Raw genomic sequence first — 142,968 nt, 5'->3', positions numbered from 1 at the left:
GTCAATCCCAGCAATAAACCAGAGAGGTATGTTAATCTTATTGTGTTTATACTAATTTTACACCTTTTTATTCACTTTATTTCGTTGAATACTGATTTATGCTATCCCACCAAAAATAATGACTTCGTGGTTTAATAACTTTACATATGAAAGGAAGAGGAAGAGAAATCCGAAGACGAATACTAAGTCGTCATCGACTGCTGAATCAGTTTCCACAGTTGTTGTCGAAGCTACTGATGTTGCTGCAGGTACTACCCATTTTGATGAGATTTTACCATCACCTTTTCCCCCTAAAAAAAACCCAATGTTATTCCTACCTCCACTCCAACAGTCGATGAAGAGTTACCAGAACCACCCCCAGAAACCACTAATATTTCTCCGTGTACTACCTCATTCGATGAAGGGTTACCACCATCTCCCCCAAAAACCAAAACCCTCAAGAAACGTAAACTGACATTTCTAACCAGATCATCACCTCATGGCCTCGCTCAACTGATTCCTAAATTGAGCGTAGAACAGAGGGAAGCCGTGAAGGAAATCGGGTTTGGTTCTCTTCTTACAATGGGTGTCTCCAAGTGCCTGGCGCATTTTTCCAGACACGTAATCCAATGTTTTGACCCGGATAAGAGTTCTCTGGTATTGGCCAACGGTGATGAGATCCTTATCGATGAAGATCTCGTACAACTCGTGATGAACCTCCCTAGAGGGGCAACGAACGTAGTCGAGTCCGTTGGGGGGGACAAGACTAAGGACCCTGATTATTTTAATTTCTTGATGGATTGGAAGACCAGATGGACCGGGGAAGACTCAAAAGCTCCCGAAACACTTTCTATGATCCTCAAAATATTAAGTAACACAAGTGCAGACAACGATTTCAAAATCGACTTCGTTGTCTTTGTTGTCTCAAGTTTTTTATGTCCAGTTCAAAATTCACGAGCCAGGTAAACATGTATTCAAACCTATTATATATCTAATTGTATTTGTGAATACTGACACATGTATTTTTTTCATTTCAGGTTCAAAATTCTCAAATCCTTAATGGATGTTGATAACATAAAAGAACTGAACTGGTGTCACTTCACACTACAACGATTGGTTGACAGTGTAAGAAGTTGGAAAGAAAAAGCAAGTAAAGATAAAAATCCATATTTCGATGGACCTATAACCATTTTATTGGTAAGTATTGTTGCCTCTCTTGTATATGATTTATAGATATGTAATATTTTCTAACATGTTTCTCATTCCTTTACTCCAGATTTGCTACCTAGATGGTGTTTTTGTGGAAGGTGAACGTATCCCCTACGAAAGGAAATTTCCAATAATCTCTTGCTGGGATGACGTCACCGTGTTAGAGTTTACCAACTTAGAAGTTCGTGCCGGTGGTTTTGGGCTGGGCAGGGCAAGGGCGCGCCTAGCAGGTAAACAACCCGAGAATCCAGTTGACTCGGTTGAATTAAAAGAAGACGATAATGAGGTATGTGGAAACAATAAATTGACTCCCATGGTTCTTTATTATCCTGTTTTCAAGATTAATGAAATCTGTTTTTCATAATGTACAGATGTTGACATCCAAAATCCTGCAAACTTTTAAAGATACCGCCCAACAGATGGAGATGAGGGGTTCTCCATTCATCATTTTGTTGGGCCTGGAGGGAACTACCTCCTAATGCTGACAAAATACTTGGTATCCAGGTAGATGTCAATGTTAATAATTATTGTTTTGTATTTAGATACGTTTTCAGATATATATATGTTAATGGTGAGAGAGCATGAAAGAGAAAAGAAAGGAAAAAAAAAAGACAAGAAATAGATTTTTTCTTCAAGTATTATATAATCTAGAAATTCTTCCAAACATAATAGATTTGAATTTCAATCCTGATTTCAATTTTAACTAAATAGTCATAGCCTACTCAATTATTTGATTCCTTCCCATTTGAATCATGATTGTGGGTCTTGTAATAGTAGAGATATACTTTTCTTATGTAACCTGTTTATATTTGAACCTCACTTGTTGAATGTAAATAATTACTGTTAAGGTATGTGCCTATAAAGATGGAGAGGTAATAATTGATACAGCTGCTGGAATGCTGGGTAGATATGATCCTCGCCCAGTGCAGCCTGATAGCTTGTTTCCTGTATTTTCTGTCACGAAAGGGATTGCAGCTGGATTGATGCATTGGTTGGTTGACAATGGGTATGTATATATGTCTTGATACTGTTTACATTTATATGCCTATTTTTTTAGAGCATGTTTCTTCTGTAATATGGTTGCTTTTATAAGTGAATTGGCAGATGCAGCTATTGAGAAACTAATCATAAGTATATATATATATGAATAGATGTATCTAGGAAGAATCATCGGGCCGGTGCTTCATTATTAAATATAAATCATACTAAAGGAATCTAGCTAGCTAGTAGTTATTGTGAATAATTGAATTAAAGTATTATTTTAGGCCTAAACTCTTGGCAAGTCTAGTTTAATAGTCACATGCAATTTAAATATTATTTGAAATTCCTTCGTGACAAAGGCACCTTGCTCTTCACAAATTAATGAGTTTACAAATACTTTTGTGAGTATTTTATAGGCAAAATTGTAAAATCCTGTTAGTCTGAATTCTGAATTGACTCACCTCCTCAATTTTATAATTAGGGTAATATCCGTCATATTGAGTGTAACATGTTACACGTTCCTAATTAGGTTGATATATGTCAATCTCATTGATATACGTCAGGTATAATAACCAAACAAAATTAAGAAGACATCTCATAAACAAAGATATACCTCCTTCACAGATAAGTGTATTGTTATGTTTATTTAATGACCGAAGAATGTGAGCAGCGCGTAAAATAAAAACCGGAAAAAAAAAATCATGTAGTTTTGATTTACAATTGATCTCCAAATTAATTTTTTAGTTTTTAGTTTTTATTTTTAATGTATTGTGTTTTTGGGTAAAAGGAATTAAAAAATATTAATATATAATATAATTTAATAAATAAATATTATTTTAATATTTTGATTAATAAATATACTATAAGTTTTTTATAATTTATTTAAATAATTTTTTTTTAAAAAATAAATGGAATAAATTTCTACAACTTATTTATTTTGTACAAATTTAATAACATTTTGTCTTTGTTTGTTTGGGTTTAGGGATGACAATTATAATATTTTATCCGAATTGTTCCATAATGAGCGTTTTTCCTTAATTTGATCGGTAATTGATCGGGATGAGGTAGTCTCACTCCGGCCCGATCTCACTCAAATTTTGCCCCGAATATTAATAAACACAACCAAATATATAACATGACCAATATATTTATTTATTTATTATATTTTATAAGAATTTTAAACTTATATTTTATAATAATACAAAATTTCAATATGTTACAATATTAATATTAAAATTTTGTTTGTATAATTTTTAGTTATTTTTAGAGATTATGGTATAAAGGTGTTCCGCGTAAATTCCCTAAAATCGAACGGTAAAATAATGATAATAAAAAGAAACGAGATTATAAATGTATTCCTCGCTCCAACCTACTCATCATCGTCTTTAATAATAAAAACACTATTAAAAAATCATTCTACAAAGTTAAGTTAAACCATTAAATTGTTGACAATGAATTTCTTTGAATTATTGTATTTTATTTTTATTATGATGGTTCTCTTATAATTGGGTTATTCTTTCTTCTATTCATATCTATATATATATATAATGATATTTAATTTTTAAAGTGTCCGGATTGCCGAGTCGAGAGTTGTGGTTAATTTGGATACTTAGGTAGGATTGTGGGTTGACACGCCTTTAAATTTAAAACGGTTAAAAATAAAATAAAAAATGCTGGAGGTATGTTTCGAACATGCAACCACCTAACAAAACAAGTACAACTCTTTAACCAACTAGGCTACAAAGACTTTATATTTTAAATTCAACACCAAATTTGATAAACGTGAGACGTTTTAACATTAATATAAATTCAATTTTTTAACTAACTAATATATATATATATATAATGATGCTTAATTTTTAAAGTATCCGGATTGCCGGGGTCGAGAGCTGTGGTTAATTTGGATACTTGGGTCGGATTGTGGGTTGACTCGCCTTTAAATTTAAAACGGTTAAAAATAAAATTAAAAATGCTAGAGGTATGTTTCAAATTTGCAACCTAACAAAAAACAAGTACAACTTTTTAACCAACTAGGCTACAAAGACTTTATATTTTAAATTTAACATCAAATTTGATAAACGCGGGACGTTTTAACATTAATATAAATTCAATTTTTTAACTAATATATATATATATATATATAATATAATATAATATAATGATGTTGAGTAAATGGATACTTGGGTCGGATTGTGGGTTGACCCACCCATAAACTTAAAACGGTTAAAAATAAAATTAAAAATGTTATTCGTAATTTTTTTCACGATTTTTTATATTATTAATCGTACAAATGCACCGACTAAATGCTAGTGTTATTAAATTTAGAAACATTTTAGATATCCTTAACAACTAAAATTGAATTTAAATTTGTATAATTAATTTTTAAAATAAAATAAATCAATTAAAATGTTTTGGAGAAGGTGACGTGTAAGTTGGACATCAATTATTATCTATTATTCGAATATTCAGGTGTGTATATATATATATATATATATATATTAAAATATTTGTTTTTCTCATTAGTATGTATATTTTTTATTTTATTTTTGTATTAAATTTTGAGACCATGAAAAAAACCTAAATAAATAAAAAAGCCCATCCGTTTGATCCCTGGTGGAAAAAACCCAAAATTGAAAAAAAAAAAAAAAAAAAAAAAAAAAATTCTAGGTTTTCTTTTTTTAAATCTATTATCCAAATATTGAGATAATTAATATTTTTTTAGAATAGTTTTTCAAATTATTTTTTAATAAAACTTGAGTAGTTATCAGTTTTAAATAACGTTTTATATTAGTTCTATTATTTTGTCAAAAAAATATATAATAACTTTAAAATTATTTTTTTTAGAAGAACATTTCTATGCATATCAAAATATTTGTTTTTCTCATTAGTATGTATCATTTTATTTTATAGAGGCTTTGAGACCATGAAAAAAAAATGGCCCAGCTGTTTTATCCCCGGTGGAAAAACCCCAAAATAAAATAAATGATTGATAAAAAAACAAGCCCATTCATTGATAAAAAAAAATATATTAGGCTATTTTTTTGAAATTATTCTAAGTTTTTTTTAAAACTATTATTCAAATATTGAGGTAGTTAATATTTTTTAGAATAGTTTTTTATATTATTTCTTGAATATAAGTTATCATTTTTAAATAATGTTTTATATTAGTTCTATTATCTTGTCAAAAAAATATATATATATAATAACTTTAAAATAAAATAAGAAAATATCATCTTAGATATTTTATTTAAATGTATTTTATATTTTGATAATTTATTATTTAAATATTTTGATTAAAAAAATGGTTAATAATGAGATTTTTTTAAATTAAATTTTGAATACTATATCAAACAAGGCATAAGTCAGATTAATAATATCTTATCAAAGCTATTTTTAAATGATTATAAAAACAAGTTGTATAATGTAAATACCATTAAAATAATAATTTGATTATAAAGTATACATAATTGAGATTGAAGAATTACCATTAAATTTTGAATACTATATACATGAAGCTCACCGCCGGCAAGATTCCGGCGTCGGAATCGTCAATGCTTCATCTCTTCTCCCCCTTCATCCTGACCCCCAAGGATCTTCTTTATTGGAATTCTAATAAATGAAAGAGTAGTTTTAATTTTTCAGATTTTATAGTCAACTAATCCATTATAAACCCACTATTTAATTTTAATCAGAATAAAAAATAAAAAATTGTATACATATTTTCCAAATGTAATATCGCCTAAAATGTATATCGCCTAAGTTTAAATTATGAGACCGTAGAACATAACATCATAACAATCAATGGATGAGACGTTAGAATGTAGAAATTCGTAAACCAAACAAAGTTGAGGGTTGGGTATAAACATTGCGAATGTAGATATTTTGGTTCGAATCCAAATTCAATTGGTTTCTATTCCCACTAGTGACAAAGAGATTTGGTTGAATATTATGGTGTTTGATTCCCTTGAAAATGGGAGAGAATTATTCTTAATGTTTTTCATTATCTTTACACATTTTTTTGTTCTAGGAATCAATGGTTATTATATTCTTGATTGTATGATGATAAGGATGCATATTTGATAAGGCTCACGAATATTCATGACTCAAGAATCATCTAATTGTCATTGTCAATTGAGCCTATTTTGTAAATATGATCATTTGATAATTGTTCTGTTTTGATTAGAAATCGTCAAATGTTCATCATAAACTACCCTTTCATTCGATTTACTGCAAACAAAACCAAACAAAAACCAGTGAGAAAGAAAACACTGTCGAGAATTACTTGGGTCGATAGAATTTCTCTAGTTCATCCATTACATATAAATAAAAGATCTGTTATAGGCGAGGCCATCTTTCAAACTCATTTCGCAAAGATCTCTTCAAGTCTAATTCATCAAAAGGAAAGTAGTAATTAGCAAAGAAAGGCCACCCCAGCCACAAATGTACTTATTTTTATTATTACTAGTATTATTCATGTTAATTCTTCCTCTCCATTATCATGAATCCGTCGCAACAAGCGGTGGCAGCAGTTGTTGGATAGTAGTTTCCGGTAGGTTAGACTTCAAAGGAATGTGTGTGGGACCCGTTAACTTCTTCGTGTCGATGTTTTTCTCCATTGAAGAACAACTCGCTTCCATGACAGTCAGAACCTTCCTCACTTCTTTAGCCAGTTCTATCACTAACTCATCTTCATGACCTGCAAATTTCGCAAATATCTAATCTAATCAGCAACAATAAGGCAATCCCACTGCTTATCGTTTTTCCTAATAACCAAAAAAACAAGAAAAACTACCTATGGTGGATAAAGCTTTCTCCAATAAGAAGATGTAGTCTCTGTTATTGCCACAAGGACCATCTGCAGTCGCAATTTGCCTACCATAACATATACAGATTCGATAGATTCAGAAATTTATCTTCTTTTTTGCAGAAACATAAATGTTATCAAATGGGCCAATATTACCAAGCCATTTCCTCTAATGGAGCAGGACCCAAGTAATACTTGTTTGATTCTTTGTCAGGTGTCGATGTGAAACTGCAAACAATCGTCGTTCATCAATACAAAACTTTCAATTCATTTGTAGTTCAAAATTCACATTTCAATCAAATACTTACACCATCACTCCAGTAATTGCAGCTTTTGTGTCATCCCCTTCCTGTAAAACCCAAAAAGGGTATTTTTATCAGTTAAATTAAACCAATCAGCATATATATATGGTAAATTCTTTGCAGTAATAAATACAGAAACAAAGGAGATTACCTTATAGAAGTTCACATATGTCTTCTGATCATATTCGCATTCCCTGCGCTCAAGATACTGCACCAGCAAAAATTAAAAAGTTAATCTTGATCTTCAAATGCATTTGATAAAACTGAAAATTAAGTGATCTTCTATAACGAATGAAACTATCTGAACTAATCGATAATAGCTTACATTCTAAACAATTAACTGGTTCTTTTGTAACAATGATCAAATCAGCTTAATTCAAATAAGTGAATCAAGATAGTAAAAGTACCTCCATGGCCTTGATTTCCTCTTCGGGAGTTCCTCGCACACAGTATGCTGCGCCCCACTGATATAAATACAACAATGTTAAAGGGTTTGTATTATTAGAGTTGTCTACGAAAAACTAAGAGCCATAACTTACACAAACAGTTCCTTCCATTGATTCCAATGTGCAGGTTCTTGCAGGTCTTTCAGGGGTTCCTCTATGATCAATACAGGCTACAAAGTAGAACAAACTATCAGCAAAGATGATAATACTTTTACAGAAACTAAAAGAATAAGGGCATCTCTGAAATGTTTCTTACCAAGATCAAACACTCGCCTATAGTCCTTGATGTAACCTATGACCTTCTCATCATAATGAAATCCAGGGTTCCAAACCAATGAACCATACCCAAATATCCAAAAAACCATGGTTTGCAGAGATTATCTAGAAATACAAGTTCAATGAATGAATTTAGAATCAAAATGAACAATAGAAAGCGAGATTTAACAGAGATTTGAAACAAGGTCAAATTTCTTAAAGAAGAAAATAGGTGATTTTGAGAACCAATGTCAAACTTTAACCTAAAAAGGTAATATAATTATCATCTATAGAAATAATACAATTTCATATGCTAATTATAGCACATTGCCGTTCCTAGAAACCAAAGTAAAAGAATTAAACAGAGATAGATAGATGGATCGTCGTCTTTACCAGAAATCCAACAAATGTCTTCGAAATCTAGGGCGATTCCAATGTATGATGAACAAGAAGAATCAAATTACCGGGCAGGAAAAGAAGAAATTGAAAGGAAGATGCGACGGCTACTAGGGCTTTAACTTGAAAACCCTAGAAGCCTCGGGAATGTAGAGGAAAAAACCCCTGTTTCTCTTCTTCTCTCTGTAATGAAAATATGACAAAGAATGAAGAAATGGAAAACCCATATGCAGATCGATTTATAGGCGGTAGGAGAAAGAGAAAAAGAATGAGACCCATCAATGGCGATTGGGCCCCGCTTTCTGCGATTGCGTCCAGATGCAAACACATATATTTTACCTTTGGTTGACAGCTTTTGACATGCATTTCACATTTATTTGCGATTTGGCATTATTTCATTAACTGAGATATCACTAGGGGACATATGTTTGGTTTTTCTCACTTTATAACTTGATTTATCTAAAACAAAAGTATACGAGAATTATAATTCGTTTTGCGGTTTTCGATTTGACTATTAAAAAAAATATGATTTATATTCTTCTGACAATAGTGGCAAAAAAGTCATATTAAAAAAAAATGACTGTTTTGCTCCTCTTCGTGAGGAAAACAGGAGATCCCAGGGATCCTAATTGCTATGAGGGACGATTTTTTCCCGGTTTGATCGGTAGTTGATCGGGGATGGGGGAGATTGTATTTGTGTCTCTCGTCTCGTCTCGATCTTACCCCGATTCTGAATACAATAAACACAATTAAATATGTAAAATTATCATATATTTATTTTTTATTTTTTAAATTAGAAGAATTTTAAGTTTATTAATTTATATAAAAAAAATTCAATATTATTATAATATATTATATTAAAAAATCCGTTAATATGGTTTTTTTTTTATAGAATATGGTATAGACAGTGTTATGTAGAAAATTTCTAAAATCGAACGAAACGAAAGGGTCGTAAAAAGTTTCTCGAAGTAAAACAGGGCGAGAATGGTGAATGCATTTGTTCTGCTTCGCCATATTTTATCTTATTTGTTATTAGTCATTATATTTTGCCAAACAATGACACTTATATCTTGTTTGGTTTGGAGATAAGTTCTTGCAAATCTCTTTTCAATTCCATATTTATCTACATTTTCTTTCTTTTTATCTCTTGAAAAGATGTTAGTTATTATCTTTTCCAAACAAGGCCAAACTTATTAGGTAATCTTAGATCTATCTTGTTTGGAGATAAGTTCCTTCAAATCTCTTTTCAACTACCACATCCATCTATATATTATTTAGAAAAAAAAAATACTTTTAATTAATTTCATTAAAATCAAACATTTTATTTTTTCACTTCCTTAATCCTCATTCATCAAAATTAGTTAGTTTGATATTTTTTTTTAATAATTCAAAGATTATTTGCATAGTAATTCATTTTGAAACAATTTTGTTAATTTGATTAAACATAACACAACATTGTAATAGTTTCTGCTAAATAAATATTGGTTTATTAAAAAAAAAAGATTTATGGGTGGTAATTTTGAAGAGTTTATGTAACTTATTTTGGTAAAAATATTTTTAAAATATTAGTTTAAAGACAAAATATAGATAATGTTTTAATTCATAAATTGAGTGACGTGATTGATAAAATGATATTTGATTTAGGCCTTGTTCTCCTTGGGTTATTTAAAAAAACCCAAACCAAATCACTTTTCTAATCAATCACTTCTCAACAATCACATCCCTCATTTCATTAACTAAAATACCCTCTAATTTAAATTATTATTTTATATTTTATTTATATATCTCAATACCCTTTAAGTCTTTTTACCAAAAATAACAATTATCTCCTCAAAATCATCACCCATCAATCAATTTTTCTCTCTCTTAGTTTTTTTAAAAAAACCCCTAACCGAACAAGACCTTAGGTAAATTCAATTGGACAAGTTATAATGTTTTTTTTTTCAAATTCTTTGTTATTTATGTTATTGTTTTAAAGATAATTACATTATTTCAAATTACATACAACTTTAGATTCTCATATTCATGACCCTTAATTTTAATATAAAGCAATTAATCTCTTTAAGTATTTTTTTTAAGAATTAAATTATATTAGTGAATTATTTCAATGTGCATACATGTCCTGGGAAAACCTATAAACACTTATATAGGCTTAGTCTACCATTTTAAGGGCATTTCAAATGATATATGATTGCACCCTCTTTTCATTACATATTAAAAAAAAATAAGATTTCATTTTCCATTCAATAAATTAATAATATACTAGTTGATTCGTGACATAATCACCATGTAAACAACCACAATAATGGTTAATTTGATTAAGCTGATTTCACCGGGCATGCAAATGAGTAAGCTAAGTCAAAGCGTTAAGTAAAGGCACGGTTTATAATTTTTATAGATGATTTATCGAGTTTTTTCGAGCCTCATAATATATATAAAAATAAATATTATTTATTTAATATTAAAACTTAAAATCTAAATAATATTTTATTTCCCTCTATTCAAAACTCATATGATACCCACGTATGTAAAGTAAAACTTAACAATATTAGGAATATTATATATAATAAAAAATGTTAATATATTATATATAATATTAAAAAAAATAAAAAAAATATTAGTATATTATATATAATATTAAGAAAAATAAAAAAATAAAATTAATATATTATATATAATAAAAGTCAATATTAGGTAAGGATATAATAATTAGTTTATTATATATAATATTGAAAGAAATAAAAATTATTAATTAAAATAAAAATATATTATATATAATATTAGAAGAAATAAAAAATAATATATTATATATAATAAAAGTAAATATTATGAATATAATAATTAATTTATTATATATAATAATAAAAGAAATAAAGACATACCAATAATTTTTGTTGTAATATCTATTTTTTAAAAAGTAAGTTAAATTTTAATTATTTTTTTTAATATTTTTTTATATTAATTATTTTTAAGATTAAACATTTCATATTATTGAATGCATATAATTATACCATGTGAGTTAGAAAATATTAATATATTTAATGTTCAAACAATTTATATAATTTTGTACTTTGATTTTGGAATTTTATATTTTAAAATTTTGATTAACAATGGTGATTTAATGTTTTCAATTATCATGTTTTAGAATTTTGAATAAATATGATTGTTTCATATTTTCATTTTGAAATACTAAATTTTAAATGTTAAATAGGTATAAAATTTGATATTTTAATTTTGAAAATAAATTTGGTTTAAGTTCGTCGAGCTTGAGTTTGAAAATTTAATTTTAGTTCAAACTTTTCGAGTCGAGCCGAACTTGTAGGTAAATAGTCGAGTCGAGTTCGGGCTCAAATTTATAAGTTCGTTCGAGTCGAACTAATAAATAATAATCGAGCAGAGTTCGAGCGGAAGCTAGTTTAAGCTCGATTCGGCTCATTTCCAGCCATAATTTCACCACTATGATAATTTTCATCCTATAATAAATCGTCGCTAAAATGACGGGTGTGCATAATACATTTAATCGTTTTAATTTAGTTGTTAAACACTAATATACATCCAGACAAATATTTAAATATAAGTCAAGTTTCAAAGTCAAATCGTTATATATTTATGTAAATAAAATTGAATTTATAATAATGTGTCTATTCAAGTACTCGAAAGGCCTTGTTTATTATTTAAGAGCTATGAATAATTCAAATCATATTTAGTTTTTTTTAGATATAGAGAGTGGTCTACATTTCTAAATTCTAACGGTTATTTTTCAAAAAAAAAAAAAAAACAATTTTGTCAAATATTTTTCACCTAATTGACAAACGTCAAGTCAACGTTAGAAAATAGAGGTTCGCACATCGGCCAGATACATTGAACTTGGACGTTTTCTTTATTTCACCTTTCCATAAATGTTGGCTATTGCGGTCCCATTTTTTATTTATTTTATTTTTATTTTGAGAAAAATGCCTCTATATTAATTTTGTGGCCCTTGTGATATCTTCTAGATTCTTCATCGTACAGTACATATAATAAAATAATAATAATAATAATATATATTAAATGATAAATTTGCTTTTTTTGTTAGGATATATAAGTTTTGATAGTATAAAGAATTATATTATGATTGTATATTGGGTATTTAAATTCAATCATGTATTTTAAATATATTAATTAATATTATTATCTACTAATAAATTTTATAAAAAAAAAAGTTGAATGATAAAAATGGTTCATAAAAGATTAAGAGTCATACAATTATTCTATGACCCAAATTATATTATTATTTATTTAATTAATTAATAAATATATATTATGAATTAAGTAAAAAAAAACATTTTAATTATATTAATATTTTTAACATATATATGGAAAGTTTATATATAATATATATTATAGTTATAAATTTATTTTTGATAAAAACTTTAATTAGTATAATCTTTTTTATTTATAGGCTACAATTTTTTTTTTTGAATGAGACCTTATATTTCCCTTGTTTGGTAATTAATATTAACTTTCTATAAAAAAAAAATAAAAATATATTTTCTTGTCTTTATTTAAAAGTGTTATTGCTTCTAATATCTTATTGATAATTTTGTTTGATTATATCAAAATTAATTTGTGCATAAATTTAAACATTCAGTAAAATTATTAAACATACAAAATCTCTTATTACATTAGAATATAGGGTCTTAAATTCTTGATAGAATATACACGAATTTAAAATTTAAAAAAAATCAACCAAATTCGGGATAACTCCAACTTTCTTTTATTTTTTTATATATATTTTTTTGTCTTTTGAAATAAATAAATAAATAAGATTATTCAATTGATTTATTTTTTCCATAATTTTAGAATCAATTCACGTGAGAGAAAATCCACAAGTATTGATGACCGAGGTGGACCATAAAGTTAGAATCTAATTTTTGGGAAGAATGATATATGATTTTTTTATTTATTATTCATAAAATGTGTTCAATATCTTTTTATATATATATATATATATATATATATTTTAAATACTCATTAATTTAACTAAAATAAAACACTATAAGCTCATCTACATCTATAAATTTGATATATATATACCAAATATTAAAAAAATCATTTTAACTTAGAATTGAATTACTAGTAATTAAAGTATAATGTAAAAGTAAAAACAAAAAAAATATTGATAGAATATTTAATTGCAATAATACAGTGTGTTTGAGTGACCACAAAGCATTTTTTTTATGAGTGACCACAGAATAATTATTTTTATAAGAGTGGCCATAGAGCATATTCTCTAATTGAACTGCCAAAATAGCTAGTAAAATTTAGTCCATTGAATCTAGACATATGAAAAATGAATAGATAAGGGATAAGAGAAATAAAACAAAATTACTTACTTTGTATCTTTGAAGAATTAAATGTAACGCACTAACATGTTGGGTATTGCCGTATTGCTATCAAATATTGATTCTCTCAACTTTTTACTTCAATAGTTGCGTCACTTGTCTTCGGTAAATAATTTGACATGTTTTTTTGGTTAAATGTTAAATTTATTTATAACTTTAGGCGTGTATTTTAAATTTATCTATAAACTAAACAAAATATTGTAGTTTGAATTTGTGTCATGTTATCTAAATTGACAGAAAAATACAACATAATTGAATTTTATTAATTTTTTTAACATAATTCATGATCATATGAGTATGACAAACAGTTTTAACATTTGTTCTCGTTAAACTTTTAAAAATTACTATTCATAAAGTTAGGTGACATATTTAATTTTTTCATGTGCAATTTAATTCGTAACATTATACTATTCATCGAGTAGTATAAAGTCTTCTTTGTAGAACTTTTATGTGCATAGTAAGGTTATTTCGATGCTACCCATACAGGCAGTACCTGTATTCCACTCATAAAATGACACCTATACATAAAAGTGAAGCATCACCTTCCTTATTTGTTGATTATTTTCTCTTTGTACAAATGTCAGTGCCTTAATGGATACAGGCACTACCTGTATAGGTAGCATCGAACTAACCGCATAGTAAATAGGACATTTTGGTCAAACTGATTCCTTTCATATTGAGGGACATATAATGAGTAATTTTTTAATATTGGATATTGTAAATAATTTGTTTTAGTAAGGTGAAGTGAATTTCATAAGACTCTCTTCATTATATTCTTATTTGGCTTAAGTGTTATTATTATCATAAAATTGTCTTTTTTATGCACTTTTGTTTTAAAATTTAGGAATTATTATGGATTTTTTCTTAGTGTTGAGTGGGTTATATCATGATCAATTAATGAATTTTGTGGAGGCATTGATTTGTTATTGGAAGAGAATTTTATCAAGAATTGGTTATCTATTCTAATTATTAGCTTATGATTATTTATTTAGTTTATCAAGATTTTGGTGAATAACTTTTTTTAAGTTGGTGTTGAGTTTATGATTATTGTTGTGTTTTACTATAATATTTTTAACCGCAGATTCAGAAATTGGAGTTTAGGTGACGTAATATAATAAATTTATATATATATATATATATATATATTACAAATAATATTACAAATAATTTGAGCTTTACATGTTTGAAAATATTGTTCAAGAGTGTCAAAGAATTGACCAAAAATCATTCTCTATTTTACTGTGATTATACCTGTCGTATTTTTTTTAATTGTTGACTAAGTAATATTGGTAGAAAAAGTAATATAAAACAAAATGAATTAATCTATATTGATTGAATAATCTTTTATTAAATTAACTATTTTGATTTTCAAAATTTGTACAAGAGATACTTGTTGATAAAGTTTCATATTTAGGTATTAACGTTTATCTTATCTTATATATTAACATCATATTTATATATATGTTTTCGTTTTTTTGAATATCCTTCCATACAAGTATATGGTGAATGATATTAGTTGTTAGGAGAGAAAAATTTTTAAAAAAAAATTACAAATTAATTTTGGATTATAGACATCATAGACCGAAGAAATTCACTAATTTGACGATCACTTTTCAAACAAAATTTAAGATATCAATGTTCTTTATTTATTTGAAGAAGATTTATGTTCCATTATTAGATATATTTACACTATTTATTATAAAATGTTATTTGAGCAAATAAGTGAAGGGGTAACTCTAAAAGCTATGTATATATATTGGATTCCAAGATAGATTAAACTACTCAAGCATGACTATTTTTTTGAGCAATTAAAATGCAGTAATAAAAACCATAAGAATAAAAACTATATAAATATGTAATCAAAAAGTTGGAGTGCAATAATGAAAAGATAAAAACACTAAAAAACACTAAATGATGCTAACATGATAAATTCTTAAGGTTGCAATTCAATCAAACGTACATAAAATTAATTATAAATATAATTCAATTGACAATTGTATAATAAATTACCGAAAATTATTGTTGAAAATAAAATTGATGAGCTATTCTAACTATGAAGTTGGAATTATAAAAGATAATTATACATGAAATTGAGTGGTTCAACCTAAATTTGTCTTTTGTTTAGAATTAGAAAACAAATATCGAATTATATTAAAAAAAAAAAAATTATGTCGCTTCTTATATTAAAATATATATTTTTTTTGTTAAGTCCATCTCAACCTGAATTTCAACCATTATAAATGCTATGTGAACCTTCTTGAAGATCTTACTCACCTATTAACATTGGATAATTTATTTTGTTTTTATCTAATTGATTATTTAAAAAAAATTAAAAAAAATTGTGATTTTTTCAAACAATCCTCTTAATAAGCAATAAACAATGTTTTAAAGTATAATAATTTTGGGGTGTCGAACTAATTCTCATTTATTAAAAAATAAAATAAATTTTGAAACAAATCAATTGATCCACGTTTTGTTGTAATGGGCCAATGTTAGGTGGGCTAACATAGGTTTAGTCAATCTATCACATATTTAATTGCTATTTTTGTTTCGGAAGGCTTCTTTTGTACGGATTTTAATTAATTATTTTAAAGATTTTGAATTCACTAGTTCAATTCCACGTGACTAGAGAAAAGATACAATGAATCATGTATATTAATTTTGAATTAATTAAAAATAATAATTTTATTTATCTTTAATTTATTATATTATTAAATTTATTAATTAAAATATTAAAATATTCTATATTTTAAATCATAATTATTTATTTTATTATTATACATTAATACTCTTTAAATTATTTTATTAAAAAATTTCAACATTTACAAAAAGTATTACTCATCATTAGTTTTCAAATAATTATATATATATATATATATTTAACTTTTCATCCGTTCACAACCTTTTACTCATCATTTTTTTCAAATAATTATATATATTTTTAACTTTTCATCCGTTCACAATTTTTATTTACTCCAACAACGAGACTTTATATGGACTTAAAAAAATAAAATGTCATTATTTTTTAAATATATAGACAGAAATTTAAAATTTTATTTTTTAATAAATAAATTATATATATATATATATATAATGAAATTTAAAAAATAACAAAAAATTAAAATAGTCTAATAAAATAATAAAAAAAACTTAATAATATATAAAAACTTAAAAATGTCTTATTTTATTCAAAATTAAAAAAAATAGTATGATTAAAATTTGACATCAAATAATTGAAAACCGTTGCGATTTTCAACTCGTTTTATGTTGATACCACAATGTGACCAAGGGTGAATTCATAATTTTCTTTTTGTTGGCGGTAAAAATGATAGATATTATATTATTACAGGTAATAGGTAGACATATTAATCAAACTGTTTCATGAATATCCTTATTAAAATAAATAAATATACGAAATTTAAAAAGTGATAAAATATCGATTTAAAAAATAAATTTATATGTTTAAAATTATATAGTTGAAGAATAATTAAGTTAAAAAAACGCAAAAAGTTAAATTAATTAGGTTTTAAATAAGTGAATACTAACTATAAAAAAATAAAATATAAAAATCTAATATTTCATCATATTTTAGTGAAAATATAAGAAAAAAACACAAAATATGAAGAGCAAAAATACGAAATAGTTACCAAAAACGATTATAAAATATTAATGCCTATTAATCCGTTTTGAAAAATTAAATAATATATCAATTTATTTATTTAAGTAACCGAACCAAATTAATATAACTGTTTTAATTTATTTGAATATTAATTTATAATTATTTTATAAAATTTTGAAATAGTTTAAAATTACTTTAAAACTAATTAAATAACTAGGTGATATTAATATCTCTTTAGTACTATTTACTATGTGATAGTAGTTATATAGGTATAAATATGTATAATTTATAAAGAAGTAATAAAATGTGTAAATTATATAAATTATTATTTTAATAATTTATCTTTTATAAGTAGTTTGTATTATTAATTATATTGAAGTTAATAATAAATAATATAAATTTAATTTTAAAATAATAATTTTATCATATGATTTATATTTTTTTATATATAATTCCTTACTTTAATTTATATAATTATATAAATAAAATTTATTTATAAAATAATTAAAATTAATGTATTATTATAAATATTTGTATATTAAAATAATATTAATTTTTGTTTGTATAAAATAAAATAATAATAATTATTATTTTAATAAAATCATTTAAAACGAGAAAAGTATAATTATAAATTAGTTAAACAAATACATTGTATAAGTTTATAATAATAATATAACTATTTATATAATTAATTATAAATATTATTTATTAATAATAAAATACAATTTTATTTTATATATGACTATTATTGTTTTTAATTAACATGATTACTTTTTTAAAATAATTATTATACTTAATTATGTATAAAATTATCATATTTAATTTTTTTTACTTAGAATAATAATTTTTTTGTTTACAGATATAAAAATTGAGAAATGATTAGGTGAGGAATTTGGTGAGAGAATGACTTGTCATAATTTTATTCGCTGAAAAAATCAAATAATTTCTCTCTTTTTTCTCTTTCCTCTCACTTTTACATTTTCCAACCAATTAAAAAATTCCCTCTCTTTATCACTCCTCATAAAAATTACAAAAAAAATAAATAAAAATAAGTAATTTATTATTATTAAATTTAAACACAGTTAAATATAAATAAATATTTAGTTATAATTTATTATTATATTTTAAAATATAATAATATGAAATCAAATTGTAATTATTTTTATAAAATGAAGAGATGAGTTAGAGATTTAATCACCTAACCTCCCTTGTTTAGTTTAAGAGACATAATTAGTGATAAAATTTCAAAGATGGAATAAGGAACCTTTCCAAGTCTACCCATGTTACCTACCTTCCATTCATTTTACCATTATACCCATCTTCACTACCCAAATTCCATCTTTAAACTTTAAACTGTTAATTAACATTAAAAAATTAAATTAAATAATTTAAATAAATATTATAAACTAAACTAAAATAAAATACATTATTAAAATAAAATGCATATTTTATCTTTATAATTCAATTTTATTTCTACAACTTTATCTTATTTTTTGTAACGACTTGTTCATCCAACTTATTAGTTAAGATAAATCTTTTATAGAAATTTGTCAATTCAATATTATATTTATATGGCTTGTCAATCAAAATTTTGAGTTATAATTCATATAAACTTTTAAGTTGATTTTTTAATTCAATTTTTTAATCTTATATTTGTAGTGATTTGTCAATCGAACTTTTGAGTTGATAATTCATATCAATTTTTTTTTTGTAGGGATTTGTTAATCTAACTTTTGTCAATCTTATCTTTATAATGATTTGTCAATCCAACTTTTGTCAATCTTATTTTTATAGTGATTAAGTGTATTGTCAATTCAAATAATTAATGTTCAGTGCTAATTTTTTTGTTTAAATAACTTATAATATTTAGAATTCAAATAGATTCTCAATGTTAGATTTTTAAGTTATTTTAGTTTGAGTTTTATATATTTATAATTTTTTATTTGTGATAGATGAATAATCTTCTCAACAGAAATGAAAGATAAAATGCACTATACAACTTAAGTGGTGTTGATGCTGATCAAATAATGAAAATGAGTTAGAAAGTGATGAACCTAAATGCAATGAAATACAGAATGAGTAGCAAAATGACTCAGATCATAACACTGCCAACGATGATTATAAATCGAAGTTTTTCGTAATCCCCCGGTCTATGTCCCGTTCCATAGCTTAACACATGTTTGTGAGACATGTGACAATATGGAAGGACTACTGCAGGGTAAGTCGAGGTTTGATGCGTTTCAACCTTGGTTTGCGTGCCAGACATATTTTAAAATGAAACATTTAGTTTTTAAAAAATTTTGAAAATACCTGAAGCGGTAAGAAATTAATTATGTAAAAATAATTAATTTTTGTTCAAACATTAATAATCTAGGAGGATAAATAACAATTTAACCAGAACCCGATTTAAATTAATTAAACATAATCAATTTAAATATTATTTATTTGAAAATCAGAGTCGCCAAGAGATTTTATGAAAATCAATAAAATGATACGTGTACAAACGTATTTATACTAGAGTTTCTGAAAAAGGTAGTTCGTTGTTTGTTTACGCTCGGGAAAGGGCTTTCGCGCTATGTCCTTTGCGCCCGCTTAAGGACGGTTTTCAAAATCCTTCTAAAATAAACAAAGTATGGCTTCTATAAATCTAATTATAATATTCCCTATCTTTAATTAGTAGTCTATGGGTCCTAAATGAGGATAAACTTTAAATAATTGTACAAAATCATTTAAAAAAGGTGTGTATCTGTTGCGTTGATGTTCAAATTTAAAAAAACTTGAAAATATCAGAGGAGAATGTCAAAATAAATTCCAAACGATCCCTTATCCAAAACATTGGCTTAGGCAATATCCCAAAAATGTGAAAAATATTGTTTTCTGACATTTCAAACCTATTTGAAAATAGTTTTTGGGGTCCTAAAATTACGAAAATAACTTTGGGTTTTGAAAAGTGGAACTAGACAGGTCTTAAGACCAGAGTCATAGGGTTCGAGTTCATTTTGGCCGATGTAGGCTCGGTTGGGCTCGGTTAAGACCGGGGTGGTTCGATCCTAGACTAGGGCTAAGGCTTGGTTTTATTGATCCTAGGCCAAGATGAGGCTAGTTTTAATCGTCGATCCTAGGGTAGGGCTAGGGTTTGGTTTTGTCGGTCCTAGGCTAAGATGAGACTAGGTCCTAAGATTGGAAACATCGGTCCTAGGGCTAGGGCTAGGGTTTAGTTTTGTCAGTCCTAGGCTAAGATGAGGCTAAGTCCTAAGATTGGAAACATCAGTCCTAGTGCTAGGGCTAGGGTTTAGTTTTGTTAGTCCTAGGCTAAGATGAAGCTAAGGGATGTCGGTACTAGGTTAAGTGTCAAGGTTAGTTTTATCAGTCCTAGGTCAAGTGGCAAGGTCGGTCCTAGGTTAATTTGGTCTAGGTTTAGTTTGACCGGTCCTAAGCCAATTCTACCGATTCTAGTCTCACGGTCCTACGCAAATTCCACCGGTCCTAGGAGAATTCGGTCGGTCCTAAGTGAATTATGTCGGTCCTCGATCGAGCTCCGCGGTCCTGGGCAAGTTTCCTTGGTCGGGAGGCACGGTCCTAGGTCAATTGCCTCAATTCTAAGGCAAAATCTTAGGACCGAGTGTTCTTATTTTGGTCCGACACTTCAGAAGCCTATAACTTTTGATTGGGATGTTGAAATCACAATCCGTAAGCTACAGTAGGTTTATATGATCATGAAGATAAAAAAACCCTAACATAAATCACGATTTCGAAGATCTTAAAAGGATAAATTTCAAATAGCCAATTCTAGGTCAAATTTTGTGATCTTTTAAATTAGGCCATTTCAAGGCCTAATTTTTGTTTCATTAGCTTTGAAATGATGAATATAGTTAATTCATACCAAAATAAGAACATCATTACATCATTAAAATAGTTTTTGAAGATTGAATCAAAATCCAACTTTTTTCAAAAACCAAATTTGATCAAACATGATCAAAAGGGTGAAACAGTCACTTGGGATTCATCCCTACATGTTAACAAACATGTATAATTACTAATTGAATCAACAAATCTAACTTAGAAGCAATAACACGAAATTTCAAAAATCTAGTTTTTTTAACTTTTTTTTTTCAAAAATTCAGTTTGATCAAAAATGATTACAGTTACTTACAAATCATCCAAACATGTTTATAAACATGTATTACAACTAATTGATCAACAAAATCAGATTAAAATTAAGAACACAAAATTTTAAATATCCAAATTTTCAAGTTTTTTTTCTCAAATTTCAGTTTGATCAAACATGATCAAAACCTTATTACAGTTGTATGGAAATCATTCAAACATGTATACAAATATGTATACAAACATGTATAGCAACTATCTAGATCAACAAATCCAGATTTAAACCATGATCACAAACATTAAAAAAAAACAGTTTTCAAACCAAAATTTCCAAAATTATGTTCCTGGTTGAATTGATCGATTCTTTCTAGCTAGAAAGCTCATACATAATTTATATAATGATTCTTAACAAAGAAATTATACAATTAAGAATAAGAACACGATCAAACTGCTCAAACAATAAAATTTGAAGAAATTCAAATTTTCCAATTACAAATTAAAATCCAAGGCTTTTGGAATCATACCAACAACTGAAAAATATTCTTGGGCAGTGTTGGAAGCAATCTAGAAGCCTGGATCGAAGCTTGGATCACTGGAGAAAGTTTAAAAAAAAACTGTTCTTCGCCGGAATCTACAAATCTCCAATTGGGTTGAATTGATGTGTAATTTGTGGAAGTTGTTTGATGGATTGGTAGTAGAGGGGTAGGGGCTATTTATAGTGCCCAAAGGTCAGCTAAAGAAAGCCAATTTGATTCATCTTTGATCGCTGACGTTCTTATCCCTAATTCGTGACAACCTTATCCTGGGGAAGATAAGGTTTCTAGATAAGGGGGAAACGTAGACATTGACGAGGGGATCACGTGGGTGAAACAATCAATGGATTTGATCGCTTATGGACGAAGTTAGAGCTTCTAGAAGAAACGCGTCGGCGAGGTCGTGATTCCGGAAACCCATGCGTCCCAGCGAAGAAGACGACTGAAACAACGTCATTTCGTCTGACGCCATCTGCGTTCTGTCCGCGGTCAGCGACTTGACTAATGGGGTTAGTCCATCCCTTTAGTTGATCCGGTGGAGGCGCGAGCGTGGTTCCACTACAGCTGGGTGTCTAGCGCGCTCTGGGCTGTCGGATGAGATCTGGGCGCTCATCTGATGGTCCAGGATCCTGCTGCAAAGTTTTAAAAATAAAATCAGCCGCACATGACTATCAAATTTTAATATTTTATTTAAAAGGTTATTAAAAATCGAATTTAATTCCTTTTAAATCTATTTTTTCGCCAAAAAATTTAGAAAATATATTTCTAGAATCATAATAACAATTATTATCATATTTTATTATTTTTGAATTTTTGGGAATGTTGGGGTATTTTATTTAATTATTTTAAGCCATGGATTTAAACATAAATTATGATTAAATTATAATTAAATATTTTTAATCCTTTCCTTGGTCTAATTTGGGTAAAATATATACAAATATTTTATCCTCAAATTATTTTTGATATTTTGGAAATTTTCCTTAATTAAGGTTTAATTATCACAATAATTAATCCTTAATTAGGTTTTAATTCTTTCTTTAAGTTATTTTGAATATAAAAATCCAAAATACTATTTTAATATTATTAAACATAATAATATTATTTTTAAAATAGGTTAAGTCAAATTTTCCTACTTACAATGATGAACATATTCTAACTGCTCATTGGTTTGAAACCGAAGAGATTAATGTTAATTCAGATAATTGTTCAAACATTGGTCCACTCGATTATAATTTATTTGAAAGTCGATCTTTTGTAGATAAATAATATGCAATAAGTTCTATAAAAGTATCACATAAAAAGTTTTAGAAATTTTCATTTTTTGAAAAGTGATTCAACGCGATATAAGGCATATAAATTTGGATTATTTGTAACCACTAAACTACGTACCTGGTAAACACAATTGTTTATGGAGGACACTAAAATAGATCACAAGAAACTCACGTCTAGAATGATTGCACACATAACAAAACTCACGTCTAGGTTACAGAGAGTCCTTATCTCAAAGTAAACAACATCCGAAATCAAATTACAGCTATGTATAACTATCATGTTAGTTACAAAAAAGTATGGATCGAAAAGCAAAAAAACAATATCATATGTTTATGGTGATTGGATGACTTCTCATGCTAAACTTCCTACATTTTTAGCGCTTTGATGCATTTTAATTCAGGCACAATTGCTTTCATTGATGATGAAGCTCATGGTACAAAACCCAACACATCTGTGTGCAAACGTATTTAGTGGGTATTTAAACCAATGATTGACGTGGCAACATGCTCAACCTGTTATTAGCATTGAAGGTACTTTTCTAAAAGGAAAATACAACAAAAATTATTGAATGCAATGAGTTCTTATTCAAATAATCAACAATATGCCATTGCATACGCCTTACTTCGTGAAGAGACAACCATCAATTGGTCTTGGTTTCTATATCATCTCTAACTACATGTTTGTCAAAATAGAAAGGGTGTATGCATTATTTCTTACCGACATGCTGGAATTATTGAAGCAATGAAAATGGTAGAATGTGGCTTCACTCGTGAGTGGGGTATACATCGATTTTGTTTGTTGCATTTACATACTAATTTTTTTTAGTTTTCCAGGTGCACATTTGTAGATGCTCTGTTGGATGGCCGGAAATATTTCTCATGTACGTAAATTTTAAGCAGCAATGACGAAAATTAAGGAGATTAATCCTGATGCCGAAATATGGTTGCGAAAAATTCCACTAGAAATGTGGACTATGTCTCATGACTGAGGTTATCGTTAGGACCAAACAACAACAAATATGGTTGAATGTTTCAACGAACTCTTACGTTCGACTTGATTTTTACTAGTCACAATAATGATAGAGTATACATATTATCGATTTGTGAAATTAATCGCACAAAGATGAACTGAAATGTTTAATGACCTTCAAAATGGTCAAACTTATTGTCAAAGGTCAAGAGAATTATCTGAAACTGTTGAGAAGAAAGCATCATCACACAAGGTTATTCCATACGATGAACAAAGATGAGTCTTCAAAATCATTACTACACAATATAGAACCATAAATGGGTATTGGAAGGGTGATAAGAAACATACTATTAATTTATATAGAGGTTTTGCTCTTGTGAAAAATAGAGTCAATATCATTTTTCATGTTCACATATTGTGGCAGGTTATTTGACATGCAAATTAGATTGGAAAAAATATATTGAATCATACCACAATTTATGAACACTTTATGAAATTTATAAATACGAGTTTCACTCAATTCTTAATCAAACATATTGGACGTTTCTACTCGCAAATAATTGGGAAAGGTATGGTGTTCTTATTTCTAATGAAGACATGAAGAAGAAAACTGACAAGAGGGGTCAAAGTACGCGTATTCAAACTAAAATGGGCAACCCTCGAAAAGTGAGAGTTTGTGGACGATGCGGACAAGAAGGACATACAAGACGGAGTTCACGATATACTAAATGTCCAATGCTAAGCTTTACATTTGTAGTGGGCGCAATTTCTAAGACATAATAATATTATATGTGTAGTGGGTGGTTAAAAAGTGTGAAAGTAAAATAAAAGACATGAAGAAGAAAACTGACAAGAGGGGTCAAAGTACGCGTATTCAAACTAAAATGGGCAACCCTCGAAAAGTGAGAGTTTGTGGACGATGCGGACAAGAAGGACATACAAAACGGAGTTCACGATATACTAAATGTCCAATGCTAAGCTTTACATTTGTAGTGGGCACAATTTCTAAGACATAATAATATTATATGTGTAGTGGGTGGTTAAAAAGTGTGAAAGTAAAATAAAAGACATATGTGCCCCTGAAGATTAAAATTAAACTACACAAATTAAGCTTCTCTCTCAAATTTTCCCTCCTAAAATACATAAAGATTTATCTCTTAATTTTACAAAATTTCACCTACTATAAATAGTCATTTTACATAAATAAATTCACATTCAATCACTCAAAAATATGTCCAACTCAAAGCCAAACACCAGTGATGAACATTGATTTAACGATGAACATATAAAAGCATTGCTAAGGAAATGAAGGTTAGTAAATCTTAAGTTGGGAGGTGTTTTAAAAAGAAATTGTTTCGGGCTCATTCAAATGCAACCATAATTAACATATGCAAACAGAATTAGTAAAATCAAGTTAGCCTTGAATCATTATCAGTTGTCTATTCACAGAATGTAATCAAATTCAAGAGCATGGAGAATACCATTCATATCGATGAAAAGTGGTTTAACCTTACAAAAACAAATCAGATATATTATTTGTGTCCAAGTGAGCCTGATCCATATAAGAGTTGTTAGAGCAAAATGTTCATAACCAAGGTTATGTTCCTTTGTGCAGTGACAAGGTCTATATATACATCAAATGATGAGTATTTATTTGATGGGAAAATTGAGATTTTCTCTTTTACACATACGGTTCCAGTAAAAAAATCAAAGAACAGGGCAACAAGTACTTTAGAGGTAAAAACTTTGGATTCAATCACAAAATAGATCAATCAAGTAACATAAATTACACTTTAGAAGTTTCTCTTGTACTCTAATGAGTCTCCTAAATAAGACTAAATGTTTATTTTGTCTTATTGGTGACATAATTATAGGTCTTACCAGCTATAAGGGCTAAGTGGCCTAATTTTGCCTCTAAGAATATCATAATCCAACAAGACAATGCTAGACCCCATCCCATATAGGGGATGATGATCCAGATTTTAGGGTTTTTGCAAACATTAAAGGATTCAATATTCACATTGTATTTCAACCACCAAATATTCATGACACTAACATTAATTATTTGAGACGGTTTATAGAGCATTGCAATCACTACAAGTACAAACATCAACCTACACAATTGATCAGATGTTTATAGCAATTGAAACATCATTTAATGAACTATCACATACTACCCTCAATAATGTGTTTCTAAGTTTACAAGCTTGCATGTTAGAAATCATCAAAACAAATGCCATAACTACTACAAGCTCCCACACATTAAAATACATTCACAACTTAGGACAGACATGCTTCCACATGCCCTAGAAGTGGATCTACACTTAGTAAATGAATGTATGGACTATTTTACGGAAGCAAATGAGATAGATGGACCGATAGATCTTATCACATCTATTGATTAGATGGAGGGTGCACTCTAGGGAGGGTACATGTCAATTTTTGTGAAGGTATGTTAATTTTTGTAAAGGAAGGGAAATAACAATGAAGGTAAGTAAGTTTTTATGAATGTATGAAAATTTTTGTATGTTTACAGGTACAAAATACCTCCAAATAATGGAGTATGTTTTAGTTGTATACATAACGGTGATATAAATATTTGCATCACATATTTGAGTCATAAACTCTCCAACCCCATATGTATAATTCATCAAAAAAATCTCACATATTTCAGTCATAAATATGTCTAAGGCATCACATAATTCACAATAAATAATTTCAATTAAATATCACATGAGCATATTCTGGTATTAAAACAATGGTAGGGCAATAAATAGCCAAAATTTCCACAATTGACCTACGTCTTTCTATTGCATCGGTGTCCAGTAACATGGCCAAAAGTCTGATTCAACCACCATCGACGAAGGGGAGTCCGATTTAACAGATATCAGAGCCAAAGTCTCTAATTCAATTACAATCGATGAAATGCTTTCAATATCCGACGAATAAGGCGAGTTTGAATCCACTAGACGTCGAATCCGGCCATGTAGGTAACCAATACTCCGACATACTCTTAGTGATCCATGAATCGAGCAAGAAATCGACTAATTCTGACTCAATCCTAACTTGCGAGCACAAATCGATGTCGCTCATAGTGAGAATAACAAATGAATCGAACTCTCCTTCGTCGATGGTATATTTAGAGAATATGTCGAGCACGAATGATATTTAGAGAAGAGAGACTTTCAATTGAGTAAAGAGGGATGGGATTGGGGACGAGTAAGTGGGTGGGTTAAGGTTTTTAATTGTGTGTATTAATTGTTTAATTGAGTGACAATTGTTGTAATAAAAGAAAAAAAGTATGAATAGTTATGTAGGGTATATGTTGACTGAATTGACTAATAAAGCAAATGTAAAGTTATGGTTTGGAAAAAAAAAAAATGTAAAACATATGAAGGGCGGAGGGAGTATATTTTTTTAAAAACAATTTTATACGATTTAGAATTAAAATTTAAAATAACTAATATATATATTATTAAATATTATTTATAATATATCTAATATTTACAAAATAACTAATATGAATTATAAAATATAAATATATAATTAAATTATTATCGGATTACCGGTTAAACCGCTAAAAAAATAGTTTAACCGAAAACCAAATTATTTAACCGGTGAAAAATAGGTTAAATAGAACCGTTAGAATTGATTAATCAATAAACCGATAAAATGAAACCCGTAAATTATTGATTTTCCAATTTTTTCACATTGCCCTAAATACCGTATTGAAGTCAAAATTCGAAACAAAACCAGTTGGAACCTGTATTTTAAACCCTTGTAAAAAGAGTATCAAAATTTTGTATTTATATTTAAAAACTTATAATAGAATATATATATGTGAAAAAAATAAAAGTCAACCATTTCATAAATTTTATACCAAACGAGTAGGGCGGTGCAAAAAAAACCGGTAACCCAACTGAACCAATAGTTAACCGGTTTCATTTTAACGGTTTATTGGTTAAACGGTTCGGTTTTCGGTTTTCCTATTTTTTTAACCGTTTAACCGGTAAACCGGTAATAATTTAATTATATATTTTTATATTTTATAATTTGTATGAGTTATTTTATAAATAATTTTTATAGAATAATTTAAAAAAAACATTATAATCTACATAAAATTTTACAAAAATAAATTGAAATAATTTTATTAAAATATGTAAAAATGTTTTTATAACGATATGATAACGTGAAATTATAAATTAACAAAATCAAAATAGTTTAGCAAATTAAAACTTGATGTCTTTAAAGTTCAACATTCCCTTCATGTTTTAACTTTCTCTCAAGTATGGAAACACCTAAAATCAAAATTATAAATTATAATTTATCGATTTCACTTCTCGTTCTATCAGTTGAGAATGGGATTCAATCATATTCGCTTATATTTGGTTGATCAAAGACTAATCGACATAACGAATTTAAATTTTCTCAAAAAACATATAAAACCTAACAGAATAGCTATAAAATATATTATATTGTTATAATAAAATTATATATTATAATATATTCTTAAATATATCAATAAAATATATTATTATAATATAATATATTTATATTATATTATAATAATAATATAGTATATTATAATAATAATATAATATATTATAATATAGACAAGAAAGAATGGAGAATAGTATAATAGGAAAGTGCAATAATAATTTTAATTTTTTTTTTATAAATTTATTATTTAATTTAAAAAAGTTGAATTATTGGTTCTTGGTTAAACCCGGTTAACCGACCAAAACCGGTAGAACAAGAACCGGTAAAACCGATACCATTAACGGCCGGTTAAGCGGTTTGTAAAACAAAAGCCAAAACCGGTATTAACCGGAACCATTAAATCGGTTAACCGGCCGGTTGAACACCCCTACAAACGAGTCACATTAAAAATATAAGTCATAATTTTTCATGCTAATGTTTTAATTTAAAAACATAACGCAAGTTTTTAATATAAAATTATTTTTTATATAACTGTTTTTTATAAATAGTTAATTCTCATTTAATAAAATAAAGAATTACAATTTATAAAAATTAATTTTTAAATAATATTTATATTTTTTAAATAAAAACTATATATTAAAAAAATGACATATTAAATATGTACATATATATGTTTTATAAGGAAGAACAATTTGAAATAGTAAATTGAACTTAAACATGTTGAAAAAATCTCTACATAGTATTATGAGTGAGAATGCATATGATTCAATGGTTGAATATATATATATATATATATATATATATATATATATATATATATATATATATATATTTAAATGATTTATTGATTTTAAAAATCGATAAATTCCTTTAATGACAACGAGAAAACACGATAGGAAAAAATAAAATTAAAATAAAAAAATTTAAAATAATAATAATAAATTTTAGAAAAAGTCACCAAATGAAGCCAAATTTTCTTCATATTTTTACTTAGACAAATAAAATATAACTTGAGATCCAACGACATAACTCATTTATTGTTAAGGAGGGGACGAGCAAAAACTTGAAAAATGTTTGTCGGCGCTATGAAAGTATATACATCAAACAACCCACAAAATATTAAAATTATTATTCACAATAAAAATTCGTGACAACAAATCTGATCTTGCAAAATATGATGACGCATTACTTCCTTTGATTTGGCTTTTCAGGCCCGTCCCAAAAACGACTATGTATGCTCAACCAAAACTTAAAATTAATTTATATTTGAGGTAGAAAAACAAACTATCTATGAAATGTAGAAAAGACATCCAAAAGTAAAAAAAAAACAAAATCTTTTGGGCAACTACAATTTGAGCAACTAACTCAATTTGGGCTTATTTCCAAAAAACACGTGCATAAATGGGCTTAATAAATCATTTTTTCACTTATAAATACGTAATCAACTAGTGTTAACATACCCTAAAATCTAGATGCGCCGCTCTCACATGATACCTTCGTTTCTCAAAGGAATTATGTCGTCTCATTTTTTACTGTCCTATTTGTTCTCGAGAATCGTTGTTTGTCATCGAGTCTAGATTTCGTCGCAACCTCTTGTTTTCTTCATCTTTTAGGCGAATTTATGTCCCATTTTGCCTCATTTGGTGATTTTTCCGATGTGTAGAGCGACGAATGCGAGATTGATTCAAGTTGGAGGATCGTGTTTTTGGATATCTCTTACCCGACGTCACACAGATCAAATCAACCTCTATAATTAATAAGTCACCACCTTAATCTTTGTTCTATAGTTCTATCTTAGATGACTACTTATCAAATCAAATCGCGTTGTCTAATTAGTTCTTCCTCGAGTTTTTTTAGAAAAGCGATCAATTTGAACCCGTTTATCTTAGTATTCGATTGGCTAGACCTACCTTCAACAATTTCATTGATTAGTTCTTCATTTTCAACACCAAAATTTGCTAAATTTCCTATTAGCTGATTTAGGTGGAAATTTCACCTCTTGTTTTTTAATATATTATATTTATCAATAAAAAATAAATACATATATATCCAATTCCCCTCTACTTTTCTTCTAGCAATGAAAGAACATAATTAGGTAGTTGGGGGGAACGGAGGAAATTGAAACCCTAGAACCAATCAAAAATGGGAATTCCCGACGGTGATAGGTTAAATAGACGTGTTCTTCATTCCAAGCGGCGGCATCCAAAATGGAGAAGGAAGGGAATTCTCAAAGCCACAGCTCTGCCTCTCGGCTGACCGATTCTCGGGTTGCATGTGACTGGAGCCTTCAAGATTCAATGATCCTTGTGAAGGAGGTCGGCACTGTCGAGGTCGAATGTAAGGGTAAGCTTTCCTCATCTGATAAGTGGGTAATCGTAGCCCAAAACTGCAATTCTGTCATGGATAACCGAACCCTAGGTCAGGTCCGCCGCCGATGGTTCTCTCTTCTCGTTGATTACGATAAGATCAAGAACCATCAGGAGAAGAATTCAACCTCTTATTGGTCTATGATTGATGAGAAGAGGGTTGAATCTGGTCTTCCCGAGAGCTTTGATTTGGATTTGTTTACACAAATTTCTCAAGTCAAGCAGATCGTGGAAGACAGGGCTGATATCGACCACGATTTCGAGTCAGGTACTTTCTTGCTTGCAATTTGGTGATGAAAACTAGGGTTTGATGCCTACTATGTTGAAATTGTGTTCTAGGGTTTACAAGTTCTGTGATTTGTTTTGTTTGGTTTGATTTGGTTTGTAATCTGCTGAATGATATTCATATGTAGGTTCTAAGAAGCAAAGGGTGAATCCTCAACCTGCCAAAGAACTGTCTCCTAAGGAAACTAAGCAAGTTCTGATGGCCAAACTCCGTGAAAAGGCTGAGCTTATCAATCGAATTGTGAAGGGAACCGGGTCCAGCAGATTGAAGACTAGGCGAGATGGGGATGAGCTGATCTCGAGTCTAGGAGATCTCACTGAAGAACTGAACAAACTTCGGGAATTGATCCTTGTTGGTCGAAAATAGAGTTAATTGTGAAGTACCAAATCAATTGTAGAAGAATGTACTTTTATACTTTGCAAATGTTCTTAATTGAATTTTGATAATGGAAGTTTTGCTTGAAATTGGTTTTGATTGAAGATTGATATCATCATATTGATTTTAGGCTTGGTTATATGTGAGATTACAAGAAGAGATAAAATATGTGTAGTCTTGATTTGATTTTTTCGCGCTAAAAGTATGCGTTTAAATGAAATGCACAACTAAACTATTGATATCGGTTTTTATTTGTCGGACAATTAAAAACCAATTGTTTAAGGTCGGGCTACACAATTTGTATTAAAGTATAGAGGATAAAAGGTTGAAAGACACATATTATATGCATATAATAAGGATGGTTACATGGGGAGGAATACAAAAAGGTTGAAAGACACATATTATATACATATAATAAGGATGGTTACATGGGGAGGAATACAAAGTGATGCTATTTTATTTTATTTTTCATATAAATAGGCTTAATGAAAATATCTTGTAAATATCTATACAATCATGGACTAATTTATTAAGAGATTGTTTTAGTTATCAATTCTTAATTGAACCAAATATGATTATTATTATTTTTAATTTTATCTAATTGTTCGGTCACTAAATCTTGATTAAAAAAACCTTTCATAGTTCAGTTTAGCCGATTAGATATCAGTAAAAAAATAATAATAATAATAATAATAAAATATCCACTAAACAAAAAGAAAGATTTTGAATCGTATCTAATACAAAATATCAACCCAAGCAAAAAAAAAAAAAAAAAATCATTAAACCTACATTGTCACATATTCAAGGATGAATCACAATTCATTACTAAGTTCCTCTTAGAAACTATATAATTTATTCAAGCTTAATTAAAATATATTAATACTTTTTAACTCTAAAAAATCCCTAACAATAACAACTATCCCTAAATTGAAAAATTAAAATTTATTCACTCAGTGTTTCTAATTTATAGGGTTAAAATAGAAATTGAAATTTATTCACTCACTTATAGGCTAAAACGGAGGGCCACACCTGTATGAAATTTGTAGATTAGTTTTTGTAAAAAAAAAATAATTATGGTAAATTTCAAATTCTGACTCCACCCTTTAGTCGTATCGAAACAAATTGAAAGAGAAAACAACTATTTCGGACCCTCAACATGTCGAGCCCCTCTAGTTTCGCTTTTCCTCATTTTGAGAGGAAATGTGCTAGATGCTACAAAAACTCGAATTGAGCAAACTTCTGTTCGAAGATACAAAAAAAACAAAAAATTCTACCAACCCTAAACACAACTACGAACATAAAGACACTCGAAAAAGTTTCTCATCGTTCACCGTGCAAGAAGAGTTTTTAACGACTTTTTACACGGATTCATTGCACGAGATACCAAAAAAAAACTAATTTTCAAACAAGGCATTTGTTTCATTATATTTGCAGTTATGATAAAAAAAAGAAAACAAAAGCCCAAACATTTTGTTTGTTCCCTTTTGCAAGTAAGGCCCATGGCCATGGATTTTTAGCTTTAGGGGAAAGAAAAGGAGTTCACAGTTCTAGCTCTCGGTCACAAAGAGAAGAACCCGAAAAAAGGATGGAGAATCAAGGAGATATACTGATCCACGGTCCTGCCTCTCGACGAACTCGATCTCAGGTTGCACCTAACTGGACCGTACAAGATTCACTGATCCTTGTAAACGAGGTCGGCGCCGTTGAACTCGAATGTAAGAACGCATTTGCTTCATTTCAGAAATGGACAATCGTAGCTCAAAATTGCAATTCCCTCATGGCTAACAGAAGCCTAGATCAAGTCCGCCGTCGATGGGACTCTATTCTCGGCGATTACAATAAGATCAAGAAATATCAGGAGGAGAAATCAATGTCTTATTGGTCTATGATTGAAGAGAAAAGGAAGGAATTTCGTCTTCCTGATAGCTTTGATTTGGAATTGTTTAAAGAAATGTCTCGAGTCTTGCCGATTATTGAAAACACTGTTGGTGCTGACCTAGTTACCGATCCAGATCCTGAACTTGTTGTGGATGATGATGTTATTGTTCAGTCAGGTACCATGGTTTCTCCTTTCTGTAGCTTTTACATGAAAACTAGGGTTTTAGTTTTGGGTTTTCCCTGCTATGATGAAAAGTTCTTTCTTTTGCCATATCTTAATGATTTTCATAATAGGTTACAAGAAGCAAAGGCAGCCTCCGCAGCAGCATCTGAGGCAGATTTCAAATCAGAAATTTGGAACTTCTCAGAAACGAAGTACAAACAAAAGAGTAAATCTTCCTCCACCATCTCCTCCTCCTTCTCCTCCATCTCCCCCTGAAGAACCATCAGATGATCAATTCGATCCAAACAGTGTGGAGGAAATCGAGCAACTTCTAGTTGAGAAACTTCGCGAGAATTCTGAGGTTATCAATGCTATTGTTGAAGGAAGTGGATGTAATCAATTGGGTGATATTGAATTGGCTGACCCCAAGAACATGGATGCTGATGAGATTGATGTTACTAGGCTAAACGGGGATGAAGTAATCGCCCGTTTAGGAAATTTGTCTGAAACCCTCGACAAACTGCATGATCTTATCCTTGCTTGTCGAAGATGATCTTATTTTGATTAGGAAATCTGACTGAAACCCTCGATAAACTGCATGATCTGATCCTTGTTTTGTCGATGATGATCTACTTTGAAGATTAGTAAATCTTCTTATTTTGAATCTTATTTGGATTTTGGTGATGGAAGTTAAAACTGTTAGTTATTATACAGGTGGGGTTTTTATTGAAGATTTCTGATACTTTTGAACATTTGAAATATCTCTAACTATTAGACAATAGTAGTTTTAGTGTAAAATGATTTCTAAACTCATCAAGATAAAACGACAACCTTACTGAGAATCCATAGGACCAAAGAGAACTCGAAGGCAAAAAGGGTGTGAAGCAATCCGCGATCAAGTGCATACCCGTATAGTGTTATTCCTCCATTGTTGTGCTGCAAATATGTTACTGCAAAATCTTTCGGTTAAAATTGAGATTTTAAGTATGATTATGAATCTATGAGATTCTATGGTAAGAAAACTAACCTAGTGATAACCGGGTTCGGAAGCTATTACACTCATGGGAGCAAATCTTGATCATATTTACATCTGAATCCGACTCCGAGGAACTGGGTGAAGGAAACTTTATTGTTTCGTCATCTTCCTCGATAGTCTCTTCCTCCTGTTCTTGGGAAGAAGTCATAGCCATAGCCATGTTCCATTTAGTAGCCATGGACACAACACCTTGAGCTCTGTGAGTAATCCTTGTAGCTCCCATTAGGCACAAGAAGAATCCACTAATTTGAACAGCTGAACAAACCTGTATCAATGATCTTCATCTTTTCAGTTACAATCTCAACCAATTAATGAATGTACGATGATGATGATGTTCAAGATGTTTTTACCACTAGATCGCCGGAGTTCAAGAAGGTTTTACTCGACTTTGAAGTAAGAACCAAAAACAGAGCTACAAACTGACTGATGGTAATGGTGACCATACAAGCTATAATAAAGAATCTATATCTATGACTTGTTACAGATAACTGTTTCTTTATTCTCAAATGCTCTTCGAATATCTCATCTGCTCTCGACCCGTCATGACCAACATCCATAAGCTTATAGAAACCTTCAAATCTCAGAATTTGAAGTTCGCAAGTCAGTCTAAAGAGAACACAGACCAACAAGAACAAAACTGTTCGGTAAAGCCAAGAAGCTAAGGCAAGAACAAACGCCAAAGTGTTCTCTACAGCATTTGGTGGAACACCAGGAGTGCAGATTGTAACAGTCGAGAAGAAGACTACTTTATGAGCAAATTCCACAATGAAAGAAGGTAATAGAAGCCAGGAAAGAAGACGGAAGGCTTTGTCTAACGCACGGGCATATCCAAAACGTACAAATCTTGTATCGTCTTGAAGAGCGTCTAGAAATAGAAGCTGCCTGAGTCCATATTGCCGGAAAAATCTGTTCAAATTACAGAGTGATTGATCACTCTGTTTTAACTAGGAAATGTAAAATTTAGCATGATACAAGTAATTACCGGCATAGAGTAAGGAATGAAATTCCGGCCAAGGCGGATTCAGGCAGCTGTACTAACTTATTGATGATCATGAACCATGTTGAATTCTCAACTCCTCCTTCATTATCGTGGGAAGTATCTCTGACAGTGACACAGATAATAATCGGAACTAAGACGGCGAGGAAGGTAAACGTAAGGTATGATATGACCTTGCCGGAATATGAGGAATGATCGAGAGCACACCATTTTAGGATTATTCGAAAACTGCATAGATCGTCATACATGAGCGATTTGGACCTTGCGTATGATCGTTGAAGAAGCAGAGGTACGCGATTGGCGTCGGCTTCGGCAGGGATCGCGAAGGTAACATGTCTCTTGTTGACGCCTTCGTCGTCGGCGGAGGTTTCTTCCATGCCGGCGCCGGTAAAGGGAAGCTTTTGAATAGGGGTTATAAATTAGGCTTATTATTGCATGCATGTGACTTACATTTTATATTGAATAGAAATGTTTAAAAGAGTCCCTATAATTTGGAAAAAGATACCAAATATGCTTTTAAATTTTACTAGACAATGGGATCAATTTAAATCTGAAACATTTATTTATGATACCATTAACTTCTTAAAACCTGTTTTGATCATCGACCAGGTTCTTTTGGCGAATTTTGGTCGATCAATTCCCCGTTAAAATAAAACTAGTTAGTATGTATTGGGCCAACCTTTTCAACCGGAAATTTTCGAGAGAATAATCCGGTTAGACCAGATTTTAGCTGGTTCGAAAGTTACAAATATTAAGGTCATAGTTCGGGACGACCATTTATATTTTAAAAATCGTATAAATATTTTTTACATGTGAAGATCTTTGAATTTTTATAAAATTAATTTGGTTTCTAAATATTATAAAGTTTAATTTTACAAGCTCTTTAATTTATGAATCTTGTTATACATGTGAAGTTGTTGAGCAAACAACCACATTTTCTATTAATGAATAAAAATGAAATAATGTATCTAACTTGTGTAAAAAGTCTAAATTAGTCATTAAACTTTAATTTGATTCACTTTATATATCTAAGTTAAATAATAAGATCCTCTTGTTATAGTAAAAGAAAAAGACTGGAATTGGATGGATCTCGTGAATGCATGGTGGGTTGCCTTCAAATGTAAGGAATAGATTCGTGGATGGAAGAGAAAGTGAAGTCAAATTATATTATATTTATTTATAAAAAAATTAATTCATCATAAGAAAAATTATTTGACATATTACTTAGTAGTTCAATTTAATTTGTTTCAATCACCTGTGATTTTGTTATATTGATTTATCGATAGGATTTGAGTATCACTCAAAACTAATGATTTAGTTATACAATGGGATAGAGGATGCGTTTACCTCCCAAATCTCTGATTCCTTTTGTTTCTGAGATTATTTTTTATTACTATTCTCGTTCAGTTTGTTTTCGGATAGTACTCGCAGGACGCTGTCTACTGTAATAAAAAAAATTGATAAATAGAATTTTTATTATTATATATTAAAAATTTATATTATTGTAATAGTTTAAATTTAAAATTCTTATAAAATATGAAAAATAAATAAATATTTGTTATGGACAAAATCGGATTGATTTGAGATCGGATGGGAAAACAAAAATCATGGATCAAACCATTCTCATTGGAAATCACAAGTAATTAAGAATTTTAAATTTAGTCTTTGAAATTTAGAGGGGGTATGAATGAGAATATATAAAATATGAGTACAAACTCTACTCAATTTTTATTTTTATTTCTGCTGTTTATTTATTTATTATTATTATTATTGAGCAAAGTTCATATCCTAAGCCTTAGAGAGACGAATAGAATAGAGAGATCGAGATATTTATTGGGCCATGCCTAGCCCATTTACCAACCATTGATGAGTATACAATTGGGCTTTCTTAGCCCATATATATATTATGAAAGGTATATAAAGATTATCTTACATCTTGAACGTTTTATAATTAATAAAATTGAATGGATTGAACAACAAAGTTTGAAGTTTCAATAATATTACAAAAATTCTCATTTTTATCTTAAAAAAAAAAACTCCAGATAAGTTAAATAATCCATATTTCTTAACTCATTCAATGACGATAATATCTCGTTTCTTAACTCAATTTAAGTTGGTAGTACATTTTGTTCCATAAGACATTATGTTTATTATAATTTTTATAATTTGAAATATTATTCTTAATTGTTTGTAGGTCTTATTGCTCATATATTTGATTGTGTTAATAATCATTTTTTAAATCTATGATTTTCCTTCTATGATTATGTTGATGATCCTTAAACTTTTTTTATTGAGAATTTTATTTTTTTAAACTATTTAAACAATTTGGTATATAGATTATTAATTATTTAATTTTAATTTTATAGATACTAATTTATGAGGTCTCTTAATTTATATTATCACTATATGGAACTTTTAAAAAGTTAAGCCGAAACATTTAATTAATTAAATTATATTATTTTGTTAATTTAAAAACAAAAATATGTTTTCAATATGTTGTTCTGTTTTAGATTATTTAAAAAAATTTAAATCCAAAAAACATAATTTTATTTTTATTTTTTCTAGCAAATCACACCATTTATTACACAATACTAAAATAACCTTTTATTTTAATTTTTTTCTTATCTGATATATTAATACCCGTAAGGCCTCGGTTTGATGAAAAAGTTTTAGGATAAAACTCAGTTTTTAGGATAAAACTCAGTTTTTAGGATAAAACTCAGTTTTTATCTCAAAATCTCAAACATCTTATCAACCATCAAATCAAATAATTTTATCATTTAAATATCAAAACTACCCTCTAATTTTATCTTCTCTCTAAACCATCATTCTCTCACCTATATCATATCCTCTAAAGTCAAAGGGTAAATTAGTCTTCAAATTTTAAAAACCAATTTTTTCCTAATTTTTATTCAACTAAAGATTTTAGGATAAAACTCAAGTAAAACCCAAAAATCCCTTTCCTCAAAAAAAAAAATCCCTTAGTTTTTTACCAAATATTATAAACCTTTTCAAAATCAATACAATCATTATTTTCAAATAATCCAAATTATAATTTTAACAAGCCTAACATACAAATAAAATAAAAAGTAGCCCCAAAACTTCAAAGTAGGTGCTGATGAGAATTATTTTTTTATAAAAAAACAGTTAAATAGCTTCTTTTATTCATTAACATAAATAATATTAGTGACTTTTTAACCTTTCTAACATAACTTTAATTATTTGAAAATGTATATACATTTTTTATTTCTTTTAATAATTCACGATCATATAAAATGTAAGGAGTCAATTATTAAGTTAAAATGGTGACTTGTCCTCAAATAATTAGGTCTAATTGTCTTATGTTTTTTTTGGACAGAAAGGTACTTAAAAAGAGTGTGGAATGACGTCATTACCTAATTATTTTAGAAAGATTTTAATGTTTCATGAGACTATATAACATTCAAATGTTCCAAACTTTGAAATTTTGACCGTTGAAATGGCTTAGATCTATCAACAACCCCCCATGCATTTTGTGAAATAATTTATAAATTTAATTACAAGTCCGCAATCAGCTCTATGATATTATTATTCAAATCTTTCCTTTCCTTTCATAATCATAATAACCTAAGTAGGACTATTCCACGCTTAAATAGAAGAAAAATATATATATTAAAATCATTTTAATAATTAAAGGATGACTAGCTAGCCTATATGTATTGGACAAATTTATAGTCGTGGGTTTTTATGTCGCAATGGTTTGAGATTTAAACTTGAATTGTTTTTATAAAAGATGGACAAAACGTTCATTATCTTATTATAACGTATTATTTTAAGTTATTTTTTAGGACTTGAAGTATCTTTCGATGAATCTGGTTATTATTTATCACAAGCTAAGTATGCAACTGATCTCATATCTCGGACCGGTATTACTTGACACAAAAATTGTTAGTACACCCTTTTACTTCACGGAGCAATTGTCTGCTATTGATTCCTTGATGGTACTCCACTAAGTGATGAAACACTCTATTGACAACTAATTGGTAGTCTTGTATACCTTCCTGTCACTCGACCAAATATTGCATATGATGTCCATATTGTGAGTCAATTTATGTTATCTTCTCGTACTATTCACTTATTTGTTGTTCTTCACATATTACGTTACATTAAAGGAACTTAATTTATTTATTGCACTGGATTTTGCTCACTCTTTTTTTCTAGAGTTACGAGCATATATTTAAACTGATTGGGCATAGGATTCAATTGATCGTCGATCCACTACTGACTATTTTTCTTTCTTGGCATATTTCTCATTTCATGGAGAAGTAAGAAACAAACTGTTATTTTTCTTTCTAGTATATAATATGAATATCTTGCAGATATTACCTTTAAGTTTCTCTGGCTACAATGGTTATTTCAATATATGAATGTTCCTTTATCCTCTACTATTCATCTCTTATGTGATAATCAAGTCCGACCCTGAGAATTTGGAACCCAATGCAAATTTAATTTTTTGGCACCTAAAATAGTAAAAAAGAGATTAATAATATAAAATGATATATAAGTGTTTAATATATTATAATACGAAAAAAAGAAGATAAAAATGAGATAAAAAAGATATATATATATATATATTATAATATATATTTAATATTAAATGGAAAAAAAGCAAGGTTTTAAAATACGCGGTCCGACCGGCGGTCTAACCGGTCCGACCGGCGGTCCAACCGGTCCGACCGCGAAACGGTTTGGTGAGCGGTCCGGGTTTTACCTTCAAAACGGTCACCTTTTGAACCGGTCAAAATCCGGTCCGACCGGCCGGCTTAACCTGAAAAACAAACCGGTTTTTTCCGGTTGGAAAGGTAAATTATATAAATTTTATATAATTATTATTATAATATTATTATAATAATATTTAATTATTTTTTTTTGTCTGTACTCAGTACTTTACTAGCTGTGAGCTCTGTGAGCCTATATTTATTAATTATTATTACTTTTTCTTTTGTTTTTGCTTTTGCTTTAACTTATCTTTTGCTTTAACTTATCACAGTAAACAGAGAGAAAGAAAGAAATGACTAAGGAGAAAGGTTGAAGACGAAGGAGAAAGACGATTATCTACTTTAGATCTTCGGCTGTTCTTCAGATCTACATTTGTTTGTCAAATTTTCGACTGTTCTTCTTCAGATCTTCAGTAAGTATGAATTCTTGTAGTATTTCCGAATATGCAATTAGGATTCATTGTTTAATTAGGGTTTAAAAGAGAATGAGCAACAAACAATGAATATGCAATTAGGATTCATTCTTCAATTAGGGTTTTTTAATTTAGGTATTGTAATTACTAATTAGGGTTCTTCAATGTGATGTGTGGGTTTATTAATTTGCTTATTGTTTAATGGATTTGCTGACTGTTTATTGCTTCAATTTAATTATTGGTATTGAATTTGTTGAGTGATTGTTGGATGTGGGTAAACTGGTTTTAATTTAGGTATTGTTGATTGATTGTTGGATGTGGGTAAACTGGTTTTAATTTAGGTATTGTTGTATTAATATATTTAAATTTATTTTTAAAAAAATGAAGAAAAAAAATCCGGTTCAACCAGTGGTTTAACCGGTTGAACCGGTCAGACCGAAGTACAACACAAAAACCGGGTTGATGAACGAAACGGTTTTCAAAACCTTGAAAAAAAGAAAAAATAAGATTAATAATATAATACTATTATATATTAAAAATTGGGGACCCTATGCAACTGTATATATTGCCTTACCCTAAGTCCGGTCTTGGTGATAATAATAGTGCAATACAGATAACTCATAATGATGTATTCCACGAACGTACCAAATTAATATGTCGAAATTGATTGTCATCTGACATAACATCATATTATTAATAGTATCATACAATTGATTCATATTTCTTCGCAAGCATAGATTGCTGACATTTTTACTAAATCTTATCATGCGGGTGTTTTCAAGATTTAATTCCCGATCTCAATTTGTTTAATTTTCTTCCACTTTTAACTTAAGGGAATTATATATTATTCTATCCTTATAGTTAATAATGTAACTCATGAATAAATATTTCTATCCTCCTAAATATATATACTATATATTCCTTTCTTTTTCACTCTTCTAACAAATTTACTATTTAGATTTTTTTGGCTTTTGCAATAGGATTATAGGAGACTGAAACTTTTAGATGTGATATGATACTCAAACTTCTACATTTGTAGAAACATTCGTCTACTAATCCAACCTTGATAAAACAAGTGTGATAAAGTATTTAAAAAAAATACATTAAGGTCAAAAGCCGCCCACAATAAAAGTATTAAAATTTGAATCTTAAATGACTGTTTCAAAGTTTGACTCACAAAATCCAAAGAGTGACAAATAATAATTCCACCATGTTTTATATATAATAAAACAACCATTTATATTTCCAAATAATGTAATTTATTTAACCAAGTACATACTACATATAGGGTCGACATTACATTTACATATATAGAAACAATATAATTAAACAAATTAATCATTAAATTTACATGATCATGTAATCCAATTTGAAAAATAAAAGATTATAGTTAAGTACCAAGCATACATGTATCTCTTCTCACAATCAACATGTGCTTTCGGTTTTTGAAATTCGAGTAGGTTAGTCCTCGACATTTTTACACGAGAGATTTTTTACTTCCGTGATTCAAAATTAAATAAATATATGTGAATTTTTTGGTTTGATTAGCTTTCTATGCATATTTAAATATCGCGACTATATCATATACTTAATTTAGGTTTCTCGACGATAAAGGCGAATCGGTAGGTCACCTTCGGGGACGGGCATAGGATTGACGATGACAATATCGTTTGGGATCACTTTTTCCCACTTAAATCTCGTGACCAAGTTATGCATGAATGCAAGAATCTCCAACCTAGCATACTCTATTCCCGGACACATTCGAGGCCCTCCTCCAAATGGGACATAAGTATATGGTGTAAGTTTGTTCCCTTCGAATCTCAATGGGTTGAACTTATCGGGATCGGAAAAGTATTTAGGGTTTCTATGAGTCGAGTGTGCACTCCAATAGAGCTTCCATCCCTTTGGAATGCTGAATCCGGAGTAAGTGAAATCCGCGATAGCTTGTCGAAAAGCTCCTTGAAGAGGAGGGTTAAGTCTCAACACCTCGCATGCTACGTTCCACGAGTATTTCATCTTTTGCATGTCGTCCCAATTCAACAATTCTCCCGGTTCCTTAGATTTCATTATCTCCATTTGTTCTGCATCACATCAATAAAACTCGCATGTAAGTTATGAATCAATTATGAAACCTACATTTTATAGGTAGATCGATTTTAGTACTTACCCTTAACAACCTCGTCGTAGACCTCGGGCAACTCTGCGAGATACTTGACGATGAACGTGATTGTAATGCTAGCGGTGTCGTGTCCTCCTATCAACAATCCTAATATTTTATCCGCGACATCCATCTCGTGCATGAATTTACCGTCCTCATCGGGTGTAAGCAACATGCGGGACAATACGTCTTGTGTAGGTGAGACCTTGTTCTCGGCTAAGTCGATCTTTCGTTGCTTGATAATGATTCTAAGATCCCTTCTAATTTGCTCGGATGCCTTAATTGCCTTGTTGAATGACGTGCCTGGGATATTTATGGGGACTGAGTAGATTCCCGAGGCGATGAGCTCGAAGGGCTTGGAGAACTTCGCAACGTGTATGGGATCCTCAATGCTGATAAAAAGGCGACATGCGAGCCAAAATGTGTACATTTTAGCGAGGGGGAAGACGGTGACCTCATCGTGGTTAGACCAATCAGAGTCAAGGTGGCGACGAGCAATGGAGTCCATTGTTCCTACGTAGTCGCGAAGAGCCTCCCCTCTAAGGACGTGTGGAAGGAGCTTCCTCATCTTTTTCATCTCCTCGTTTGACGAAGATTGATTTGACGATGGAAATATCTATAAAAGTAACAAGAAATTAATCACATATCCAAATAGAAAAAAAAAATGTTTTCAAATAAATTTGTTGATATTTTTTCGAACCTTATCAATAGACGCGGGCCACCAAGCTGTGACGAGTTTATTCTCATTAGAGAACATGAATTTATTTCCGGCTGCACCACATAACACGACGGTTTGTGCCCCGAAAAGAGAAGTCTTGAATGCTTGAGGAGAGAATTTGGCCATCCTTTCATGTATAAACTCTTGAGGTTTCCCATTCCATCCTTTCTTAAGATATTCGAAACTTTCGCCAATTATAGGCCATCCAATGGTACCCGGAGGAAGCGAACCGACGAGGGATTTCGGCTTCACGAGCCAAAACGTGAGGGCGGATGCAATAAGGATGCAAACTAGGGCAAAAACATTAAAGAGAAGAGAGAACTCCATTTGTTTGTTGTTTGTTGTTTGTTGTTTGATAAATGAAGTAATTGGTGTGGTCTATTTATATTGGCTTTTGTGGGGTTTAGTTTGACCAAGTCATTTTTAATATTCTTCATTCTTCTTACTTGACCAAATTTGCTTCTTATTTTATTTTATAAGTTAAATAGTTGTTTCCTATTATATTCCAATTCAATTTAACTATGTCACGGGCCTATCTAAATATGGTTTTCTTAAATTTAAATTAAACTTCAATAATTCAAATTTGTAGTGTTAATAACTTGTGTATTATTTCCATTAGAGAAACAATTACGTAATTAAAAACAATACTAATGGCATAAAACAATACTAATGGCATTTTTTTTTAATAAAATAAAATGTACCCTTGAATGACTTAAAAAGATCGAATATAACCCCAATAGAACTTGGGATATCGGTTTTCAATATAAATTAGGGTTCCCAAACATCGCATAATTGAGTTCTTCAAAATCGACGCATGCCTTATCTTGCTATAAAAAATGATTGCGAATTACTCGTTTTAGATAATACACCGAAAATAATAATAATATATTTCAATAGAGTTTGAGGATCAATTCAAATTAATGATCTTCAAAACACGATGGAGTAGCATGACTAAAATCCTTATTAAACAATCAAACTAGTCATTAGCTTAATTTATTAATTACTACACTGCCCAATGGTAATATAGAAATCAAATTATTGTGTTTTTATTTTTATTAAAAAAAGTTTTTTGTATTAACTTAAATAAAAGTTACATAAAAAAAGTTAATTTACAAATAATAAGATGAGAATCAATATATTAAATAGTATAAGAAGTTGGTTATTTAGATTAAATATGACTAAAATAAAAATTAATTTATAATGTTTAAATAAACTAAAATAAATCTTAATTTGGTAGTTCACATGTAAAGAGTTTTATTGCCTAGTTTTGTTTTGGGGTTAAATCGTGTATCAAATATATTTACAATTTAAACAATTAAAGCAAATTTTAACAAATTATTATTTTCAAATTTAATTGAAATAAATATTGTATCATGTCAAATAAATAATAAATATTTAGCATTAATATTGTTAAATATCAACTATAATGTTAATTATTCAGAAAAAGAAAAACTAATGTTAATTTCATAATGAAATTTAATTTAAGTAAGACTTTTTTAAATTGAGCTGTCATAATAATATTTTTGTGTTAAAATATATAATGAGTTATTATTAATGCAGATTAAATAAATAAAAAGTCACATGATAGATGATTTGAGAAACAAGAAATAGTTAGAAATCTTGTAATATAGTTTAAATAAACTTGTTATATTAATTGATGAAAATTGTTGTAGTTGATTTTAATATTATTTATTTATTCATTATTTTATTAATATCTTTTATATTATTTAAAAATATTCACTTTAGGTCTTGTTCTCAGTTTTAATAGTTATATATATACATATATTAAATCTGAATAAATAAATAAATAAAAGGTTGGTCACAAAAAAAAAAAAAAAAAAAAAGTTCACGTGGACGAAGAAGCTCAGTCATTACTAGGAAAAGTAAAAAAAAAAAATAATAATTAAGTCCAGTTTGAACGTTAACTTATTTGACCCAAAACAAATATGGTGATATCATCTTTAAGCCGGGTCTTATGGAGATATTTATGTTTTAAAATAAATTTAAATCTCTATAATTTGGTCCATTCTAAAATTAATTATGATCATTTTTGTGGGTTTTTTTTTGTAAATGAAAATTTATTCATTTTATTTTGTGTTTATAAAGAAAATAACAAAATAAATAATAAAATAATATTAGTTTTGTTATAATATTTTATGATTAAAATAAAATTTTATATGTTATTTTTTTTTAAATTATAATAATGTATAAAATAATTTGAATAATTATTCAAAGATAATATTTATATAAAATAAAGTCTAAAATTGATCATTCAATTTATTCACTATTTTATTAGAAAATTATCACAATCCTAGTCTTTATGATTTTTTATTTCTCAACTTGTCTCTTAAATAGATTATTTTTTACTTGAATTAGATTACATAATCACTTCAACTACTTTACAAAATAAATTTAAATATATTTATAACAAACAAAACAAATAGAAAATATTAAAAGACTATTTCTCAAATATTTACCCAAACAGTAACAAGATACAAGTTGAATATTTTATTTATTCAACCAATTTAACTCGACTAGCGAAACTTGTAATCTGATGGGCTTAACCCAAGACATTAGAGAGGCTGAAGACCTAGGAATCCACCACATTTTGCGCTAAGCCAATATAGAAGATCAAGTTGAATCTTAAATAGAGTAAAATATCAATTAAATGGGGCCTTCATGGTTTTGGATTATTTGGATAATTGTAGTCTAGGTTAGAATAATTTATTAAAAAGTGGGTTATTTAGTAATAATTTTAAATATATACATATATTTAAATTATTTGATCCATACAAAAAGGTATAAGATTGAATTATGAGTTATTTAAGATTGAAACCAAACAAAGCCGTCCAACCAACAACATTAAGTTTCCAACCAACAACATTACTCAGACCGTAAACATTGACTATTTTCTCTTCCTTTGAATTTATTAGTGTGGCAAAATGGAACATGAACGTTATATGGTTGGACCAGCTAGGTTTGGTAAATTATTAAGAAAATAACAAGAAATTATTCATCTTCAAAGCATAATTCATTCTAAATGAAAAAAACATTTTTTAAAACGTAAAAAAAAACAACATTTTAAAAGAAAATCAAAACACAACCAAATGACATGAAAACGTCTTTTGTGTTGAATTATAGAGAATTAACATAGTACCCTACAATCATGATTTTCCGCTTTCATTCAAAGCGTTTCTAGTGGGAATCGAACCCATAACTTTGTGGTCCATTTCCACTAGACCAATATCATATCATGTATTTCAATTAAGAATCTAACAAGAGATAATGATATTAGCTATCAATTAAACCTTAACTGTCATTAGCTTAAGTTTTGAGAGTTTAAAATTTAAGGTTTAAGCTACATGTTCCCAAATAGAAAGAAAACATTACACAGAAGTTTACACAAGTCAATAGCTTAAGTTTCACAGGGAGGTTATAATCTATCACAGAGTATAACATTAGGAGTAAAGAAAACTAGATTTGAGATTTGTGTTCCATCTTAACAGCAACCCAATTGTCATCGAAAACTAGATTTGAGATTTGTGTTCCATCTTAACAGCAACCCAATTGTCATGGGCATAAGGCACGGAAACAGTAGTGTCGTTTTCCCGCAAATTTGGCATCTTTGATCTTGGGTAGACCAAAATCATATGATGAGTCCTATTATCTGCAGTCATCTGATCCTCTCCAGCTAGAGGTCTGAGATTAGAATCACATAATATTAATGATATTAAGTCATGTGATCAACAAGGAGAACCAAATAGCAACAAAATGAGAATGTAATTTTGTTTGAATTTGGTAGAAAAAGTTTAATTGAACTCTTCTAGTGTAAAATGTGATTTGGTTTGATTTTTTTGTCAATTTGACAACAAAACAAGTGTGTTATAATTCTCTATAAAAACAAAACTTTGATTGTAACCTATCTATTCAATATTATATAAAACAGAAAGGCAAAGACCTTATTGCTACTTACCCTGTTCTTCTAAATCATCTTTTATCAATTCTCTATTACTATAATTTTCTATTTTATAAGAATTTTGTAGTATAACAAGCTAAGGGGAAAAGTTTTAAGTGTAGAGACATACACATTATCACATGATGTTGGGCTCCTTGGCCTTTTTCCATCTTTAACTGCTGTTGGCATGGGCGGAGGATAGCTAAAGCCAGCAGTTTTGGTAGTTGGCTCGTTCAGAACTTTTGTAGCTTTATAAAAGTAAAAGGAGGGGACGAACATTAGTCATTTCATATAACAATGCACATTATAAGTGATGAAAAATCCAAACGACGAGATCTGTGCATTACCCATTTGCAGAGTTTCCTTGGTGCAACCATTCTGCTGAGATTTTTCAATTAAATGCAATGGTCCTGTCGGAATTCAAATATTAACATCAATAAGTGCACGTGGTTGGAGATTTTTCTTTCAGGAAGATAATTCAAAACATTTATATTCAGGGAGCTAGAATAACATTAATAAGGAATAGCAAAATAGAATCAAGGGTCATTTCATAATAATGCAACACTTTATTTGATAAAAAGACCCGAACGACAAGATCTGTGAATTACCCATTTGCAGATTTTCCTTGGTGAAACCATTCAGCTGATGTTTTGCATTTAAATGCAATGGTCCTGTTGGAATTTAAATATCAACATCAACAAGTGCAAATGGTTGGAGATTTTTCTTTAAGAAAATGTCAATAAACTAGAAAACAGTAGCATTAATAAGGAATAGAAAAATAGAATCGAAATAGGGTCATTTCGTAATAATGCACACTTTATTTGATGAAAAGACACAAACGACAAGATATGTGAATTACCCATTTGCAGAATTTCCTTATTGAAAAAGGTCAACTTTTCATTGAAAGTAAAACGCAAGATGCGTATAGTGAATTACGAATGGGAGGGAGAAGAGAAACAAAGACAAAGGAACAGAATGATCAAATAAAGTGTTGCAGAATTTCCTTGGTGAAACCATTCTGCTGATGTTTTTCATTTAAATGCAATGGTCCTGTTGGAATTTAAATATCAACATCAACAAGTGCAAATGGTTGGAGATTTTCTTTAAGGAAATGTCAATAAACTAGAAAACAGTAGCATTAATAAGGAATAGCAAAATAGAATCGAAATAGGGTCATTTCGTAATAATGCACACTTTATTTGTTGAAAAGACACAAACGACAAGATATGTGCATTACCCATTTGCATAATTTCCTTATTGAAAAAGGTCAACTTTTCATTGAAAGTAAAACGCAAGATGCGTTTAGTGAATTACGAATGGGAGGGAGAAGAGAAACAAAGACAAAGGAACAGAATGATCAAATAAAGTGTTGCAGAATTTCCTTGGTGAAACCATTCTACTGATGTTTTTCATTTAAATGCAATGGTCCTGTTGGAATTTAAATATCAACATCAGCAAGTGCAAATGGTTAGAGATTTTTCTTTAAGGAAATGTCAATAAACTAGAAAACAGTAGCATTAATAAGGAATAGAAAAATAGAATCGAAATAGGGTCATTTCGTAATAATGCACACTTTATTTGATGAAAAGACACAAACGACAAGATATGTGCATTACCCATTTGCAGAATTTCCTTGGTTTATTGAAAAAGATAAACTTTTCATTGAAAGTAAAACGCAAGATGCGTTTAGTAAATTACGAATGGGACGGAGAAGAGAAACAAAGACAAAGGAACAGAATGATCAAATAAAGTGTTGCAGAATTTCCTTGGTGAAACCATTCTACTGATGTTTTTCATTTAAATGCAATGGTCCTGTTGGAATTTAAATATCAACATCAACAAGTGCAAATGGTTGGAGATTTTTCTTTAAGGAAATGTCAATAAACTAGAAAACAGTAGCACTAATAAGGAATAGCAAAATAGAATCGAAATAGGGTCATTTCGTAATAATGCACACTTTATTTGATGAAAAGACACAAACGACAAGATATGTGCATTACCCATTTGCAGAATTTCCTTAGTTTATTGAAAAAAGTCAACTTTTCATTGAAAGTAAAACGCAAGATGCGTTTAGAGAATTACGAATGGGAGGGAGAAGAGAAACAAAGACAAAGGAACAGAATGATCAAATAAAGTGTTGGTGAAAGCATTCTGCTGATGTTTTTCATTTAAATGCAATGGTCCTGTTGGAATTTAAATATCAACATCAACAAGTGCAAATGATTGGAGATTTTTCTTTAAGGAAATGTCAACAAACTAGAAAACAGTAGCAATAAGGAATAGCAGAATAGAATTGAAATAGGGTCATTTCATAATAATTGCACACTTTATATGATGATTCCAAACAAAAGATCTGTGCATCAATACCCATTTGCAGATTTTCCTCTGTGCGAACTTTCTGATGACGCTGATCATTTAAACGCAATGGTCCTGTTGGAATTTAATTATTAACATCAGCAAGTGCACATGGTTGAAGATTTCGTTTCAGGAAAAAATCAGAACATTTTAATTCAGGGGGCTAGAAAACAGTAATATAAGGAATAAAATAATAGAATCAAAATAGGGTCATGATACAAGGGATTGTTAGGGTTAGGTTTCCTAACCCTAGAATAATCTAAACTGGGAATAAAAAATTATTAATATGGTAGTAGCCAAAAAAGGTAGGATAGCTATTTGAATAGAAACAAATAATTATTAATAAGGCAGTTAGCCAAAAAGAGGGATAATTATTTGGCTGGGAAATTGATTATCTCACTGGCGGATATATACAGAAGATAATCAGATCTGCAAAATAATTGGCTGAGAAATTGGATTATGACAGTATATAAGAAAGAGAATCGGATCGGAAGAAGGAAAATAAGACATTATTCGAAAATCTCTCAATGTCAACTTCTCTCTATCTCCTTCCTTCTTCCCCCATTGTATTCACGCTAGTTGTTAGAGTTCTATCTCTCCTCTATCAATTCAATTGTTCTCTTATCTTCTTTTCGTTCTAAACTCTAGTTTTTTTATTCATGTAATTCAAGATATATATTTAATTCTAGTTTAAGGTATATCAGGTCATTGCATAACAATGCACACTTTATATGATGAAAATCCAAACGAGTAGATATGTGCATCAATACCACATTGCAGACTGTCCTTGGTGCAACCATTCTGCTGGCGGTGTTCAGTTAAATGCAGTGGTCCTGTTGGAATTCAAATATCAACATCAACAAGTGCAAATGGTTGGAGATTTTCCTTTCAGGAAATAATTCAAAACATTTATATTCAGGGAGCTAGAAAACAGTAGCATTAATAAGGAACAGCAGAATAGAATCAAAATAGGGTCATTTCTCAATAATGCACTCTTTATTTGATGAAAATACCCAAATGAGAAGATCTATGCTTAGTTGCTTACCCATTTGCAGATTTTCCTTGGTGAAACCATACTGCTGATGTTTTTCATATGAATGCAATGGTCCTGTTGGAATTTAAATATCAACATCAATAAGTGCAAATAGTTGGAGATTTTTCTATAAGGAAATGTCAATAAACTAGAAAACAGTAGCATTAATTAGGAATAGCGGAATAGAATTGAAATAGGATCATTTCATAATAATGCACACTTTATATGATGAAAATTCCAAACAATAAGATCCGTACCCATTGGCAGATCTTCCTTGGTGCAAACTATCTGCTGATGCTGTTCATTTAAATGCAATGGTCCTGTAAGATTTAAATATTAACATCAGAAAGTGCACATGGTTGGAGATTTTCCTTTAAGGAAAAAATCAAAACATTTTAATTCAGGAGGCTAGAAAACAGTAATATAAGGAATGGCAGAATATAATCAAAATAGGGTCATTGCATAACAATGCACACTTTATATGATGAAATCCAAACGAGTAGACTGTGCATCAATACCACGTTGCAGACTGTCCTTGGTGCAACCATTCTGCTGGCGGTGTTCAGTTAAATGTAGTGGTTCTGTTGGAATTCAAATATCAACATCAACAAGTTGCAAATGGTTGGAGATTTTCCTTTCAGGAAATAATTCAGAACATTTATATTCAGGGAGCTAGACAAATGTAGCATTAATAAGGAAACTAGTCTTAAAATCGAGTTAGACCGAAATACAGATTTTCTTTCTTCGAGCGATCGTGCGAGACTTTTAATCATTCGATATCATTCTGTCTTTCAAAGCGAGACACAAGAAATTGATGCGCAGAATCCGTATGGCAAGGAGCTTTTAAGCTAATCTACTCTCACGTTGTTACAGAAGGAGCTAGGAGCTGAGACCCTGGGTGGGGGAAGGTGCTCTTTATGATTACAAAATAAGGTAATTTCCCAAAAAACAATTATGTGAACGGATTTAGCATGTAGGTACATATATAGTATATGTTTATTGAATGTATATTATGTGATATCATAATAAAGTTTAAACCCAATTAAAACAATTATTAAAAAAATTAGGGGTTTAATTGGATGTCTATAATAAGTATGGAACATATATGTAATGTCATTTATTATTGTGACTGTAACAAAAGTCCCTTAAATCCTATGTTGATATAATTGATTGACCATATTGTTACAAATGTCTTTGGTATGAACAAATTTTGAACTCATAGTATGATAATATATAATTAAAGTGATCTACTAAAGTATAATGTTTGAGGGTTTAATTGGACAACTACAATAAGTTTAAAACATGTGTAGATTTAAAAAAAAAAAAATGGTCCATGCATTGGAATGAAAATATGTGTAGACTCAGATATCATTTATAATTTTGTGATGGTAAGATTTGTTAAAGGACTAACTAATTCGATGTGGATTGATGATTGAGTTGATAAACGAACAACATTCAGAACATGTGTTCAAGACTTAATATAGACATTATTTGAAATCGCATTTGTGACAACTCTATTAATAAAAAAATTGAACATTTAATTTTTATTTTTTATTTTTTTTGTAAAATGACACCTAGAGTTGGGTCCCCAACCCATATAAATAGCCTAACCTTTTTTTGTAAATATCATCCTGCAATTAGAGACAAAATCTAAAGGGATTATAAATATTGGTTTGGAAGACCTCAAACTCAACATCTTCACAAAAACAGCTAGTCTTATTATGGATTCAAAGTTTTTACAGGATTATATGTTTGTATATGATTTTCGCGGTTTAGATTATAAATCTATAATGAAATAAATCAGGATCACTTCAATCTAAGGTTATTTAGGTGATTTACCCATCTAGCAGCCTTTTCTCCCATTCCAACTTCATAACAAACCTGGTAACACTTCTGAACCACATTCACACTTCAAGAGGGAGCACAAAATTTCACTATACAGCTATAAACAACAACCACAAAAGACCCATACTTGCTACAGAAATCAACTATTTTGCAGCCAATAAAGAATACAATTACTTTTGTAAGAACAATATCTTACCATCTTTAAGAAAATCAAAGGCTGACTTTGCTGCACTCATCTCTGCCTGTTTTTTGCTCGTGGCAGGTAGCCCTTGATACACTTTGTCACCTACTTTCACGGTTGCGACAAAAACAGGAATGTGAGATGGACCAGTTCCTTTTGTCTCATAACATGGAATGAAGCCTCTTTTTTTAACCAATTCTTGTAAGAGATTTTTATACAGAACCGATTCATCCTGTAAATTACACATAATATTATTATATGAAAAATAACTTAAAAGAAGACAAGAATGTTGCAAACTGAATGATATAGGAATAACCTCCTGATCTTCATTGGGTGAAACTTGTTCCCAAGCAATTTTGGCTGCAGCATTTTCAGCTTCTTTGAGGGTGAAATAAAACATTGGATCCTCATAAGTTTGTCCACCAACAGTAACTTTACACTTGAACTGACTAATATGTGAAGGACCTTGACGCTCAAATGAATATACAGGAAAACCCATGTTTCTCTTTTGCGCATATTTTTGTAGCCGACTCTTATACATATGTTGTCCGGCTGTAATCAAAATAAGAATGAGATGCAGTCAAGCATTAGTTGAATCTGAAATAAGAATTGTTGACAAAACTCCATTAGCAAGAAAAACAATGATGAATGAAGAAATGTATTGAAGAATGACAACAGGTTTACTACTAAATTAAAAAATACAGGCTTTGACATTCTACACAATGTTCCCAACCAACAAACAATTTTCATAAACTTTTACACTAAAAAGGTGAATTTATGTTCAACAGTGAGCATTAAACAGTTTGAATAAATCATCACATATCCCAAGCACAAATATCAACTAGAGAATACCACTCGTACATGTAAACAAGCTGCAAATTTCTATAAGAAAAGACAAGAATTCAATAACCTGGAGTGTTCTTGTTGTCTTTCACTCCAACAGGGGTAAGAGGACGTTGCATAACATTTCCTGTCAGTCAATGTAAAGATAATGCTTCAAATCCATTTTGTAAAGCAGGGAGTAGTGCAAAAACAATAATGAAAAATCATAAAGATAATGCTAATACGACCATCAAAATATTTAAATAAATCACATTATTGTGAGATGCAGTCAAGCAATTAGTTGAATCTGAAATAAGAATTGCTGACAAAACTGCATTAGCAAGAAAAACAATGATGAATGAAGAAATGTATTGAAGAATGACAACAGGTTTACTACTAGATTAAGAAATACAGGCTTTTACATTCTACACAATGTTCCCAACCAACAAACAATTTTCATAAACTTTTACACTAAAAAGGTGAATTTATGACCAACAATGAACATTAAACAGTTTGAATAAATTATCACATATCCCTAGCGCAAGTATCAACTAGAGAATCCCACTCGTACATGTAAACAAGCTGCAAATTTCTATAAAAAAAAAGACAAGAATTCAATTACCTGGAGTGTTCTTGTTGTCTTTCACTTCAACAGGAGTAAGAGGACGTTGCATCACATTTCCTGTCAGTCAATGTAAAGATAATGTTTCAAATCCATTTTGTAAAGCAGAGAGTAGTGCAAAAACAATAATGAAGAAATCATAAAGATAATGCTAATATGACCATAAAAAATTTATAGCATTATTCATTTAGCTTGTTAAAGCTCACTCTAATGAAACAACAACAAAGACAAGCTATGACTAGAACTTATGATATATAGTATTATTGTGTAGATTTTAAGAAAACCCTTCAAACAATTTTTTGCAGGAGTTCAATTCAATCATTACAGTAACTCCCTCTCAAATCCAAGTAAGTTTATGAGTGACTTGGATTTGCAACAAAATATCAGATTGTAACATCAGATAACAGTAAATGTGAAACACATGAGGATATCAAAAATCAGATGAATATCCAATCAGGCACACACAGTGTAAGAAATGAGATCATCCCCATGTGTTACAATTCCAATCAGAATTACAAATCGTACTCCATTAATCAACCAATGGAACCAGAGAAACTAATCATTCTCTTTCAGATACAGAGCATAATAAAACTCATATCAAGAACAAAAGTAAGAAGATATAAATCTATTGACAGAATTGTTAAAACCAAAATGACAATGAGGGTTTAACAAGCAAGGAATAAAGCTGCAAAATTAACCTTGAGTAAGTGTTACGGAAGGCAGAGGATGGCTAGCGGAAGAAGTGTCCTTGGAGGAGGAGGATCCAGAAAAGTGATTGAAAGCAAGCTCGGCGGCGCAATTCTGAGCTGCTTTAACAGTTCGACAGATATTTGGGGACTGAAAGCTAACGCCGTTGACGATAACTACGGAATTGAAGCACGGATCATGATCCGGGCCGTCTTTTGAGTTGGAATATTCGGGAAGTCCCCATAGATTACGTTGACATAGCTGGTTAAGCTCAGATTTGAACATTTTGCCTCTTCTGCAAGAAAAAGATGATGATCGGCAGAGAAATGGATAGTAGGGCGTCCAGTGTCCGTACAACACAAAATATTTGGGAAAACACAAAATATTTGGGAAAACACAAAAGGGTTAAATGATTGATTCAACTTACTTATATGAATACACTAGTTTCTATACATTTCTGTCTAAATTTTTCAATAGTCTATTTTTGTCAATACATTTTTGTCTTTTTTTTTTTTTTTTTTTTTTATATGTATTGTTTAATTTATTAATCTTTTTAATTATTATAAAATTAAGAAAATATATAATATTATTAAAAAAAAAATATTCTTCTCTATACTCATTTATATAATATTTAATATTATATTATTTTAAATAATAAATATAAATAAAAGGAAGAAATTTTTATCTTAATATTTTTGTTTGTTAAAAAATTATTAAATTTTATTATTATAATAATAATAATTAAATAAAATTATATAAAAAATATTAAAAAAAATTGAATCTAAAAATATTGTTAAGATTATAATTAAACAATATGATGGAGAGAATGGAGAAAAAAAAAGATTGAGCTTATATTTAGAGAAAATTATGTTTAAATATATAATATATTTATATTATAATTTTTTTAACACATTATATTAAAATAAAATATAATGAAGAGTTACATTTTTTAAATTTGTACTTTTAAATAAATATTTTTATTTGTTAAAAAAATTAAATTTTATTATAATGAAATAAAAAAATATAAAAAAAAAGTTTTAGAGTAAGAGAATAGAATAGAATAGAGAGGGAAAATTAGGTTTAAATATATAATATGTTTTTATTATAATTTTTTTAACACATTATATTAACACAAAATATGATGAAGAGTTATATTTTTTTAAATTTGTAATTAGAAAATTAAATTTACATGCATCATATATTTTCATTATATATATATATATATATATATATATTTTAATTTATAAATTATTATAATAATTTAATATATTTAATGTCTTTTATCTAAATAATGTAAATATTTTATTAACTTAATTTTAAATATTAATAAATTACTTAAATTAAAAAATAATTTATTTTAAAATAAATTATATGAATATCTTAGTTTCTATAAATTTATTTATATTTTTATATTATTATATTATTTTTTATTGTCTAATTTTTATCAATTGTTTAATTTATTAATCCTTTATATTATTATAAAATTAAGAAAATATATAATATTATTAATTTTTGTTATTCTTCTCTAAACTCATTTATATATTTTTGATATATATATATTTAGTATTTAGTAATTAAAATAATTATAATTAATTATTAAAAAAAATAATAATATATTATTTTAAACCACAAACATAAATAAAGTGAAGAGTTATATATTGGAAAATTGAAAGTTAACTCTGTTGACATTAGTTATGGAATTGAAGCATGGATCGTGATTTGGATGTCTTGAGTATCTTGAGTTTGGAATACTTGATAAATCTCCAACAAACCTAACTAATTAATCTTATATTTGTGCATTTTACCTTCTTCTTACATAGGAAAAGAAATAGAAAAAAGATTATTGAGTGACCGTACAACAACAAAATATTTGAAAAAACACATAGGTTCAACTTACAAGAATATATTAGTTTCTGTACATTTTGTCTCAATTTTATTAATCCTTCTTAATTATTATAAAATTAAGAAAATATATAATATTATTAATTCTTGTTATTCTTCTTAAACTCATTTATATATTTTTGAATATTATATTATTTTAAATAACAAATATAAATAAAGTGAAGAGTTGCATATTTTTAAATTTGTATATTTAGATAAATATTTTTTTTTATTAAAAAGATATTTAATTAAATTTAATATTATAATAATAATTAAATAAAATTTTATTAATAAATAAAAATATAATAATGAAAATATAATAAAAACAAGAGTTTCATTATTATATTTTATTATTATTATTATATATATATATATTATTTTTTTAAGTTGTAAGTTCAAAAAATATATATATATATATCATATTTAATTTAATTTTTATAATTTAATAATTTCAAATTTTCAACTAGGGATGTTCAATATTTGTTCTGAATATCCAACCGAATTCGAATTCACTGAATTCAAATAAATCGAAATAGAAATTTATTTTTGGTTTTTGAATCGAATTTCAAGGCAAATTCGAATTCAAATACGGTTTTCAGATTGGTATTCGAGTTGGGGTTTCAACTCGAAAACCAAACCGAAAATCGAATTATTTTTTATTATTTATCATATATTATTATATATAATTATTTATTATATATTATTATATATAATTATTTATTATATATAATAGTTTATTTATTTTATTATATATTATATAATTTATTATATATAATAATTCATTATTCATTCTCTAACCCTAATTTCTCAACTCTAACCCTAATTTCTCAACGGGCCCAGCCCAGCCCAGCCCACCTAATCTTTATTCTCTAAACCTAGTTTTTTAGCCGCCGCCCACATAAATCTTTATTTTCTAAACCTAGTTTTTTAGCCGCCGCCCACATAAATCTTTATTCTCTAAACCTAGTTTCTTAACCACCCACCTCAAATATATATCCTAAACATAATCCTTTTTTATTCTCTAACCTAATCAAATAATCTTTTTAGCCTTCCTATCTCTATTCTATTAACTTAATCTCAAGTCGTCATCTCTCTTTCATCTTCATTCTAATATGAAAATATGAAATAGCCTTCAGCTTCAACTACATATCTTCTCCATTCTCACATGAAAGAGTCTTCAGGCTTCAATTACATCTTTGAGTTTTAATCTATTTAATTTCGTTACATCAAAACTGTTAAATATTGATATATCTCATTTAACACCTATTTTAAATTCAAGATCTATCTTCTTCGTTCAACATCATAATTCAAATTTTGTTTTGAATTAGAATAATCTGAATTAAAGATATAACAATAAAAGTAAAAAAGAAAAAAAAAGAAAATCGAATTCGGTTTGAATTATTCGAAATTCGAATTCGGTTCGGTTTTATTATAATTTATTCGAATTCGGTTCGGTTTTCAAATTAGCTAAAAAATAATTCGAAGAAACCGAACCGAGAAACTCGAATAACCCGAAAATCAAACCGATGAGCACCCCTAGGGTCAACCCACAACATACCTATGTATAAAACCGTCAATTTGGGTTAGGCCCGTTGGGTTAACCCCCGCCAAACAATTTAGACGTGTTGAGTTGAAATATTAACAATCCATTTGGAAGTGGGCCTACACAGGGCAGCCCACTCGGGTCGGGCTTGGGTTAGCCCGCAGGTTGGTAAAAAAATCTAATATGATTTATAGCCTTATAGCCTAAGCATATGCCGCGCATAGCCCTAGTTTTTTTCTCTCCTAGGCAGAACTGCAGCAGTCAATACTCGATACTTCGCCTATAGATCGCCGACTACTTATTTGTTCCGCCTTTCTTCTCTTCGTTCTCGCATTCAAGGGTTCGTGGATTCAAACTTGGTTCCAGACTATAGTAGTCAATACTCAATACTTCGTTCATTGGCCTCCGACTACTTATTTGTTCCACATTTCTTCTCTTTATTCTCGCATTTAAGGGTTCGTGGATTCAAACTTGGTTTCAGTTTCAGAAGCTTCACACTAAAAGTCTGAAACTTAATATTTTGTTAAATAACAGATTCATTTTTCGAAATGGACTCCTCTCTAAGTCAATTATTAATTTGGATGTTGATGAATTTGAAAGTGTTAAGCATGATGAATGGTCATCTAAAAAGTTTAGGAATATTCTGATATTTGAATGTATTTTAAAAAAAAATATTTATTTATTTATTTTTATTTGTAGTGAGACAACCCGCGGGCTGGCCCGCCTAACCCGCAACCCACCTTGGGTTGGGTTGGGAGTTTTCAGTCCGCCGGGATAGAGGGTCGGTCCGTCGTTGACCCGTCAAACGATGGGTTTTGGTGGGTAGGCCCGCCTTGCCATGGGTTGGCCCGTTTGACCGCTCTACCTATGTATTTAATTACTCTCACATGCATATCCAAATTAACCGAAATTTAAAGATTGTACTTATTTTTATTATATTGCGAGTTTGAAACTTAATTATAAATATCATATTTAATTTAATTTTTATAATTTAACCGTTTTAAATTTATAGGCGGGTCAATCCCGACCCGACTCGAGTATCTATTTATTTTCACATACATATTCAAACTAACCATGCACATAATTAAAAGTTGTACTTGTTTTTGTTAGATTGTAAGTTCAAAACTTATATATATCATATTTATTTTTATTTTTAATTTAATCGTTTTAAATTTATGGGCGGATCAACTCACGACCCGATCCGACCCATGTATCAATTTATTCTTATATAAATATTCAAACTAACCACAACTCTTGATGGACATTTTGAAATTAATAACATTGAAACAGTACACAGTCTTGCATTTTTTTTTTCTAATTTAAATACATGCCTATAAACTTTTTCTATTTATATTCATAAACTTATAAATAATTTGAAAAGTTCAAACTTTTAGTGTATATATTACTAGTAACAATAATTTAATAAACAATACAGTATTTTTGGGCATAGAAATTTTACAAGATTATGAAAATTTTGCAAACAAAACATTATAATTAATTCATCACGCTAAGAGAATAAAGACGAATTGGGAGGCCTTCTTCGGGGACAGGCATAGGATTGACAATGACCTTGTCATTTGGGATAACTTTCTCCCATTTGAACCGGGTAACTAAGTTGTGCATGAAAGCAAGAATTTCGAGCCTCGCATACTCTTTACCCGGGCACATACGAGGTCCCCCTCCGAATGGGATGTAAGTGTAGGGCGCGGGTCCCCTTCCTTCGTATCTCATTGGATTGAACTCATATGGCTTTGGAAAACACTCGGGATTCATATGAGTCGAGTGGGCACTCCAATACAACTTCCATCCCTTGGGAATGGAGAAACCGGCGTATGTGAAATCAGTGATGGCTTGGCGGAAAGCACCTTGAAGTGGAGGGTGGAGTCTTAGAACCTCGCATGCCACGTTCCACGAATACTTCATCTTTTGCATGTCCTCCCAATTCAAGAGCTCTCCCGGAGCCTTCGATTTAGCTATCTCCATTTGTTCTGTTAATAATGCAAGTTGCTTTAGTTACTCACTAAAGATAAAAAAGAATCTTTAATATTACTATTGCCGGTTCAAAAAATTTGGGTGCTCTAAGCAAAAATAAAATTATTTTGATTTTTTATTTATTAGTCATATTATATTGATGTTGTATTGAAAATATATAATAGTTTTGTATTATAATTAATAAAAATAGTTCAATACGTATTTGTTAAATGTTATAATAATAAAACTACTATGTATAATTTTGGCATGGTTACCTTTGAAAACTTGCTCATAGACTTCTGGTAACTCGGCCAAGTACTTAACGATGAATGTTATAGTAATACTGGCCGTGTCGTGCCCTCCGACAAGTAGACCGAGGATCTTGTCTGCGACGTCCATCTCGTGCATGAACTTTCCTTCGTCATCGGGAGTCAACAACATGTGTGATAATACATCTTGAGTAGGCGAAGCCTTGTTGTCCTCTAAGTCGATCTTCCTTTGCTTAATGATCGCCCTAAGATCCCTCCTAATTTGGTTAGAAGCCTTGATAGCCTTGTTGAAAGGAGTCCCGGGGAGGTCAATAGGGACAGAAAAGATGCCAACCGCGAGAAGCTCAAAGGGCACGGAGAACTTGGCAACTTGATCGGGGTCCTCAACACTCATGAAGAGCCGACATGCGAGCCAAAAGGTGTACATTTTCGACATGGCAAACACGTTGACCTCGTCGCGATTCGCCCAATCAGAGTCGAGGTGGCGACGAGCAATTGAGTCCATTACACCGATGTATCGGTGTAGGGCTTCAGCTCGAAGTACATGTGGAAGGAGCTTCCTCATTTTCTTCATTTCCTCGTTGGAAGATGTTTGAGTTGACGATGGAAATACCTATTAATTAAAAGACATGGTATTAAATTTTGTTTCTTAACCAATATCAATATTTTTTAATGAATTAAGAACCTTGTCAATAGAGGCTGGCCACCAAGAAGTGACAAGCTTATTCTCATTAGAGAACATAAACTTGTTCCCCGCTCCGCCACAAAGCACGATTGTTTGTGCCCCGAAAAGGGACGTCTTGAATGCTTGAGGCGAGTATTTGGCCATCCTTTCTTGGATAAATTTTTCCGGTTTTCCTTCCCATCCTTTCCTAAGATAATCCATACTCTCACCGAATATCGGCCACCCTGTGGTCCCTGGCGGCAGCAATATGGTCACTGCTGCCGAAAAGGATTTCAATATCCTTGCGGTGAGAGCGATGGCTACAAGGACGCATACGAGCGGGACGACATCCGAGATGAGTGAAAATTCCATTCTTGAAGAAAGAATTATAAATCTTTTTAGTTTGTAGTTCTTGAGGTTGTAGTGATTGATCATAATTGCATTGCATTTGGTATTATTATATAATGACATTTCAATATACATGTTGACAAAGTATGGTATTTCTTAATTCTTTTTTTAGGGAAACATTTTTTATTATTTTGTTTACATTTATATACACACATTGCCGGCCTTTGGACATGTTCCTTATGCAATTTTTATTTGTTTCTTAAATTTTATTTTTTAAGCTTTTTATTTTTATTTGTATAGATATAACTAAGATATATTTGCAAATATTGTTTTTAAAAAATTAATATTCGAATGAATTATTTAAAAATAAAGTTTTTAAATATTTTCTTTTTGTTCAACCTATTATACAACTATGAATATGTGTGTTTTCATACCAGAGCGAATTAATTTAGAATAGCAAGTTAGTTAACATCTTTATAAAACTATCATGTAGCTCGTGCATCTGCACGAGTAATAATATAAAAAATCGTGAAAAAATACTACGGTAAAAATGTGATATTATTTTTAATTTTATTTTTAATCGTTTTAAGTTTATGAAGAGTCAACCCATAATTCGACTCATGTATCTATTTATTCTTACATATATATTCAAATTAACCACAACTCTCGACCCAAAAATTCGGACATTTTCAAAATTAAGCATAGATTTGAACATTTTAAACATTGATAAAAGTACATATTTTCACAAAAATCTTAAATGAATTTTTTTATTTTGTGACAATACCTTCTAAATTTTATTTCTGCCACGGTTAATTAAGACTATTATAATTATTGAGTTTCATGTTTTACTTCAATTGTTCTTAGTCTTCATGTTTTGGGGGTCTTAATTGAATAATGTAGTGTATTGTTTCTTGTTATGATCTATCTGCTCTCTCATTTTTTAAAAGAAAAACATAATAATCAAAACCGATCGAATCATCTGAACCAAATTGAATTATCAGTTTAAACTGAACGGAAAATTAACCAAATCTATCAAACCGTCGATTTATGAAACAGCCAAACCGACTTCAACGGTTCAGCTAATTGATTTAGTGATGGTCAAACCGCTCAACCGAATACCATTGTTAAAATTTAAAAAGATTAGAATTTAGTTACAACTTATATATCATACCTAAACATTTATTTCTAATACTCAAGTTTTCAACCATTAAATTATTATTATATATAATTGTTATTTATTTTCAAAGTTAATTAATATAGATAGTTGTTTTTCTAATAAATTTGATGTTAAATTTTATTATTTAGCCATAGCTTTTTGGGAACTAATAAAACATATCTTACTTTAAGAAAATATTCTTCCAAATTAATAAAATTTAGATGATTATTTTTAGTGTGAAATATTAATTTTGAATCATTATCAAAGGAGAAAAACACTATTAAGTTAAAATAAGTTAGTTATAACAAATCTTTAAAATAATTCCATCAACAACTTTTAAATAAATCAAGATAGTTTAATTATATAAACAATCTCAAACCAAACAAACTCATTAGATTATTTATTTAAACCATTATAATAGTTAAAGTGATAAAGAATTTTGTTTTAAAAATTGTTTTAATTTCAATTTTTATTAAAAATATAAGTGGGTCAATAACGGTTATTTCGATGCTACCCATACAGGCAGTACCTGTATTCCACTCATAAAATGACACCTATACATAAAAGTGAAGCATCACCTTCCTTATTTGTTGATTATTTTCTCTTTGTACAAATGGCAGTGCCTTAATGGATACAGGCACTACCTGTATAGGAAAACAAAATTGAAACAAATAAAATTATTTTGAAGAACTATAATTCTCATTGAAGTGGATTAAATATGGGTATCTTCTATGAATTGCAATAGGATCTAACTGTCGTTACTATGTCATCGGATTAGCTTACCCGATTTAAAAAAAATATATTAAATATTTCATAAGATTCTTAGCTTATGACTTTTTCTGTGTTTACATTTTTCTTGGCTTTTCTTTTATTGTCTTTTACTATTGTGTTGTTATTCCTTTTTTTTTTTAATTAACTTACATAACTATATTCAAATAAATCATCAAAGCTCTTGTTTGATTATGCTGTGGCTGTGAGTCTACAAAGTAATTTGAAAGGATAAACTATTGCGAATAAGCGTAATTTAACCAGACAAACGGAATTTGTCGTTACACGGATTTCAAACCTAGGACCTCAGAGAAGTTGGGGACTTGGGGTATCGACCTTTTTTTGTCGTTAGCCTAAGCTCGATATTATCATATACACTAAATCGATTGACAAATAAATTGGATTCAAAGTAACCACAAGTTCAAAGAAAATATATTAATATTGTATCTTATAATGTTAATATTATTAGTTTACATGCAGCATCAAATAAGGTTATTTAATTCAACCATTTATCAAGTTGATTTAGTTATTGCTAAATTCAATATCCACTCTCCAGTACTTTTTGTTTTATTTTTATTGAAATAATTGATTTAACAAAGGAAAAAACTTGTTTTAATGGAAAATTAATAATTAGTTGAATTATTTAATTAAATAACTAAAATATAATGTGTATTTTATATTTAAAATGTTATAAAAATAAATTAAGGATAGTTTGATATTTGAATTCATAAAGTAATTGATTAGATAAATAGTTACTTCACCAAATAATGCGACTTTATTTTATTTTTCACAAAAACAAAATACTATCAATACAAATTCAATCAGAATCTAACAGATTTAAAACTTCCAAACAAAAATCCAAATCTAAATAATAATGATCAAATACGCAAATAAACATGAAAAACGAACAAACAAACATACTCGATCTAGCTTTGAGAAGGGTTGCTCATGTACGAAAAAATAATTATATCAACTGAGAAGCAATATATCTTAATATCTATTAATTATAAGTTGATGAATTATCAAATTGAAAATAAATAACGTAAAAAGTTTCATCTTTACTAATTTTATCGAGGTTTTCTCGGGATATTCGCTATATTCTCGCATTTAATTTAAATATTTGAAGTTTTTGCTTTGTATTTTATTCATTTTTCTATAAATTGACTACAAAAAGAAATACACAAATATTTCAACAATTTGACTAAATATATATATCCTCTAACTTGGCTTACTAACAACAAAACTGTCAAAAAACCAAGCATATATTTAATTTGGTGAGATTGAGAAATATAAATTAATACTTCTCTTTGTAATTTATCTTTAATTTGGACTAATGCATAAGGTTCAGATAGAGCATTAGTTAATTAGAATAAAGATTACATTATAGACTATATTCTATGGTAAATCTTTTTTATTTTTTTTGGTGTGTGTTAGTGGTGATCAAGAAGAACCCTGAAGGGTCTAACTAATGAATGAACATGTAGCTGTATGTCATTCTGATGATCTACCAGGAACAGCTGAGATTTCATCTGCAAACTATCCTGCCCATCAAAATTATGGAATTCGAGCTAATGTTTGTGGAGATGCTAAAGATCTTTACCCCAACTTCGTATAGGTCATAGCGTTGTGATCATTTCTTACACGTCACCCAGTACCGAACAATAAAATAAAACCTCTAATCTTCTTTCCTAGTTTTAAAAGAACAAATTAGGTGTCATTCATTAAAACTCAAAACTAAAACTAAAACGATAACCTCAAAAACGTCGAAAAGGGGACCCGAACAAATTTGAGTTACAAATGACTTTTTTTTTTTTTTTTAAATAAATTTTTTTTCTTACATCAACTTAACACAAAATTAAAATCATAATTTTCTTTTAATAAAATAAATAAATAATACATTTAATATCTATGACATAATTCTTATGACTTAAATATTCAAGTAAATTAAATATTAATTTAATTAATTTGAAGTTAAATAAATTATATCAAGCAATCCTATGACAAAAAAGTGATAACAGATGGAAAAACATTATACTCCAAATTATTATTTAACAATTTACTAATTTAGTGTAAATCTCATTTATGGTGTTGCATATAATATAATAAATTTATTTTTTCTGTTTAAAGATAATTTTGCTATATTTATGGTGTTACTTGATTATTGATGATTTCTTATTTTTTTTATCACAAATACTATATAATGGAGTTGGGATTAAAAAAAAGTTATTAATGTTAATATATATATATATAATTAAATTATGTTACAATATTTGATTTAAATTAATATTTGGGAATAAAGTATTTAAATACTTTGTGATAAATTTATAATTTTTAATATATTAAAATTATTTCTACTACATAATTAATAAGCACATTTATAAAATAAATAAATAAAAATGAATCCAAACAGCGACTTTCCTTCTTCTTCTTCTTTGCCCTTTCTCCTGTGAATCGAAATCTCTCCTCTACCGAAACCCCACTTTAACCTCTGCCTCCCGCCGCCGGCCAACTCCAACCGCCGGACCAACACCTACCTCCGTTCGTCCTTTTCCGGCGGCATAGCTAATTGCGAAGGTACGTGCCTACGACATTCTTTCTCTTTTTCTTTTTGTTTTCAGAAATCTACTGAAGAACATCTTCTAGAAATTGTTAGCAAGCAACATTGCATTCCTTCTGGAATTAGTAGCTTAGTTTAGGTCTCTTTCATGGAAAACCTATTTTCTAAGTTCAATCAAGAACTGCTCAACTCTTTTTGAAGTTTAATTGTAACTATGTTTGGAACATCAATTTTTTGTCCTATTTTTGTTATCTCCTACTATTTCTCATACTTATGTGTTTTGTTTTTGATAGTTTGATGAAAATTCATGAACAATTTTGCAATTATGTTCATATTTGGCACAATTTTCATGACGAAAATTGAACAAAACAACAGAATGTAGTCATATAGTTTAATACGTTGAGTATGTGATTCTTCAGTTAGTATACAATGGCGAAAATAGTATGTTTCTTCTCATGTTCTGTAATGGTCTGTTTAATCAAAGCTCCCAAAACTAACTTACGTGCTTTTCAAGTGTCATCCATTATTCGTATATTCAATAGCTAACATAATCAACACATTCTTCTAATGTTCTATTAACAACTGATTATCAAAGAGAAAAATGCTGATCGTTTCAAAATGCTCTATTTCTTATATTATTCTAATGTTCCATTATTCGTATATTCAATAGCTAACATAATCAACACATTCTTCTAATGTTCTATTAACATTCTTCTAAGGAATGAGTGTTCTATTTCTGAAAAATCAGTTTATCTACTCTAGTTTAAAAAACTGCAAAGTCTCAGGCTACGTTTGTTGGAGGTGTTTAATTCCAATTTCGTTGTTTGTTTAAGCACTTAAAAAGGTGGATTGAAATGAGTGCTTAGGTGCATTTCCACTTTAATAACCTTAGAATCTCAATTCTAGTATATGTTGCATGATTCAAGGCAAGGTCATTCTTCCAACTATTTGTTAATTTTGCCTTTCATCATGCAAACTTGTAACTCAAAAGAAAAGAAAAAATGTGACTTCTTCTTCTTTGCGTTGCCATTGTGTTATATAGAAGTGTAACTACATTATGAGATTGAAATAATGATGAGGCAAAACCTTTCTTGAAATCTACCATCAGATCAGGGAAGAATTCAATTAGATTTCAAATTAAGGGCATAATTCAAATGATTTGATTTTAAAGCCATTATTCATAAATAGCACAAGTCCCCATGGGCTCTTAGTTATGGCTTTTATCTATATAGGAAATTTTCGAGTTCTATGTTTGTAATGGTTATGTTCAAGGTTTACACCAAACAAGAAATAAAAATGAATTTGACTTCTTGCAGCTTATTAAATTTCAAAGTCGGAGAAAAATAGTCAAGAACTTCATGGAAGGAGCAGCAGTGGAAGAAACAAATTCTAAGTCCACATCACGCCCAAGCGACGGAAGAACTGTGGAAGAATGCCAAGACATGATTAATAGAAGCCTGAAAAGTAAAATTTGCAGAACCCGTCTTCTTAATCATATCATAAAAGGTGACTTTTTTGAAGTGTTTGATATCTTCTGTATATCACAGATCCAACTGTAAAATTTCTGAGGGAACATATGGAGAAGTCTGGGTGCACTTTTGGTGAAAATTTCATCAAAGCGGTCAACTGTAAGCGGGAAGTTAGTGGGGGATATACTCGCGGAGGAGGGGTATGTTCTAGAACTTCTCTATGTAATCACCCTTATTGATTCTAATCAAAGTTGAAGAAATTATTTGAGTTTCATATAAAATTTGGGTCTTTGTTTGATGCGAATTATTTGAGATTCATTTCAAATAACCAACTCATCAAACACATCATTTCAAATCATCAACCAAAATTCACTCTGTTTGGTATGGGTTAGCGCTTGTTTGATCTTGGGTATTTTCAATAATCTTTTATTACATCACATATCATTTTAACAATCAAATCACTATATTCTTCAACCAATATACTCTGTAAGTATTTTTTTTAAGGATATAGAGGGTATTTTGGTTTGATGATTTGAATGATGTGATTGATGAGGGGACGTAGGATTGAATGGTCGAACAAAGGCTTAATGTCTTACCAAATAGCCTGTTTTTTAGTAACTCTAGATCGAACAAGTCCTTGGTCTATTTGTTAACCGCTATTTCATTGAGAGTGACAGTGCAGATCATAAGCACATATTTTATTCACTACTAATGGTATATATGTATTAAGATAATTGTATGTAGTAATCACATGAATCTCCAAGATGAGGTGAACCAAGTTGTTATCCATGAACTTATCCATGCATATGATGATTGCCGAGCTGCAAACTTAGATTGGACTAATTGTGCTCATCATGCTTGTAGTGAGGTTTGTATCCATTAATTCCCTTTCCCATTTTTCTAATTGAACAAATTTGGTTTGAGATGCTAAACAAATTTTTTACTCGTTTTCTGTGTTTTTTATTGACCAGATTCGTGCTGGCCATTTAAGTGGTGATTGCCACTACAAGCGGGAATTGCTACGGGGTTTTATGAAGATAAGAGGTCATGAACAAGTGAGTTTTTTATTATCCATGTTAAACGCGAATGTCGCATTTATCGTAGGAAAAAAACCCATTACAAAACAAGTCATCTTTATAAGTTATGCAAAATAGAAAAATACCAAACATTGACCCAATTCGAATTTCTCGAAAGAACCCAAATCAATATGGAGTTGGAGGTCATTTCCATGGTTGGACTTTTCTCCTTTTAATAAGCTCTCCGCATACACCACTATGGGAATGGAGTTTCCATTTCTCACTTTCAAGCTTAAATCTGAATAGTTAACATGCTAAGTACCCTAAAAGCTTTTAAAAGTCAACAAAATAGACTTATAAGAAAGCAATTAAACATGGGCTTGAACTATTAATTTCTAGGGTCTTCTACCTCCAGCTGACATTCCTGAATGTTGTCTAACTCCATATTACACTCTCTAATGAATAAATTATGGGTATCTATGATTTAGCAAAAAAATAAATTAAACATCCTCATAAGGAGTGAATTGATCAAAGTCGCGTAACTTTTCTTCCATCATCATGATAGATAGGAAGAATAAGAAAAGATTATATGAGTTTATAAACAGAACCATCTCCAACTAAAGGCTTAAACGGAGTCTTTGTCTATAGAAATGCCTTGAGATGTATAGAACCTTTCAACGGGATAATGCTTTTTCAACTCTCTCAAAATGGGGACAATCCATTTTTTGAACAAAACATGTGCATCCTGCACACTTGAAAATGGCTATCTCATTCTGAATTTAAATGAGAATCAAATCTGAGACTTGAACTGTTTGGGTGAATGAGTACAATTGAACTCATCACAATTCCTACTCCAAAACGACAACAATAGATAGAGGACAGTCTGCCTTCCAGATTTGTTCTTGATTTATTCTCACTCAGGTCGAAGACTCTTGCATTTCTTTTATTTGAGGTTGTTTTTCTTTTACAATCATGGTTTATTTCCGGGAGAAGGTATCTCCTCACTTAATTCAGGACGTTCTTATTGAGAATTGAACTTAAGACCTTTTAGTCAAAGATTTTGTATATTGATGCTTCAAATGTGCATGTAAAAATACTCGAGAACAATGTGTCTGTCACCTACAGTCTGATCCATTTGATGAACGATGCTTGATCTTAACAAAACCGATTTTAATGGTGTTTTTGATGGTTTCGTGTTTTTTGGTGTGGTGAATGTAGGAATGTGTGAGGAGAAGAGTGATGAAGTCTTTGCTGGGAAATCCTTACTGCCCTGAACCGGCTGCAAGAGATGCCATGGAAGCTGTCTGGGACACTTGTTACAACGATACTAAACCTTTCGATAGAGCACCATGAAACATTTTCATTTTATTATTTTATTTGTCTCTTTTGAATGAATGAATGATACAAAAGAAGATGTGATATATTCATTTTTATTTACATGAATTATTATTAACATATGTTCTTGGCTTGGCTGTGGGGGGGAATAAAAAGTGTTTCTAGATGCTACAATGAAATCATCAATATTTTATTTTTGATGTTTGATTTAATGTACAAGTTCAAATTAAACCATTTTCAGATTTGATCAATTTTTCACTATGATCTATTGATTTTTTCTTATTTATTTATTGTAACCGAATTTGTTTTATTTTTGGGTTGTTAGATCTATTTAATCAGAGCGTTTTTGGCCAGAAAATTGTAATCTTGTGTTTATAAATATTCATATATTGTAATTGTTTTTATAATAATAATTGATATATTTAAGTATATATATATATATATTATATATATCATTATACCATTTTTATTTCAAATAATATAATCCCTCTACAATAAAAAAAAAATGAATAACCTTGATGTCATTTTGAATTGCTTTTCATTTCTTTTTATTTGTTTTTATTTTATAATCAATAAATTTTCTGTTATACAAAATTTCGTTACATGTTTTATTTACATAAAAATAAATAGTAACATGCATATGTTTTATTTCACCCATATTTCCACTATATAAATATTATTTCTTTTTGAAAATATTGAATTTTAGGAGAATTCTTTTTATTTTATTTTTTAAATAAATTAATTTTAATTAATTCAAATAAAAAGTTGCATATCAATAATTAAATTACAAAATAATGTCAATGAAATCAAACAAACTAAATAAAAATGTAAATATTAAATAATATAACATATTTGTAATAATTAAAATTTTAATATAAGATTGAACATTTTTTTAATTTTTTTGGGTAACTAAATGTAAGTGATGAGTAGAACTAGTTAATCAAATCAATCCAACTATATCAAAAAGATCTCTATCAAATATTCTAAGTGGCATTGAAAATTATCTTTTATCAATTGAGACCTGAAAATGAGTTCTGCCTGACCATCTACCTATATAATAAAAAAATAAAAAACTCATATAAATAATGGGAAAATATTTATAAGAGGTTCTCCAATTGAAAATATCAATTTCAGTAACCCTTTAATGAAAAAAATAAAAATTAACTCAAGATTTCTTAGTTTAATGTCCTTTATTGCTAAAAATGAGACAACGTTATTCAATAATGATTATCACAAATAAAGAGTATAAATAAAAAAATTACCCATCAACCCCTATCGTTATAAATATTATTCGAATTATTAAAGTATGAAAATTTCAGATTTATTTTATGTACGGTATAATTAAGCTAATTCTATATTCATACTATTTAAATCATTAATATTCAACCCAATGCATAATATTTCTTGACTTTTGTTTCTGCTTATTGAATTGCATTATATCATCTTTTGATGAGATTACTTAAAACATTTGTACACATTAATGTTAATTTTGTGTGTATTTGACTCAATATCTTTATTTTTCTCTTTTATGTCATGTTTTATTTTATAATATTTAATGAAGCATTTTTTTAAAAACAAAATTATTAAATTGTGTATTAGGGAGTTCAAAATATAATATTTTAATTTAATTGATAAGGGAATATATATATATATATATATACTAATAATACAATCCAAACAAAGGCTCTCTAATTTTGCAAATAAAAAAATAAATTAATCTTTTAATTTGGCAACTTAAAGCTGAATTCTTATCCCTATGTTTGTGTTTATTATTTCGATTTCCAAATTAACATAACCATCCAGTAACATGCTATAGTTTGATCGATCTTGTATATTGTATAATAGATAGGAAATTTATATTTCTTTTTTTGATTTGTTTTCTTCTAGTTTTCGGTATTTTAAAAGAGTTTTTCAAATTTCTTTTGTAATAATTAGTGTGTTATAATTGTTTTTTCAAATTTTTTTTTTTTTTTTTTTATCTATTATTCAAATATTGAGGTAATTAATAGTATTTTAGAATATATTTTCAAATTATTTATTTATATAATTTAAGTAGTTATCATCTTTCGGGAATGATTAATTAGTTATTTTATTCACATTATTTTATTGAATAATATTAACGTAAGTTTTACCACCACAATAACTAAATTATGTTTAATATAGTTCTATTTTTTTTGCCAAAAAAATATAATGACTTAAAAATTGTATTTCTTGAAGGAAAACATTTCTATCTTACAAGCACATACACATATTTTTTTGTCACATTCAATTTGTGGAAACTAAGACACCTAACTATGGTGGTAATACTTGCTGGAATTTAATAGTAACCATCAATTGATTACGAGGAGTAACCTTTTCGTGACAATGCCTCGTGAATTTTAGGTAATTTAATTTATCGTTAATTATCTTTTTAATTTTTAGAAGTTTTAGATAAAAAAATTCGTTTTCATATCCTCATTGTTGTAAATTTGTTTAGTATAAGTTATACAATTTTGATTGTTAAGGTGCTGGGGTGTCATTATAGGTGGGGTGTCAATATAGTTCTCTTTCATTTTAATTTTTTTTTTTAAATAAAATTAAATTGTTAAGAATTTGAATTCGAAAGAAAAATGAAGTTATAAACTTGTTAAGTAATAATAGAAAATGAAGAACAAGAAGAGAACTAATTACAGAGTCACTGGGCAATTCAATAATATATAATTAACATACTTTGTTTTTATATAGTTCAATTCTAACTTAATGATTTAAATTTTAAATAATAAAATAATTTAAAGTTATTATTTTATTTAAATAATTTTTTAATAATATTTTATAATAAATATTATTTTATTAAGAACTTTTAAAAAATAATATATTTAAAAATAAAATATATATTTATTTTATTAAAAATTTGAAAAAATATTAAAAAATTATTATTATTTTTATTATAAATTTTTTAATTTTAGTTAAAATGTTAAATATATATTATAAAAATTATAATAAGAAAGTGTAGTTGGTGGTTTCTTAAGGACAAATCTAAGTTGACATTGATTGGATTAAAAAAATAAAATAAATTAACTAGTATTATTTTCAAAATATTTTAACAGAATGAATATTTTTAACTGAAATTTAGAAATAATAATATTTGATTTAATTTGCATTTATTTTATGACAGAAAAGAAAAATTGGTAGTTATTTTGATATAGTTATAATAGAAGTATGAAATTTAAAATATAATTCATTTAGTGGTTGAGATTTTGAAAATATAAAGTAAAAATCAGATTAAAATAAATATGAAACACATCGGGTGTGTTTTTATCTTCTTCTTCCTTGTATCTTCCAAATTACAAGTTCAATTTAAGGTAGACATCATGCATAAACGCAGAGCCGGCCTCGAGATTTGGGCTGCCCTATACTTGGTAGAAAAAGTTCGATATACTTTTTGTTGTAAAAATTGATAAAAAAAATTTTGTTTTTGGTGAGATTTGAACCTATAACCATATTGAAACTTTAAATGCATATTTTAACCACAAAGCTAGAACCATTTATATTTAAAATTACATTAAATATAACTAAATATTTTGATATTTTTAACAAATAGGCTGCCCTGGAGAGTAGGCTGCCTTAGCCCGAGGGCTTGCCGGGTTTATCCCAAGGTCGGCCCTGCATAAACGGTCGTATTCGACTCAGACAAGTCGTGTTAGACTGTCAATCGTGTCGTGTAGTCTTTCAATCTTATGCATGTCGTGTCTTGATTCATTAAAAATATTATAATCAACGTGCTAACTCGTGTTTAAATTTGTATTTCGTGTTATTCCGACTAGAACTGGTCATCGTTTCGACTTAATCGTGTCGTGTCGATGCCCAATTTCATGTGTGTCATGTCATGTCGTGTCTTGACATACTCATGTTAATTATATATATATTGAATTATATTGTTGGTAAAGTTATAAAATATGATTATTAATTTATTTATTTAATTTAGAAAACTTAAATTAATTTAATAAGTTAAATGTGTTAAATATGTTATTTAATAAATTAATTAATATGTTATATTCATGTCGTGTCTATACTCGTGGTGTGTCCGTGTTAACTCGTGATCGTGTTACGACCGTATAAACTCATAATCGTATCGTGATCGTGTCGTCTTGTGATTGTGTCCAACCCACGACCCAAGTAAGATAATATGATATTGTGTCGTTCTGTACTAATATCGTGTTGGATCGTGTTGATTCTCGTTGATCCAACACATTGACAAAAAACTGGCTCAAGTCGAAGTTTATAAAAAAAAAAACTCATATTGGGCTTAATATTTGATTTAGATAAATGTATGGTGTTTAAAATATAAAATGACAGTAATTCAGTTGTTCAAGATAAAAATTTAGTATTTTTTGACTTTTGAGGAAAAAAAAGTCTAATTTTGTTTACCATAAATGAGGTAGAAAAAACTCAGTCCGCTTATGAGTTTATGTTTATTAGTTTGATCGATCTTGTATGTTGAATAATAGATATTTATATTATTATTTTCAAATAATTAAATCAGTCAAAATTGGGCATTGACTTAGCCGCTCGCCCCTAATCAAATGGGTCTAAGATCCTACCAAAAGCATGACCCGTAAAAAAATATTACAAACATAAAACTCTTTCTCCCCTTTATTTTTATCTATTTTTCGAATATTGAGGTGAATAATATTTTTATAAATAGTTTTTCAAATATATATATTATATCCCAATTCAACATGATAGTCCTTTAATAAATAAATACATATTAAATACAAAAACTCCAATTTATTATATTTTATATTAGAAGTTAAGAAAAGTTTATGAATTGGAAATATTTTAATCTTTTCAAAAAAATTTGTTTAGCAAAAAAATTTATATTATTTGGTTACAAATGTAGAAAAAAATAATGTAAAACCACTTATCAATCTTAGTTGGATAACGTCAATGTAATAGCTGTAATTAAAAATAATAATAATAATAATAATATATATATATATATATATATATATATATATATATATATATATATGGCTAAGTGCATGAGTGACACCTCAAAAGACATTTAAGTTTATATATATAATAGGTAAAAATTTCTATTTCTTTATTTTAGCAAAGAGAAAGTGAATGATAGAGAAATTAGAGAGAGTGGAAGAGAGAAAGAAAGATGTTGAGTAAATGAGAGAAATTTGGGAAGAAAAGAGCTTAGGGTTTGATTGAGTTGGTAGATCTAAGAGTTGGTTGGATTAAAGGTAAGGAAATCTATTCTTCTACAGTTTTAGTTTTTTAAAATATATATATATGTATAAGTATTTTAGGTATAAGAGGTTGATTTTCATCAAACAGATTTTAGGGTTACAGATTTATTGTTAAATGGGTTTATAAATGTATGGATCAAGAATGCATGTGTATTTTGATGATGAATTTGATAAAATGATAGTTTAGGATAGATGATTCTGAAATTGTTTTGATAAAAGGATAGGTTTATAATAGTTGATTCTGAAATGGGTTTTGATGAAATGAGGGTTTATGATTGATGATTTTGAAATGGGTTTTGATAAAAGAATGGTTTATGAGAAATGGGTTTCTAAACAGATTGAGTGTATTATTTCGACAATGAAATGGATTACGATAGATTTGGACTTGAGAATGAAGTTTTACATAATTATGTCGATTGGACTATTTTTATTACTCTAGACTTGATTTTGTATTGTTTGTCTAATAATTAACTATTTGTGCCTCGAGTGCCGCTTACACCGGTTATATGCGTCAACGCAAGACACTTATGTCTTGGTTGATGGCTCATGCGTCAATGCAAGACCTATGTCTTGATTGATAGCGCTTCAACTAGGGGTGAGCATAATATGGGTTTACCCAAACCCAACCCTAACCCAAACCCAAAATATTAATTTGGGTTGGTTAATATGGGTTGGGTTGAGTATGGGTTGGGTTGAGTATGGGTTGAGTCGAGTATGGGTTCGACATAATATGGGTTTACCCAAACCCAACCCTAACCCAAATCCAATATAAACTATTCATCTTCCAACTTTAAGTCGAACACGTTTTTAACATGTTTAACACGTTTTGCACATATCTAACACGTTTTTAATATTTTTAACACGTTTCACTTATAACATGTTTTTCACACGTTTAACACGTTTTTCACACGTTTAACACATTTTTCATACGTTTAACACATTTTTCACTCGTTTTCACATTTTTGACACGTTTTTGACACGTTTTCACGTTTTGACACGTTTTTGACACGTTTAACATGTTTTTGACATGTTTAACACATTTTCACACTAATAACACGTTTTTTACGTTTTTGTCACGTTAAACACGTTTTTGACATGTTTAATACGCTTAACGCGTTTTTGACAAGTTTAACACGTTTTTGACACGTTTAACACGTTTTTAACATATTTAACACGTTAACACGTTTTTGATAAGTTTAACACGATTTTCACGTTTTTGGCACGTTTAACACGTTTTAAACATATTTAACACGTTTTTGATAAGTTTAACACGATTTTCACGTTTTTGGCACGATTAACACGTTTTTGGCAGGTTTAACACGTTTTTGGCACGTTTAACACGTTTCTGGCACGTTTAACACGTTTTGGACATTTTAACACGTTTTTGATATGTTTAACATGTTTTTCACACGTTTAACACGTTTATCATATTTTTATCACGTTTTCACACTTAAAACATGTTTTTCACACGTTTAACACGTTTTTTTTTTATGTTTTTGGCACGTTTAACAAGTTTTTGACATGTTTACACGTTTTCATACTAATAACACGTTTTTATCATATTTAACACGTTTTTGATATGTTTAATACGTTTAACGCGTTTTTGACAAATATAACACGTTTTTTTTTACGTTTTTGGCACATTTAACACGTTTTTAACATAACTAACACGTTAACACGTTTTTATAAGTTTAACACGGTTTTCACGTTTTTGGCACGTTTAACATGTTTTTGATATGTTTAACACGTTTTTACACGTTTTTCACACGTTTAACACATGTTTCACACATTTAATATGTTATTCACGTTTTTGACATATTTGACACGTTTTTGATATATTTGACACGTTTTTCACACATTAACACGTTTTTCACATTTTAGTACGTTTAATACGTTTTTGACATGTTTAACATGTTTTTCACATTCTTAACACGTTCAACATGTTTGTAACATGTTTAACACGTTTTACACGTTTTTTACATTTTAACACGTTTTACACATTTAACATATTTTTGACATGTTTAACATATTGTACGTTAACACGTTTTGATAAGTTTTAACACGTTTTGTCACGTTTAACACGTTTTGTCACGTTTGACATTAAACGTGTCAAAAATGTGAAAAACATGTTAAACGTGTCAAAAACGTGTTAAACGTATCAAAATGTGCCAAAAACGAGGAAAGCGTATTAAACGTGCCAAAAACGTGGAATATGTGTCAAAACATGTTAAACGTGCCAAAAATGTGAAAAACGTGTAAAAACATGTTACAAACGTGTTAAACATGTTACAAACGTGTTAAACGTGTTAATAATGTGAAAAACGTGAAAAACATGTTAAACATGTCAAAACGTGTTAAACGTGCCAAAACGTGAAAAATGTGTCAAAATGTGTTAAATGTGTTAAATGTGTCGTAATCGTGAAAAATGTGTCAAACGTGTTAAAAACGTGTTAAACATGTCAAAACATGAAAATAATGTCAAATGTGTTAAACGTGTTGAATGTGTGAAAAACGTATTAAACGTGTCGAAAACATGTTAAAACGTGTTAAACGTCTCAAAACGTGGAAAACGTGTTAAACGTGTCAAAACGTGTTAAACGTGTCAAAACGTGTTAAACGTGCCAAAAATGTGAAAAATGTGTCAATAATGTAAAAAACGTATTAAACGTGTCAAAACGTGTCAAAAACGTGGAAAACGTGTTAAACGTGTCAAAACGTACCAAAAACGTGCCAAAACGTGCCAAAAACGTGAAAACGTGTGAAACGTGTCAAAATGTGAAAGATATGTTAAACGTGTTAAACGTGCCAAAAGTGTCAAAAATGTGTTAAACGTGTCGAAAACGTGAAAAAACGTGTCAAACGTGTCAAAAACGTGTTAAACGTGTTAAAAACGTGTTAAACATGCCAAAAACATGAAAAACGTGTTCAACGTGTCAAAAATGTGTTAAACGTGCCAAAAACGTGTTAAACGTGTCAAAAACGTGTTAAACGTGTGAAAAACGTATTAAAAATGTCAAAAACGTGAAAAACGTATTAAACGAATAAAAATATGTTAAATGAGTCAAATAAAAAAATAAAATAATTTGGGTTACCCAACCCATACTCAACCCAACCCATACCCAACCCATATTACTAATAATTCAAATTTAATTGAAAAAAAATATCAAATTTGGTTTTAATTATAATAATTCGAATTCAAAATTTGGGAATAAAAAAAAATTGAATTCGGTTTGAATTCGAATTATTCGAATTCGAACCGAAAAAACGAATTCGAATTCGGTTCGGTTTTAATAAAAAAAATTCGAATTCGGTTCGGTTTTCGAATTGGCTAAAAAAAATAAAAAATTCGAAGAACCCGAACCGAGGAACTCGAATAACCCGAAACCGAACCGATGAACACCCCTACATATTAGTAAATAATATGGGTTGAATTATGGGTTGGGTAAATTTAATTTGGGTTGAATATGGGTTGGGTAATACGGGTTGAGTTTACCCGTTTGCTCACCCCTAGCTTCAACGCAAGACGCTTATGTCTTGGTTGATGGCTAATGCGTCTATGCAAAACTTAAAAGTTTTGATAGATGACTTATTAAATTATTATGATAATACAGACTTTATCTTGATCTCAGAGTTATTACTAAAGTATATTATTTTCTGTCTAATGAGAATCTTAATTACTTAATATTTGGTTAACCTATATTGGGCTTCTTGATCCAACTGTAGAAGGGTTTGATTTTCTTACTGAGGTTGTTTAGCTCATCCTTTTTAAATGGATTCTTTTCAGATAAGAACAACGACTAGTCAAAAGGATTAAGAGTGAGAAGACTATAGTAGTATAGATTAGCCGGCAAAGAGTTACCTCTTTTTGTGTTAGTATGGATGTATAGAAGGTATGTAATATGAAAGGAAAGTTTTAGGAATAATGGTTAAAAGAAGTTTTTTTGTTTAGCCTAGCATGTTATATTTGGCTAATGGCATGCGGCGTCTGCACGCCTCATGCCTTGGTTCGGGGCGTGACAGTCAAACCAACCACTAACTACCATCCGACTTCCATCTCGTGAAATGTTCGTCAAACCAACCACTAATTCAGACATCACACTCGAAAAAACACCAACTATCCGACCTCCATCTCGTGACCTCACACTTTCAAATGTTCGTCAAACCAACCACTAATTCGGATCTCACACTCGAAAAATCACCAACTACCCGACATCCATCTCGTGACCTCACACTTTCAAATGCTCGTCAAACCAACCACTAATTCCGACCTCACACTCGACAAACCACCCACCACTGTTAAATGTACAATATTTATTTATATTGTATAAGAGTTCGTTATAAGTTTATTTTTTCAATAATAATAATTTAATTCAAATAATGAAATCATAAGTCAAAACCCAATTCATAGAGTTTATCATTAAATCCTCACAAAATACAAAAATCATGTAATATACATGTTTGTTAAATCAACACTATACACACTTGTTAAACAATAAAAATCAAACATTTTATTGCAATTTTGGGTATAACCCCCCAAAAAAAATTTATAACATGAAAAACCCAAGAATTAAAGAAAATTAGTAATAGTAAAAGTAGCATTATGAGTTTGATACCTTACTTTCCTGCATTAATCTGAAGTTTGCCCATCCCCATATTGACATTCTTAACACAAGGTTCACATTTCACTTTATCCTTACTTAGATTCTCGACATTCAGCCATGGATGTTGCAGACATTGTTGTGCGGTTGGTCTCTTTTCGGGTGCAAAATCGAAAAGTGGACAAAGAAATGCTGCAAACTCCTTTGCATCTGATTCTTTGAATTTAAACTTACTAACCAGTAATTGATCCAATGGCACGTATTTTAGTCTCCGAATTCTCTTCAAATCTCCATGTCTATCGAAATAGTCTTTCGATAAAGCACCTCCTATAGCAATCTGTTTCAATAAAAAGCTATTAGGCTATATGATTGGATCAAAATTTTGTTTAATAGGTCAAAATCTTGATGAACTGGTCATATTACTTTTCAATGCCTGCACTTTATGTTAAACATGTAAACTAATGTTAATTGGTGAAAAATATGTTGGGCGGTTTGGTTTAGGACTTGGGTGAATTGCAATTCCGGGCTAAGGGAAGATTCTAAAATCACATTCATTTGAATTCCTTGAATTCTTAGTTTTAAATTGTCAAACAAACAAAGGAATTGGAATTGGACCCGGGTCCAATTCCATTTCCATTGCGCAGCCAGGGTTTGTTCTAGCACAACATCCCACCGCATTATGAGCTACTTTAGTTGGGCTAAAACTATAACTTCACACATACAAAAATAAAACCGGAGAATTGATTTCACTTACTTTCTTTGGCATTTTCCCTAGGAGTTCCATCATAAGAGCAAGATGATCCTGCAAACATGTAAAGCACAAAATTTAAACATTTTTTTCTTTCAATCAATTCAATTTAACTTTTTTAAAACTTATTACCTCATCTTCACTATAGTCACGACCAGCCTTGGGTGTAAACAACATCTCACCAGCAGCTAATTCAAACGCCATGCAAGCAAAAGACCACATGTCTGTCGAAAATGAATAACCAGAACGAAGAACAACCTCAGGAGCTCTATATTGTCTCGTTTGAATTTCATCAGCAAAAGGCTTATCAGCCCAACAAGCATTTCCAAAATCAACAACCTTACACCTCATATCAATTCCATCTAGACATCTTTCAGGCTTTCGATCAATTCCCACTACTCCCATTGCAACTCTTCTTTCTGATATTCTAGCCACTGCCCTTCTTGCCCTCCTTTTCAGCTTCTTCTCAATAATGTTTATACTCACTCCATTTGGATTTCCCTCTGGTCTTTCCAACACTGGTGCTAGACCAGACCTAATAGGATCTTTGGAAGGATCAATAGTCGAAAGAAGAAGAACATTTTCAGGTTTTAGATCCGTGTGTATAATCCCAAGTTCTCGATGAAGGTAGTCTAAACCAATCAAAATGCATTTGCAGATATCTCTTACTTTGCTTAATTCAAGGCATTTGTATCGATTATATCTGATCAATCTGAGTAAACTGTCACCAAGAAATTCAAGGACCATACAATAATGTTGTCCATTTGGACCTCCATGTTTGAAGTGATCAATTAACCTTATAACATATTTACTATTGGAAGTATCGCCATCAGCAATGGCGGAGAGGAGTTCAATCTCATGAAGAGCTGCTTGTGCAAATTGTGGTGCACTTTTTTGAATCTTCAGTGCAACATAATTCTACAGAATTAACAATCATGTAACTAACAATTCTGAGCAGATCATGTGCATAGATGGAGATTCATATCACCAAGGATTGCAAAGATCTAATAAAGGACCAGATCATATATAAGCAGTTAAAGGATGGAAGAAATGAGTCGATGAAATGCTATAGATCATAATTCATATAAATGATTACATATCCTTGCATGTTTGAAGTGATCGATTAACCTCATAACATATTTACTGGAAGTATCGCCATCAGAAATGGCAGAGATGAGTTCAATCTCATGAAGAATTGCCTGTCCAAATTGTGGTACACTTTTTTGAATCTTCAGAGCAACATAATTCTAAAGAATTACAGTCATGTAACTAACAATTATTGTCAAATTAAACAGAAAATTGATGGAGATTCTGTAACTAGCAATGATCATGTGCATAGATTTAGATTCATATCATCAAGGATTACAAGGATCTAATAAAGCCTCAGATCATATATAATCTATGAAACGATGAAACAAAGCAATAATCATAAAGTAAGATTAAATGATTATATATCATTGCATGTTTTCCAAATCTAAAATCATCATTGATACTATAATACAGATCGAATGCAATGAAAGCACACAGATCAGGAAAAGAGAACATTACGGAGGTATTCGTATCGTAAGCGAGCCAAACGGTGGAGAATTGGCCCCAACCGAGCTTCCTCTGAGCGATGTAACGACCTCTGGAGAAGGTATCGCCTATACGGACGGCATGATAACCTCCTTTCCTGTATGATTCGACGCACTCATCTTCTTCCTCAGAACCGCTGGACGACGAACAAGACATGATTGATCTGTTTACTGATTCTTCTCCTTTGTGATTGATCTTGTTTAGTGATTATCGTTTTGAATGATGTTGTAGAATTGAATTGAATTGCTATGATTTTTACTATTCAAATCTTGAATTGAGAAAGAGAGAACGGAATTTGTGTATGATTGTAGATTGAGAAAGAAGAGAGAGAAAGTGAGCATGAGACTGTTATTTGCCGTGGCTTTGTATTAATCTCTCTCCTCCTTTTTCCGATTCTTTCTCTCTCCCACTTATGTATATTTAATCATTTTAACAAATTATATTATTAAACTAAAATTAATTCAATAAATGAAATTTTAATAATGTAATAATTTTAGTAAATGCGGTCGAGAAAATCTATGTTCTCTATGTCTCGTTTATTATTTGTGAATTACACATTTTGTATCATTCAAGCTGCGGAGAGAAATATCAAGTATATTTATAATATTATTTAATTATTTAACGTGTGTTCGAGAACAATTTAGGAAAGTTTGATATATTCCTAGGTGTTAAGGCTAACTCCAAAGTTTTTTTTAGACCCGATCAATATAAAATGCAGTCTATGTAGAGAAAGTTTCTCATTTGAAAAAGTAAGATAATTTTTAATGGTGGTTGTTTAGTCCCTATCAAAACGCTCTTATTTCATAAGATAACTCTAGCTATTTATTTATCCTCTCAAAATGTGTGATCTTAAAGATGAGGAGAATTATGTGTAAATTTTTATGAGAATAGTCTTATTCTTCATTCTCTCATTTAGTTCATTTAGTGAATTGAGATAATGTTAAATTAATAAAAGAATAGGGGTTGGACATCCACGATCTTATGTTTTTAATGAAGTCTTATTATCCAAATGGTGTAATGAATTTTCATTTGAATAAGATAATATTTGGACTAAATTGATTAAATGTAAATATGTTCAAGATAAGTCTAGTTGGTTCATCAATAATTCTTATAGACATGGAGTAAATCGAGAGCATTTGATTAGTTTTTGGAATGATACTTAGTGTGGTGTTAAGTGTTTGACGAATATTTTTCTCGAGCTTGCTTTTATTTCATTTTGTAGAGATCATAGGTAAAAGATATGTTTGATAGTTGGTCTAGTAGTTTTGTTAACTGTATCACATATAAAAAAAAGAATGAATAGAGAAGAAAACATGACACATGATATGACTATTGTTCATGGTTAGAAATAAAGTGTTAAATTTGTATTCTCGAGATTTTATGTGGTAACGTGATCTAAATAACTTTCATGTGGGGTATTATCACACTTTGTTCAATAAACTCAACTCGATTATTCTTTATTGGGAAAAATTATTGGAGTCTAAAATGGTTACAATATCTCATTTTTTGGTTGGAGTGTTATTCACGACGAAATTCTCATTGATGATAGAAGCACATGAAATAACATGATTAATGTGATTCGTTGTCCTATGTATATAAAGAGATGTAGACGAGTTCTCATATTTTTACATTGTCATGTTGTTGCAAGTGTACAAATTCATTTTAGAGAAGAATGTCAATTTTATTTATAAAGTTGGATGAAGGTGTTAAATTTGTTTATTAACTTGTAAAATTTTATTTATGTATATAAATTTGTCAAAAAATGTCAAATTTATTGAACTTAACAAAAATAGTTAACGGTGTTAAAATTCCTTACAGTTGTTCCTGTCATGTCATATCCAAGGTTTTAAAATACGCGGTCGGACCGTCGGTTCAACCGGTCCGACCGCGAAACGGTTGAGAGGACGGTCCGGTTTTTGACCTTAATGCGGTCACCTTTCGAACCGGTCAAAATCCGGTCCAACCGGACGGTTCAACCGAAAAAAGGAACCGGAAATATCCGGTCCGAAAAGTCAATAGTAAAACTCTAGACATTTCTTCTTTATCTATCAGCTGATCTACCTCTTCTTCTCTTCTCTACTAGATCTACTTTATCAATCCAAACTCAGTGATCATTGGCCTTTCAAGAAGCTCTCGGCTGGCTGGATCTATCTCTTCTTCTCTCTCTACTGAATCTACTTTATCAACCCAAACCCAGTATCATCGGCCCTTCAAGAAGCTCTCAGCTGGATCTTTATCTTCTTCTCTCTACTAGATTTAGTTTATGCCTTTCAAGAAGCTCTCAGCCGGATCTTTATCTTCTTCTCTCTATACTAGATTTAGTTTATCAATCAAATCTAGTGAAATCTTGAAGGAGCAGCTTCAACTTTGGAATTGGTGGACCCACTGACAAGAAGAATTTAAATTTAATGAATTTAAAATTCGGTCCAACCAGTGGTTAAACCGGTTGGACCGGTTAAACCGGAGTTCGCCTAGAAAACCGGGTCGGTAACCGAAACGGTTTTTAAAACCTTGGTCATATCCACGTCATTTATATAAATATATTAACTTTATAATCAAATCATTCTTTTCAAACCGAACTTATATCTTTAAATAAAAATAAAATAATATCTCTGTAATTCTTCTATCTTCGCCCTCCCTCACCAAACTAGTTTCACCCCATTTCCATTTCATTCAATCTATCTGCATAATAAAGATCCTTCTAATATTTTAGTACTGATATATAACCTCTCCTATTTCATTTAACAAATATTCTTCTAATACTTTTCTCACCATTCTTACCTCACTTGTTACCTACACTCCATCTACATAGAGAGAAAACTCTCTGGTTCGGATTAAAGAAAAAAAGAAGATTGTTTGACTGAAGAACAAAGAAATAATATAAATTGATTCATTCAGTTAGTTCATTCTCACTAAACCCATTTTCATTCTTCAAACACCCATTAATGAAGAGATTGAAAAGCTATTATCTTCATCTCAAGTATCCACAAACGATGGTACGGAAATGGATCTTCCCAATATTAATAGCATCAATACTCTCTCTTTCTACTTTTTCTCACAACCCTAACTTCCTCAGACGGTACGGTACGCGACTTCTTCTAATTTATCGTTCATCACTTTCCTATTCAATTTTCGTCGAATCGAAGCTACGCCCAATTCCAATTTCATCGCTTCTTCTGCCACCGAGATTTGGATATGTGATGGGAAAATGTTGAAACGAACACTGTTAAATGAAATGGGGGAGGCTTTAGACCAATACTAAAAATATTAAAAGGATCTTATGAAGATAAATTGAATGAAATGGAAGAGGGGTGAACCAGTTTGGTGAGTGATGGGAAGATAAGAAGAAGAATTATAGAGATATTATTTTTACTTAAAGATATTCCATTTGAAAAGAATGATTTCATTATAAGGTTAAAAGGAATGATAGAGAGCGCGACTATGAGACAGCGACTAGGAGAGCGATGCGGGTTGACAAGTGGAATTAATAAATAAATAAAAATATAATAATAATTAAAACAAGTTTTGTAGAATATTCTCTCTCCTCTTATTAATTAATTTCTCTCTCCTTTTATTAAATAATTTTTCTCTCTTATTAAACCCTAAACCCTAAACCCTAAATCCTAAACTCTAAACCCTAAGCCCTAAACTCTAAACCCTAAACCCTAAACTCTAAATTCTAAACTCTAAACTCTACAAACCTAAATCCTAAATACTAAATTCTAAATCCTAAACCCTAACTAATATCACTAATTAGTTGAATTATGAATTTATCTCTTTTATTTTTATAAGTTTTCAATTCCTTTATTTATCAAATATTTTTTATGGCTTCTTTTTCTTTTTTTTATTATATTTTTTATGGCTTTTTTTTTCTTTTTTTTATTCTTTTTTTCTATTGACTTATTAATATTTTTTTAGTTTTATTACTTATAAATAAATGTTTATCTAATATTTCTATTCTCACGATTAATAGGAAGAGAGAAAATAATTAATAATAGAAAACAGAAAATAATTAATAATAGGAGAGAGAATATTCACCTGTCAACCCACGTAGGCATCGCTCTCTCAGTCGCTGTCTCAAGTCGCGCTCTCTATCATTTTTCTAAAGTTAATATGTTTATATAAATGACGTGGATATGACATGGTAGGAACAACTGTAAGGAATTTTAACACCGTTAACTATTTCTGTTAAGTTCAATAAATTTGACACTTTTTGACAAGTTTGTATACATAAATAAAATTTTACAAGTTAATAAACAAATTTGACAACTTTATCCAACTTTATAAATAAAATTGAAATTTTTTCCATTCTTTTTATGAAATTTGATCGGAATTCAATCGGTTATACTGGAGACTGTCTGTGGTTATTAGGCGGCATGGATCGGGACAGCTAAAAGAGAGACCTGCAAGATAGATCTATGTACCTATAATTTTTTAAGAGACTATCTAGTTGGAAAGAAATAAGAGAACATCTAATAATAAGTAGGTCGTTAATCATTATTCACAACGTTATTATTATATATGACGTTGGCGGAGATTAGATCTAAAAAATATGTGAATTCGTGTGAAACCTTATTATCATTTTGAATACTTTCGAGCCAATTAATTGTATTTATGTTTTTAAATTTTCCCAGTTTTTTTTTAAACTTTTTTTTATATTTTTTCTTATGATTAAACGTTTTTTATTTTATTAAATTGATTATTTTAAAATAACTTGCCACTATTTGAGGGTTTTTTTTTTTATGTTTTAGGTTATTTGAAATTAAATTAAATTTTGTTGAGCTATTTAAACTTTTTAATACAAGTGCTTATTTGATCATTATTAATCATTTATATAATCTAATTTTGGTGATCAATTCATATCCATATTACCAACTTTGAACAACTTAAATGATTAGTTGAAAAAATTAATTTAATATTTTTATTTTTGAAATGATAAAACAATTATATTGATTTATTATTCATATTTTACAAATGTCACAATAAAAAATTTATGAAAATCTATAAAAAAAAATAATAATTCAATTCAAATTATGATTAATTTGTTATAAATTGTATAGTTATATTTTAGAAGCACAAAAAAGAAAAACTCACACTTTAAAAAAAATCAAATAAAAAAGTTCAACAACATTGGTGGATTTATATATTTTTATTAAATTTTATGATTTCAATGATTTTAAATAACTTTTCATATTTTTTTTTCATTAACTTTTTTGAATATTTATTTCTTTTACTTTAAATTGTATAACTTGTCTTATATATATATATATATATATATATATATATAGCTGTTAATTTATATGTTTTACTAACTTTGAGCCTATGACCAACCCACTTAGAATGGAAGTGTGATGATATTGACCAAACTTCCTAAAATAAACTTTTATTGAGAATGTCTATTGCTTAGTCCAACATTGCTTGCAAATTAACAATTTATATAATTATTGGATCTATGAGAATTCTCAAAGTGAAATGTTTCATAATCTTGTTTTTTCAAAAAATTAAAATACTCAATTTAATTTTATAAATAAATCTAGTAAACTCCATTTGAAAATTACCCAAATTTCTAATTTGTAAATGGATCATGGTCAAAAATCAATAGAAGATGTCAGAATAAAAAAAAATTCAGATCAAAAGATTCCGATTTGTAATTATGAATTGAGCATTAATATAGAACCATTTGAGCTTGAGTTTCATCTCTAAGGATCTAGATCTAAAGAATGTAATAATATAATTTTATTTTATTTTCATATCTAAAATCATTATAACATGCTTTAATTTGTGCAATTTCAACTAGCTCAATTATATATATTTGAATATATATATATATATATTTTAAATCATAATTTACGCTCTAAAGAAAATTTAGACAATTTATATACAATCATGACACCCGACCTCAATTAAAGTGTTTTAAGTGGGAATTATATATATATATATAATTAATCTCTTAATTAAATAAGACTATTTAAAAGGAATTGGTGCAATAAATGTCAAGTATATTTTTAATATTGTAGCACCATGTCAAATAATAATTGTAAGACTACCATTCAAATGTACTTAACAAAAAAAATTATTCAAATGAAAAGAAAAAAAATGATTTAAAAAAATAATTTGAATAAAAAATCTTCATTTTATTATTAAAAAGTAGTGGCTTGAAATTTGAATAGTAATCTTTTTTTTATCTAAAAAATAGTAATCTTAAAAGTATTATTTTACATTATAACTCCTGGTTCGAAATGAACAGCCTTGCTAGTGGAGAACGAACGACAACGATCATTAAATCGTACCAGTCTCTACTGGGGGTTATTACTCATTTTTGTACTTGCTGTTTTATTTTCCAATTATTTTTAAGTTTATTTGGTTTATAATGTGATTATAACTACAATATAGTGAGATTTGTTTTTCTTTTCAATTAACCTTATTGAGACAACTAACAAAATCAAATTATACAAAAATGAAAATTAAAAACAAAATAAATAAAGTTTAAGCAACAAGGAGATAGTATTTAAAAACTAATATTTTGTCATATGAGTCACAAATATAATCACATTGAGAAGATTGTCAACGTTTGAAAAGGTTCACATTTTGTAAAAAAAAAAAAAGTCTTTTAGGACTCATTAAACCCATGTTTTTCTTGTTGTTAAATAGAATCATTCAATACAAGTCAATGGACAACAAATAACATGAAAATATACAAATTCAAATATAAAAACACCAAATAAAATATATATTAATAACATGAAAATATATATATAGTTTGCAACCATATTAATCAATATATGTTAAAAAAATATTTCATTCTAATTATTAGGTTCATTCAAATGAGATCATTTGCTCCCACTAATCCTTGTTTATCCTGTTCTCTCTTACAGGGAGAGAGAAAATTAAAAAAAATACAATTTTTTTTTTATAAAAAGACTAATTTACCTCCTTTCCTGTGAGAGGGAGTAGGAGTATGAGTTAGGTGAGAGCAAATGAGATCATATGTGTTCATTCAAATAAATATAAACAGTCTAATTGTTATACAAACTCAATTTCAATTTGAATAAAAAACATATTATCAGTCTCTTATAAGGCTGATTATAAAATTTTGATATAAACAAAACCGATATATTATGATTTTTTTTTGGAATTAAAGGAGAACTAGCATGATATTCCACAGCCATGATTCCCCGCTTAAATTTAAAACGCTTCCAGATATAATTGAACTCGTGAAATTTTGATATCTTAAGCCGACTCTTATCACCGAGCTACATTGGCGGAGTAAAAATGGGACAACGAATTAAACATGTAACCCGCAAACACACTTACCTATTTAACTAGGCGCAGAACTTACCCATACCAACTTAATATTTTTGTATTTATTTAATATTATTCAAAATTCGACATTGACAATCAAAGTAAGTAAACTTTTGACAATATTTAAAAACTTTTTTTTTAATTACCATAACAACATCTAGGAAAAGACAAGGATTTACAGATATGCTTCACAAATAGGATGAGATCATGAGACCAAACATATAGATTATAAAGTCAATAATTTCATTATCAACCGAGTCATAAAAGAAAAGGTCAATAATTCATTGACCGGAATCAATGACAATAACAAAACCAAGCTATCTAATATGACAATAATATTGCATGGGGTAATAGGTCAGCAAAGTTATAATATAATAGATTAAACTATTATAATAATCCGAAAGAGATAAATATATATATAAAAATATACATTTGAATTTGTCCAAATTTGACCAATTATAATATTGTAGTATGAAAGGAGATCGATCGATCCTATCTTAATTAACAACATTTACCTTAAACAATTAAGGATTAGCTTATAGATTACAAGTTCTATTATAGGCCTGGTTTGGTTTTATTAATTTTATATTAAAAAAGTATTCATAAAAAGTTATAGGAAAGACTAAATCATATATAAGTTTGAGGGTTATTTTAATTATCTAAAAAAATGGTGAAGAAAATGATATTTGTGATAATGAGGTTTATATAATTGGGGGGGCCATGATTTTGACTACAAGGTTTGAGCATTTTAAAAGATGTTTAATTTTGGGGTAAGCACAAAAAAAAATTATTGGGTTTGTGTCATTGTTACAATTTATTGGTTGAGATAATTTCAATATATATTTTTTTTTTGTTAATAGAAGTTTTAGAGTAAGAAATTTTGTTTTTCCTGATGATATGTACATAAAAACAATTGCATAGTAAGTGATATGTGTTAAAAGAAGGTGAAATCAACTGACTCTTTTTATTTTGTTTCGACGTTAGTGGCTATTATCTATAATCTTTTTTTATGAGATTTGATTGATATTCACTAGGTGATGTCTGAGCCTAATATATGGCAGAACCTATATATTTGTGTTATCATCTCGATTATTTTTTAATAGACTATCTGGTTAGAGAGAAATTGTTAAATACTCAATGATCATAATCGTCCCGTAAATATCATTCATAATGTTATTATTATGACACTTTCTGATATTCGTTATGAAAAACCGGTAGAGTTAGTCAATGATTCTTTTTAAATATTTATGAGATTGATAACCTGTTGAATAACGTGTTTGTATTTTATTCTTTTCATCTTCCATGATTATTTTATTTTTCATATAAATTGTTGTTTTGTTTAAACTTTTTTTATTATTTTTAAATATAAATGAAATAATGTTAATAAAAGTCAAAACAGCGTCCAACCCACCAATCCATTTCAAGTAACTCAATGGATCAGCCTGAACTATCCTTATCAAAGTAAATGGTTCTTTATATTTGAAAAAAAATCATTTAATAAAAAAGAAAATAGAGTACAAATTTATTTTGTTATGCTTTCTTTTCCTTTGCATTTGGTATACAAAAGTACAAAACTAACTTACCTTCTTAAAATAAAAAAGGAAAACATAAATCAAATATGGCCTAAAATTAACAGGTCAAATATATGTTTGAATAAATATTAAATTAATTAATTTTATTTTTTTAATTAAGGAGAATTAGTATGACATTAATCGTTTTGTCCAGTTTCAACACAAAACACTTCTAGATGAAATCGAACCCGTAATATTTTAGTTTATCCATTATTATTTATGGGTTTAAACTAATTAAATTATAATATAAGCTTTTAGATTTTTTTGTTACATTAACTAAGATTAAAGTAGACACAAGTTGTTCCTTAGGTTGACAGAAACCATGGATCTCAGACAAGGCCGCCATATGCGAAACTCTCTCTCTAAAGATTCAATCTTTACTTCTTCTTTTTATAATAATATATATAGACCCACTTATCTCTTCTTCTTTGAGAACTAATTTCTTCTTTTGTCTATTGCAGAACTTCTCTCACCTTCCTCCCATCCCATCCCTAACACAAATCTAAAGCTCAAACCTTTCCTTCCATTTTGCAAATACTCATAAATACAAACAAAGAGAAAGAGAAAGAGACAGAAATGGCGGGTGGGGATAGCAGCGGCACGTCAAGGCAGCTCGATCAAACTCCGACATGGGCAGTGGCCGGAGTTTGTGCCGTCATCATTCTAATCTCCATTGCTCTTGAAAAGGGTCTTCATAAAATCGGAGCTGTATGTTCTTCATGGATCTTTTAATTCATTCATAACAAAAAACCCAAAAACCCTACCTAACTAGATCTTCTTCCTTAAATTCACCAACTTCTTTCAATGTTTGATTTAATGTCTCATTTATTTCATTCTTCAGTGGTTCACAGCAAAACATAAGAAAGCTTTGTTTGATGCGTTAGAGAAAGTTAAAGCAGGTTAGTAACTGAAAAACTTATACTGTTCAATGTTCAATTGTTCATCAATGAAATCTGATTAATTTCCTGTTTCCTGGTTTGGTTTCAGAATTGATGATTCTGGGTTTCATTTCTTTGCTCTTGACGTTTAGTCAAACTTACATAGCCATGATCTGCATACCTGTTAAAGTCGCCGACACCCTTTTACCCTGTCCTTTAAAGGAAGAGGATCATAAGAACGGCCGGCGACTTCTCTCATACGGCCGGCGAATCCTGGCCGCCGGAAGTGCTGGCCCCGGTTGTAAGAAAGTGGGTATCTTTGTACTGAATGATCATGTTCTGTTCTGTTCTGTTCTTCGGAGATTTTAATGATTAGTGTATGTTTGTAGGGAAAGGTGCCACTTATAACCGTTGATGGTCTTCATCAATTGCATATCTTGATATTCTTCTTGGCTGTCTTTCATGTTTTATATAGTGCAGCTACAATGGCTCTTGGGAGATTGAAGGTATAAATGTGTAATCTTTACCATGTTTTGTTTTCAAATTAGTAAATGTTACCGTTGTGATTGAGAAAACTGATTTTTGTTTTGTTTTTGTTTTTTGGTTTAGACTCGTCGATGGAAGCAGTGGGAGTTGGAAACTACGTCCCACGATTACGAATTCTCGAATGGTATAGAAATGAATTTGAAAAAAAAACGGTATTGCCCTGTTACTTGTTACTTATGATGTGGTTGATTATACATTATGCAGATCCTTCGAGGTTTCGGCTTAGCCATGAGACATCGTTTGTTCGAGCTCATACTAGTTATTGGACGAAAATACCTATTTTCTTTTACATTGTAAGAACTTTAATTGATCTTAAAATATTAATTTCATTCTCTATGAGTTACTATGATGTCTATGAACATGTTAGGTTGGAGATTAATGTGATCATATGTATTTGTAGGGATGTTTTTTCCGTCAATTTTTCAGATCAGTTAGCAAATCGGATTATTTGACACTTCGAAATGGATTCATTAGTGTGAGTGAATGAATTCATGTTTAATGACTTTTTTTCTGTTTGGAATGTTTTTAACGACGGTTTTTAATTTCTATAGGTTCATTTGGCCCCGGGAAGCAAATTTAACTTCCAAAAGTACATTAAACGGTCTCTCGAGGATGACTTTCAGACGGTTGTGGGCGTTAGGTGAGTTCTTTGTTCGATAAGTCCTAAAACTAGGTTGATTTTAGTTGAGATGTTTTAAAATTTTTGCTTTCTATTTATAGAGTTTGGGCAATCTTATCTTATTAAGGTTTTTCTTTTGCAGTCCTGTATTGTGGGCTTCGTTTGTTTTCTTCTTGCTACTGAATGTCAATGGTAAGTCAATTTTGAACAATATCGATACACCATCCATCGTTACTATTGCGATCTCGGTTTTAATTTCTTATTTTTTGTAAAAAAAATTGTTTCAGGTTGGCAAGTATTGTTCTGGGCATCCTTAGTTCCTCTAATTGTAAGGATTTTTTTAAAGGAATCTCTTTTTTTATTGTTCATGTTAAGGTTAGACAAGAATGCTGATCGATATATTCGCTTTCTTTTCTTGTCTTAAGTTAATCTTAGCGGTTGGGACTAAGCTTCAAGAAATCTTGACAAGAATGGCACTCGAGATTGCAGAAAGACACGCTGTCGTACAAGGAATTCCTCTCGTACAAGGTTCTAACAAATACTTCTGGTTCGAAAAACCGCAACTTCTCCTTCAACTCATCCACTTCGCATTGTTTCAAAACGCGTTCCAATTGACGTATTTCTTGTGGATATGGGTAACCAACTTAACCGCTTTCCTTTTCCACATAACCACCAATATTGTTTCTCTAAACATTTCCATTTTGTTCTTCTCCTCCACAGTATGAATTCGGGCTCAAGTCGTGTTTCCACAACAATTTCGAGCTTGTTATCGCCAAAATCGCATTAGGGTAAGAAAAAATCAATCCTCCCTTCGAAATAATATTCGAAAAATCGAGTACTAACCTAGATATTGTTTTCTCCACAGAGTGGCTATTCTCTTCTTATGTAGCTACATCACTCTCCCACTTTATGCTCTTGTGGCTCAGGTTCGTGTCATTTTAACTAAATTTTAAATAAAAAAATTATTTTTTCAAAATAAATTTTAATTTAGGAAAAAATATAATAAAATTGTAGATGGGTACACACTTGAAGAAATCCATTTTCGATGAGCAAACGGTAAAAGCCTTGGAGAATTGGCGCAAGGCGGTAAAAAAGAAGCACGTTGTTCCTAAGAAAGGAAGATCTTCGACAATTAAATTGGGCGAGCCAATTGAGTCGGTTAGCACGACCGTGCATTCAATTAGTTCGGGGGCTTCGCTTCATCGTTTTAGGTCCACAGGACATTCGAGTCACCCTTATAGCTACGAGGACCATGATCAATACTCTGATGACCTTGAAACGGATCCCTTATCGCCCACACCTATGGGTGGAAACTTGGTTTTGACTATCCAAGACGATAAGCCAGAACCTCACGATATTATAAACACCGATGATTTCTCATTCGCTAAGCCAATTCCACCATCCAATTGAAGCATCGCTTGAAAAAAATTGTTCGAGGAATCGATTAGCTTTAGTTGGGTGGTCTACACTTCATGTAAACTAGTTAGCCTACATTTTGTTTTTTATTTCTCTTTGAATTTATTGTTTGTAATAATCAATTAATGTTAATGATTTATTTGTTTTATTGAAAGCATAAAATATAAATTAGCCATAAAAAACACTATGTAGCTCAATTGCAACTTCAAAATAATATAAGTAGGGAGATATTTATGTATAGTAAGTTTATTTAAAATTAATTAAAACATATTTTTATTGAGAAATATAATAGCTTTAGTTTAAATATTATAACTAGTTTGATTATCAAATACACAAATTGTAGAATTTTTTAGTGACCCATAAACAATAGTAACAACAAGAACTACCCATAAATAATGTCAGAAATCATAATCATCTAACAAAATATAGTATTAAAGTATATGTTCAAATAAGAAATATCAATAATAAAAATGCTTGTTTTTGTTTTTCTCTTTATTTGATTCATTATTAAAAACTATCGACCCAGTTGGTTTTTTTTTTAATAATAATTAATATTTTGTATTTGTCTCATCTAAGGATGATAATTGGATAGATCGAAACTGAAAATCCATTTGTCACGTCTAGTTATACATGAGAATTTGTTTTTATTATAATCCCGTCCAATTCGATTTCGTTTATATCATATTTAAATATATATATATATAAATATTTAATATAATATATTAAAAGTTCATAATTTAAAAAAAAAAAAAAAAATCTTAAAACTTTTATAAAATATAAATAATAAATATATTAATGATTTTATATATTTAACTGTATTAATTTATAGTGTTCCAAACAGTATCTCGAAGTGAGATTGAGGCATAATACAAATATTATATCACTGATCAACTATCGTAAATCGAAAAAATTTGTCAATAACAAAGACAATTCAAATAGATAATCGGATTATAATTATATTCACTACAATTTGAGTTATAAGTTTTTGTTTGATTGTTGTGATTAAAGAATATATATTTTTGATATTTTCTTTAAAATAAATAATGCAAAATATAATTTTAAAGAATGAAGTCAATGATACTTTTTTTTCAAATTAAAATTTTAATGAAAAAAATAGGGCAAAAGACCCAAACCGAAATGTTGAGTATATTGACTAATTTGGACCGGCGTTCGAACCGGTTGATAATACGAATGAAAGAATCGCAAGCTGATTTCTGCTTTGGGATAGGGAAGAAGACTTGATCTCCAATTTGATTTGGTTGTGGGTAACGGCTAAATTCATCATCGTTTCGACTTCTCGAATGTGTTTCCTTCCGTAAGTATCTATACCCACATCTGAGCTTTATGTTTAACGTTTCGATCCATTCAATCTTCTAAAAAGATCCCTTCTTTTGTCTTCTATTCTGTTCCCTCTAACTTCTCTCAATCTGCATATGGAATCGTTCATTTATTTCTATTGGGTATGATTGAAATACATCTAAAAGCTCAGAATTAAGAATTCCCATATTCTGAAATCAACAGTTTGTTACTGCAGAGGAATTTGCAAGTATAGTCTTGTTTTGCTGCATAGGAAGATTGCTTTGTGGTTTAGAATGATAAATTTGTAACTTTGATTCCTTTTTGGGTATTTAATTGTCTTCAATCTGTGAAAGCCAGTAGTTGTTTTTGGCCTTTGTACTGGGTATGATTGAACTACATCTAATCAGAATTATAAATGCTTAGATTCCCAAATCATTAATTTATCACTGCAGTGGAATTTGCAAGTAGAGTATTGTTTTTCTGCATAATAGATTTGTAAATTTGATTCCTTTTTGGGCATTTGTTTGTCTTCAATCTGCCGAGTAGTTGTTTTTGGCCTTTGTACTGATCAGATTCCCAAATCATTAATTTATCAGTGCAGAGGAATTTGCAAGTAGAGTCTTGTTCTTTTGTGATTATCTGATTGATTTTGTTTGTATTTTCAGATATTAGAATAGCAAACTAACTAGCTTTATGAATCTCAAAGAGTGTTACTGGAGATGGTTTTTGGGCATTTATTGTCTTGAATCTTCGAAATTGTAATTTCCTTGACTGTTATATTGGACTGTCTTACTTGTTGTTTTAGGGTCACCATTTTGAGCGTGAATTGCCAATTTTGAAGATAATTACAGTTAGAATCAAGATCAAATAGAAAGATGGGTGTGAGACAAGCGATAAGAAGCATCGATGCATTTCCACGTGCAGAAGAGCACCTTTTGCAGAAAACCCAATCTGGAGCACTTGGTATGTCAAATGGCTGTCTTGTTCAATTAATACTCGTGATTTGTTAATATGAACATACTCAAATGATTTGTTGTTGTTGACATGATAGTCTCAATTGTTGGGCTGGTAATAATGGTGACCTTATTTTTTCATGAGCTTGGATACTATCTGACCACGTATACAGTTCACGAGGTTTGTGATCTTAAATCTGTATATGCCTATGAATATTTAGACGTTAATAATTTGAATAATTGATCTTATAAAACACATATGTAGATGGCTGTTGACTTGAAACGTGGAGAAACTCTTCCAATCCATATAAATGTTACATTTCCATCTTTACCTTGTGACGGTTAGTAGCTATATAGTCTCTCTTCGTAACGTCTTATGTTTCTCTTAAAATAATATAAGATTTGATGAGTTGCAGTTCTAAGTGTGGATGCTATTGATATGTCTGGAAAGCACGAGGTTGATCTAGATACTAATATTTGGAAAGTAAGAATTACTCAAACATTATGGATAGGCTTTGTTTGGAAACACCATTTCATTTTGGTTTTCATGTGTTTTTGTTTTTATCTGTGTTGCAGCTCCGGTTGACTCGTGATGGGCAAATCACAGGCACGGAGTACTTGTCGGATCTTGTGGAAAAGGAACACTCTGCTGATCATACGCATGATGGTAATTCTACTTCAGACCACAAAGAAGGTCATTTACAGGGTTTTGATCTAGATGCTGAAACTATGATCAAGAAGGTTAAACAAGCTATCGCTAATGGAGAAGGATGTCGGGTATGTACATACATACATCCTGTCTTTTTGGTATCCATTTTTTTCAAAGTGGCAAAAAATATCCATTTGGCAAGGGTTCTCATCCAAAATTTGTTCTGATCAAACACTTTTTTTTTATCTTCTTTTCACCTAAAAACGTTTCATCTATTTCATATAAATACAAACAAAATCACTCAATGTATTGTGACAAAAATACTATTTTTCGAAAAGGCTGGCGATTCTTAGGGGGGTCATGGTGGTGGTACTGTGTGCTAGGCAAAACTGTAGAAAAGAAAATCAAATGATGACAAGAACCTGAATTAGGCCATGTTTGATGAAATCCAAATAAACTCAGTATCCCATCATGAATCACCTTATCGAACAAATCATTAGTCAAATTACCCTTACAAAGGATAGTTTTGTCATAATCTATTTTTCGTCAAACAACATCTTTTTTTCAAATAACCCTACATCAAACAAGCTCTTAGTGTAATGTGGCTTCTTTGCAGGTATATGGAGTTCTAGATGTTCAAAGGGTTGCCGGGAACTTTCATATTTCTGTGCATGGTTTAAACATTTTCGTCGCTCAAATGGTTAGTTTTCTTTCTTGGACAAATGTCTATGTAAGTAAGTGTAACACACATTATTGATTTTTTAAAATAGATATTTGGTGGGGCTATCAATGTGAACGTCAGTCACGTTATTCATGATTTATCGTTTGGACCAAAATATCCGGGACTTCACAACCCGCTAGATGGAACTGATCGAATACTTCGTGGTACAAGTGGAACATTCAAATACTATATAAAGGTAAATCAATTCAATTTTAGATGATTGTTAGAATAAATATTTTAGGCTTATTCATGTTATAATTTCTGCAGATTGTTCCTACCGAGTACAGATACTTATCGAAGGAAGTTTTACCAACTAATCAATTCTCTGTTACCGAATATTTCTCCCCCATGAGCGAAACTGACAGGACTTGGCCAGGTGAGTTATAAAGATCCGAGTCTTTTTCTTGGTTTGGCTCGATAGCATGTACTAACTAGTTTTATTTTTATCAGCTGTCTACTTCTTGTACGATCTTTCGCCAATTACTGTGACAATAAAAGAAGAACGGCGTAGTTTTCTCCATTTCATTACTCGACTATGCGCAGTATTGGGTGGAACATTTGCCTTAACGGGTTTGTGTCATTTTTTTTCGAGGAAAATTTTCTTGTCCTTCTTCACTTTTGAGATTCCGAAACTTGGTAATTGCAGGTCTGTTGGATCGATGGATGTACAGACTCTTGGAGACAATCATGAAGCCAAGAGCTGCAATGCGATGAACACGGAATTTTACGACGAAAATACCCTTTTTTTTCTTTGTTTTTATGTAATTGATGATTCTCCTCACCACCATTAAGATAGATGCTATTTTGGACATTTCTCTTGTTTTGTTTGTAGAAATGTAGTTTAATCTTCACAACAATAGATTGGTTATATTTTGATTCAATCAAATTTTATATATTATCTAATGTGAGTTGTATTTTAATTCAACAAAAGATAATATAATAACTAATTATGTTTATTGTTATTATTTATGTCATGTTGTGAAATTTAATAACAAGTTCTATTTAAAGATATATTAATTGTATATTCAAATTAATAAAACTTTAAAATCTTCAATTAAGTTTTAAAATCTTACTTTTATTTTTATTTAAATTGTTGGTATATGAAAAATTGAATAAAGTTTTGTATTCTAATTAAATAAATATTCAATTCTTAAAATCTTATTAAGATTAGGTTTGAGTTATTTAAATAACACAAATAAAATAAATATTATTTTTCTTTTTTTCATCGTTATATTATTCAATTTATTAATTAAAATATTCTATTTTAATTTTTTTATTTTATCATTATATATTAATATTATTTTTAAATATTTTTACCCAAAAAAAATTAACAATTCCTCAAAATTACTACAAATCATTAACTTTTTAAATAAAGCATGTTATTTAAATAATCTGATACAAACAAAGGCCTAGAGTTTAACAAGTTAAATTAAGATTTGTTTATTCATCCTTGAATTTGTAACCAAGAGCTTGGTTGAAATTTGTTATTTATTTAAAATTTTATCAAAAACTCATTATTTTTTTTTGTCATTTCACTTCTTTTATTTCACCATTTATTTAGCAAAATAATTTTTATTTAATATTCTCTCATTTTTTTCATTTCATCTTTTTAAATAGTAGAATGATCATTAAACTTCAAAAAATTAAGTCAAACAATTTTTTTATCCAAAAACAATACAACCCAAAATCAAACAATCTCTACTTTGTTATTATATTTTTGAATAAAAACTTTTTTTTTTTTTGAAAAAGTCTACCACAATATTCTAATTACCATAATATCTTATTTTAGTAAAAAAAAAACCCAAGAAACCAAATATCAAACAAACAATTTTCAGTGAAAATCCAATTTCACAGACAGCATGTGATGAAAGAGGTCAAATTTAAGGTAAAAAAATATAATTGAGGGAAATAATTTATAATTGATATAAAATACTCAACCAAACTAGATCTAAGAAAAAACCTGCCATTTAGTAACGGTTAAGAAATGTTATACTGGGTAATGGGTATAATAATAATTAAATAACTATATATAAATTAATTAATTAATTAATATATATATATATATATATATAGTTTATCCATTAATAGAAAGTTTGATGTGAAATGTGAAAAAGAATCCATTTTTTTCAAAGGATACAGCTAAGCCCATCTGCAATCCCCCCGCCCGCCCGCAACCATAAATTCAGATTCAACCCTCATTGTTGATTCCATCGCTTCTCTCTCTCTCTCTCTCTCTTCCTCACTCCTAGGTACGCAAATCCTCTCTCTGATCTCTTCTTTCTTTGATTAGTTCATCAACGGCAGTTCTGATCGTTGATTTGCCGTTTCAATTTCTGCAATTTGTATGATTTGATCATGTTTTTTGATATAGTTTCTCACCCTTTTGATTTAACTCATAATTGGCTTGATGGGTTCTGTTTGATTTTATGATCGTGATTAGGGTTTAGATTAGGATGTAGAATTTCAGACTGAAAATCTGTTTATGTGAATTACAATCTTTCTGGGTTATCCTAGAAAATTTGGGGATATATGAGACAGTCAACTTTTAGGTCACAGTCATATAGTCTCCAATGTGAATGCAAGACTTTTTGTTGTTTTTCCTATTTGGTTCAGATTTCATAATCTGTTTACATATTACTGCAGGGTTTTCATTTGTGATTTCTCTGTAAACAATGGCACTCACAATGAAACAATTGTCCCTTTTTGTTGCTGGATGTGGAATACTGTCTTTCATCTTTGGAGTTGTTGCTGAGAACAAAAAGGTTGATCCCTGTTTGTTATATCTTGTTCTGATTTGGCATAAAACTCTCAATGAGATTGTATAATTTGGAACTTAGAATCTAATTGGTTGTGTATTTGTTGTGCAGCCTGCATCTGGTACACCGATTGTGGGCAAGGATGTCACAATATGCAAGTATCCATCGGACCCGACTATTCTTTTGGGATATCTTTCGGTTGTATTTCTCATTTTATCATCTGTTGCTGGCTATTATTCCCTGTTTTATCCTTACAAGCAGAAGACTGTCCCAAGGGCTGCTTTCTTTAGAAGCACCACCTTCCTTGTGTTCTTCAACATTGCTTTGTGAGTCTACTCTTACTTACTACTTTTTCTAGTTAGTTTTGTTTAGGCTGTTTTGGATATGACTAATTGGAGTTAGAATTGAAATTGAATTACAATTTGGTGAAATCGTATAATTGCAATTCCGAAGTGGGAAGAATGAAAATTGAAACTTATAAAATTATATTTCAAATTTGAATTCTTTATCTTTATGTTATCAACAAACAATCAAGGGATTTGGGACCATAGCCTTAGATTCTTTCACAACAATATTTCATTCTCTTTTTTGAGTTGGTGTTAGTTGAGGCATTGGTATAACTAGAAAGTTAGCTGACATTTTTTAATTACAGGCACTTTCATCTACTTTGTGTTGACACTTAGTTACAGGCACTAATGTCCGAAAAGTACTGTTTTCAAATGACCCGCAATCTTTTCATCCATCATCATATCATCGTCATTATTTAAATGACCTGAATCCGAACAAGACCTAGTTACAGAAGTGATTTTAAACTTAATTCAAATAAACACTTATAATTGAATCTTTTTTTTTTCTCTTTGTTTTCTGATATCTGATAACAGAGGAACTGCTGGATTAGCATTTGCATTCCTGTTATGGCCAACGATAACAGAGCAACTTCACCACATTCGCAATGTCCACAAGAACTTAGAGACAACATGCCCCACAGCCAAAACCGGGCTAATTGGTGGAGGTGCCTTTCTATCACTTGATGCATCACTCTTCTGGTTGGTTTCCCTCATGCTAGCTAGCAATGCCCGTGAGGACTATCTTGATGAAGTCGAATCACCCTCTGATGCTGACCTGACCGATAAAATCAGGGTTTAAGTTACAACTAATAAAAACCCATATGAGGAAGTGCTAGTGTCTATAAATATATACCTATATTGATCTTTGCAAGTTGTACGTTGAAATCGACGTGTCTCTCTTCTTATTATGGACGTAATTGATCTTATATTAGTTGTTTACGAATTTGAATCAATCTTTAATAAAGAATTTGGTTTGATCTATAAGAATTAAAGGTGGTTTAGATCAATGGTTTGATATGACTTTGAATTGGCTTTTCTGCATATTAACACGGGCATGTTTTATGTTGGTTATTTTAATTGAAGTGATACAATATATTTAACTAATTAGTTCAAATTATAAGATGGATTGATATAAGGTATTCAACTACAACTCAAATATTAATAAAAGGATCACCCAAAACAAAATACTAGACAAATAATTAACTGTTTAATACAAAAATATTATTATTGAATAAGCTTACTAACTCAATAATCCTAAGTTTAATCATCAAACTATGATGAAATCATGAAACAAGTTATATATAGTACATGAAATTGAAAGAAAAAAAACATGAAATTGGAAAAATAAAAAACAAAAAATAATTTATCAGAGCCAGGTTTCGATCCTGGGACCTGTGGGTTATGGGCCCACCACGCTTCCGCTGCGCCACTCTGATTTTGAAATAAATATTATTGATAATAATTTCTATTGTATGTTATTTTTCATAATACCAAGCATTCATTCCCTCACCTAATCAGGAAAAAGTATTTTAGCACAAAAAAAAATAGTATAAGTATAGTACATAAATAATTTAATTTAACCTAAATAATCAAAGCCATGTGTCTTAGCTTATCTTTATACATGTATATGATCTAAAATCATAAACTTCATTATCTTCATTCATTTTAATTTTTGTTCAAATCTTATCCTCTTTTTATATTCAAAATTTTAACTTTTTTTGATTTTTTTTACTTTCATTAAACAAATATCCATTAGAATGATTCAGTTTGAATTATTATGTTTCTTATTTGGATTAATCTTCAATAAAAACTAAAAATTAAAAGATTGATTTATAAATAACATATTGGATTATGTGGTTGTATTCTATTCCTTTATATTTAAACAATTTTTATTACTGTAATACAAATTGAACATGATCAAGGTTTGAATATATAGACTTTTGTACATATATTCAGTATTTATAAGTTTGATGGGCTTTTGAGCTAATGAAAAATTTTAAAGGGCTATTTGAATCATAAATATAAGTTGAGTGGGCTCAATCTACTTATTTAAGAAAAAACAAATAGTATGTATAAATTTAATATTTAATACAATGCTATGATTATATTAACTCTAACCTTATTGTTTTGGATACTCTCGTAGTATTCTTCATAATCATGGTTTCTTAATAAGTTTTTTTTTTCATAAAACAATAATATTTTCAAATAAGTTTGAAAGTATTATTATATTTATATAGAAAACAAATATTTTAGTTTGGATTAAATTAAATAACTTTTAAACACTAGAATACTTTTTTTATTTCAGAAATTCTTTTACTACCATTCATGTCCCGTTCGGTTTCAAAAAAAAAATATATATATAAATATATATATATATATATTAATATAATATATATTCTAATATATTGAAAATTTATATTATTATAAATAAATATAAATTTAAAACTCTTATTAATTAAATAAATATACCGATAATTTTATATATTTAATATTTAATTGTGTTTATAATGTTTGGGACAGAATCAAGGTGAGGTAGAGGCGGGGACACAAATATATCTCCGCCTCGTCTCCTATCAACTACCGATCAAACCGAGAAAGAACTGCCCAAAACGAGGTAATTCAATTTGATTATGTGGGCGGTATCATATTGTCATTCTTATTAATTACTATTTATTATAAGATTTAATCTAATTGATCGAGTTGTAATTAGTTATTTGAGTTTTGGACCCTCAAATGATTAATAACTTATTTATTTATCTAAAGAAAGTATAATGTATAAATGTTTTTTCCCTAAATAATCAAAGCTTATTTTTTAACAGTTATATATTATTATTATTGAATTTGTAAAAAAAAAAATCATGAAAAATAATAATTGTGATTATATATAATTGGGAATAGTTTAAAGTACTGTTTGATATGACAGAAGCTATGAATTAGACATGACAAGTGATAAGTGAAGCATCTCTCTCTTATTAGAATTGAAGCTTCACCGAATTGACTTTTCAGATTTTATACTACTTTTATTTTATTTACAATATTTAAAATTATTTATTATACAGGGATCAAAATATCTTTACACAAATTTAAAACTAAAAACTTAATTTTTATTTAACAAAATTTATTTTTTTAAGACAAAACTCTTCAAATAGCCAATATGAAACAAACCCTAAAAACAAAAAACAAGAGCATACATAAATTATTACATTGATTTGTCTTTTTCATTCTTATTTTCAAATTTTAATCTAATTTAATACAAATTAACCTGCTAGTATATAAGTTGTACTTTATTTTCAATAAAAAAAACTTAATGTTTAAATCAACTTACAATATTATCTTTATAATACACTATCCAATAAATTATATAATTCCAATATTCAAATAATTAATCAAAATAATTGTCTTAGTTTTTTTTATTAAAACAATAACCCATTTCATTTACTAGAATAAAACTTAAATTAAATAATTATTTTTGATTATATAACTATCTATTTATTTAAATAATCTAATTTTTCTTAATCCAAAACAAATAAAATTATTTTAAATAACTTATTAATTATTCAAATAAGCAGTAAACTATGAAATCTCAATACATTTATTCTCTAGATAACAATCATTAATTACCCATAATCATATATATATATACATTTGAAATTAACTAATATTGAAAAAACAAACTATATCAGTAAACAAATATACCAATATATATATTGAAGACATGAATGAACATGCCTTATAATTATTAGAATTATAGATCATAATAAGTCCTGTTTGGTCCTTCCTTTATGAGAAATAAATTAGAATTCTGATCATAAGTCTTGTTTGGTTTATCACATGCATAGACAGACAATAGACAGATGATATTAATGATCTCAATAGAAACCATTAGACCTGTGAATGATCTGATGAGATTCTGCAACAACACCCTTTGAATGGTCTCTTTTGGCCAGCTTTAATTCAAACTGGATATTAGGAAAATGTGCCCACTACAAAATAAAAATATTTATTTTCCAAACAGGTCTTAACTAAACCAGGTTTTAATTATATTAATACTCACATTTTTGGCTGCGGCACTAAAAGCTTCACGATGGCTAATTTCAGGCTTACTAGCTTTTATCCTTTGAATCTCTGCCCTGTTAAATAAAAATAATGTTATGTAGGGTTTGGGTTATTTAAAAACACTAATCTGAGATGTGGATATTCCTGGAGCACCATGTTCCGTTGGTCTGATTATGTGTCTGCAGGCGACAGAGCCGGCCTAGAGTTTTGGGTTGCCCCATTACGGTAGGAAAAAAATGATATTTTTTTTGTTGTCATAGGTAAAGTTTAAAAAATTGATAAAAAAAATTATTTTTAATAAGATTTGAACTAATAACTAAATAAAAAATTTAAATTCTTGAACCATTAAATTACAACATTTTAGGTTTAAAAAAATATAAATTTATTTAAATATCTTATATGTTTTATTAAATGGGCTGCCCTAGGGAGTGTGATGCCATAACTCGAGGGCTTGTTGGGCTTATCCCATGACCGCCCCTGTCCGTGAGGATTAGTCGCACTCCGAAGGATAAACAGAATCTATCGTTCTAAAGAAAAACAAAATTCAATCCGAACAAACATGTTACCTTATTATAAATAAACAAAATTAAATAGTAACTTACTTGATAAAACGGTTATACGCAGAAGGGACTCGTTGTCTTTTTTCGGGAGCTGGATAAGAAAATATATATAAATGTAATATTATTTATAACATTAAAATTATACTATTGTTATCTCAAAAATCAAATATCAATAATTCAATGTGAATAGTGTGAGGATAAATGTACAATAAAACAAAATGCAATATGATCATAGATAAAGAGTAATTAAATATTAATTGTTTAATCTCTTATTTCAGTTCAATAACTTTCGAATATAAATGTTAGAAACTTATATATATTAAATGCAGTTATTAGAAAGTTTATATGTATATTTTAAAATTAAGCTAAATAAATAGACACTTTGATCAAGTAATTAAAACTAAATATAAAGTTTATTTGAATTTGTTTTCTTCGTTAATCAATTTTTAATAATCAATGAAGTCACATTATTTTTATTTCGTTTTATTTTAAAAAATAAATAATTTCATCAATCAATAATATATTTAAAAATAATATATATGTACCTTTTTCTTTATACTGTCACACATTTATTAATATTAATGACAAGTCCAATCATGAATTTCATTTCTTAAAAAAAAATATATATTATTCCTATTTAAATTCATCTCAAACAGTGTAACTCATTGATAAAATACTATTTTTCTATTTTAAATAAGAGAATTTCGTTTTCATATTTTCGTCAAGCAAAAGTCCTTTTGAAAAAATGTATAAATTCAAAAAAAATCAAAAAAGTTCAATATCTTAGCCAAACGGGTTATTTGAAAAGAGCTTACTTGATATTAGATTTTTCTTAATTAAAAATTTGCCTACATATAACACTCAATATATAGTTAAAATACATTTAATTTATTTTTATAAAAAAATTAAAATACAATTTTTTTTTATAAAAATTAAAATAATTTAGTTTAGTATATTAATAATTTTAAAGTCCAATAAATTTTTTTTAAAAATAATCCAAAACAAACAATCTCTAAATTCCAATTATTTAGTAAGACATTCTTTCACAATCATAATTATTCACCTATCTTTCGTTAATCACATCAAATATTAAAATACTTATAATTCTTTTATTAATTATTATTATACGTTAATACCTTTTAAAATATTTTTACCAAAATAAATTCATTTTCTCAAAATCATCCTCTATATTTAAATAAAACCTTATAACTCATCAAAGGTTTGTTGGGTGCGGTTATTTAAACAACTCAACCTAATCAAACATTCATTAATTTAAAAAAAATCTTTATCTTCTAAAAATTATACCCTATCTTTACTTTTTAAATATCTCGAGTGCCCGAAACCAAATAAGTCCTATTCCTTTATAGATAAAATAATTCAAAGTATGAATTAAAACTAATGATTATTGAAAAAGATTAAAGAGAGAATACTGACGAGGAATTGGAGGCATCCGAGGAGGTGGTTCAATAATTTGAGAAGTCGACTCATCATCCTTGCTATTGCATTTTGAAGAACTAGATTCATTATTATTATTATTATTGCTGCCCATCTGCTTTTATTTGAATATATACAATAAACAAATATTATTATTTATTAATTATAAATCATAAATTAATTATATATATAATGTATAAATATATATACCTGCTGCAGCAACAGATGATCCACATGAGTTTGAAGAAGCAAAGCACCCATATTAACAGACAGTAAATTTCCACAATGCCCGCATCTAACGGTTGCTATTGTCACCATCCTGCTGCTGTACGGTACACTAACCTGTACCCGAATGCATACAATTCATTAATAAGTACATTTTAATCTTTATTAATTTATTCATTTTCCAAAGAAGGAAGCTTCTGGGCCGGGGAGGTAGAATCTGATGAAGACCACCCACACAACTTCACATGGGTATTCATTTGGGTGCTCTCTGATCAGATCAGCTCATCATCATGCATGAATCATGATCTTCTTTAACTTTTTTTTTTTTTTTTTAATTTAAGAAATCGATGAAAACGATGTTACTGTATATAAAAAACCCAGAAAGGCTATAAAGATTGTTATAGAATAGGGAGACCAAATGATACCCAAAGATGTCCAATTTTTTATTCAAACATATGAAAACCTAATTCAAACCTATTCATCTTTTTATATATGTGTACAGATTATACCAAAAAAAGAAGATAAAGTTTTTATCACTTTTACAAACCACTAGTCACTTTATATGCTAAAACAAAATATTTGTTATAAATAATATCTCAAATCAAATTGATTTATTTATTGTTTTATCAATTATGTAACTTTATTTATCAATCAAAATATTAAAATATAATCTAATTCATTTGACAAAATAAAACCTTGGATCAATGAATAATGATAGAGAACGAAAAATTGATATCATAAATGTTGTCGAAAATGATACGTCAACACGTGATTGGATTTAGAAATTGAATTTCTCTCTTATATAATTAACTTTAAGTCTAATAACTTGTTGTCACATCATTCATGACACTAAATTTACTCTCTATATCATTACTTTATGTCAATATCTCTACTAAACAATCGAGTTTATTCAAATAACTTTAATCTGAACAAACCCTTAATTGGTATCATTAAAGTGGTATGGCTAACAATTAAGAATATTGCGGTTTTCAATAATAAGGTTTTCTTATATTAGGTATTTTTGCCGAGTCGATTTCCAATTCATTTAGGGCATCGATGCGGAATGGAATAAGTCATTCAAAGACAAACTTCATGTTTTTATTTGGCAGTGGCTCTTTCAATGATTTATGAAATCACCTCTCAAATTTTCAAGTATGCCTATGAAGGGATCTAAAAGTACTTAATTCAAACATAACATGAACAAACTATAGATCCAATGGAAAATTCAAAAGGAGGTTGTAGTTATTATGACTTGATAATGATAAACTAAATAATTATATATTTAGTAAATCCCACAAATAAATTTTTATAATTAATAGAGCAATAATACAAAGGAAGTACTGCTCTATTAATTTAATATTAGATAGAAATATCTAATTCCAATTATATATAAAATTGCAATACTATATATAACAAATAATAATTCAAACTCTAACTAGATCAGAACACAGAAGTATAAGCTTTTAGAACAAAACACATATCATAAATCTTTAACTTTTCTGACAAAAAAATTAGTTCCAATTACATAATAATCACATAATTAATAAAAACTTTATACAAACTAAAAATATATTATTATTATTATTTATTAAAACAAAATAACTAAAATTGACTAAAACCTAGTTCCAAATACTACTACAAATTAAGAAGCCCTAAATTTTATAATCCCCAAATCTTATATATAAATATAGATCTGATTCATAGAATCAGATATATAACATAAAATAACACCAAGAAGTTATAAGATCAAGAATTAATTATGTTTTTCCTTAGAGATATTGTTAATTAGCAGAAAACTAGGTTACATATACATACATATATATATATATGTAAGATATAAGAATTAATTATGAAAAATTACCGCTAACATGGTGTTGCAGAAGTTGCAATGAAGGTAGCAAACACGGCCGGTGGATACCATTTCCATCGGTTCCATTTTCTTGGAGAGAATTGGTGTTCACAATCAAGAACTGATCAAGATCAAATGAAAAGATTCAAACTTTAATAAAAAAAAGACTGAAAGATTAGAAAGGGTTTGATTTGTTCTTATAAACTATAGAGAGAAATTAGGGTTTTGGTGGAGATGAAGAACTCAAGATTTGAGACCATGTTTGGAAGGTAACTAATAAGCTAACTAGCTAGCTAGGGGAAGAGAGTTAGAGAGAGAATGTACGGAGGAGGTAGGGTTTGGAATTGTTGAAGTGGGTTGTAGGGTGTAAGGAGAGCAATATGTTTAGAATAATAAGAAGAGAGATTTCTTTTAAAATTATTTTTGGTTTAAGGAGGGAGGGAGGGAGAGAGAGGAAAAGAGTTGATAGATGATCAGATCATGGGAATGAGTGGACGGGAGTGATGGATGATGATATGAATCACTTCTACAGCGGACGAGGGGGGCGAGAAGTTAATGCCTTTTGGAATGTTTTGGAAATAAGAGATATATACACACCACACCCTTAACTTGTCCTCCATTTTTAGTGCCTACCCTACAAATTATATGCTTTCAAGTTTCAACCCATCATATATACTTAATTAATCTCCCTTTTATTGATTTTAGTATTCTCAATCGATTAATAAGGGAGTAACCCACATGTTAGCCTAGTGATAAGAGTCGGCTTAAAAGATAAAATAATAACGGGTTCGATTTTATTTGTAAGATTTGAACCGAAGCGGGAACCATGACTGCGGAGCATGCGACTAACAATATTTTTTTCTAAATTTCTTTTTATCTTTATGTTTATTGATTTTTTCATATTTTGTTTGTTAAGTTATTGATTTTGTGGGAGTACATGTACATTATATTTTGTTTCAAATATTTTCATATACACTAATTTGTTTTATAAAATTTACACTGATTTTACTTCATTCAATACACTTAAAACATGTCAGATCATTTTCTTACCATTCCTGACATATATTTTCAGTTCTTTATCATTTCTCTTTGTTTTATATCTAGACAACCAACATTTTTATGTGTCATTACTCGTTACGATTAACTTTTTTTTTAATTACAAACAAAATTTATTAATTTTTTATTTAATTTTAAACATATCCTTTATCTTATTCCTCCCCCCTTCAAGCAACTCAAGCAAAACTTCTATATCTTATATATATCTCTACTTTATTTAAAAAATAAATAAATAAATGTAGTCGATTCCTCTTATCCAGTTAAAGAAAAGCGCGACTTTTTGCCATATTACTCTACTCCAATTGACAAAGACAAGAGATCGCCTTAATCGGTGAAAGAGTTCTCAAGCAATCTCTCGTCTTTGTCTAGTAAGAAGGATTAAGATAGAGAAATATCGTGTAAGTAACTTTCGTCTTCTTTGGCTAGAAATGAGAATGAATTGAAATTTTGATTTGAAAGAAATATTGTAAAAAATAAAATAAAATTTTTGGTGTGATAACGAGAAACTAGCGTGAAGAGAAAAGAATTGCAAATTTTATTTTTAAATTTAAAAAGAAATCTAAATAATTTTTTTTAATAAATAGTGACACGTAAACAAACATGTTGTCTATCTAGCTGTAAAACATTTAGATGGTGTCAATAATAAAGTAATAAAATCAAATAAAAAGAAAGGTTCAATAAATTTTATCAAACAAATTAGTATACATACAAATATTTGAAACTAAGTGCAATGTATATGGAGAAAAATTACTATATATTACCCTTTAATCGATTAACACTAACCATTTTTTTATAAATGAGAGTTTTCACCTTATAGATCTCTTCTTGCATGAGGGGGCTTTCAATAGTTTCTTTACATGATGAATTGTGTCCTTCAAACATTAATGAATAGTGGGTGTGGTGTTTGTACAGAATATTGAGAATGTCCAATAGTTTCCTTCTAATTTGTTTGTGTTTGGATTATTAAACAAGTGAAAATTACATGGAAGTTAATCAAATTCAAATTTGGTACATAACACTAAAGAAAAATTATGTAAATTTAAATAAAATCAAAATCACGTACACAAGTCTAAGGTGGGTGAAGGGCACATGTTGTCGGGTTGATTCCTTCCCTTTTTCGGCGATTCATCTTTTTGTAGTACGCGTGGGTCATGATTATAGAATCGAGTATATGGTTGTCCTCTAATTGAGAAGATTGTTTGTAAATAAGCCATTAAGATGTGACTTTTTTATGACTTATGGTAACCAATTATCCATATCAAATTAAACTAGTTCCATTTCACTTTGAATTAAACAATATTTTGTATGACATCCTATTTTCACTCTACAATATATGTTATTCGATTCCTAACAGACGATTCAACGAATAAATCATTTGCGACACATGTTGATGATACAGACAACTTCGCAAATTAAGGCAACATAAATATTTTGCATCAGAGTTCCAACTTATTATTTCGAGTTCTCTTTTGATGACTGGTTATGTTTTGAATTTTTTTTAAAAGTAAAAAAAAAAAATCATTAGAATACTGCCAAGTGCCAACCAAATGAAGGCCCCCCATTACATTGAAATGTGACTGACCCCTCTACATAAGTCCCTATATATTAATAAATATATTAATTTTGTTAATGAATTTTTCAAAAAATATTTTTGATATTAGACATTTAAGTAGTTTATAAGTATTATATTTTTAAAAACTTTCCATTAAATATTGGGTCAAGTTTCAAGATTTCGATTTTATAAGTATTATACATTAAAAAGAATATAATAATTTGTAAAATAATAAGGCAACATTAATATATAGTCATTGTTTAATCTATTTAAGAAAATACAAACAAAATTATTAGGTTGCTTGTGATCGATGCAACTCTCTTGTCTCTTTCAACCAATTGACATTATTATAAACATCAAACAAAAGTTAAATGAAATAATAATGATTTAATCAATAATTTCATGGGGTATATTAATGAGAAATTAACTACTAAAAAAGTTTAAAAATAAATCGGCAATACTCTCATATTTTGGGTGAGTTATGTGAACCGGTACTCGTTAGAGTTGTCTATGTAGTAAGTACATCAAGTTCATGGACTAGCCTAAAGGTAGCCCATTCAAATCAATCACGCAAAGACGAAAGCCAACCAAATACGCAACAAACTAATTTTGTTATATATTAGAATTCAATCATTTACGAATAATAAAAATGTATATATATTAAGTGAGAACATAAATATAAATATTTACTAAACTAGAAAAAAAAAATTAATATTTTTTTTTAATTAAGAAAAACTAGAAAACACTCCATTGTCATGGCCCTTCGCTTCCATTCAAATCCCTTTTAGTGAGAATTAAATCCGTGATCTTTGAATCTCTTAAGTCGACTTTTTCTAAACAATATTAAATCTTCGCTAACTCGATTACCCCCAAATCCTTCCTATTTCATTTATTTTGGACACTTTGAAGATGCTTTTATATGAATATTTCACATTTAATTTGCTACATTAAACATTAAAAAAAAATAGTTGCTTAACCAATTACCTAACTTAATATAATTATGAATATTTAAGATATGATCAATAATTGATTAGACATTAGTCCACTTCATGGTACAATATCAAATCATGATTATGATTGAAGGTTTTGTTTTAATTTTTATTATTTTATGAGCAAATAATTGGTTTGTAGATTGCAAAAATCCACCTGAAATGAGCTAGTCTTATAATCAGTCCCTTGATTTAACATTGAGAATGATTATATGATTTATATCATATCATACATTAACAACCACTCCTTTTCCACTTCCAAATTGCACTATTTCATTTTCTGGCTAACTAGTATTTTTTTGGTTTCATCATCAAAATTTGTATTATTTGAAAAAAATATTCAATAAAACTGTACTAGTTTATGTAAATATAGATTAGAATTAGAGACGGATCATCGAAAAAAATAGATAAAGATGTAACATGAACCCTAATTTTATATATTTTTTTTCATAATCTTCTTTATATTGTTTTAAGCTCACCATTTTTTTTAAGTCCAACCTAATTTTAGATTTGAATTATTTCTTTAATTAGACATTATTTGATTCCTTACTCATCTTATTTAAACCAAATTCAAATACATTTTTATTAAACAAGGAAATCACTAATAATTATTGATACAAACATATGATTAGGGGATAAATAGCCAATAAGATCACAATAAATTCTTAGGACCTATGAAATATTACTACACACACTTTCGTAGAACAACTTGAGCGCCGAATTGAGGGCGAAGAGTGACAACTAAGGTAGGGGCATGCACGTACGAAGGTGAAAGCTCGAAAGAGAATCGACGAAGAATTAGACTTAGTGCCATCTTCGCCTCCATCATAGCAAAGTTGTTGCCTATGCATGTTCTCGGGCCGCCACCAAAAGGGAGGAAAGAGCCTTGTCTATCTGATGCTGCTGCTAGTCCCTTGGCAAATCTTTCGGGTTTGAACTCCTCAACATCTTCACCCCACAATTGACGATCTCGATGTATGAAGATTATTGGTACCATGAGTTGAGACCCTGCGGGTAAAGACATGTGTCCGATCTTGGTTTCTTTTTGAACGACTCTCATCATCATCGGTGATGGAGGATATAGTCTTAAAACCTCGTATAATATCATGGTTACCTAACAAAAACATGTTAATGTGTTATAATTAGCAAAAGTTCATAAAGAGGAACACAATGGTTCACTTAGAAACAATTTTGTGTCTCAATTGAATAAGAAATTATAAATAAATTTAATAATATATTTTTTTCAATTATAATAACATTTTGAGACATAACTTAGACATACATTTATCAATAGTTTTTCATATAAACTCAAATCTTGATGAAAAAAATGTGTGTAAATATGCCCAATGAATAAAAACAGAGCAACTTACAATTTTGAGGCGGTTTAGCCCATCAAAGTCAGGAACATTGTCCCCAAAAGCTTGTCGAATTTCATCCCTCGCAAGTGTTTGCCATTCTGAATGGATTCCTAGTGAAACAATAGCCCAAACGAGCAAGTTCGAGGTGGTTACTTGACCGGTAAAATAGAAAAGTTTGCACTCTTCTATGACATCTTCGATACTCATTGCATCGTCATTCTTTATAACTTTCTCCTTCAAATTGTTCTCTAAAAGTACGCCTAATAAATCACCATCTCCACCGCCTTCGCCTTTCCCCATTGATTTCTCTCTTCTTTCGATTATCACCTTCACTAGTCTATCTATTTCAATTTTCATCTCTTTTATCTTCTTGTTTGTCTTTGTTGGTAAGAACCTAATATACATCACAAAATAATTGTTAATTATCAACCATCAATAGGTCTAGAATTGTATCTTATGTCATTGAACATAATTTATTTAGACATGTTTTATAAAATTTGATCCAGCTCCTAAAAGTATTTTCAAATGACCATGAACAATATAATAAAAACATAACATACCATGGAATAGGCGACTGCAATGCAAAATAAACCAAATCGGCTTGTTTTTGTTGAATTTCAAATATTTTCATGCCTTCCTTGTAACTACTCCCAAATGCAGTGCGCGAAATCACATCAGACGTCATATTTTGTAGAAAAGACGATATTTCTATCTCGCAATCCTCTCCACAAACATCGACTTTTTTCTCCCACTCGTGTATCATTTCGGTACAACTTACATACATAGCGGGTAACATATCCTATATATTTTTCGTGAATTGATCACCATTATATGATTATTTTTCAATAATAAAAATATGAAAAATGTAATAATGTAAAGTTTATGGAACTAAAACCTTTAATTTCTCCATATAGAAAGCAGGGTTCATGATTCTTCTTTGTTTTGCCCATTTCTCACCCTCATAAGAACCTATTCCAGTTGTTAAAAGACTATGGATTGGATGTTGCTTGGGCTTCTTGAATATTTCATTTTTCATCATAATTTCATTGATCAAATCTGGGTCCATTATATTCACCCTTGGAATTGGTCCTCTCCATGTGAATGAATTATTTCCTGCAAATTTGATTTCTTTTAATTATCCAACTAAATTAGAGCAATTGAAATATTGATATTAAGTTGGTTAAAATTTTGAATTAATTATTAAAATTTTACAATTTTAGAGGAGGTTAACTAGTCTTAAGCTCTTACCTTATTAAATCTACTATTATAAGATTTTACAAAATTTTAAATAGTTTGGATTTTACAATTTGTATGATTTTACATAAAAAAAAGTCTTAAATTTATATTTATAAATTCAAAAAAGTATTATTGTTATTTTTTAGCCTTATTTGTTAATTATAATTTTTTAATTAATTATATATATATATATATAATATATTTTAAAGTAACAAATAAATTCTTAATTTTACAAGTTTATGATAACTAACGAGTAAACTCATTATTTTTTTTTTCTGAATTTCACATAACAGTACCAGAATGATATGATTAGAAATAAAATACATGTTTTCAAACAAGCAAAAATTGTAATGGATTTATTTATAAATTAGGGTATCATCTCATATTAAAACATGTTTGTTAGAAAGTAGGATTTTGTGTCGGAGTGCGACTAATCACTGCGGGTTAAACACGTAACCCGCAAAAACACGTAACCAATTAATTAGACTAACAAAACTTGACGTGTAACGGGCTCGAGCTTAGAACCTTAGATAGGATGGGATATCCACGTTTTTTTTTTCCGCTAGGTTAGAAGAGAATAATATGTTTTATATATATCTTCTATAGTTTTATGAGTGTAGGTGTATTGCATCTATAACCAAATTTGGAAACCCTTTGATAATTTTTTTCGAAATGATGACATTTACTTACCATACTTATCAAGAATATGGCGGTGAAAAGGGAAAACATGGCCAAGAATATCGTCGGAAAAGTGAAGTGGACGGCAGCGATTGGCTTCCTCTGTCATAGAGATCATTTCTTTAGAATCACCATAATATAGACAATAAGGATTACCCTTTAATCCCTGCTTCCTTAGTAGCCTTTCTAGATTCTTTGGTTTAAACCATACCCAATAAAGTAATTTCCATCCATAGTATGAGATGAAGACAATAACTATGGCTATAAATGTTATGGAACTGGAATTATACACCATTGTTGATATTTTAAAGCTTGTTCATGTGTGTTAGAGAGATCAATAAGGGTGTTGAATTGTGATTGTGGATGGGAGAATTTATGTGACTATAAATTTGAATTGATGAAGAACATAGATTGAATTTATTATTGTTAATAAAATTATGATAGTGACATATCTATAGAAAATTGGGTTGTATTATTTGAAATGGGTTGAAGAATTTAAATATATGAGGAGTTGTAATGATAAGAAAGTGACAATTTACCTTTTTTAGTGATTAAAATGGTGGTCCATATATACCTAATGTTGTATTATTAGAAAAAAAAAATAGTCATATTGTAACAATAATGTATATTTGTTTAATACATTATATTTTAACTTTTTTTTACATTTGTTTATTATCTTTTAAAATTATTTTTTTCTAGATTAAGTAAGCATTTTAAGAATTTACTTCAATTTAAGGTGATTTTTTAAGAATAAAATTAGATAAATTGAAACTAAGGTATTAAAAATATTCTCATATTTTAGTGTGTACGGTGATGTTTGAGTCAATTATCGGTTATTAGAAAGTTTGGATAGAAACTGCGAACTCATTTGGATTAAATAGATGAGTTACTATCTCGGTTATCTTTGGATGAATCACTTGACTCGAAAAGAATCGTATGACGTTCAATTATCACGATCGAATGATGTGTTTACTTCATAATGTTATTATTAAGACGATATGGTAGGTCTTATCGAAAAAGTCGGTGGAGACGATCGATGAACTAATTGATCTTCTTAAGAATTTGCGAGCTGATTAACGTTAATTTGTATATTTTTTCGCTAGTTTAACATATTTGACTATAATGTTTTCATTGCTATTTCTCAAATCTTGTTGTGTTTTGAGTTTATTTAATAACATTCAAAATATCGTGTTTTTATATAATTATTATTTTTTTAGACTTAAATAACTTTCATTTATTCTTATTATTGTGCATAATTACAAAAAAAAAATTTACACATCCTAGTGTTCAGTATTACTAAATAGTACTCTTATTTACTATGAAGCATACAAAATTGATAATAAAAAGAAAAAGTATGAAAACATAATGGTTAAATAACTTGGACTAAGAGAACTTTACATTTATTCTAATTATACTCTCTTACTATTATATAGTATATAAATAGGTCCTCAGACTATTAATGTATAAAAAGAGTTATTAAATGAATGACCAAAGTGATTATGGCAACAATCAAACAATACACTCCAAATAGTCATAATATTAAATGAAATAAATATTAAGATTTTAAAATACTTCCAAATATATATTGTATAATAGAAAATTTTACTATTAAATGTTGTTTTCTCTAGACATCATCCTAATATTATTCTATCTTTTTTTTATTGTTTGCATACCTTTGCTCTTTTGAATTATTTGTTTAGCTTAACTAAACTTTAAAAAATTATACATCTATTTTGAACGATGTAAAATCAAAATAATTCAAATTTTATAATTCAAATAATAACTATAAATAGAAATATATTTTAACAAGGACATATTACTATTATTTTTATTATTTATTTTTAAAATGTTAACTTTTATTAAAATAGCGTAAAATGTGTTCAAGCAAAATAATTTTAAATTCTATAAGATAAAAAATTATCATCTTGTGCACGTCCTCTTTTTCGAATTAAATCAAACGTAGAAATTAAATCAAAATTAAATCAAACTTAGAAAATATCCAGGATTTAGAGTTGGGGCGAGTTTGAATTGTTTTTTTAAAGTGACCTTAAAAATTAACTAGAAATTTTTTGATAAAACGAGTAGATAAATGAGTAGATAAATGTAAGTTACCATTTTTTAATAATTCAATAAACAAACAGTTAATTATATTATAAATTTGTAAGAAATTATGGATGATGTCATATTTTTACCGTAAAAATAATTTATTTTTTTTGTGGGGTGAGTTTCAACACACCGAGTCCCTACATAGATCCGTCCCTAAACGTGTGAGGAATTCTTTGAGAGAATTATATTCATAACTTTTTATTTCGAAAATTATTCTATATTATTTTTCTAAATCCACCACATCATAAAGAATATGATATTTTAATGGGGACATATAATTTAAGAAAATAGTTTTATATGGTTTTAAAAAGAGATGAAACCCTTATTTCAAAATCTGGTTAAAGTTTGACCCCTTTAGTAATTTGGCTTTTTATTTAAAATATAGTTGGGCCTATTGGGCCTTCATTACAGCCCTAATTATCTCATGTAAATGGGCTATTTTTTTTTTACATTCTTGTCTAATCTCTAAAATATCTCTCCTCCACGATAATCTCTCTCTTACTCATCACTTAGAATTCTGCTGTGCTCGAAAATCGCCGATCGCCGTTCTCCGATCTCCGATCTCCGATCGCCGTTTTCCATTCTTCTCTTCGATATATCTCAAGAACGCAACACCGATACATATTATAGTAGAAAGGTAAAGATTCAGAACTAGTTTATCGTTTCCTTCCCTCTTCTAGGGTTTTCTTGACAATAAATTCATTTCTTATGAAAAAGATTGATTTAAAATGCATTTGATTCAGATCGTTGCAAGTTATCAACTAATTTGCGTATTTGATTCAGATCGTGTTTTTTGAAATCGCAGTGAGAGATGTATAACGGAATTGGATTGCAAACTCCGAGGGGTTCGGGAACGAACGGTTATATTCAGAGCAACAGGTTCTTTGTTAAACCAAAGACTTCGAAGGTAATTGTCGGTAACTCCGGGAATGGATATGAGGATGGTCAAGGTACCGGTGGCATCTCCAAGAAAGCAAACACGGATATACTTGAGCATGACCGTAAACGTCAGATTGAGTTGAAGCTTGTTATTCTTGAAGATAAGTTGACAGATCAAGGATATACTAGTAGTGAGATTACTGAGAAGCTGGCGGAAGCTAGACGGAACTTGGAAGATGCGGCTGCTGAAGCTGGCCCTATCTCTATTACTGATAAAAAGTAAGCGTTTATTTCAAATTCATTTAGGTTTTGTTCAAATCTTTAGAATGTATGTGGATTGTAATACCTGTTTTGCTATAGTATTTGCTTTTCAATCTATATTGAACTCAAATAAGTTTCAAGTATTCCATATTCTTATAGAAAGCTGCATTTGTAAAATGAAACCAACTATAGAAAATACTTTGGCTTGTTTGTAATTTAGAGTCTCTTCCGGTGATCCTGATCTCATAAAAGTTAGGTCATTACTGTTAGAAACAGTCAAAGTCGTGTTTTATTATCAATGAATTGGATTCATTTTAGCTTGTTGTAATTACTGTTAGTAGCTTAGTGGTTGCTGAATTCTAGTATGCAAGTAGTTAGCTGGTTTTTGTTACTATTTAAGCCAAGTTGCATTTGTAAAATGAAACCAACTATACAAAATACTTTGGGTTGTTTGTAGTTTAGAGTCTCCGCTGGTGATATAAAAGTTAGGTAATTACTGTTGGAAACAGATCAAAGTCGCATTTTATTATCATTGAATTAGTCAAATAAGGAGCCTGTTAGTGGAATCATTTTAGGAATTTTTTTTTGGGAAAACGGTTTAGCACCGTTTCATTAAGAAGCCCGAAAGTGGGATTGTCAAGAATCCAAATTTGACAAACCCTAGCTTTGAGTTTCTGAATGGAATCATTTTAGCATGTTATAGCTACTGTTAGTAGATTAGTGGTTGCTGAATTCTAGGATGCCAGTAGTTAGAATTGATACTCTTTTAGAGTCAAGATTCGATTGTTACAATTACTTCCAATTCTCCTATGGTCTTTGCCTACCTATTTATTTAATTATGTTCTTCTTTGTTTCAGGGTATCTGATACTCAGACTCATCAGATTGCTGCTAGGAAGGAGAAACAATTAGAAGCATTACGATCTGCACTTAAGATAACTGGCCATGAAACTGAGGGGCACAGGAAGGTTAATAATCAAGATTTGAATGCCATGGAGAACAATGATGATCTACTAGAAGATGACATATTGGACAAGGAAAATACTGAGAATTTTGAAGACAGCAAAGATGATAAAGACAAGAAAGATGCTAGTGTAAGAAACATGACTGGCGTGTTAAAAGGCCACAAAAGCAGGGAGTCGGGGAAAGAGGTGGATGTTGATTTATCTGATTCAGAGAGTGATGAGAAACCCGCGACCAAAAAAACTGGCATTCGTCATAAAGATACTCGAGGGAGTGACTCTGAGTATGAAAGAGGTACTAAAGTAAGGCATGAACCATCAGCAACTCGTGGAAAAGGTAAAAGGCATGATAGCAGTGATTCTGACGGAGAAAATGAAAAGGATCGTAGTAGGCAAGGGAAGAAACTTGCCAAATTCGAAGATGAGGCCAACAGGATTGGAAAGAAAGGAAGACAACAAGACCATGATGATGCATCTTCAGATGAGGAGGAATATGAGAAAAGTCGTAAGAGGCATGGAAGGAAAAGAAGACACAGCAGTGATGATGATTCTGGTAGAAAGAATGAGAAAAATACCGACAGACATTACAAGAAAACAAAAGAAACTGACAATTTAGATTCCTCAGACAGTGAACAACAGCCAAGAAGGAAGAAAGAGAAGACCAGAAGACACGACAGCGATGTATCAGATGCTGAAGATCAGAGACGTGAAAAAACTGTCAATAATGATGTCCATGACAACAAAGGCAGGAAAAATCTGGAGAACAGTAATGGAGGAGGATATAAGAAGAATAATGTTGAAGTGGATAATACATACCGCACAAAGGATGGACTATCATGGGCACCGAGAAAGGATCTAGTGGAAAAATGGAATTCAAGTAGAAGAGATGCAAAAGTTGAAGAAGAGAAAAGGGGGAAAAGGCACAAAAGGGAGGAGGAAGAAGAAGTGTACAATCATAGCAGGTGGAATGCTGGTGGGCAAGATTATTCACCCGAAAAAGAAAAATCAAGTCATGAACTGAGAAATGTGGAGAATAGTAATAAATCGTCTAGGCTGACGACCACAAAGGACGAAATATCTTGGGCAACTCGAAAGGATCTTGATGAGAAAAAGCATTCAAGTAGAAGAGATGAAGAAGGAAATAAGGGTGGAAGAAGGCACAGAAAGGTTGAAGAAGAAGAAGAGCTACATGATCATAGTAATAGGTGGCTTGCTGTTGATAACGCTGAAGATGATAAGAGGCATTCAAGCAGAAGAAGAGAAGCAAAAGATGAAGAAGAGAATGGTAGCAGGGGAGGAAGGAAGCATAAACGCGAGGAAGGAGAGATGCATGATGATAAAGATGATGATCTGGGTAAGCGAAGAAGGGTTGAAGAATCCGGAATAAAAGAGAGGGAAAGATATAACGGTGATAGCAACAACAAGCACGATGATGGCGGTCGCAGACAGAATCGTCGCCACAGAGACTGAGTATTTGGAAACGCCTGCTAAAAGAACTGTGAGTTTACTTGCACTTATTCGAGTATCAAAACGTTTTCACCTCAGCGACCAATCTAATTGGTTTGATATTTTTTGTGTTGATATATAGATATCATATCAGAGAATGGGGTGGATTAACGAAAGAAATTTTCAGGTAATGAACGAGTAATGCTCGTTTTGTTTTACATGTAATGTTGTGTTGTTTGTTGGATTTGGGGATCTTTTTTTTAAAAGTTTGTTTGCATAAACTCAAATATTATTATGAATTGGCTATGTCCAGACTTTTTTGTCTCTTTTTTTTTTACTGTCATATTATTACTACTTTCTTCAAAGTTACATATATTTTGTTTTGTTATTTTCTGGTTATTTAAACTACCCAATCTTTTTCGAATAATCTTCATCTGCGATTTCACTCTAGTGCAACTTAACTATGGATTAGTTATATGCTTAGTAAACTTCTGAAAATCTGTTTTAGGAAACAATTATTTTATATGTTTAGAAACTTGTTAAAAGGTTTTATCAATTTAGAAAATTAGGGTTTTATCTTTGGAGTTGGAGTAAGTTAAAACAACTCGAGCTTCATCAAGCTCTGATGATGGTATTATATTATCAGTTTATATGTATTTAGAAACCCCCTTTGAAACTTTTTTTATATATATTTATTTAAAAAGTTATTTTTATTTTAAATATTTTATTAGGTTATTGATTTAGATAAAATAATTTTTTGGAATATACTTTAATTATATGTATTAAGAAATTTAATAACATTTTTTTTTTAATCCACTCAGATATTTTCTAAATAGCCTAACATGTTTATACATATTTTTAGTTGTCAAACTCTCAATCATGTTTAACATTTTGTTCAGGTTTTAGAAAACCAGTAGAACTTGTTTGATCATTGTTTTAAAAAAAGTAGCTTTTGTAGTGTTAGTTGAGATTGAAATATGAGAAAAAAAGATAAAAGAAGATATTAAATAAATAATATTTTGATAGATAAAATGAATGATGTAATATATAAAGTGAAAGTAGGAAAGTTAATGAAAATTTCTAAAAAAAAAAGCTATTTCAAACAAGCTTTTATAATTTAAAAACAAGGTCAAAGTGTTTTTTTTTTAAGTTAAAACCTATACTAATTAAAAATAATAATTAGGATCTCAAAGATAAAAAAAAAAATGATTGAATGGTGACAAATGAGATTTTGAGTTGCAATTAAAAAAAAAGAAGGTGCTAAAGAAAATGAATAGAAATAAGTGACAATATTAATACTAAACCATCAAAATTATTGTTCACTTTGTTGCAATGCAACCAATAGTAAATAATAACAAAATCCAAAATAATACCCTGCCGATTCAAAAAACCACCATTTTTGTCTTCCTTCCAAAAGGATGAGATTAACGCAAAATTAAAAATAAAAAACGAAACTAAGTGTCTAATAATCAAAACTAAGACACAATTTTTCTCGTTCGTTGAAGAAGCCATCCAACCAACCAACACCACAGCTCAAGTTACTTGTCAGGTCACCCGCCATACTCAACTGATACACAATAGTTAAAATGTTAGACCAAAAATGATTTCATGATTTTTGAATATAATTAAGGATATGATGGATTGGTTGGTTATCTAACCTGTAATAAAAACCAATGCCTCCGAATCATTCGAGGCATGCATCTGCCTCTTCTGCCTTTTCTGCCTTTTCTGTCTCTTCTGCCTTTTCTGCCTCTTCTTGAATGACCTCTGCCTCTTCTTGAATGACCTGGGTTGATGATGATGTATTTGACGTCAACAATGATCCTCGGAAACCCTCTTCCGCCTTCTCCACTCCCAACTTATCACCAACAATTTCATCTGCAAGTAATTAATTGAATGGTAAGTGTATCAGACAGTACTATTGTAAAATTTAAAGTTTTTTTTTGAAAGTTTTGAACATAGTACATATTGCAATGAATTTGTTTATCTAATCTAGAAACATAAGCATAAAGTGTTTAACCCACTAGGGTAACTCAATTGGAAATTTTTTTGTGTAAGAGACCAAATGTGTTTGATTCCAATTAAGAACGCCCTAAGTTGAAGTGGGGTCGTCATGACTATTCGAGTTAAACAAAACTTAAAGTGTTTCCAAATAGACTATTGAATAATAAAAGGAAGTCATCTTGTTCAAGTAAAGAGTATTTTTTTTGTTTGTTACCTGCAATATCCCTGTTCTCATGAACTTCTGAATCTTTGACCCAAAGAATATCTCCAGGGAATATATTCAAATCAGCAAGTGTAGCAGATTCCTTATCAATCACTCTTGAACCCTTGTGCAGTATTTGGTTTTCCTTCACAACCTAGAGGCATAAGAAACCAGAAAATCTGAATAAATAGAGAAGACATTATATCATAACTAAACTTGGGGACAACAGAGAGAAAGGAAAGCATACCCCAAAAGATTCCCATATCATCATTTTCAATTGATAGACTGATGTTGAACCAGAAACATTCAGATTTATTGAGTTTCCAAATGCAGTCTTCCTAGAACGCTTGGATGTCCTTCGATCAGGCTCTAGAGGAGTAGAAGCTTCCAAAACCGATTTTGGGGGTTGTTCCTTGCCACGGATAAAACATACACAAATATCCTCATTGTAATAATTAAGTTTCTTCATCAGCTCACAACTTTCTCTGTCACTGATGCAGTCACCACAAACCTAATATGAATAGTAACAAAATCATAAGAATCTGCAACAAAGTAAAATCAACTATAAATTGCCCCAAAAAAACATGAAGCTTTGATACTATCGATAATGTCATTTAATGAGTTTAAATATAAACATGAAATTCTGGAAATGGTTTAGGAAGAAATATGTTACGTATGAGTCCTAAAAACCCTGCCCCGTTTTATTAAAGTAGCCATCCAATTGTCTTTTATTTCCTGTAATTGTCTTTTATCTTTTTTATGTACAAGCTGGCCCATCCAACTCAAGATCGGTAGATTCCTTTACAACTGTCCTATGGGTGGGAAAGCTAACCGAATAACCCATAAAAACCAGACCAAACCACACCCGAATAACTCTTAACCCACAATAAAGCAAATGAAAAATAGATGCAAAGAATCATTGTAATTCAAGATTATCCCAAAGAGACAATAATGAAGCAATCAAAAATAAAAGGGATAGAGCATTAAGATTACCACTGGAGAAGTCTTTAATACAGGCGGGATCAATTCAATCTCCCCGTTAGTCTCATGAGGTGCAGAGTAATTCTCAACGGATATAGGAAAATCTGGACAAGAATCCAGTGATTCTTCAATTTCAGCAGATACGCCATCTTCTACTGAGCAATCCCAAATTTCACAGAATAATTTCCAGTCATTTTCTGTAATGATTGTGATGCCATCTACCTAGAATTCAGAACCAAATCAAGGAAATTACCTCAGAGAATATAGACAGGAATCTCAAAGCAAATAGAAGAAATAGAAAGCCGTCATAATTATGCAAAGTTTTAACTTTTCAAAAATATTATACTTGAAAATAGCTTTACATAAATGATAACTTGTCCGCTTAGAAGTGAATTTTTGCATTTAGAATATGAACAAGCTTAGAGTATATACATACACTTGGTGACTTCTGCTGGACCACACCACGTTTGCATATTAGATCAGGAGGCCTTTGGTTAAGTCTTGAATGCTGGTTAACAAGAGAAGTTCAAATCAAAGAAATTTGATGAATAATGAATATGTATAAGCTCAACATATAAGTTGTAATTTGTTCAAAACCAATGAAAGCTTGAAACTTGAGAACCATTGTCAAAACCAACGAAGTTGAAATATAAAAAATATTCATGTGATTGAAACGAGCTAACACATAACTCAAATCTAATATTGATCAAAGAAAAAACATTGTCACAGCCTTAAGAAAGCCAAACCTCAAATAGAGAAGAAAAAAACATAGATTAGGTGCAGGACATGTCCACAAGTGCCACAATACGAGTTCAGTAATGTTGATTTCCAAAGAATGCTTACCTTTTGACATTTCAACGAATCAATAACATCTTTGAAATTTTCCGGTTCTGCAAAAGCAGAAGCAGCCTTCCCACTAGCAGTCACGTAGCTTTTCCATTTGACCAACCATGAAGAAGGCAATAAGTAGTATATCTGATGCGGAACAAGTATTAAACCTTTTCCCAGAACTAGTCTCTCATGATTTTGTCGTTGCTTCTGTTTGAACTCTCTGCAGCACATATGGAGTTAAAATCAATGTCAGAATGTAAGCTACATAAGTTGAAAGACCTTCATCAAATTAATCAAGACAAACAGATATGACAACGTATTTGGTGGATAAAGTATACTTAACCTGAGATTATCTTCCAAGGATGCCACTTCTGAGAGTTCCAAGCTGCACTGACCACATGGCTTAGAATTGGATGGAAAAGGGTAACAGCCTGAGAGATCATCAGGCTTTACTTCATTAGCAATGTCATAGAAGAAAAGCCACAGATTCTCAGGAACCACCACACGCTTTGCACCAGTTGCTTGATCAGGCATGAGTTCCCCATGGGGGCATTTGATTGGAGCGGTTGGTCCAGTGTCAGCTTCACAGGGAGAATCTGTGTTTTTCCTACGTAGCCACTGTTGCAACCTACCAGCAAGAAAACATGAATTCAACTACACCTATAGAATAGATGCAACAGGAAGTAAAACTGGGAGCACTTAACATGAATACTATCACATGAAAGACCAATAAAAGTTGCAAAAAGATTGAGTTTTAGGCTAATATGGTTTTGGCCAAAAACAATACAAACAATCAACATGATCAGAAACACTCCATTTAACAACTATAGATTTGATCCACATCTAAAACCTTAACATAATCCTTCTACACATAGCAGAACATGCCACCACTACGGCGAGTTTTAGCTTTATGAATTATAGATGAATGGAAGTGGTGAACATATTGAAGAGAACTGGAAGTTTATATTACCCCAAAAACATATAGGAAAAGTGCAACAAAAATAACTGAGAGCATCAATGAACCAAAAAAAACAAACTTCACGGAAAGCTTATATAACATACCAAATTTTGGAGACATAGTACAGTGGTCCACCCTTACAATTCCCTGCCATTGCTGCCTCTGCTAGTTCGACAAGTGGTCCTTTTCGATCTCTGTAGGTATCAGCAGAGGCCATGCTATGAGCACAATCCAAGAGACAAGTTTCACAGTACTCATTGTTGGATAACACTGGACCCCCACCATACTATACACATGTGTTAGCTAATGTTAGCAGAATATAAAAAATACTTAAGAAAAAAAAAAAGTTAAACAAATTACATGGAAATGTGCAATACCAAGTATAAATTATAGACAATGAAATACATGGACCAACTTCTGTACCGCCCGTCAAATTAAAAAGTGCAAAACAATAATGCTTGTAAATAACCTAGCAGCTGAGTTTCAGATAAGAGCTCTCAACAGGTCAACATCAACTTCAAAGAACTTAACATTGAATTAACCACTATAAACCCTAAGGAATACACAAATGAATGCAACATCAAGAACATTTAATAATAAAACAATCTCCTAACTATGAAATCAATATCATCAGCAAGGGATAAAAAAATACTCATGGAGCGAAACATATATGAACTAATTTAGGGACATCAACTTCTATTGAATGACATCTTACCCTTTCATAATTTTACTCTTAAGAAGGGATTCCAACCGATCATATAAATAAAAACAATTCCACAAACAAACTGTAGTTTCAGAGCAAAACACATATAGGAGGGGCATGAAACAATTGAAAATTTAGCATAATACAAAGTTTTTGTTTTCACTGCACGAAAAAGGTAAGTAGTTACCTTCAAGTACAGTGTGGTCCAAGCTTTGGCTGACAAACGCTTCATTAACCCAGTCTTCGATACTGGGACTTTTCCATGACAACATTGGATAGAGGAATTGTCTATTGTCCTGTAAGAAATGACAACGGACCAAGAAAAATAATAAACATTTTTTTTCAAGTTCATTCGAAACAGCATTCAATCCGATACATTGAACTCCTCATAATACCTATCAAAAGAACCTTTCAAAAAAGCATGTCACAAGAAAAAGATTAATGGGTATAAAAATCCAAAAACATAACACACTGGACAAAGGTCCATGTTCAATCAGAGATTCAGAATGTGTCATGTCATAGAATTTGAAGAGATGGTTTCAAGCAGAAGCAATTCGTAATTTTTTTTTGAGATGAGCTGTTATTGAAGAGAACAATGAAAACCTGTGGATTGAATGAACGAACGAACTCATACTTACACGGGGGTGATGTTGTCAGCCCAATGACGAAGCCAGTCAGTAGAAATCCAGAAAAACGGTTCTTCAGTTGACCGAACTGGAGCTTCTAAAAGAACTAATCGCACCTCTTGTCGTTGTTGAGTGATAGCATTTAACAAAATTTCCTTCTTGGACTTGTATTCTTCACAAGAACTCGTAAATAAAGCATTGAATTGTGTTATCTCTTCATAGATATGAGGTGGAAGTGAAGCATCATCTGGAGAAACCTTTTTAGTACCTTTTTCACCATGCTTTGATTGCCTAAGAATATACATCAACATATATGCATCATTTGATGAAAACATCTGTACAGAACTACCATTAGATTCTGAAGATTTTGAATCAATAGCATCTGTGTGTTTCTTATATGGTAGAGTATCGAATTTCTCAGAGCCAGATTGATGGGAAACTGAATCATTTGAAACAGGTTTAGCAGCAGAAGAGCTTCCTCCAAAAGGATGTCCACCTAAGCTTGAAACAAGATCATCATCAAATTCCCACCACATCCCTGTATTCTCATCCTTAACATGTGCAACATAGTGACCAGTATTTACAGCAGGACCCTTGTGAATAAGGACAGCCGCCAATTCATATATTAATTCCAATTGACTATGTTCAGACATACGGCACTTCATATCCAGTTTTTCAGGAAAACAAAAGGCAGAGGTTATTTTCTTCCTTGTTGTAGTCTGCAAGAGTAAACGTAAAGATGTTCTAAGACATAATAAAAAAATATTAATACGAAAAATACAATAGGACTTGGATATCATAAAAGCAAGAGAAAAGATATTTTGGTTGGACGTTGAAGTTTGAATCAATCTAAAGGCCACGCAAATATATCCGGCATGTGATCTTGGTATCTATAATTCAGTTTCAACAATAACTTGTGGAAAATATACAGAACAACCTTAGCACATCCGTCACTATTTTAAAGTAGCTTTGAGTAAATTGCAATAATTCATCAATTTCAATGTGGCATTGGTTCTTTTACTTGTTTAAAACACAAGAAGAAAGTAAACAATTAACATCAAGAAAGTTATAAACCAGCTCAAGACAACCTATGCATGTCCCCCATATGTATAAAAGTCAATTTAATTTCATCAAAACCAAACAAAAGCTTTTGTCTGACTGGGCTACAAGTAAAAGGTTTGCATTAGAGATGTGCATAGGTCTGCACTCAATCTGATGAAATTGCAAAGAACTCCATCTCTAAATTGCAACTGCATTACTCAAAAAATCCAAAATATGACTTCTTGTCTTAGCATAACATAAAACCAAAGCAACTATCCTTCATCTATAACTGACCATTATATTGGCCTTCTTCCACCCTAATTCAAGATAATATCATTACATTCTGTGGCATGATGGTATGCCATATGGGCAATTAATTTGAACTGTTTGGATGCTAGAGATTGTTTGATCTTGGGTTATTTGGAAATTTTATTGGGTTTTTGGAAAAAAATCTTGTTTGATGAAAAAGTAGGTTATTTGGGTTTTTGATTGGTTGAATTACTATAATGTCCTTTTGTATTTAAAATTTAACTTTTATAAAAAAAAAATAAAGCAAGGATATTTTAGTATGAATTGAGTGATTGGATGGTTGAAAAGAAATAAGATGTGATAGGAGAATTTTTAGTAAAAAAAACCCAAAAAAACATCAAACAAGCTCCTAATTTTTAAGATATGTCAGGACATTTTTTTAAGAATCAGCTATAGGAAAGTGATATGGCATAGATAAAAACACCTAATAGTTTTTAAAGAGGAAAATAACTATCAAATCTCTCAAAACATTTTCTTCAAAGAGTGCAAGAGAAAACTTTATGGGTCATGACCTATTCCTTGATGTTTATCATTTCTATGTCTGATTATTTGTGCCTCAAAACCAGAAATTAACTATATTTGTAAGAATTGAGGGTTACATTCTAGAAAATTGTTTACCTTAGTTGTGGAGGACAAAGTAAAAAGAAACCAAGATAATAATAATAATAAATAGCAATGGCATGTTCACGTTGTATTGAGAAAGGTTAAAAAACACAGTGCTTGTTGAATTATAGGAATTCATTAGGGAAGAAAGACAAATAATTCATTCATACCTTGGGAAGAAATACACAGCGTTTGAGCTGAAAATTCAGAACAGGTGGCAAGGAACGTAACTTAATGCTACGTGTAGCATCAACTCGGCCAGTACATGACTCACAATAATATTGATTATCTCCTTCAAGCTTTTCTACATTGAAGTAATCATCTAAACTTTCCTCTAAGCTCTTCAATCCCTTTACATTCAACTCCAGCCCATAAATATCTTCAAGTTTTGAAGAAGCTTCAGACTCCTTCCTACATTTTGAGCACCTATGTCATGGGAACAAAAACAAAGTAATAGTTTTTAGTAATGAGCACTACCATATAAATTAGTCTGAAAAGCAAAAAGGCTGAGGAGAGCTAATGAAGATGCAGATTCAAGAATGCAAGAGTTATAAGGATTTGTAGTCTCACCAATTATTGATTCAAAAAGTCAAAAGCGCATTGTTTTTTTTATGTCTTGACAAAATATCAGTGGCCTAATAATAAGCCTTGAAGAGGAGACACATACTCACAAAAATAGATGACAGAACCAGTGATTTATAAGGATTTGTAGTCTCACCAATTAAAACAGGTAAACATGACAATTCAAGAAATCAAGAATATGTACACATGCTTCAAATTAAAAAATCACAAAGCATAGACAATGCTTCTTCTGCCAAACCATGGAAGAAAATATTTTTAGCACCCTGTAAACACACTCATGCAAAAGAGCAAATTTCTAAAATCTAACGGAATTACCAAAAGTACAAGAAAAAGCACATATATGTCCAAATTCAACTTAAAACGGTACAAGAGACCATAACAAAGATGCTCCAGCAACCAATAGATTAAACTTTTGCCTTATCAAAATGGTAAAGAAATAATCAATACTATCAAAGTAAGGGATCAATTATAATCTGGCAAACTGAATAAGTTGAGTAGGTCCCAGTCCTAATATCTTTGGACAAAAACAAATGATAGAAAACTCGAAGAAAATCACATTCAAAGTTGCTGTACTTTAGCAGAAAAACATGTCAAAACAATTCAATGGAGTCACTAGAAAAATTGAAACACATCAAATTTTACGAAACTCCCTATGTGGTCTGCTATTTTATAGAAGTGTTAACATTTCAACTAGCAAGTAAGCTGTAAAAACAAATCAAATTTAAATTGAACCCTGAAAAGAAACCAAAGAATAACATAGCAGTAACTTTGTGCTTAAATTCAGAGAAAGACAACACTTACGTTGTAACATGCGATAAACTTCCACGGAAAAGATCTTGAACAATTGTTCTAGCGTTAGGAACTCTTGAACAGCTCAAGCATTGCTCCAGCAGAGAGAAAAACAAGGTAAGAAACTCATGACTGTCTTGTTGAACACCATTATCCAGCTCTAGGGCTTTGATAAATGGGCCTGAATCTATAATCGTCATTTTACTAACACACAGCTGAGCAAAGAGTCTAGAAAGTTGATCCAACACTGGTTGTCTTTCTAAGACATCTGGCTCCACAGCGAAAATACCTTCTCTAAATCTCTTATTCATATACAAGCTCTGTAGTATGCTATTGGCATAGCAAGTTGCACCCATATTTGTTAGGCCCGCTGGTATGTCGGTGGAAGAGCGCAGATCACAGGATGGGTCTGAACCCATTGATGTGAAAAGTTCAGATGTTTTCTGCCACAAGCCAGATTTCCTACTCCCATTAGGAGGTGGAACCAGTCCACAAAAGCAATTAGGGTTGTCCTTGGTGTTGACTCGACAACCATGACAGACAGGCTTCAATAACATGTACAGGTTATTCACATCCTCTTCCGTAACAGTACCAATTGAGTGAATTCTCCTGCAGCAAATGCCCAAATAACAGAATATCAGATGCCGTCAAGAATGAGGAGGATTCAGTATCTTAGCACGTACAAGTTGCAACTCGATGTAATATAATCTATTTCATCGAAAGAAATTACAGATTTCTAGGGTTCAAACAACGATTTTGATTAACGAATCTACCTCGAAATTCAGAACAAAATATCAAAAAATGCAGGAAATAACCAAATAACAGAATATCAGATGCCATCAAGAATGAGGAGGATTCAGTATTACAGATTTTCAGGGTTCCAACAACAATTTTGAGTAACAAATCCATCTCAAAATTCAGAACAAAATATCAAAAAATGCAGGAAACCCAAATAACAGAATATCAGATGCCATCAAGAATGAGGAGGATTCAGTATCTTAGCACCGAAAAAAGATTACAGATTTTTAGGGTTCCAGCAACAATTTTGAGTAACAAATCCACCTCAAAATTCAGAACAAAATATCAAAAAATGCAGGAAACCCAAATAACAGAATATCAGATGCCATCAAGAATGAAGAGGATTTAGTATCTTAACATGTACAAGTTGCAACTCTGGTTTCTGATCATGCAATTCAATCTATTTAAAAGAAACTACAGATTCCTAGGGTTCCAACAAGAATTTTGAGTAATAATTCATATCATAAAATGCAGGACATGACAATAAAATTGAAAGAAACTGAACAAGAATACTGCCCATACCTGAAAATTTCATTAGTAACAAGAGTATCATCCTCCTTCCGATGTCTTTTGTTCTTACCTCTTGTAGTAAGTCGACTCATAATGGAAGGCAATGTATGTTCTTCTCAACAAACAATAGTCTCAAGAAGAAATTACCTCGGTCAAGTAATAACCCATTTGAGATTATTCAATTATATAGGCCCCCACGTCCCCGATCAAAGGCAAAGTTAGGGTTTTTCAGACTTCAATTAATCGCGTGTTCTCTCTCTCTTCCTTATAGTGGTTGACCTATCGTCCACGCTGACACCATAGAACGCACCGCTCCAATCAATTCTCCGACCAGAAGACGAAGCCCCGATGGGCAGACGAACTTTTTTTCAGCTCACAGTCCGTCACGCCAATATTGTCTACTTTCAAAACAAGTCGGTAAAAACGCTAATGTTTTGTCTGACTCAAGAAAGAGAATCATAAATTCACCAAAAAAAAAAATTATATATAAAGAGAATAAAAACTCTTTTTTCTTTAATTGAATTTTATTTATTTACTATTTTATCAAATTTTGACAATCAAACTTATCTAAATTAAGTAAATTCTAGAAATATTATGGTAATCAAATTTATATTTGTAAGGGAGAAAAAAAAGGTAATTTCAGTGGTATATTTAGTATTTATATTAGTAATTTATATTTAAATTGTTTACATATATAATGATATTTTAAAAAGACATTTATTTTTATAATTTAAATTAAGGAGGATAAGGACAACATTTATTTATTTATTTATTTGTTTTCCATCGTCATCATCGTAAACAACAACCCGACCCGTTTATTATCATGAAACGGGTGGTGTGCGAGAACTCGGTAATCTATGGGCAATGTGTTGTGATGCGAATATTCGTAATCTATTCTAAAATACCATTAGATATATGGTTTAATTTAAAATATAAAACCTTATTAGTTTAGTTGATAATTTATATATAATATTTTTTAAAATTTGATCACTTAAATTTCGAGAATGAGTCAACTCACAAACTAATAACCCGACCCGTTTATTATCACAAAACGGGTGTGTATTGTGGTGCGAAAACTCGGTGATCATTAAGTATTATTATATATATAAGATTATTAAAATACAACTATTTAAAAAAAAATCATTAGTATATGTAAAATTAATTTGTAAATAATATAAAATATCATTAAAAAAAATAATTAGTGATTCTGTATTAACCCATCAATTAAATTCCTTAATGGTTCGACTTAATTTAGATTTTAGTAATGTATTCCAGACCATTTAAGAAAATATTTTGATTTTAAAAATACTTTTACTTTTGTTCCTTAACAAAATTAATTTCATTGATGAAACATCATATTTTGAAAATACAAAATATGGTATAAAAAGAAGCAAAACTTAATAAATATTTTTACATAAATAGAGACAGTTGAGAGATGAAAACCAATAATGTCAGAGACTATGTTTCTTCCCGATAAAATCTCTTAAAATATAAATATTTATCTTACCATTTTGAAACTTTACACTAGGCTAGTTAATCTATTAGCTCTATAACTTTAACTGTTTTAAATTTTAAATAATAAGATTTGAAGATTTTATAAATAATTTTAATTTTATAAAGTTTAGAAACTACCATCCTATTTATTTGACCCGTTATTTATGTTATATTTACTGCTAGCTGTCTTTCCTTGAGATGTCATAATCAGAAAACTCAGAAAATTAAAATCCAATCAGAGTTTACTAATGAAGATAATAATATAAAATTATAATGATTATATACATAATTAAGAAAGTAACAAAAGAAAACTTAGTATCTATACTATTAAATATATATAATAAAAATTATAAAACTAAATTACTTCTTCATTTGATTTGATCAAATTAGGTGTTAATTGGTATGGTTTCGAATTATTCGAGTTCTCAATTCGGGTTCTTTGATTTTTTATTTATTTTTAACCAATTCGAAAATTGAACCGAAATTGAATTTGATTTTGATTTTTCGAACCTATTTCAATTTTTTTAATATATTATATAATAAATAATAAAAGATGTAATTAAAATAAATAATAAAAAATAAATTCGATTTTTGTTTGGTTTTGAATTGAAACCCAACTCGAAAATCGTATTTAAATTCGAATTAGATAAAAATTCGATTCAAAACCGAAAATAAAATTAAAATTCGATGAATTCAAATTCGGGGACGTTTGTAACATCCTAAATATTGAACAACCATAAATCGAACATCTTAAATAAATATTATATATATATATATATGATATTATTTCTAACCCTAATACATTCTCTAATTTCTCACATGATCTTATTGATTTTATTATTTATCTTGATTTCATTATGATTTATGATTTTTTTCATCCGAGTTTCTTCAATTTTCAACTTATGACTCGATCTTTCTCGTGACTCGGTCTTCGAGAGTTAACTCACAAGCTTAAACGAGTTCACGAGTTAACTCATAATTTTGACAACTTTGCCTTTCCCATCTATACAATTTTTGTAGAATTATGTAAGTGTGACAATTCAGGTCGAGTTTAGGTTGGCGGGTTCGGGTTGACAAGTTAGCGGGTTGAGCGATACTAACTTGAATCGGATCTGTTTATTAATTCGGGTCAAAATTTATAACCTGAACATAACATGTTTATTTATAATTGACTCAAACCCGACCCGATTGATGTGACTGTACTCAAACTCAACACAAATTAACCCGATATAATTAATATCACATTTCTATTTTATATAAAAATGATATCAACACAAAATAAAAATCAAGCTAAATCACAAATCCGTTAACAGAAAACCCTAAAAAAAGTAAGAAAGAACCAACACAATTTTTTATAAAAGAAAATTATAAAAAGGTTGACGGGTCTATTTTGAATATATAAGGTTAATCAAGTTAAATATGTTGACTTAATTTCGACTTGAATTAAAAATTATTTTACTCTAACTTCATTTTTTCGTGTTCAGATCGGATCGTTTTAGAGTTTTGGGATAGAAATTGTCTTACCTAAAGTTATGACCCAATTATTAACCACATTTTCATCCATAAGGCCTTAAAAATACAATACTCATTAGGCTTAATATCCACTCCGCATCCATCAACCACCAACTTATTTAATTTGTAATTTAATTCTAATACATTGATTCCTATGATCATAGGGTTAGGGTTTTCCAGGCTTTAAGCGTGCTCTCTCTCTCTTACTCTTACTGGCTAACCTATCACCGAAGGTTAGACCATAAAACGCACTGCACCAATGAAACCCCTGCGACTAGAAGACGAACCCTCCTTGGGCGAACTTTTTTCAGATCACAGTCCGTCACGAGGTCCGTCACAGCAATTTTGTCTGTTTAGCTGACTTTGAATATGTACAGTCTATAAAAACCCTACGTTTTGTCTGACTCGAGAAAGAGAATCAAAAACTCACCCAATAATAAAAACTTTTTTTTCATTTATTATTTTATCAAATTTTAACAATCTTATCTTAAACTCTAAAACAGTTATGTTAATAAATATTTTTTACATATTTTATACACAACCATATATTATCATAATTTATATTTATGGAGTCTGTGGTATATTTATTAATTTAAATATTAGTATACTTAATCTTTTAATATTTATTTAAATTATTAATATAGATTTAATTAGGGATATGAAAAAAAGAACAAATTCTTTTAGCCCGTCGAATGTTGTCGTTAGATTGGCTTTTGATATTGTTGTTGCGACGAATAAGGTCTTATTTTTCATTTGTTGCACATGACACGTAACCGCTTTTAAGAGTTAGCACAAATCAACTCAACAAATAAAAACTTTAAAAAACAAATGTGATTGTCGTTTAGCTAATTAAAAAACTGATACTGTAGTGTGGGGAATTGTTTGAGCTTTTCGTTAGAAAAGGTTAAACTAGTAATAATTTAATTTATATTTTTATATTTATATTAGGTTTTTTTTTTTAATTTTATGAATGTTAGATATATTATAATATTTAATAATATATATTAGTTATTTTTAAATTTTAAATTATAATTTGTATAAAGTTGTTTTTAAAAATTAAATTTAAAAAATAATTTAAAAAATAACTAAAATAATTTCTTTGAAATATGTAAAATTTGTTTTATAATATTAGAATAATGTAGAATTATAAGTTATAATTTAAATAATTATAATAATATGAAATTATAAAAAAAAAACTTAATTTAAAAAATTGAATTCCTAGTTAAACCCGATTAACCGACCAAAATCGGTAGACCTAGAACCGGTAAAATCGATATCAATATCGGTCGGTTAAATGATTTGTAAAATAAAAATAAAAATTGGACTTAATCGGAATGTTAACCAACGTGTTTAACACTGCTAGATAGGGTGACAATTTGTGTCAGTTTAAAGTTGACGGATTTAGGTTCCCAAGTTAATAGGATGAACGATACTAACCTGAATCTGACATGTTTAGTAATTCGAGTCAAAATCTCAAACATGAACCTGACCTGTTTATTTGTAATTGATCCGAACATGATCTGTTTAACTCGATTTACCTAACTTAACTCAAACCAAACCGATGTAATTAATTCACATAGATTTATTTTAAATTAAAATAACATCAATACAAAATTAAAATAAGCTAAATCATAAATCTACTTATAAATTTTAAAAAAATAAAATAAAATGATTGAGTGAATAGGAAATAATAAAAACTTTTTTTTCATTTACTATTTAATCAAATTTTGACAATCTTATCTTACACTCTAAAACAATTATGTTAATAAATATTTCTTTACATATTTTGACAATCTTATCTTACACTCTAAAACAATTATGTTAATAAATATTTTTTTACATATTTTATACACAACCATATATTATCATAATTTATATTTATGGAGGCTATTTCAGTTGTCTATTTATTAACTTAAATTTTAGTATACTTAATCTTTTAATATTTATTTAAATTATTAATATAGATATAATTAGGGATACGAAAAAAAAAACGAAATCCTTTATCGTTAGATTGGCTTTTGATATTGTTGTTGCGAAGAATAAGGTCTTATTTTTCATTTGTTGCACATGACACATAAACACCGCTACGAAGAGTTAGCACAAATAAAATCAAATCAAAAAATAAAAACTTTCAAAAACAAATGTGATTGTCGTCTAGCTAACTAAAAAACTTATATTGTGGGGAATTGTTTGAGCTTTTCGTTAGGACGGGTTAAACCAGTAATAATTTAATTTATATTTTTACATTTATATTAGTTTTTTTTTTTTAATTTTATGAATGTTAGATATATTATAATATTTAATAATATATATTAGTTATTTTTAAATTTTAAATTATAATTTCTATACAGTTGTTTTTAAAAATTAAATTATAAAAAAAATTTAAAAAATAACTAAAATAATTTCTTTGAAATAAGTAAAATTGGTTTTATAATATTAGAATAATGTAGAATTATAAGTTATAATTTAAATAATTATAATAATATGAAATTATAAAAAAAAAACTTAATTTAAAAAATTGAATTCCAAGTTAAACCCGATTAACCAACCAAAATCGATAAACCTAGAACCGGTAAAATCGATATCAATATCGGTCGGTTAACTAATTTGTAAAATAAAAATCAAAATTGGACTTAATCGGAATGTTAACCAACGTGTTTAACACTGCTAGATATGGTGACAATTTGGATCAGTTTAAAGTTGACGGATTTAGGTTCCCAAGTGAACGGAATGAACGATACTAACCTGAATCTGACATGTTTAGTAATTCGAGTCAAAATCTCAAACATGACCCTGACCTGTTTATTTGTAATTGATCCGAACATGATCTGTTTAACTCGGTTTACCTAACTTAACTCAAACTAAACCGATGTAATTAATTTACATATATTTATTTTAAATTAAAATGACATCAATACAAAACTAAAATGAAGTCTATATATAAATTTTTAATAAAATAAAATGATTAAGTGAATAGAAAATAAAGAAAAAAAAATTCATTTACTATTTAATCAAATTTTGACAATCTTATCTTAAACTCTAAAATAATTATGTTAATAAATATTTTTTACGTATTTTATACACAACCATATATTATCATAATTTATATTTTTGGAGGCTATTTCAGTGTTCTATTTATTAATTTAAATATTAGTATACTTAATCTTTTAATATTTATTTAAATTATTAATATATATATATATATAGTTAGGGATATGAAAAAAAACGAAAATTCTTTATCGTTAGATTGCTTTTGATATTGTTGTTGCGAAGAATAAGGTCATATTTTTCATTGATTGCACATAACACTAACCTCTTTAAATATTCAAAAACAAATGTGACTATGTTGTCTAGCTAACTTAAAAAAATGGTACTAAAAAATTGGTATCGTGGGGAATTGTTTGATCTTTTCCTTGTGATTGGTTAAACCAGTAATAATTTAATTTATATTTTTACATTTATATTAGTTTTTTTTTAGTTTTTGAATATTAGATATATTATAATATTTAATAATATATATTAGTTATTTTTAAATTTTAAATTATAATTTCTATATAGTTGTTTTTAAAAATTAAATTATAAAAAAATTAAAAAAATAACTAAAATAATTTCTTTGAAATATGTAAAATTGGTTTTATAATATTATAATAATGTAGAATTATAAGTTATAATTTAAATAATTATAATAATATGAAATCATAAAAAAAATACTTAATTTAATAAATTGAATTCCCAATTAAACTCGATTAACCGGTAAAATCGATATCAATATCAGTCGGTTAACTGATTTGTAAAATAAAAATCAAAATTGGACTTAATCGGAATGTTAACCAACATGTTTAACACTGCTAGATAGGGTGACAATTTGGATCAGTTTAAAGTTGGCGGGTTTAGGTTCCCAAGTTAATGGGATGAACGATACTAACTTGAATTTGACATGTTTAGTAATTCGAGTCAAAATTTCAAACATAAACCTGACCTGTTTATTTGTAATTTATTCGAACATGATCTATTTAACTCGATTTACCTAACTTAACTCAAACCAAACCGATGTAATTAATTCATATATATTTATTTTAAATTGAAATGGCATCAACACAAAACTAAAATGAAGTTAAATCATAAATTTACTTATAAATTTTTTTATAAAACAAAATGAGTAAGTGAATAGAAATTAATAACATAAAATTCAACAAAAGAAAACTTGTAAACAAGTTATCAGGTCTACCTTTGGGTCATTTTAGGTTGATCCGATTTTGACCTGTTTATTAATCAAATTAAACATATCAACTTACCCAAACAAAAAATACATAATCATAACCTAAATTTTTCGTGTTCGGTCTGGGTTGTATTTTCGTGTTGAATTCAAAATTGTCGCCCCCATTCTTAGATATAATGATATTTTTAAAAGAAATGAAAATTTTATTCAACATGTATTTATTTTGATAATTTAATTTAAATATATTAAGGATGTTATTTATTTGATATCTATCATTATTCTAAATTTCCTTAAATAAAAGAGATTGACTCAAATTTTAAGGAAAATGTAAATATTTTAAAAAATTATTATTATTAATTTAAGTAAGTAATTACCGATAAAAATTACTTTATATATAATATAAAATACTATCTATCAAATCTATGCAAGTAAATAAAAAAATTAGATGTTAAATAATATAATAAATTTATAAAAAAAAATTAAATAATGAATATCCAACAATTATATAAATTTTCAGAATAATTTTAAAGACGAACTCATTTAATTTTTTTATAAAAATAAATTAAACGAACAATGCGAAGAATCTTTCATAAAATATTATGAAGCAATGATAATTGTCTATACTAAACAGTTGCTAAATAAAGTCATTAAAGATTACATTAATTATTAAGTGACGTGAAATATGAATTTTGGACAAAAATAAATAAATCATACAAATTATGGTATTATTGTGACTTTAAAAATACGATCTATTTCTATATATATATATATATTTATTATTTTAAGAAAATTGTATGAGTTTAATTCTAAAAACTTTATTACTTTCTTTAAACAATTCTATTAATAAATTATATATTTTTTTAATTTAAAGACATTTTTGTTGATAATTCCAAACCATTTAAAAAAAATTGATTTTAGAAATACTTTTACTATTGTTCCTTAACAAAATCAATTTCCCTAAAAGAAATATCATATATGTGAAAATAGAAAATGTGGTCTATAAAAAAAAGAAAAATTAATTAAATATTTGTACAAAAATAGAATCCATTGAGAGAGGAAGACCAAGAATGTCTAATCAATTTTGTAAATATAATCTCTTTATAATATCATTTATTAATTATTATATTTTAATTAAGTTTATATTAAATTATATATCTATAATAATAATATAATTAATATTATTTTAAACCAATCAACAAAATTCTAAAAAAAAATTCAATTCCTTATAATCAAATAATTTGAAGAATTATTTTTTATTGACTATATTAGTTTCCTGTATAGATTCTCACCTGACCATGATAAATTCGAATTGATGATCTCACCCTGATCCATAAAACTTGCTAGAAGGATTCAAGAGATTGTGTGTTACTGTGTATTATTTTTACAAAATATATTTTTATAAAATAAATTGATTTTTCATTATCTTTTTATTATTTTTTATTTATCCTATAAAATAACTCAATTTTGTGAGGGCTAACCCGCCAAGAGGGCGAAGGAGATTTGAACCCCTCCTAAAAAACCATGGTGGGCTTAATCCACTCCACATTATTGATTCACCCACTTATTTGATGTGTTATTTTTTATTTGAATTTAATTAGAATAAATTAATATTTTTTGATTTTTAAATCAAATTTTAAGCATGATTTTTGATTTAATTTTCCAGTTGGAATTCATTTTCTTTCCGAACGAAAACTGAATTCATTTTTTATAATTTATTTTAATTATATATTAAATTATTTTTAATAATTTAATTAAAAGAAAAACAAATTTCAAATTTGAATTTATTCAAAATTGACTTAAACAATAAAAAAAATTCCAATTTTATTCAAATTTACTAAAATCATATTCCATCGGTATTATTTGAATTTATTCTAATTAAATTTTTTGATTTGGCTACGGAGAACTTGAAACCCATTAACAACCCTACTTATATAATTAGACAAAATAGTTGTAACACATACATATATATATATCTAAGAAACATAAACGAACCAAATATTACCGTTACATAATTAACAAACATATTCAAGCCACCGAAAGAACAGTTGGCTTGAAAATCTGATTCGGATCCTTAACAAACTGACCCGGTGCCCCAAAACACAAATACTGGTTCATCAAACTCTTATTAACCAACCCCTGTTTATGCACAAAACTAGGAGGAGTTCCCACCTCAGTTATCTCCATTCCACCAACATGATCCTCCACAAACATCCCTTTCACTTTTTCCATCGAATTAGGGGAAGATATTGAAGATTTCGATAGCGAATTAGACCTTGATCTTCGTGGAGTCGAAGAAATATGCGGCATTGCCTGCATAACCCCTTCCACAAGCCCGGAGGCGAGTTTCTTCTTCGCTGTCGGGCTGGCCAGATTACTCCGAACCGCCAGAGTTCGCTTGTTGTTGTTCGAGAATCTTTCCCGGAGAGGTATTGGTGTTGTTTGGGTCGGGTTTTTTTCTTTCTTCTTCGGCCAGTGTAGTAACCGTTTCAATCTCTGCGCTGCGTAACTAACCGAATTACGTTTTTTTGTAGTAGAACCCGGACCAACTAATTGGTCCGGATTCAAAACCTGATCCTGGTGAAAAGCCTGATCATGATCAGGACCCGAACCAGGATTCTCAATCCCG

General features: G+C 29.3%; 18 protein-coding genes and 1 non-coding gene across 28 annotated transcripts in view; 7 read left to right on the top strand and 12 right to left on the bottom strand.

Annotated features, from left to right (window-relative positions):
• Window positions 1-6,504: 6,504 nt before the first annotated feature.
• On the bottom strand, window positions 6,505-8,579 carry LOC124941493 (gamma-glutamylcyclotransferase 2-1-like). Its single transcript, XM_047481832.1, has 9 exons — window positions 8,370-8,579; window positions 7,978-8,102; window positions 7,815-7,891; window positions 7,683-7,739; window positions 7,427-7,483; window positions 7,282-7,322; window positions 7,130-7,201; window positions 6,962-7,041; window positions 6,505-6,865 (listed from the first exon to the last, which is right to left on the bottom strand). Exons 2-9 carry the CDS (start codon window positions 8,084-8,086, stop codon window positions 6,666-6,668), a joined length of 693 nt encoding a protein of 230 aa, XP_047337788.1. The 5' UTR covers window positions 8,087-8,102; window positions 8,370-8,579; the 3' UTR covers window positions 6,505-6,665.
• Window positions 8,580-30,903: 22,324 nt separating this feature from the next.
• Window positions 30,904-31,714, top strand: LOC124943010. Its single transcript, XM_047483578.1, has 2 exons — window positions 30,904-31,330; window positions 31,476-31,714. Exons 1-2 carry the CDS (start codon window positions 30,904-30,906, stop codon window positions 31,712-31,714), a joined length of 666 nt encoding a protein of 221 aa, XP_047339534.1.
• A 1,515-nt stretch (window positions 31,715-33,229) lies between these two features.
• Window positions 33,230-34,516, top strand: LOC124942511 (trihelix transcription factor ASR3-like). Its single transcript, XM_047483032.1, has 2 exons — window positions 33,230-33,777; window positions 33,896-34,516. The coding sequence occupies exons 1-2, from the start codon at window positions 33,309-33,311 to the stop codon at window positions 34,315-34,317; spliced, it is 891 nt and encodes a 296-aa protein (XP_047338988.1). The 5' UTR covers window positions 33,230-33,308; the 3' UTR covers window positions 34,318-34,516.
• Window positions 34,517-34,521: 5 nt separating this feature from the next.
• LOC124942510 lies at window positions 34,522-36,296 on the bottom strand. The gene is made up of 4 exons (XM_047483031.1): window positions 35,783-36,296; window positions 35,151-35,706; window positions 34,792-35,065; window positions 34,522-34,714 (listed from the first exon to the last, which is right to left on the bottom strand). Exons 1-4 carry the CDS (start codon window positions 36,172-36,174, stop codon window positions 34,578-34,580), a joined length of 1,359 nt encoding a protein of 452 aa, XP_047338987.1. The 5' UTR covers window positions 36,175-36,296; the 3' UTR covers window positions 34,522-34,577.
• Window positions 36,297-42,327: 6,031 nt separating this feature from the next.
• Window positions 42,328-44,254, bottom strand: LOC124942469 (beta-amyrin 28-monooxygenase-like). The gene is made up of 3 exons (XM_047482982.1): window positions 43,826-44,254; window positions 43,135-43,741; window positions 42,328-43,048 (listed from the first exon to the last, which is right to left on the bottom strand). The coding sequence occupies exons 1-3, from the start codon at window positions 44,168-44,170 to the stop codon at window positions 42,561-42,563; spliced, it is 1,440 nt and encodes a 479-aa protein (XP_047338938.1). The 5' UTR covers window positions 44,171-44,254; the 3' UTR covers window positions 42,328-42,560.
• A 2,825-nt stretch (window positions 44,255-47,079) lies between these two features.
• On the bottom strand, window positions 47,080-55,714 carry LOC124944111 (double-stranded RNA-binding protein 1-like). 7 transcript variants are annotated; one of them, XM_047484578.1, is made up of 14 exons: window positions 55,355-55,714; window positions 54,657-54,716; window positions 54,123-54,182; window positions 53,529-53,764; window positions 53,228-53,444; window positions 51,705-51,767; window positions 51,444-51,506; window positions 51,199-51,261; window positions 50,924-50,986; window positions 50,166-50,228; window positions 48,407-48,469; window positions 48,146-48,208; window positions 47,929-48,046; window positions 47,080-47,542 (listed from the first exon to the last, which is right to left on the bottom strand). In XM_047484578.1, exons 1-14 carry the CDS (start codon window positions 55,626-55,628, stop codon window positions 47,371-47,373), a joined length of 1,578 nt encoding a protein of 525 aa, XP_047340534.1. In that variant the 5' UTR covers window positions 55,629-55,714; the 3' UTR covers window positions 47,080-47,370. The 7 variants fall into 7 exon arrangements, with proteins under 7 accessions (XP_047340534.1, XP_047340537.1, XP_047340536.1 ...); XM_047484581.1 differs by lacking the exon at window positions 50,166-50,228; XM_047484580.1 differs by lacking the exon at window positions 51,705-51,767.
• A 4,547-nt stretch (window positions 55,715-60,261) lies between these two features.
• On the bottom strand, window positions 60,262-62,106 carry LOC124943009 (beta-amyrin 28-monooxygenase-like). The gene is made up of 3 exons (XM_047483577.1): window positions 61,693-62,106; window positions 61,014-61,620; window positions 60,262-60,755 (listed from the first exon to the last, which is right to left on the bottom strand). The coding sequence occupies exons 1-3, from the start codon at window positions 62,104-62,106 to the stop codon at window positions 60,262-60,264; spliced, it is 1,515 nt and encodes a 504-aa protein (XP_047339533.1).
• Window positions 62,107-66,356: 4,250 nt separating this feature from the next.
• LOC124942181 (mitochondrial inner membrane protease ATP23) lies at window positions 66,357-70,552 on the top strand. The gene is made up of 6 exons (XM_047482639.1): window positions 66,357-66,517; window positions 67,817-67,964; window positions 68,048-68,169; window positions 68,700-68,837; window positions 68,941-69,024; window positions 70,204-70,552. The coding sequence occupies exons 2-6, from the start codon at window positions 67,859-67,861 to the stop codon at window positions 70,336-70,338; spliced, it is 585 nt and encodes a 194-aa protein (XP_047338595.1). The 5' UTR covers window positions 66,357-66,517; window positions 67,817-67,858; the 3' UTR covers window positions 70,339-70,552.
• A 9,392-nt stretch (window positions 70,553-79,944) lies between these two features.
• LOC124942452 (SRSF protein kinase 1-like) lies at window positions 79,945-82,807 on the bottom strand. Its single transcript, XM_047482964.1, has 4 exons — window positions 82,452-82,807; window positions 81,036-81,821; window positions 80,910-80,957; window positions 79,945-80,492 (listed from the first exon to the last, which is right to left on the bottom strand). Exons 1-4 carry the CDS (start codon window positions 82,632-82,634, stop codon window positions 80,172-80,174), a joined length of 1,338 nt encoding a protein of 445 aa, XP_047338920.1. The 5' UTR covers window positions 82,635-82,807; the 3' UTR covers window positions 79,945-80,171.
• Window positions 82,808-91,766: 8,959 nt separating this feature from the next.
• LOC124941382 (MLO-like protein 10) lies at window positions 91,767-94,958 on the top strand. The gene is made up of 14 exons (XM_047481693.1): window positions 91,767-92,059; window positions 92,193-92,250; window positions 92,339-92,538; window positions 92,619-92,735; window positions 92,839-92,899; window positions 92,980-93,068; window positions 93,176-93,250; window positions 93,327-93,415; window positions 93,537-93,586; window positions 93,682-93,722; window positions 93,820-94,029; window positions 94,115-94,182; window positions 94,260-94,320; window positions 94,409-94,958. Exons 1-14 carry the CDS (start codon window positions 91,928-91,930, stop codon window positions 94,802-94,804), a joined length of 1,647 nt encoding a protein of 548 aa, XP_047337649.1. The 5' UTR covers window positions 91,767-91,927; the 3' UTR covers window positions 94,805-94,958.
• A 1,001-nt stretch (window positions 94,959-95,959) lies between these two features.
• On the top strand, window positions 95,960-99,313 carry LOC124941704 (endoplasmic reticulum-Golgi intermediate compartment protein 3-like). Its single transcript, XM_047482052.1, has 11 exons — window positions 95,960-96,125; window positions 96,915-97,072; window positions 97,161-97,243; window positions 97,328-97,403; window positions 97,479-97,546; window positions 97,639-97,839; window positions 98,328-98,411; window positions 98,482-98,628; window positions 98,700-98,808; window positions 98,883-99,002; window positions 99,079-99,313. Exons 2-11 carry the CDS (start codon window positions 96,985-96,987, stop codon window positions 99,144-99,146), a joined length of 1,044 nt encoding a protein of 347 aa, XP_047338008.1. The 5' UTR covers window positions 95,960-96,125; window positions 96,915-96,984; the 3' UTR covers window positions 99,147-99,313.
• Window positions 99,314-100,562: 1,249 nt separating this feature from the next.
• On the top strand, window positions 100,563-102,523 carry LOC124941786. Its single transcript, XM_047482137.1, has 4 exons — window positions 100,563-100,681; window positions 101,076-101,194; window positions 101,300-101,514; window positions 102,070-102,523. The coding sequence occupies exons 2-4, from the start codon at window positions 101,105-101,107 to the stop codon at window positions 102,332-102,334; spliced, it is 570 nt and encodes a 189-aa protein (XP_047338093.1). The 5' UTR covers window positions 100,563-100,681; window positions 101,076-101,104; the 3' UTR covers window positions 102,335-102,523.
• A 376-nt stretch (window positions 102,524-102,899) lies between these two features.
• Window positions 102,900-102,971, bottom strand: TRNAM-CAU. Its single transcript has one exon. It is a non-coding gene; the product is annotated as a tRNA-Met (tRNA).
• A 2,248-nt stretch (window positions 102,972-105,219) lies between these two features.
• LOC124942374 (putative axial regulator YABBY 2) lies at window positions 105,220-110,067 on the bottom strand. 2 transcript variants are annotated; one of them, XM_047482861.1, is made up of 6 exons: window positions 109,672-110,067; window positions 107,796-107,927; window positions 107,586-107,703; window positions 106,194-106,242; window positions 105,590-105,665; window positions 105,220-105,518 (listed from the first exon to the last, which is right to left on the bottom strand). In XM_047482861.1, exons 1-6 carry the CDS (start codon window positions 109,744-109,746, stop codon window positions 105,405-105,407), a joined length of 564 nt encoding a protein of 187 aa, XP_047338817.1. In that variant the 5' UTR covers window positions 109,747-110,067; the 3' UTR covers window positions 105,220-105,404. The 2 variants fall into 2 exon arrangements, with proteins under 2 accessions (XP_047338817.1, XP_047338818.1); XM_047482862.1 differs by having other exon boundaries at window positions 107,586-107,700; window positions 109,672-110,066.
• Window positions 110,068-113,908: 3,841 nt separating this feature from the next.
• Window positions 113,909-115,377, bottom strand: LOC124943008 (cytochrome P450 72A14-like). The gene is made up of 3 exons (XM_047483576.1): window positions 115,175-115,377; window positions 114,627-115,008; window positions 113,909-114,370 (listed from the first exon to the last, which is right to left on the bottom strand). The coding sequence occupies exons 1-3, from the start codon at window positions 115,375-115,377 to the stop codon at window positions 113,942-113,944; spliced, it is 1,014 nt and encodes a 337-aa protein (XP_047339532.1). The 3' UTR covers window positions 113,909-113,941.
• Window positions 115,378-115,494: 117 nt separating this feature from the next.
• On the bottom strand, window positions 115,495-116,823 carry LOC124943007 (cytochrome P450 72A397-like). The gene is made up of 2 exons (XM_047483575.1): window positions 116,541-116,823; window positions 115,495-115,727 (listed from the first exon to the last, which is right to left on the bottom strand). Exons 1-2 carry the CDS (start codon window positions 116,821-116,823, stop codon window positions 115,495-115,497), a joined length of 516 nt encoding a protein of 171 aa, XP_047339531.1.
• Window positions 116,824-119,108: 2,285 nt separating this feature from the next.
• LOC124941422 (pre-mRNA-splicing factor cwc-21) lies at window positions 119,109-122,505 on the top strand. Its single transcript, XM_047481748.1, has 4 exons — window positions 119,109-119,271; window positions 119,440-119,792; window positions 120,632-122,232; window positions 122,323-122,505. The coding sequence occupies exons 2-3, from the start codon at window positions 119,446-119,448 to the stop codon at window positions 122,202-122,204; spliced, it is 1,920 nt and encodes a 639-aa protein (XP_047337704.1). The 5' UTR covers window positions 119,109-119,271; window positions 119,440-119,445; the 3' UTR covers window positions 122,205-122,232; window positions 122,323-122,505.
• Window positions 122,506-123,441: 936 nt separating this feature from the next.
• LOC124941287 (ubiquitin carboxyl-terminal hydrolase 26) lies at window positions 123,442-133,533 on the bottom strand. Its single transcript, XM_047481589.1, has 14 exons — window positions 133,130-133,533; window positions 131,822-132,418; window positions 130,609-130,864; window positions 128,498-129,204; window positions 128,047-128,155; window positions 127,261-127,442; window positions 126,542-126,826; window positions 126,211-126,418; window positions 125,804-125,875; window positions 125,380-125,589; window positions 124,634-124,897; window positions 124,399-124,540; window positions 123,839-124,058; window positions 123,442-123,747 (listed from the first exon to the last, which is right to left on the bottom strand). Exons 1-13 carry the CDS (start codon window positions 133,207-133,209, stop codon window positions 123,865-123,867), a joined length of 3,306 nt encoding a protein of 1,101 aa, XP_047337545.1. The 5' UTR covers window positions 133,210-133,533; the 3' UTR covers window positions 123,442-123,747; window positions 123,839-123,864.
• An 8,744-nt stretch (window positions 133,534-142,277) lies between these two features.
• The window catches only part of LOC124942670 (ankyrin repeat and SAM domain-containing protein 1A), a 3,173-nt gene continuing 2,482 nt past the window's right edge, over window positions 142,278-142,968 (bottom strand). For all 3 annotated transcript variants that reach the window (XM_047483215.1, XM_047483216.1, XM_047483217.1), the window contains one exon: window positions 142,278-142,968. This exon is cut by the window's right edge and continues 614 nt beyond it. In XM_047483215.1, coding sequence (XP_047339171.1) covers window positions 142,368-142,968 — 601 coding nt within the window. In that variant the 3' untranslated portion in view covers window positions 142,278-142,367.

Source organism: Impatiens glandulifera, chromosome 6, assembly GCF_907164915.1.
Source record: "Impatiens glandulifera chromosome 6, dImpGla2.1, whole genome shotgun sequence".
NCBI lineage: Eukaryota > Viridiplantae > Streptophyta > Magnoliopsida > Ericales > Balsaminaceae > Impatiens > Impatiens glandulifera.
This window is presented reverse-complemented; position numbering and strand designations above follow the sequence as displayed.

Excerpts from the sequence above, each read along its gene's own strand:
- LOC124941493 (XM_047481832.1), bottom strand. The coding sequence starts at position 8,086 with ATGGTTTTTTGGATATTTGGGTATGGTTCATTGGTTTGGAACCCTGGA. Across the intron at positions 7,892-7,977 it reads TAGGCGAGTGTTTGATCTTG|CCTGTATTGATCATAGAGGA; the intron begins GTAAGAAACATT and ends TCTACTTTGTAG. Across the intron at positions 7,202-7,281 it reads GCAATTACTGGAGTGATGGT|TTTCACATCGACACCTGACA; the intron begins GTAAGTATTTGA and ends GATTGTTTGCAG.
- LOC124943010 (XM_047483578.1), top strand. The coding sequence starts at position 30,904 with ATGGAGAAGGAAGGGAATTCTCAAAGCCACAGCTCTGCCTCTCGGCTG. Across the intron at positions 31,331-31,475 it reads CGACCACGATTTCGAGTCAG|GTTCTAAGAAGCAAAGGGTG; the intron begins GTACTTTCTTGC and ends ATTCATATGTAG.
- LOC124942511 (XM_047483032.1), top strand. The coding sequence starts at position 33,309 with ATGGAGAATCAAGGAGATATACTGATCCACGGTCCTGCCTCTCGACGA. Across the intron at positions 33,778-33,895 it reads TGATGTTATTGTTCAGTCAG|GTTACAAGAAGCAAAGGCAG; the intron begins GTACCATGGTTT and ends TTTTCATAATAG.
- LOC124942510 (XM_047483031.1), bottom strand. The coding sequence starts at position 36,174 with ATGGAAGAAACCTCCGCCGACGACGAAGGCGTCAACAAGAGACATGTT. Across the intron at positions 35,707-35,782 it reads TCATTCCTTACTCTATGCCG|ATTTTTCCGGCAATATGGAC; the intron begins GTAATTACTTGT and ends TAATTTGAACAG. Across the intron at positions 34,715-34,791 it reads CCGAACCCGGTTATCACTAG|TAACATATTTGCAGCACAAC; the intron begins GTTAGTTTTCTT and ends AAGATTTTGCAG.
- LOC124942469 (XM_047482982.1), bottom strand. The coding sequence starts at position 44,170 with ATGGAGTTCTCTCTTCTCTTTAATGTTTTTGCCCTAGTTTGCATCCTT. Across the intron at positions 43,742-43,825 it reads GGCCCGCGTCTATTGATAAG|ATATTTCCATCGTCAAATCA; the intron begins GTTCGAAAAAAT and ends TTACTTTTATAG. Across the intron at positions 43,049-43,134 it reads CTACGACGAGGTTGTTAAGG|AACAAATGGAGATAATGAAA; the intron begins GTAAGTACTAAA and ends GATGTGATGCAG.
- LOC124944111 (XM_047484578.1), bottom strand. The coding sequence starts at position 55,628 with ATGTTCAAATCTGAGCTTAACCAGCTATGTCAACGTAATCTATGGGGA. Across the intron at positions 51,262-51,443 it reads CAAGGAAGATCTGCCAATGG|GACCATTGCATTCATATGAA; the intron begins GTACGGATCTTA and ends AAATTCCAACAG. Across the intron at positions 48,470-50,165 it reads AGAGGAAAATCTGCAAATGG|GACCATTGCATTTAAATGCA; the intron begins GTATTGATGCAC and ends AAATTCCAACAG.
- LOC124943009 (XM_047483577.1), bottom strand. The coding sequence starts at position 62,106 with ATGATCAATCACTACAACCTCAAGAACTACAAACTAAAAAGATTTATA. Across the intron at positions 61,621-61,692 it reads GGCCAGCCTCTATTGACAAG|GTATTTCCATCGTCAACTCA; the intron begins GTTCTTAATTCA and ends TTTAATTAATAG. Across the intron at positions 60,756-61,013 it reads CTATGAGCAAGTTTTCAAAG|AACAAATGGAGATAGCTAAA; the intron begins GTAACCATGCCA and ends CATTATTAACAG.
- LOC124942181 (XM_047482639.1), top strand. The coding sequence starts at position 67,859 with ATGGAAGGAGCAGCAGTGGAAGAAACAAATTCTAAGTCCACATCACGC. Across the intron at positions 67,965-68,047 it reads GATTAATAGAAGCCTGAAAA|ATCCAACTGTAAAATTTCTG; the intron begins GTAAAATTTGCA and ends TGTATATCACAG. Across the intron at positions 68,170-68,699 it reads GATATACTCGCGGAGGAGGG|ATAATTGTATGTAGTAATCA; the intron begins GTATGTTCTAGA and ends ATATGTATTAAG.
- LOC124942452 (XM_047482964.1), bottom strand. The coding sequence starts at position 82,634 with ATGTCTTGTTCGTCGTCCAGCGGTTCTGAGGAAGAAGATGAGTGCGTC. Across the intron at positions 81,822-82,451 it reads CTTACGATACGAATACCTCC|AATTATGTTGCACTGAAGAT; the intron begins GTAATGTTCTCT and ends TTAATTCTGTAG. Across the intron at positions 80,493-80,909 it reads TAGGGAAAATGCCAAAGAAA|ATTGCTATAGGAGGTGCTTT; the intron begins GTAAGTGAAATC and ends TTATTGAAACAG.
- LOC124941382 (XM_047481693.1), top strand. The coding sequence starts at position 91,928 with ATGGCGGGTGGGGATAGCAGCGGCACGTCAAGGCAGCTCGATCAAACT. Across the intron at positions 92,060-92,192 it reads GTCTTCATAAAATCGGAGCT|TGGTTCACAGCAAAACATAA; the intron begins GTATGTTCTTCA and ends TTCATTCTTCAG. Across the intron at positions 93,069-93,175 it reads TACCTATTTTCTTTTACATT|GGATGTTTTTTCCGTCAATT; the intron begins GTAAGAACTTTA and ends ATGTATTTGTAG.
- LOC124941704 (XM_047482052.1), top strand. The coding sequence starts at position 96,985 with ATGGGTGTGAGACAAGCGATAAGAAGCATCGATGCATTTCCACGTGCA. Across the intron at positions 98,412-98,481 it reads ACATTTTCGTCGCTCAAATG|ATATTTGGTGGGGCTATCAA; the intron begins GTTAGTTTTCTT and ends TTTTTAAAATAG. Across the intron at positions 98,629-98,699 it reads CATTCAAATACTATATAAAG|ATTGTTCCTACCGAGTACAG; the intron begins GTAAATCAATTC and ends TAATTTCTGCAG.
- LOC124941786 (XM_047482137.1), top strand. The coding sequence starts at position 101,105 with ATGGCACTCACAATGAAACAATTGTCCCTTTTTGTTGCTGGATGTGGA. Across the intron at positions 101,195-101,299 it reads TTGTTGCTGAGAACAAAAAG|CCTGCATCTGGTACACCGAT; the intron begins GTTGATCCCTGT and ends TTTGTTGTGCAG. Across the intron at positions 101,515-102,069 it reads GTGTTCTTCAACATTGCTTT|AGGAACTGCTGGATTAGCAT; the intron begins GTGAGTCTACTC and ends ATCTGATAACAG.
- LOC124942374 (XM_047482861.1), bottom strand. The coding sequence starts at position 109,746 with ATGGAACCGATGGAAATGGTATCCACCGGCCGTGTTTGCTACCTTCAT. Across the intron at positions 107,704-107,795 it reads ATCATCTGTTGCTGCAGCAG|CAGATGGGCAGCAATAATAA; the intron begins GTATATATATTT and ends TTCAAATAAAAG. Across the intron at positions 105,666-106,193 it reads GCGTATAACCGTTTTATCAA|GGCAGAGATTCAAAGGATAA; the intron begins GTAAGTTACTAT and ends TTTATTTAACAG.
- LOC124943008 (XM_047483576.1), bottom strand. The coding sequence starts at position 115,377 with ATGATACACGAGTGGGAGAAAAAAGTCGATGTTTGTGGAGAGGATTGC. Across the intron at positions 115,009-115,174 it reads TTGCAGTCGCCTATTCCATG|GTTCTTACCAACAAAGACAA; the intron begins GTATGTTATGTT and ends GATGTATATTAG. Across the intron at positions 114,371-114,626 it reads GGCTAAACCGCCTCAAAATT|GTAACCATGATATTATACGA; the intron begins GTAAGTTGCTCT and ends TGTTTTTGTTAG.
- LOC124943007 (XM_047483575.1), bottom strand. The coding sequence starts at position 116,823 with ATGGTGTATAATTCCAGTTCCATAACATTTATAGCCATAGTTATTGTC. Across the intron at positions 115,728-116,540 it reads CCATATTCTTGATAAGTATG|GAAATAATTCATTCACATGG; the intron begins GTAAGTAAATGT and ends TCAAATTTGCAG.
- LOC124941422 (XM_047481748.1), top strand. The coding sequence starts at position 119,446 with ATGTATAACGGAATTGGATTGCAAACTCCGAGGGGTTCGGGAACGAAC. Across the intron at positions 119,793-120,631 it reads ATCTCTATTACTGATAAAAA|GGTATCTGATACTCAGACTC; the intron begins GTAAGCGTTTAT and ends TCTTTGTTTCAG.
- LOC124941287 (XM_047481589.1), bottom strand. The coding sequence starts at position 133,209 with ATGAGTCGACTTACTACAAGAGGTAAGAACAAAAGACATCGGAAGGAG. Across the intron at positions 132,419-133,129 it reads GTTACTAATGAAATTTTCAG|GAGAATTCACTCAATTGGTA; the intron begins GTATGGGCAGTA and ends CATTTGCTGCAG. Across the intron at positions 126,419-126,541 it reads TCCTTGGAAGATAATCTCAG|AGAGTTCAAACAGAAGCAAC; the intron begins GTTAAGTATACT and ends TATGTGCTGCAG.